The sequence below is a fragment of the Pelobates fuscus genome, chromosome 11 (genome assembly GCF_036172605.1).
Source record: "Pelobates fuscus isolate aPelFus1 chromosome 11, aPelFus1.pri, whole genome shotgun sequence".
Lineage (NCBI taxonomy): Eukaryota > Metazoa > Chordata > Amphibia > Anura > Pelobatidae > Pelobates > Pelobates fuscus.
The window spans coordinates 37,093,972-37,238,150 of record NC_086327.1 but is presented as its reverse complement, the minus strand read 5'-3'; the positions used below and the strand labels follow the sequence as shown (position 1 = coordinate 37,238,150).

General features: G+C 46.4%; 16 protein-coding genes across 16 annotated transcripts; 10 read left to right on the top strand and 6 right to left on the bottom strand.

Moving 5' to 3' along the window:
* Positions 1-51,436: 51,436 nt before the first annotated feature.
* On the top strand, positions 51,437-52,081 carry LOC134576865 (histone H1B-like). The gene has a single exon (XM_063435555.1). The coding sequence runs from the start codon at positions 51,437-51,439 to the stop codon at positions 52,079-52,081; it is 645 nt and encodes a 214-aa protein (XP_063291625.1).
* An 886-nt stretch (positions 52,082-52,967) lies between these two features.
* Positions 52,968-53,279, top strand: LOC134576864 (histone H4). The gene has a single exon (XM_063435554.1). It carries the CDS (start codon positions 52,968-52,970, stop codon positions 53,277-53,279), a length of 312 nt encoding a protein of 103 aa, XP_063291624.1.
* A 751-nt stretch (positions 53,280-54,030) lies between these two features.
* LOC134576863 (histone H3) lies at positions 54,031-54,441 on the bottom strand. The gene has a single exon (XM_063435553.1). The coding sequence runs from the start codon at positions 54,439-54,441 to the stop codon at positions 54,031-54,033; it is 411 nt and encodes a 136-aa protein (XP_063291623.1).
* Positions 54,442-68,222: 13,781 nt separating this feature from the next.
* Positions 68,223-68,867, top strand: LOC134576862 (histone H1B-like). Its single transcript, XM_063435552.1, has one exon. The coding sequence runs from the start codon at positions 68,223-68,225 to the stop codon at positions 68,865-68,867; it is 645 nt and encodes a 214-aa protein (XP_063291622.1).
* Positions 68,868-69,753: 886 nt separating this feature from the next.
* Positions 69,754-70,065, top strand: LOC134576860 (histone H4). Its single transcript, XM_063435550.1, has one exon. It carries the CDS (start codon positions 69,754-69,756, stop codon positions 70,063-70,065), a length of 312 nt encoding a protein of 103 aa, XP_063291620.1.
* Positions 70,066-70,816: 751 nt separating this feature from the next.
* On the bottom strand, positions 70,817-71,227 carry LOC134576859 (histone H3). Its single transcript, XM_063435549.1, has one exon. The coding sequence runs from the start codon at positions 71,225-71,227 to the stop codon at positions 70,817-70,819; it is 411 nt and encodes a 136-aa protein (XP_063291619.1).
* Positions 71,228-92,561: 21,334 nt separating this feature from the next.
* On the top strand, positions 92,562-93,206 carry LOC134576858 (histone H1B-like). Its single transcript, XM_063435548.1, has one exon. The coding sequence runs from the start codon at positions 92,562-92,564 to the stop codon at positions 93,204-93,206; it is 645 nt and encodes a 214-aa protein (XP_063291618.1).
* An 886-nt stretch (positions 93,207-94,092) lies between these two features.
* On the top strand, positions 94,093-94,404 carry LOC134576857 (histone H4). The gene has a single exon (XM_063435547.1). It carries the CDS (start codon positions 94,093-94,095, stop codon positions 94,402-94,404), a length of 312 nt encoding a protein of 103 aa, XP_063291617.1.
* A 754-nt stretch (positions 94,405-95,158) lies between these two features.
* On the bottom strand, positions 95,159-95,569 carry LOC134576856 (histone H3). The gene has a single exon (XM_063435546.1). The coding sequence runs from the start codon at positions 95,567-95,569 to the stop codon at positions 95,159-95,161; it is 411 nt and encodes a 136-aa protein (XP_063291616.1).
* A 13,207-nt stretch (positions 95,570-108,776) lies between these two features.
* LOC134576855 (histone H1B-like) lies at positions 108,777-109,421 on the top strand. Its single transcript, XM_063435545.1, has one exon. It carries the CDS (start codon positions 108,777-108,779, stop codon positions 109,419-109,421), a length of 645 nt encoding a protein of 214 aa, XP_063291615.1.
* An 886-nt stretch (positions 109,422-110,307) lies between these two features.
* Positions 110,308-110,619, top strand: LOC134576853 (histone H4). The gene has a single exon (XM_063435544.1). The coding sequence runs from the start codon at positions 110,308-110,310 to the stop codon at positions 110,617-110,619; it is 312 nt and encodes a 103-aa protein (XP_063291614.1).
* Positions 110,620-111,349: 730 nt separating this feature from the next.
* On the bottom strand, positions 111,350-111,760 carry LOC134576852 (histone H3). The gene has a single exon (XM_063435543.1). The coding sequence runs from the start codon at positions 111,758-111,760 to the stop codon at positions 111,350-111,352; it is 411 nt and encodes a 136-aa protein (XP_063291613.1).
* A 2,042-nt stretch (positions 111,761-113,802) lies between these two features.
* On the bottom strand, positions 113,803-114,213 carry LOC134576851 (histone H3). The gene has a single exon (XM_063435542.1). It carries the CDS (start codon positions 114,211-114,213, stop codon positions 113,803-113,805), a length of 411 nt encoding a protein of 136 aa, XP_063291612.1.
* A 26,226-nt stretch (positions 114,214-140,439) lies between these two features.
* Positions 140,440-141,084, top strand: LOC134576850 (histone H1B-like). Its single transcript, XM_063435541.1, has one exon. It carries the CDS (start codon positions 140,440-140,442, stop codon positions 141,082-141,084), a length of 645 nt encoding a protein of 214 aa, XP_063291611.1.
* Positions 141,085-141,970: 886 nt separating this feature from the next.
* On the top strand, positions 141,971-142,282 carry LOC134576849 (histone H4). The gene has a single exon (XM_063435540.1). It carries the CDS (start codon positions 141,971-141,973, stop codon positions 142,280-142,282), a length of 312 nt encoding a protein of 103 aa, XP_063291610.1.
* Positions 142,283-143,012: 730 nt separating this feature from the next.
* On the bottom strand, positions 143,013-143,423 carry LOC134576848 (histone H3). Its single transcript, XM_063435539.1, has one exon. The coding sequence runs from the start codon at positions 143,421-143,423 to the stop codon at positions 143,013-143,015; it is 411 nt and encodes a 136-aa protein (XP_063291609.1).
* Positions 143,424-144,179: the final 756 nt, after the last annotated feature.

The window sequence follows — 144,179 nt, the reverse complement described above, 5'->3', positions numbered from 1 at the left end:
ACAGTTACATTAAAACATACATTTATAAAAACATTAGCAGGTGCAAAAGGCTTTGTCTATGACATCACTTGCTGCTGCAGCCTGGCACAGGTCAGAGTATTTTTGCGGTTGCCATCTTCAAACGGTCGTATCTTAAAAACTATAAATCCTACAGTGAAGAGCTTTATATTGTGAGAATCACAAGACCCAGACCTACATTTAAAACTATAAATCCTACAGAAATGCAACAAGAGAGAACAAAGAGTAGAGAGAGTATGTCAAGTTGCTTCTGTTATAATTGTGGGGGGTAACCCCTATAAGAAATGAATACAAAAACGAGAAAGAATTAGTATTTAGCAAACCAAGGGAGAGGGGAAGAGGCATCAAAGAAAGTGTCTCATTCTCAACTTCCTACTTGGAGCCAATACAATAGAAGCAACCCATGAACACTGAAGTCTAGTGAATTACTTATTAAAACGTAACTTTTAATGAAAAAAGCTTAAAACATGTCCAAAACGTAAATGAAAATATATCAATAAATTAATGAGTCCGATAAAGCTGTAATCAACAGCCAATCGAATCCTAACAGGAGTGGCAATATAGCCTAGAATCAAAAGCCACATGGGGGTAGATTAAACTAGGAGTGGAGTAGTGGTAAAACATTTAGTTAAATTAAATTGGTGTTGAGAGACAAAATGTCTTAACCTCCCAAATACTAGCATGAGTATCAAATGTCAAACCACCCCAGAGTAAAACTTCCCCAGTGCTGCACGAAGACTCCCTGTCTCTTGCAAGAAAAAGAAAGTCTGCTATCTGTCTCCTGGAGCTGATAATACGGCTAGAAGCTAGGTAGAGAGATCGGTGCAAAACGATCAATATGCACCGATGTCTAGACCCTAACTGCCCTGTGAATAGACATAACTCCTAATAGCTGAACGTTCTGGCAATTGCAACGCTAACTAAATAGCAATAAAAACTAAACTTAAGCTAGTGATAAAGCTGGAGCAATAGATAGAAATTCTGTCTGTCCCTTAGATTTAACTCCATAACTAGCTAGTGGGTGCTCGTCCCGACGCGCGTTTCGCCGATTGCTCGGCTCGTCCAGGGGAACCGGTTAAAAAATCATCACAGATTTAAATATCCCGCCCTCCCTTCCTATTGGCTGGAAAATATCATTAGCCACTGTGGAGAGAGGAGGGACTACGGACTAAGAAAAATTAACCCTTTCTGGCCGGGTTGAAAATCGGCCCATATCATATTATAACGAAATAGTAAACTGATATGTAATGAAAACATCTGGCAAATATAAAAAAGACATATGAGACAAGTGACTTTGTTTAAGAGTCATTGTGCAGTCTCTGTTTTAGTCGAAAGTCCAATGCTGCATCTTCCTAAAGGAGTTGCAAAAAAATAATAACAACAATTTGTATAGTGATCAATGACTACAGTAAAGATAGACTGCAACATTATGTAACATTATGCTAAGGAGGTGGTTTGACACTGTTAAATAAATAATAACAGTGATTGTACCCCATAGGATCAAATCCACTGAGAAGATTACTGAACCAAGAAAAATGAATTACCTTAAAGTATATTGATACACTAGAGTGTGTAGATTTTATTTATTCATAAGCCTGGTGCATGTCATAAGGGAACTACATTCCTAATCCCCATATGAAGGTATATATATATATATGTCGTAAAATTCAAATTAAACAGTCCTGAGAGAAAAAAAAAAAAAAAAGTGTATATATAGAAGGCTTGGCCTGTAATTGTGGGAGGCACTTAAGTTCCCTATTTAAACCGAGTGAGCCCCTGCTTACCTGTCTTCGACGTTCTCGGAAGTGCCTCAGTGTACTTCCGGTTCACAGATCCGTGACGTCAGTTTCCCGCCCGCCGGCAGCCCGGTTCAAACGCTCTGCGGCTGTATTCGTGAGTATAACGGTTTTTGCTTTACACGGACGGCAACGAAAACGTAAGTTTAGCCCTGTCTCTCGCGGGCTCGGGTTTTCTCCGCTCCTGCAAACTCACGGTCAGTGTAACACGTTCTGTTACACTTTCACCTCGCAGTCTCGTTTCAGCCAGACCAGGTTGCCATACGTTTTCATTCAGATTGGTGCAGCACGTTCATACTGTTACATTTTCGTGGATGATGATCACATTTTAGCAATAGATTAAGTAGTTACGTTTGTAAGTGTGGTTAAGGTGGTTTATCTGTTGTCTGGTCTAGTATTTCTGAAACTTCTGTCTTAAAGTGGTTTTAAATGTCCCCCTTAAAGGTATAAAAAAATAAATAAAATAAATAATAAAAATAAAAAATTATATATATATAAATAAATCGGGGGAATATTATTTACTTTGATTTAATGGCTGTTCATGTCCTATTTTCTGTTGTAGTCCTTACTAGTGCTGACACTTCTCGCAAGTGGCCCTTCGCGGGTATACGTGTTCACAGCATTGTTAAAGAGGTAGGCCTCTATTTCACCCAGTTCATTTGTGTGTGTCTTTAAAGTAAATAGTATGTTTCATAAATAGGTCACGTTTCTTTCCCTTTAGTTCCGTTGGTTCCCTTCAGGATAAGTAGTCCTATATTAGGTCAAGTAAAGTTTATTCCTTCCTCGGCAGGTATGTTAATTGTGTCCTGGGGGGGGGGGGTTTAGGTCTAGTTGTAGTTCTCCCGCCAATTTAGGTATGTTCCCATAGGCCTCTTTGCCTATAAGTTTAGTGGTCCCGCAAGGCATAAAGTCAGCCCCTACGTTCGGAGGTTGAGGCCAATCATCCCAACGCTTAGCTATAGCCTTGCTTCAATTTATAGGTAGGGCCTCACCCGTCACGGCCAAACGTTTTGTACTTTCTTTTACGTGTCACCGAGAGGCCAACTCCCCGCCACCCACCTCAGTGGCACAAAGGCCCCACGAGCCAAATCATAGGTAGTGCCTCTCATAGCCACTTGGCAAGTAGTTAGGGCCTCATCTGCCACCAACTTAAGCTAGTTAATACAATTTCTCCTATGGGCACTAATCTAGTAAGCGGGGTCCCTCCGGTTATTCACATTTCAGTACTAACTTATCCTCTCTGCCCCCCTTAGAATGTCCAACGCTTCTGTACTAGAAGACAATCTGTCGGTTACCAGCACCCCTCTCAGGTCAGGCACGCAGAGAAGGCAACCCATCCCTCCAAGTGCAGCTTCCAGCTACCGCTCCTGGACTATCCCTAAGATCACCGCGGAACTCAAAAAGAGGAATATCCCTTATCCGGCTTCGGCCAGGAAAAATGAACTTTTTCGTTTGTTGAACTCTACTGAGGATAACGAAAGGCCCGGCCCTAGTTCAGAGGTCAACGTACTTAATAGCCTGGCTGAATTACACGCCATGATGGCCTCCATAGTGTCCTCAGTTGCCACTATTAATAATAGATTGGATAACCTGGAAGCTAATAATGTTCCTACAGTCCCCGAGGTTCCTGGGCCGGTTGCTCAGCCCGCCCCCGCCCCAAGAGGTAACGATAACCCTCTACCGGCTAAAAAAGTTACTAACGTTATCAATCCTATTCACCTCATACCGCAGACTCTGAGACGTGACATCACAGAAGGCAAGGACGTTAACTTGGCCTCACTACTGATAGCGGCTCAAGACGTGGTAGAGAACAGGGCGTACACGTTTGAGGATCTATCAGTAGTAATGAGGGCCAGAGATCCTAGGCTGAATAGGAAACTTAACATTCCCGAGTTTGTCTTGGCATTCGGTCTGTACAGAGACGTAATCTGTACAGCTTTTCCCCTCCGCAGAGAGGAGCTAGACTTATATCTACACAAAGTAATAGAGCTGGCTTATAAGTACGGGGGCTTTGCCTTTTACGACTATCACAAGTCATTCTCCTCCAGGTCAGCCGCCTCACTGTCTCAGTATAATACAGTCACGGACTGGGGACAGCTAGACACTGAATTATTTCTCATGCATTTCGCAGGTCTCAAAACCCCTTCCTGTGCCATATGCTCGTCTGCAGCTCACTCGATTAATTTCTGTCCCGAAAATGTAGCTATCCCCTCTACCAGTAACGCCAACTCCGATTTCCAGTCCACCTCTAACCAGAAGGAAATAAGAGACAAATTAGGCAGGCCGATCGTGTTCTTGGGCAAAGCTCAGGTCTGCAATAATTTCAATGCTGGGGGTTGTAGTTATAGTGCTTGTAGGCTGCTACATGTGTGCTCGCTTTGTTTCAGGGCACATGCCAAAACGATGTGCCCTAACAGATTGTACCCTAAAAAGGCGTCCACTCCAATAAACGTACCTAATTTGCAACGTTACCTGTCTAATCATCCTTCTTTACATCTGGTGGAATTTCTCACGTCAGGGTTCACTCACGGGTTTCACACAGGCTTTGTCTCTCTCCCCACAGGCATCTTGGAATGCCCCAACCTTCAGTCAGCTCTCACAGACCCCGACACCTTACAAGAACTCTTACAGAAAGAAGTCACTAACGGGTTCATGATAGGCCCTTTCACTACTCCACCTTTCTCCTCCTGGAGAACTAACCCTCTAGGTATCGCCACTGGGAAGTTTAACAATAAAAAGAGACTTATTATTGACTTTTCTGCACCACACTCCTCTCCCACACCTAGCCTGAATGCACTAATCCCATCAGAAGATTTTTCTCTTCAGTACGCCAGAATTGATGATGCCATTCAAGCTATCATTAGCTCCGGGAAGGCGGCCTGGTTAAGTAAATCAGATATTACTAACGCCTTCAAGTTACTTCCCATTCATCAATCACTCTGGCATCTGCATGGAGTTAAGTGGCAAGACAACTACTATTTCGCTACCAGGCTTACTTTCGGCTCCAAAAGTAGCCCCAAGTTATTTGACCTTTTCGCCGAAACGTTAACATGGCTTCTCCTGAACTTCTGCAGATGTCCAGTTGTCATTCATTATTTAGACGACTTCCTCACCATCGAACCACACCACTGCACTCCACACAGCCTTAATCACATGCTCACTCTCTTCAAAGATTTAGGTGTCCCCGTAGCCCAGGACAAAACTGAAGGTCCTAAAACCGAGATTACTTTTCTGGGGATTACACTCAATTCTGTCTCCATGCACGCCAGCCTGCCCCAGGAGAAAGTAGACCGAATTCTGTCGTACATTAACACCTGCATGTCACAAGGCACTTGCACCAGGAAACAGCTACAGTCACTTCTAGGTTCACTTAATTTCGCCATGAGAATAATTCCACAGGGTAGGTCTTTTATTTCCAGAATCCTTTCACTTTTGCACGGTCTCCCTGACGATGACTCCACTACACCCATAGACGAGTCAGCTACAGCTGATCTAAGAATGTGGCAGCTGTTCCTTTCCTCGTGGAATGGCAGGTCGCTGTTTGTTCCCCCCATTTCCGACGATTCCCCAGTACTCTGGACTGACGCTTCAGGTGCCATAGGTTATGCGGCCATATTTGGCGACGAATGGCTTTACGACTCTTGGCCGATCGAAACCACATCACTCGAGAGTTTCAGTACCACCTCCACACTTTTCGAGATTTACCCTATCGTAGCAGCAGCACACACGTGGGGGGTAGAGTGGAGGGGGCAGTCAGTCAGGTGTTTTTGTGATAACTTAGCTACCTGTAACATCATCAACAAGGGCCGCTCTCAGTCCCTCACGATCATGAACCTGGTCAGGAGACTCACTTGGCTAGCAGCTAATCTCCAGTTCTGCATATCCTGTGTCCACGTCCCAGGTATACAAAATACTGCCGCTGATGCTCTGTCACGCTTCAATTTGCAGGAATTCTTCAGACTGCATCCAACAGCTTCCCAGCAACCCAGGGTACCTCCAAAATTCGAAGACCTGGTAATGCGTTAAGCTCTCTCTTACAACTAAGCGGGACGCTTGCTCAGGCGGGTTTATCCCTTAACACAAGGAAAGCTTATTACAGAGCGTATGAACTGTTTAAGTGTTTTGTTCGTGATTACTGTATAATAAATGTTTTTCTGTTGAAACCATGGTTGCATTCACAACTTTTTGCCACTTTTCTCTTAATCTAGCTTACAACACAATCAAACTCTACTTAACGGGAGTCCAACACTACATGTTAACCTCCTTTCCCAACAAGTCTCCTTTCCTAGCTTCCTACCCTCTTAAAAGTGTCCTCAAAGGCATTCATAATTTGTCAGTACACATACCCACTAAACGCCTTCCCATAGATAGTAAGCTATTTAAGAATATCTCCGATGTACTCGACACGTCCCCTTTCGAACATGTCACTAACCTCGTTATCAAATCCGCGGCTTATTTAGCCTTTTATGGTTTCTTGAGACCCAGAGAATTTACTGTAGAGAGAGCTTCCGACTTCAGCTCATGCCTCCAAAAGAAACACTTAGTTAAAAAACTAGACCACTACACATTGTCCGTTACTCATACTAAAACGAGCCAAACAGGCCCACCAGTGGAAATTAACTTTTATCCCACGTCGACCAAATGGTGTCCCGTCCGTGTATTGGATAAGCTAGTAGAATCCCAAGCTAATTCCGTTCCTAATTGCCCACTTCTAGCTATACTAGGGAAACCCCTAACCACTAAAAACTTCATGCTTTACATACGCACCCTATTACTCCGGTTGGGACAAAATCCACATTCATTTTCGGGCCATTCTTTTCGCATTGGAGCAGCCACAGCTGCCTCAGGTAATCATGTACCAACACACATAATTAAAAATATGGGCAGGTGGAAATCGTCTGCATACAACAGATACATCCCCAATCCAGAGAAAGAGATAAGGCTGGCTTTCTGTGATATGACTAAATGATGTATCGCTTAATAAACGCATTTTGACTTAATCGTTTCTTATTTTTGCCCTCTTTTACAGGCCTAACCTTACGTCAGTTTCGGCACACCTCAACTGACTTGCTATTAAGGAACTACTTATTTTAACCCTGCTTTCCTTACGTCCTCGGAATGTGCCGTACACAAATAGAAGGCTTGGCCTGTAATTGTGGGAGGCACTTAAGTTCCCTATTTAAACCGAGTGAGCCCCTGCTTACCTGTCTTCGACGTTCTCGGAAGTGCCCCTCCCACCGCACCCTCAATTTTATCATTTTACCTAGGTGGGCCCTCTTTTACAGGCCTAACCTTACGTCAGTTTCGGCACACCTCAACTGACTTGCTATTAAGGAACTACTTATTTTAACCCTGCTTTCCTTACGTCCTCGGAATGTGCCATACACAAATACAGAAAAATTAATAAATAAATGAAAATAATCAAAAATTATGAAATTATGAAAGAAATAAATTTCTCATGCGTTACGAATGTATAAATGGGGTGAAGGTGAATTCTTTAAGTCCTTTTGGATATAATGTCTGAAAAAGGTAGATCCAACGGGATTCTGCTTTTAATAAAGCAATGTGGATGTCGCCTTTGCGGTGATTTAAAGAAAGTTTCTGTATCACCTGAAATTTTAAGACCTCAGGTTTGGAAGCATGGTTGGTTCTTACATGTTTTGAAATTGGAGTTTCAATATGTACATTAGTGATAGAGTTAACGTGCTGTAGTATTCTCCTACGAAGCTGTTGTTAAGTTTTGCCTATGTACTGTAGTCCACATTCACAGGTTATAATGTAAATCACATTGGTGGAACTACAGTTAACAAAGGCATTAATAGTTATCTCTTTTAGGGTCCTTTTATTCAAGACAGATTTTGTAGGTAATATGAAGTTACAGGCCTTACAATGGCCACATCTGTAAAGACCATTGGTTGTCTGAAGCCACGTACGAGTAGGAGGTGTCTTGAGGATAGGTTTAAAATGGCTGTGTGTTAGAATGTCCCCCAGATTGCTCGCTCGTCTGTAAGTCATTAAAGGTTGTTTGGTAAGAGTATTAATCAAACTGGTATCATATTGCAGTACCGGCCAATTCCTGCTGAGTACTTGTTGTGCTGTGTTCCAGTGTTTATCATATGTGCCAATGAATCTGGTCACACTAGGGATTGTGGAGAGTTCTCTGGGTGGTCTATGTAAGCTCTCCAATCTGTCCACCCTTTGGGTTCTTTGGTAAGCTTTTTTTAAAATTCTATTGGGATAGCCCAGTGACTTAAATCTCATTCTAAGTCCTCTGGCTTCCTTCTCAAAGTCTTCCTGGTTGGAACAGTTTCTCTTAGCTCTAAGGTATTGGCCATATGGTATGTTGGCTTTAAGATGGTACGGATGGTAACTCTGCCAATGTAGGAGGCTATTTGTTGCTGTTGGTTTCTTGAATAATGAGGTGCTAACATCTCCATTCTCATGTATATTTATATTGAGATCCAAGAAGACCAAATGCTTCTCGTCTATAACATGAGTCAGTTGAAGATTAATTTCATTCTGATTGAGTTGTTCTACCATCTCTTCGAATTTTGAAAAAGAACCTGACCAAAAAATCAGGACATCATCTATGTAACGATACCATTTATGTATAGATGAGACAAAATGCAGGTTGGACATATTGAACACCATAGTCTCCTCCCACCATATTGTTATATAACAATATCCCCCACGAGAAGGGCCTGGCTGGAGTAGCTTACTTTCTGGAAAAATCTGGGACATTTAAAGAACAGGAACAAACCTTTATTCTGACCCTACTTAGATTTGTGTTAACGCACAATTATTTCACCTATAATGGGAAATATTATTTACAGACTAGGGGCACAGCCATGGGATCATCTTGTGCACCCAGCTACGCAAATCTATTTTTGGGTTGGTGAGAGGAGACTATGGTGTTCAATATGTCCAACCTGCATTTTGTCTCATCTATACATAAATCTAGGGTTATGAACTAATGTGAGACTGCAAAGTGAATTTAAAATTTAAGGCCAGAGTAGCTGAAGTGAAAACATAGCTGGCTTAGAGAAATTTCCAATTTGGCTATTTTGACATTAATTTTGAAACACACTTTTAATTCTCACATTTGTGGTGGTAAATAGTGATCGGAGGGGGGCAGAGCCAAGCAACGGAGTTGAATGGCCGCATGTTGTCCGAGCTCCAGGTTGACAAACACATTAACAAGCGATTAAAAGGGTCTCCTGCACCCAAAATCCTGCAAACCGACCCCGCAGCAGACCCTCACGATATGGGGAGAAAAACTAAAAAGCCAAATCCTGAGAAGCCGAGCATGGGCATGAATATCGGGGACTTATAGCCGACCTCTCAGACGACACTGAGATCTCCAAGGATTTCTCACTGGGAATACCAGAGGGCCAAGCACCCGAGCTGAGAGCTCACAAACCTACTAACCCTCACTAACACTCGGCCCCGGTGACGACGGCAATTATAAAAGGCTTGCTATCAGAGCTCCAGCATACAATCCAGGCCAACATGACCCAGCTCCCATGGGACCTGCATGGCCTAATGACCCACATAAGAGCTATAGAAACGACACCCACAAAAACACCCAGCAAACGGCCCAACTTCAAAAGGTTGTGCAAGATCTACAAATCCAACAAACAAAAATGGATCAAAGGTTCGCAGAGCTGGAGGATCAGAGGCGCAGGCTGAACCCTTAAAATTAGGGGTTTCTTGGAGGAGACCCCGGAGATGAAGCTGCCACACCTTCTATGGCAACTTCTCGCAGCGCTGCTAAGCCCTAAGCAAGCTAAACAGGTGGGCAAGGAGGGTCTGTTCTGCCTGCACAAACCAGCGAAAGCACCAACATCAGCACCGAGGGATCTCTTAGTGAAATTCCAAAGTGGCAAGGATAAAACGGCTCTCTTGAACGCAGTCTGGAGCAACTCACCATATCACCATACACCTTTGAAGGAATGCAACTCTCGTTCTAGCACCATGGCGTGGAGAAGATCACTCAAGCCCTTCACGGTGCTACTCCGATCTAACGGCTTCACATAAAGGTGGCGACTGCAATGCGTGCTGGAGATTGCCAACACTGGGACTGCCAACAGACGCCCTGGTCACAGCGCGACCGAATTCAACATCCTCCCTAACTCACGCATGGAACCCAACAACAGCACGTCCCTTCGTACCTCAGGAAGCGCAACAAGATGACCGGGCCGCTGACACCACCTGGGCGGCTCCAGTATGCCTGCAGAGACAGGCTTGAACTCTCCCCACCACAAGAGTTGTGTTTTTTTTTCTCTAATTTTTTTCTTTTACTATTTCTTGTTGATGCTATTCTCTCATGTTGATGTTATCCTGTCATGCTTTTAATGTCACTCTTAGATACTAACCCCACCGGGGCCACACACAATATAGACTAACTCAGAGTAAAACTTTTGCAGACTCGGATCCAACTGTCCACCCACTGTAGGTACGAACACAGGACCCACCATGGCCTTCCCCTACACACTTTGATTACGCATATGCAGCAACAAGGCTCCTCGTTACCCGCATCTGGTCCTTTCCTCACGCTGGCAACGACCAGGGAACACTACCTTCCCCACCCCCCCATATGGAAGGGTACTCCATAACAAGCCAATAGACCGCCTGGCCGCATTTCCACTACATTGACCCAGACTATGTACACTCTACTATTAGCAATCTTAACTATAACATATATAAAATGTACTGTCCACCTCCATGTCATAATGATTCTTCTAATCCTGACTTATCCGACATCCCTCTGACAATGTATGTAACCGCTTTATTCCTCGCACGAAAAAATAAAGAATTTAAATAGTGATCGGACAGGGGCCTGGGGTTTGTTTCGACCATCTTAAGGCCTCAAGGCCTGGGGCACCATCAGCTAATGGTCCATTGCTGGTCTCTCTGTGAAATGTAGTACACCCAGGGTTCACTCTCGACCTTGGTGTTTCTTTCCTTATATCTGCCTCCCAGCACCAGTATATTTAACAGCTCTTCCATATCCTAATGTTTGCTATGCATCAGGCTGTATAAGTGCCTTTTAGTAACTGTTTGCAGGGAGGGATTTCAAATTGATTACATGACAGGAAGCTTCATATTTCGCTATTCAATTTCTTACTGCAGCTCAAAATAGCAGCAATATAACAAAGTAACAAAACAATCATCAGAAATTAGGAAGTCATATCAAAGGCAGGACACCACAAACGACTTCCTCTTTGCTGTTCAAGCCTCCAATATCAGGTCAGAGTACTGCTCTTCCCATTTGATTGTGTTATTTTAGTATTCCATTTCATTGCAATCACCTGTACCCTTTTCCATATCACTACTCTTGGTCTTCTTTAAGTATTTAATTTATCTGTATATTGTGGTTCTTGATTCCCTACATAGTTCTCTGTGGCAATGGGTCTCTGGGTCTCTCTATCTTTTTCTCGTTTTTGATTTTTCTGGACGTGTGGTTTTAACAGGGTTTGTTTTGCCACAAGCAGAGTAGTGGTTTTATGTACCGTATATACTCGAGTATAAGCCGACCCGAATATAAGCCGAGGCCCCTAATTTTACCCCAAAAAACTGGGAAAACTTATTGACTCGAGTATAAGACTAGGGCGGGAAATGCAGCAGCTACTGGTAAATTTCTAAATAAAATTAGATCCTAAAAAAATTATATTAATTGAATATTTATTTACAGTGTGTATATAATGAATGCAGTGTGTGCGTATGAGTGCAGTGCGTGTATGAATGCAGTGTGTGTGTGTGCAGTGTGTGTGTGTGTGTGTGTGTGAGTGCAGTGTGTGTATATGAATGAAGTGTGAGTGTGTGTGATGCAGTGTGTGTTTGTGTATGTGTTGGTGGGGGTGGGCATTTTGATATATTAATTATTTTATTAATTATTTTTTTTTATTTTTTAATATTATTATATATTTTTTTATTATTATTTATTATTTAATTGAATTATTATTAAAAAAAAAAATTTGTATTATATTTTTTTTCCTCCCCCCTCCCTGCTTGATACATAGCAGGGAGGGGGGCTCCTTCCCTGGTGGTCCAGTGTCATTGGCAGTTCAGTGGGGGGGGGGAGAGGGGGGCTGGCAGAGCTGTACTTACCTGTCCTGCAGCTCCCTCCTCCTCCGCGCGGTCTGTGCAGCTCCCTCTGTCAGCTCCCAGTGTAAGTCTCGCGAGAGCCGCGGCTCTCGCGAGACTTACACTGGGAGCTGACCGGACGGTGTGGAGGAGGAGAGAGCTGACAGGAGCTGCAGGAGAGGTAAGTACAGCTCTGCCAGCCCCCCTCTCCCACGGTCTGTATTATGGCAATGCAAATTGCCATAATACAGACTCTGACTCGAGTATAAGCCGAGTTGGGTTTTTTCAGCACAAAAAATGTGCTGAAAAACTCAGCTTATACTCGAGTATATATGGTAATTGTATTTGCAGTCATGACTTTTGACAGCAGAAGCGGATCCAGAGCCTGATCTGGGGTTAAAGAAATAATCCAGGCACACTAACCACTAAAGCATAATGTAGTGGTTATGGTGCCAGGAGTGATGTGACACACTTCCAGAGTAAGTAGGCAAACCCTTTAAGAATTTACCTGTGGTCTGCCAGGATATGGGTAGGGCCTGTAGTAGGGCATAGGAGCAGTTGTGGTGTGTTTGAGGGGTGCAGTGTGTGTCAGGGGTGCATTGTGTATATGAGGTGGGCAGTGTATGAGTGTGTGTATGGGGTGTAGTGCGTGTGAGCTACAAAATTGACAAAAGGAATGGAGCATTTTAGTTACGAAGAAAGGTTAAAAAGTGTAAATCTCTTTAGTTTGGAAAAACAATGCCTCAGGGGGGATATGATAACATTATACAAATATATTTTGGGCCAGTACAAACCATTGTCTGGAAATCTATTCATAAACAGGGTTATACACATAGGCGTGTGCCGGGTGTGCCTGGGCACACCCTAATCCCCGCGGCACGCGCTATGTGCCTCCCTCCGTGGGCCGGTGAGGGAGATCTTTGATCTCTCTCACCGACCCACAGGCAGGGAGGCAGGCAAGAGATGTTAACTAAATGCCCCCCACCACACAAATACATCACCCACACACACACACACACACACACACACACACACTAACAGCACCCTTACACACACAGCACATACAGTCATATACACACCTTGACACACAGATACACACCAGCACATACAAACACCGATGCACACACCTTGACACACTGGCACATACAAACACAGATACACAACTGAACACACAAATACACACAGTGGCAGATACACACTCACACAAAGATACACACTGACACAGATGAGCAAATTGGCACATACACACACTGACGGATGTACTGACACATACACACACTGACATACAGATACACAGTGACACACAGACTGGCACACACAGGCACACAAATACACACACTGACAGAAACACTGACACACAGATACACACCTTGCCACATAGATACACACACAATGGCACAATGATACACATAATGGCACATACACAGACACTCACTGACAGATGCACTGACGCATATACACACAGATACACACATTGACAGATACAATGACACACAGATGCACACTGACTGATACAATGACATGTGATAAACACTGACATACACAGATACACACAGTGACACATACACACACTGGCACACAGATAAACAGTGACACATACACACACTCATACACTGACAAACAAATACACATACTGACAGATAAACACCTTGGCACACAGATACACACACAGAGATTCACACACTGGAACAATGATAAACACATTAGCACATACACACACACAGACACACTGACAGACACATAGATGCACACACTGACATACACACAGATACACAGATAAACAAACTTGCACATACACACACACAGATACACACACTGGCAGATACACATTGACATACAGATACACACACGTTTATATTTGCAGCCAACCTCCTGTTCACTTACCTTTTTTTGACTTCCTTCAGTACTGCAGGCTGCTGGCTAAGGCTGATGTGCCAGGTCAGAAGCTGCTCAGTACCCACTGCGCTCTCTCTCTCTCTCCAGCCGGCATGCTCTGTGTGGGAGGAAGTGCTTTCACTTTGTCCAAGCATCCCATACAACAGGGGCCCGGTTGCGGTTTTAGGAGGCTTGGGCCACCAGATGAGCAAATCGCCACGGAACTCCAATTTTGTTCTCTTGCAGAACACCAATTGGGAAGTGCTGACCTATATCCATTCTCCTTTCCCACGATCTAAGAGTTCTATAAATAATAGGTTTACAGCATGGAACAATGTTTCTTATCTTCTTGTTTGTGATTTTCCCTGCTAATGACATGGCATTTATAATTTATTACTTCCACATTTTGTTCTAGATTTTCACTACCTTAGGAGGGTTGTGCTGAAGTTGTATTCAACATAAGCCAAGGTAGGCAGCATCCTACAGATGACTAGTAGCTAGGGATGGCTAGCTTGACCCTACAAATATATATTTCTCATTTTATTTTACTTCTGAGGGAGAAGTAGGTATATATTGGGCTGAAAATCACCACAGAGTCTGGAAACCCTTACGCTGCCATGGTCTTATGCACTAACAAAGACGTTTCTGCTTTCCTTTGTCTGTGTAATCAGCTGCTGGGAATACTCAAGGATGTCACACCATTCAGTATGTAGTACCAAATAAGCATTCAAAGTTTAATGCGTAGTACATCGTATATATATATATATATATATATATATATATATATATATATATATATAAAAAACACAGTTTGTCTAGGGTTGTATACATCAACGGAAATATTAACCAATCGTGGGAGTCTCAGAACCGAAAGTATAACTTTTCATATAACATTTCGTAATGCTGTTAGTCTCCTGTTCACTGATGCAAGTGACAGTATGAGATTAGGAACCCAATTAAAAATTGCAGGTACTAGAAAGAATGCTGTTTTTTCAAGTGCAGAATGTTTATAAAAGATAGCGAAAGCTGGTGTAAGGCGCAAGAACACAAGAACAGAAAAATATTATATTTTTAAAAATGCAAGTTTAATCTTTTCAAAGCATGAGTATCTTGTATTTTAATAAGGCCTGCTGACTATTCGGCCTTTCAAGCTATGTATACAGTAATACTTTAGCTACGTAATAAGAAATACAGAAGTAGAAAGCAGGTCATTAGACATGTGCAATTCGTTTCGGTCTGAATTAAAATTCGGCCGAATTTCAGGTAATTCGGACATTTGGGTGCTTCCGAATGTCCAAATAGTTGAATTGCCGAAGTGCCGAAATTACCGAATTTCCGAAGTGTAGTAGAGCCAAAGTGCTGAAGTTTCGAAGTTGCCGAAGTGCCGAGGTGTCAAAGTGCCCAAGTTCCGAAGCACAGTATTGCCTAAGTACTAATATACTTACCCAGTAGTGATGTCCTGAACGGTTCGCTGGCGAATAGTTCCTGGCGAACATAGCATGTTCGCGTCCACCACCGCAGGTGAACACATGCGATATTCGGTCCCCCCCCTATTCTTTATCATTGAGTAAACTTTGACCCTGTACCTCACAGTCAGCAGACACATTCCAGCCAATCAGCAGCACACCCTCCCTAGCAGTCCCTCCCACCTACTGGACAGCATCCGTTTTAGATTCATTCGGAAGCTGCAACCATTTTATTTTATTTTTTCATTTTTTTTTTCTCAGTGCATAAAATAGTTACAAGCAGATACTCACCCCAGACACTCTGTATTACTGCAGATACTCACCCCAGACACTCTGTATTACTGCAGATACTCACCCCAGACACTCTGTATTACTGCAGATACTCCCTCCAGACACTCTGTATTACTGCAGATACTCCCTCCAGACACTGTGTTACTGCAGATACTCCCTCCAGACACTGTGTTACTGCAGATACTCCCTCCAGACACTGTGTTAATGCAGATACTCCCTCCAGACACTGTGTTAATGCAGATACTCCCTCCAGACACCCTGTGTTACTGTAGATACTCCTTCCAGACAATGACACAGAGCAGAATAGGGACTGTTCCCCCTACATAGGGTCACTTGGCAGATATGGATTGACACCTATCCTAAGGATCCCTGATACACACTGACACAAAGCAGAATAGGGACTGTTCCCCCTACATAGGGTCACTTGGCATATATGGATTGACACCTATCCTAAGGATCCCTGATACACACTGACACAAAGCAGAATAGGGACTGTTCCACCTACATAGGGTCACTTGACAGATATGGATTGACACCTATCCTAAGGATCACTGATACACACTGACACAGAGCAGAATAGAGACTGTTCCCCGTCCTCAGAGACCATGATACACACTGACACAGAGCAGAATAGAGACTGTTCCCCCTACATAGGGTCACTTGGCAGGTATGGATTAACACCTGTCCTCAGAGACCATGATACACACTGACACAGAGCAGAATAGAGACTGTTCCCCGTCCTCAGAGCCCATGATACACACTGACAGAGCAGAATAGAGACTGTTCCCCCTACATAGGGTCACTTGGCAGATATGGCGTGGTCGTGGGAGGAGGAGGATGACTTTCACCTCTTCCCCTGTTAGATTCCTGTTGTGCTGTGACATGACCCTTATACGCTGTGTAAAGCATACTTTTTAATTTATTTTGCAAATGCTGCATCCTTTCCGACTTGTAATTCGGTAACATTTCCGCCACTGTCTGCTTATACCGGGGGTCTAGTAGCGTGGACACCCAGCACAGGTCGTTCTCCTTCAGCCTTTTTATACGAGGGTCCCTCAACAGGCACGACAGCATGAAAGACCCCATTTGCATTCCGAGCTACTTGGATTCCGAGCTACTCATTTCCCGTTCCTACTCCTCACACAGAGCAGAATAGGGACTGTTACCCCTACATAGGGTCACTTTGCAGATATGGATTGACACCTGTCCTCAGTAGTGATGTACCGAACTGTTCGCCGGCGAATAGTTCCTGGCGAACATAGCATGTTCGCGTCCGCCACCGCGGGCGAACACATGCGGTGTTCGGTCCGCCCCCTATTCGTCATCATTGAGTAAACTTTGACCCTGTACCTCACAGTCAGCAGACACATTACAGCCAATCAGCAGCACACCCTCCCTAGCAGACCCTCCCACCTACTGGACAGCATCCATTTTAGATTAATTCGGAAGCTGCAACCATTTATTTTTATTTTTTCAATTTATTATTATTATTTTTTTGTGCATATAAATGTTACAAGCAGATACTCCCCCCAGACACTGTGTCTGGAGGGAGTATCTGCAGTAACACGGAGTGTCTGGAGGGAGTATCTGCAGTAACACGGAGCAGAATAGGGACTGTTCCCTCTACATAGGGTCACTTGGCAGATATGGATTGACACCTATCCTATGGATCCCTGATAAACACTGACACTGAGCCCTCCATGGGTGAAGATGGATTATTTATTTTTTTTGCGCTCGGGTTTTTTTATTTTAGTTTTAAGTTCGACAGGTATGATGGCTTTTTATTTGGCCTTTTTTGGGGCTGTAAAATGAAGATTTTAGAAAAAAGAAGACGTTGAATAGTAAGTTGAATTTTACTTTACAGGGTAGTAATTTTATTCCCCCCTCACAATTTTTTAGGGTGAGGGGGGTAGGTAGGGGCTTTATTTGGTTGTGTGACTAGGGGACCCCTAGTCACCTTTGATGGGGGAGGGGGGGGGGGGATTTTCATTTAGGGCCCCCACCCGCCATTCTACACACACACTGCACTAACTATACACACACTGCATACACCCTATACACACACACACTGCATACAATATACACACACACTGTACACACTATGCACACTCTATACACACACTACACACAGCATACACCCTATACACACACTGCATACACCCTATACACACAATATACATGTAACGGACCGTTTCACTTACAAGAGGATAAAACACAGTTTAGGCGATATCCCCCTTTTCCATAGACCAGCAGCTACAGCAATCACCAATCTCCCGAACTGCAAACTGTACGAATTCTGGAAACTCCCGAACTGGAGACACACGAACCCTGGAATCAGCCGAACAGGAAAAGCATACAATCCGCTTACACTCCTGGCAGTCAGCATACAATCCAATTCCCCCAAAAACGAGACGACACATCGGTTTCAGGGTCAAGCAAAATCTGAGGTCCTGGCACACCCAGCCTGGTTTTTATTACGGTTGTGCACATACAGGACACACCCAGGGGGAGGCATAACATAACCAATCAAGTAACAGTACAACCCACACATCCCCTCAGATAAGCAGTTAACATAATTTATTACATACAGTAAAAATACAGTTTCCACACATACTCCAACTTTAAAACCATACATCACATTCACATAAAAATACATATCCACAATCAATCCATTCAGGGGAACAACATATTAAAAAATGGCATGAATCCGACCAGGGGTTCAAAAGTTAGTAAAAGTATCTTTTGTTCCCCCTGGCTGGCAGTATTTTAATCTGGCTCAAACAGGAAAAGTAAAACATCCCCACAATGCATCCTGGCTTCCTCCCTTCTGCCCTGGAGATAATTGGAGAAGTAATCCAATTATCTCCCAGGTCAAAGACAAAACTCCATTACACATGTGGGGACCTAAATACAGGATTATGTTTTAAAATATATAAAGTTACTTTTTATACATTAACCACAGACATGTAACATATCCCCAGATAGCTCAGGTCTGCGTGCACATTATTAGGTGAATGGCACGCAGACCACACAAATACAGTTTAATTGCCATGGAGCCAAAGTCTTTCCCATAGTCTCTCATTATATGAATAGGCTCCATGGCATAGCTATCTGGGGGTATCACTGCTCACACAGGGCAAGTACCGAATGGCCCCACTGTGTTTAAAGGGCCAGAATGAGTGACATGCACTCTGTTAGGACCGAATACGTTTTGTAAAAGGGCCCAATCTCCCAGGGCCATAGTCCAAAGGCAAGAGGCGGGCAAGCATCCCCCTCCAAGGACACATGGCGAGGTCGGTTTCAACACCCCACCACACACCCACCCCCACACACCACACCCACCCCCACACACCACACCCACCCCCACACACCACACCCACCCCCACACACCACACACACACACACACACACACCACACCCCACCCCACACACACACACACACCACCACACACACACACACACACACACACCACCACACACACACACACACACCACCACACACACACACACCACACACACACACACACACACACACACACCACACACACACACACCACACACACACACACCACACACACACACACCACACACACACACACCACACACACACACACCACACACACACACACACCCCACCACACACACCCACCACCACACACACCCACCACCACACACCCACCACCACACACCCACCACCACACACACACACCCACCACCACACACCCACCACCACACACCCACACACACCACCACACACCCACCACCACACACCCACCACCACACACACACACACACCACCACACACACACACACACCACCACACACACACACACCACCACACACACACACCACCACACACACACACCACCACACACACACACCACCACACACACACACCACCACACACACACACACCACCACACACACACACACCACCACACACACACACCACCACACACACACACCACCACACACACCACCACACACACACACCACCACACACACACCACCACACACACACACCACCACACACACACACCACCACACACACACACACACTACACACACACACCTACACACACACACTACACACACACACACACACACACTACACCTACACACACACACACACAGTACACACTATACACATACATTTAAAAAAATTGCAGCTGTTTTTTACATTTCAAAGTTGGGGAGGTGGGTGCCAAATAAAGGATCCGCCCCGGGTGCCAAATGCTCCAGGTACGCCCCTGTATAGAGGGGAGCCATGTTTACACGGTATATAGAGGGGAAGCCATGTTACTCTGTATATAGAGGAGAAGCCATGTTACTCTGTATATAGAGGGGAAGCCATGTTACTCTGTATATAGAGGGGAAGCCATGTTACTCTGTATATAGAGGGGAAGCCATGTTACTCTGTATATAGAGGGGAAGGTAACATGGCTTCCCCTCTATATACAGAGTAACATGGCTTCCCCTCTATATACAGAGTAACATGGCTTCCCCTCTATATACAGAGTAACATGGCTTCCCCTCTATATACAGAGTAACATGGCTTCCCCTCTATATACAGAGTAGCATGGCTTCCCCTCTATATACAGAGTAGCATGGCTTCCCCTCTATATACAGAGTAGCATGGCTTCCCCTCTGTATACAGAGGGGAAGCCATGTTACTCTGTATACAGAGGGGAAGCCATGTTACTCTGTATACAGAGGGGAAGCCATGTTGATACCGGAGAAACTGACGGAAGCCAAGCACAGAGAGATGGACACAGGTTTCTTCAGGAAGGAAGAGATTCTTTATTGGATCACCGATCGGGACTCAGAGGGACTAATGTCACCAAAATACAGCAAGTTCTGAGCCCCGGACAATAGTGCAGGCTCCTTATATAGGCACATAACTCCTCCCATATTAAGCTCCACCCGCACAGTCTCTTGACCAATCAATAGAAATAAGAATTAACTTCCTGCTTGACCGCATGGCCTGTCCAGCACAATGGAGGAGGGGAATACTACATCCTGTATTCTTGCACATGCTCCGTACACTACTGATCGTATCTTGCCTCGTGCAACCAACTGATCGATACGTCAGCATATGCACGTACACATGCCACGTGGTAATCTCGGCCTACTAAATTTATTTTTACCGAGATTCCACCACATTCCCCCCTTTGATGCCTCTTGATATTTCACAATTACTTGAGGCATCACTTAACCTTAGTTTGCATACACCGCAAGTTACCTTGAACCAGACCAGACTTATCTTATGATGTGAATCTTCAACACTCATCTTCCTGCATTGGTTCTCCCTGATCTAGAGCTTTATATTTATAAATTGCAATTATCTGTGCAGCAGCCTTCCTCTCTACTATATTTTCTATCAGGCTTTGCACAGACCTAACTACTAAGGGTATAAGACACGGCAGGAGTAGACACAACATTAAAATCAGTAGGACTCCACCTACCACTGCCTTAAGCCCTCCAAACCACTCATACCAGCTACCAAACCAACTACTTGGATTATACCCTTTCCATACCTGAGTAGGCACATGCGCTAGTTTAACCATATGGCTAGTAAGCTCAGCTATTGCTTGCCCTTCGTCATCTATTTGAAGACAGCAATTGCTCAGGTTAAACTTCCCACATACACCTCCCTCTACTGCCAAAAGGTAATCCAAGGCTAATCTATTTTGGTATACTGCTGTCCTCATCCTGGTATTATGCTTCGCTAGAAGATTGAGTGCTTGTGATGTCTCGTTAGTAATGATCTCAACCACCGCCTGTAATCTTATAATACGGTTGAGCATATAAATTGGGGTTCTATAACCAAAAGTACCATCCTCTGCCCACGTGGCTGGCCCATAGTAATCTATAATACGCTGGGGAGGCCATTCATTATCTTCCCAGGCGCCTATCTCTATGGGTCCCCTTTTCTTCCTATGATTCACATCATACACTTTAACACCTAAAGTCTCACCTGTTTCAATAGGTAACAAGAAGAAGGATGGTTTGAGCATACCCAACACACATGCCCCTTCCCAGTCCTGTGGCAACTCCGAATAGGCTTTCTTACCACAGATCCAGTACAAATTTGCTGGGGCTCTCCAGGTAGATGTGATGGATAGGTCAAACCACACATCCTTTAAATTGGCGTAACTAGCAAACGGGTTAGATGGTTCTGAGACATTTGAAGCCGACCACCAAGTTGTATTCTTTGTATCATCATCATAAGCTTTTTGCCCTAGACAAGTTAATTCTCCTACAGAAGTATTATACATCATTCCTTTCCTTGCTATGCAAACATAACCTATGATGGAGGTCTTTAATCTCCACTCAGATTTACCTCTAACACTCATATGATAATCGGCTTGTGTAGATATTAATTGGTCAACTACCTCAGAACCGGACATTACCTCGTTTGCTTCCCAAGGCCATTGGTCTCCCATGTTAGTACCTCCACACACATAGCAGTTGGTAACATTAAGACTACCGGCAATACTTTCGGCTAAATCAATAAACAGGTTTTTAGCATTATGGGGGATCTTATTATCTATGCTCATCTTTTCATAAAAGGAATGGTATACTTGATGAGTCTGGGAGGATACCGTATCAGTCTCTATCCCTATAAACAATACTGTCCCAGGATCTAAACCCGTCCCATATATTTGAAACCCAAATAAATTACCATATTTATCTAAGAACTTGTCGGGGTTATTTATAAGTATATGGATGGGATTGCATTCCATAGACTTACAATATGGGCTGGTAGGCAACTTAGTCACAATCATGTCCTTGTCTACTGTCTGTCCCCAAGTTGCCCACCCCACACAAGACCAATATGGGCAAAAGTTATAATCTCTATTTGGGCATCTAGGGCTCACATTTATTTTTACTACTGGGACAAATATATTTATCGTTGGACCCATACGTCCTCTCCCATCTAAGATCCCCACATACATTCCACGGCTTTCTACCACTTGATATCGCCTTACACGCATCAAATAGCAGAACACCCGAAGAATGTACGGATTCTAATACCGTCTTATTAATTAGGGTCCCCTGAGGATCTCCATTCCTGAGAGTCAACCAAATTGTACGAGGTTGATACTCTGGACTGAAGCACTTAGGTTCTCCTAAGTGGCACACACTATATTCTATATTCAGGTATCTCCTTTACACTCGTATTGCGAATGCCAAATTAGGGTTTGGGAAATATGGTTACCTGTTCTTGTAGTCTTAATGCATACCTCACAGCTAGGAGTGTCGGTACCTCTACCTTCCTGAATATAAAAATACACATATAAAAACATTATCAGAAACACATCTTTCGTCGTCATCCTCAGTCTTCGTCCGTGCGAAGGCACCTCAGCTTCCAGGATGTAAGGGCTGCAGGGAATGGAGTTCTGCTCGTCTTCACAGGGGTCCCTTCGGGACTTTTCCTGGCTTATACACTATACGTCGGTGAGCGGACAGGCTTTATTATGGCCTTCTCACTCACTTACCAAATCTCTGAAACAATAAAATTTGTAATCCACAAGGTTCCTCGTCACTCCGACTGAGTCGTGCGTTTTAACCGGATCTTGCAGGGATTCTCTGGATCTGCTGTAACTTGCCAAGAATCGACTGCTGCTGGTTTAACCCTGGAGTGATGTATCCACGGAGTCACTTCGGCTACTTTTATCGCTGTAGGGGTAGACAAAAGAACAACATAAGGACCTCTCCACTTGGGCCCTAACGGTACATTATTCCACTCTTTAATCCACACTTGGTCTCCTGGGTGGTAACTATGAACTGGGGGATAAATATTCACAGGTAATCTATCTTGTACCCATTTCTGTACCTCCTCCATAGTCTTACCCAACTCTACAACCTGCTGCCGGGTAATTCCTTCTCCCAACTGACTCAAATCCCCCCTTAAGTTACCAAGTACGGGAGGTGGTCGCCCATACATGATTTCAAAAGGAGAGAGACCCATCCTTCTGGTAGGTGTACTGCGGATTCACAATAGAGCTATGGGCAAGAGAACGTTCCACTTAAGTTGGGTTTCCTGACACATTTTAGCCAACTGATTCTTAATAGTTCTATTCATTCTCTCTACCTTACCAGAACTCTGGGGTCTATATGCCGTATGAAGCCTCCACTTTATACCAAGCATATGAGTCAGTTGTTGTAGGCACTGATGAACAAAAGCTGGACCATTGTCCGATCCTATAGAGCAGGGTAGTTCATATCGGGGTATTATTTCTCGTAGCAGGAATCTCACAACTTCTCCTGCTTTCTCTGTACGAGTAGGACATGCTTCTACCCAGCCTGAATAGGTACACACAACTACCAGCAGGTAGCGATGTCCACCCGATTTAGGCATCACTGTATAGTCAATTTGTAAATCGGACATGGGGAGTCCCCCCATAAACTGGACTCCTGGTGGCTTTACTGGTCCTTGCCTTGCATTATTTTTAGCACACGTTACACATCTTCGTACAATGGCCTGAGTCAAGTTGGACAATCTTGGTATGTAGAAATGTTTTCTGAGAGATTCTTCTGTGCTGTCTCTCCCAGAATGTGTCCCGTTGTGATAGTTTTGGACAATTTCTACCGCTAGTGATGCTGGAATGACTATTCTTCCATCTTCTAACTGATACCATTTGTTCTCCAAATACTTTCCAGGTTCAGTCTTTAACCACTCCTCTTCTTGAGCTGTATAAACTGGAGTCCATTGAGACAGTGGAGTTGGTATAAGAGCAGCTATATGCCCCACATACTCCTGTCTTCCCGATTCAGCGGCACGCTTAGCTGCACTGCCATCCGATTTCCTTTGGTTACATCACCATCTCCTCTCAGATGCGCTCGACAATGTATAATACCGACTTCTCTCGGCTCCCACACTGCTTCCAATAGTTGTAGGATTTCAGCTGCATACTTGATTTCTTTGCCTTCTGAATTCAATAGTCCTCTTTCTTTATACAAAGCTCCGTGGGCATGAGTGGTTAAAAACGCATACTTGGAGTCCGTGTAGATGTTCACTCTCAAACCTTCAGCCAATTGTAACGCTCGTGTCAGTGCTATCAATTCTGCCTTTTGTGCTGATGTTCCTTTTGCCAGTGGCCGAGCTTCTATCACCTTGTCTATTGTTGTTACTGCATATCCTGCATAGTGGATCCCTTCTTTCACATAACTACTGCCGTCGGTGTAATATTGAACATCGGGGTTCTGGATGGGAAAATCACGAAGATCGGGTCTACTTGAAAATACTTCATCCATTACTTCCAAACAATCATGTTGACTTTCAGTAGGTTGTGGCAAAAGGGTAGCTGGATTTAAGGTATTTACAGTCTCTAAATGCACTTGTAACGGATCGCCTGGCACCCCGACTTGGTACCTCCGTTAATGGATGCTCCTAGTGCTTCCTGAGGACTCCAAGCACTCTGGCAGACACCACAATCACCGAACCGATGCAGCATATGAACCTTCTCAAGCATAGGAATGCTGTAGACCATTGAATAGGAACCATACGAATAGGCTTGTACTCCTAGCAGTCAACTGGAACAGCATGCCATAAATCCTTCCCCCCCAATAATGAGACGACACATCACTTTGAGGGTAAAACAGGAACTCTGGACTGGCTCATCCAGCCTGGCTTTTATTACACTAATCCACATACAGGCCACACCCAGGGGGAGGCATAAAATAACCAATCACATACATGGTTCAGCCCACACATCCCCTCCCCTCAGATAACATTAAACTCAATTATCCGGTACACTTTTCCAGCCAAGTTCTGGATGTACCCCAAAACCCGGGGGTACACCTTTAAATCCAGCATCGCTGGATAGCCCTTATTCAGGGGGACAACATTTCCAAAATTCAAGTCATTCGGATGAATGGTTCGGGAGATATGGGGTTCCAAAGATTTGACCGACCGCATGGGTAAAGTATCCGAAAACAGTTCCATGCATTTTGGCCCTGCGGTCGGTCACAAACAAGGGAATGAAAACAGGCGAATTGCCTGTGTTATAGAGCCTGGAGAGGGTTTGAATGAATTCCCTTGTTTATGGGGTTCTTTCTACCGAACGGCGGGTCATTCGGTAGTTTCCATACGAATTTCTGGAAGTATGGAGGTCTCAGCGGTGTTTGCCTAGTCAAGTGTCCGATTTTAGTTCCAGACACTCGACGGCAAAACACCGCTGTTCGGTAGTTTAAGATGGCCGCCGCCACGTGTTTGTTTCCCGAATGGCGGCCACCCAGAGGACAAAGAATACATTACACTGATTGCCAATTACCAGTTTGCAACATTGTTGCAAACTGTAATTGGAGGCACACTTATTCCTGGGTGGTCTGGTTGTTCGGTAGTTTCACTCAATATAATGAATGGAGTGATTCTACAGAACAATCAGCTGAATGCTGCATACATATCCCAGGTTAAACTTAACACACAAATACACATATAATATTACAGGCAGTACACTAGAATATGTAGCACAGTCTTAAAGGGACAGTAGTCCCAAAAGTCCCAATATGTCCATAGATGCTGTTAAAAGGGCCAGTAGCAGCAATATACAGTACAATATGCCCCAAATAACCCAGGGGCCATAGTCAGTAGGTAGGAGGCTAGCAAACAGGCTTCTCCAGGGCCCAGTGGCGAGGTTGGTTTCGCCACAGCACTCTTGGGTTTTCACACAACATTGCTTGATACTTGGTCATACGGCTGTTACTAAACCAATGATTTCCTTTGTAATCCAACAACGTCTGTACTGCATGTGGGACTCGTACATAAAGTTCTTGACCCAGAGTGAGTTTATCGGCTTCAGCTACTAGCAGGGCGGCTGCAGCTACGGCTCTTAGACAAGGTGGAAGTCCGCTGGCCACTGCATCCAGTTGTTTAGACATGTAGGCAACAGGTCTTTGCCATGATCCCAAGTACTGTGTCAATACTCCCACAGCCATTCTTCTTTGCTCATGTACATACAGGTAGAATGGTCGTGTGTGATCAGGTAGACCTAATGCTGGGGCACTCATCAAAGCCTTCTTCACATCTTCAAATGCCGTTTGCTGTTCTTGAGTCCATAAGAAGGGGTCGTGCTCTGTACCTTTGATAGCTGCATACAGAGGTTTTGCCAGTATCGCGTAGCTGGGAATCCATATTCTACAGAAGCCTGCTGCCCCCAAGAATTCTCGCACTTGTCTTCTATTCTTGGGTATCGGCATTTGGCACACAGCTTCTTTTCTCTCTGGCCCCATAATTCTTTGACCTTCAGAGATATGGAATCCCAGATATTTGACAGTTGGCAAACACAACTGAGCCTTCTTTCTAGACACCTTGTATCCTGCCTTCCAGAGAATGTGTAGTAAATCGTGTGTTGCTTGCTGACATATTTCCTTTGTAACTGCTGCTATCAACAAGTCATCTACATATTGCAACAATACACACTCTCCTGGGATGGACTCGAAATCCAGTAGATCTTGACTTAGAGCTGAACCAAATAGGGTAGGTGAATTTTTAAACCCTTGGGGCAGTCTTGTCCAGGTCATTTGGCGTTTTGAGCCCGTTACAGCGTTTTCCCATTGGAAAGCGAAGATACATTGACTTTCTGCGGCAATTCGGAGGCAAAAGAAGGCATCTTTGAGGTCTAGGACTGTAAAGTAAGTAGCCCCGCCCGGAATTAAAGCAAGCAGGTTATATGGATTGGGCACAACTGGATGTATACTAACAACCGCATCATTGACTGCTCTCAAGTCCTGCACAGGTCGATACTCATCTGTACCGGGCTTTTGAACAGGCAGCAATGGGGTGTTCCAGGGGGGAAGTACAGAATTTTAGGATACCATACCATATGAACTTATCCAGATAAGATTGGATGTTCTTCTTAGCCTTCTGCGGGATGTGATATTGTCTTAGGCTCACTGGATAAACCCCAAGTTTTAGTTCAATTTTAATAGGCGGAATATTGCGGGCCAGTCCTGGTGGGTTGTTCTCTGCCCAAACTCCTGGTATGTTGAATAAGGACTCATCACTCCTAGGGTTTTGGCTAGTCAACGCTGTATAAAGTCGCCACTCTTCTTCCTTTGGTACAGATAATGTCATAATACCTGAAGGTCCATTAAACTTTAAGGATGTTGTTCCATTTGGTAGGAACGTAATCTGCGCTTGTAACTTAGATAGCATATCACGTCCCAGCAATTGGACTGGACATTCAGGCATATAAAGGAATTGATGTTTTACTACGTGGCCTCCCAATGTACAGTCGACTTTTAAGAACCGGTTTTGCAGCACTTCTTCCAGTTGCTCCTATTACAGTAATAGTTCTTCCAGATGGAGGAGCAACTAGGTCAGTCACCACCGAATGTTCAGCACCAGTGTCGATCATGAACGCACTCCTTTTTCCCCCTATTGATACATCGACCATAGGCTCCGCTCGACCAAGGGGGATGGAGCCCGGTCGGTATCAATAGTCCTCCATGACCGTGTCAGCCAATCCTACAAAGTCCCTACCTTCTCTATCGCGGGACCTTTGGGCTGCTGGATAGTACCTATCTTCCCTTACACTTCCTCTGTTCCAATTACTCCCTCTATTACCATTGCTCCCTCCGGGGCCTCCTCTACCTCTCGCTCTGCCTCTAAAGTTTCCATAACCTGTCCTAGGTCTGTCTCTCTCATACTGTTCTCTTCGCGGACACTCATTTCTCCAATGCCCTTCTTCCCTACAGTATGCGCACTGATTTCTACTCAGAGGTTCCTCATTCCACTTACTATCGCCTATATCTGGGCCCCGTCTATCTACGCCTGCGATCGCTACCGCTAGCATATCTGCCTTTCTACGCATCTTGCGCTCTTCCTCTTTCTTTGTCTCTGTTTCCCTGTTCATATATACTTTATTCGCTACCTCCATTAGTTGGGTGATAGACATACCTGCAAACCCTTCTAACTTTTGTAGCTTGCGCTTAATATCTCCGTAAGCTTGGCTGACAAAGGCGGAGTTCACCATTCGGGAATTATCTGCGTCTTCCGGATTAAAGGGGGTATACAAGCGGTATGCCTCCAATAATCGGTCATAAAAGACACTGGGCGCTTCATCACTTTTCTGAATCACCTCAACTGTCTTCGACATGTTAATAGCTTTCTTCCCTCCGGCTTTCATGCCAGCAATTATAGTGTCTCTATAGGCTCTGAGTTGAACCATATCTGCGCCATTTACATTCCAATCGGGATCGGTATTAGGGTAATGTGTTGCGGCCCATGCTGCTGGATTGGCTTGATTCAAAGCACGGGCTCTATCCTCTAGCGCTTTAATGGCCGCTTGATTAATCCTTGTCCTTTCCTCATTATTAAACAAAGTCATTAATAACTGCTGGCAATCAGCCCATGTCGGATTATGTGTCTGAACTATCGAGGTGAACAGATCGGTCATAGCTTGTGGTTTCTCAGTATACAAGGAATTGTGGGTCTTCCAATTCAAGAGATCGGTAGTCGTGAACGGGACATATACGAAGACTGGGTCAGCATGTGCCATTTGACCTGCGGCATCGATATAGGCTGACCCAGGATTCAGACGAAGAGGCATCTGATAATGTTTTAATTGTTGGGTACCGGTCAGTTGTCGGGTTAGTATGGGGCTACGTGGAGGGGCATCAGTTAGAGGTTCCAGTCGGGGGGAAATAGGGCATGAGGATGTGGGAGCTTGATTTTGGGAAAAGTTAGTAAATAGAATACTCCCAGCCGAGCTAGAAGAAACTTGACCGGAAGTTTGAAGTGGCGCCAAATCAGGATATTTAGATCTAACGGGGGTTGGTTCTGGTTCCGGAAGGGGAGGTTTAATACGAGGGGGGGTGGATTCTGTACTAGAGGAGGAAGCGGAAGTGGATGAGGGCAATGAGGGGAGGGGTATAGAACTTCCTGCATTCGCGTCATTTCCTCTTAAAGGGAAGTAAGGGGGCGGCAAAGGGATCTCGGACTCAGGGGGCGTGTCCAAAATGGGCCTAACCACAGTCCTAGTGGACAAACAAGTCCTGGCCACCATGAGGCGACATTGCTCCTCGTGGCATATCTGAATCCATTTTGGCGAGTCGTTTACGGCCTGTCTCCAACAATCAATATATGGAAACTGCCCGTAAAGTTCAGGCCTACCTGACACAGCCACGTGTACACGCTGTATCAGGGTTGGATCCAAACTACCACGTGGCGGCCATGCCGCAACCAAAGTAGGCCACTCCCTAGTGCACAAAGTGACCAAACGTACAGGAGACATTTTAACCCCAAAATCACATGTTTTGAATCCCTTTTTAAAATTCTTTACCATACAACCTAAGGGATCCGGAATCGTTGACTGCGACGCGCCCATACTTATCAATGGAACGTCGTTGACAACGAATACTATGCACGCGTACTATTCAACAGTCACACCCGTTTCCTCTGGCAACAGCACCACGTGGTACGGTTACCAAGTGAAACGTACACAATAACACAATAAACACTCAGGGAATTCCCGTACACACACAGCTGTTACACCAGTCACTAGATAATCAATATTATGCCCTTTGGCGAAACTATACAGTCACCCACGCTATAATTCTCTATATATGAATTACCCGTCTATAACACACCCCAGTAACATCGTCTTTTACAAATAGCGGTTACAGTACGGTTAGCATAGGTCAAAGCACAATTTAAGGTCACAATACAATTATTAGTGGTTATGGTGTTAAACATGCAATGGACGACAGTGATTAGTACTTATATACAGTGTCAGTAAATATACAGGGTTATGGTACCGTGCACTATGATACAGCAACACACTATTAACACTCTCGCTAGACGGCTGAGCTTGCGCTATCTAACAAGATATACACTTTACTAACAATCTTTAACACATTTACAATCCCAACTAAACTATTGGCCAGTACCTTGATGGACTACCTAAAACTATCTACATCCGTTTTGGTTAGCCACACTGCCCAAGCACCACATATAGCGAACTAGAGGACCGAATTTACACAGACGCCTCTTAGTCGATTACTCTATCAAAAATCTAGTGGGTTCCAAATTTACACGCCTTCCCACTTAGCCCAGATAGGTTGAGAGCTAGCGAACCGAATTTACACAGACGCCGCTTAGTCTCCCGGTCCCTCCGACCTAGCGAACAAAATATACACCCTAGAACGCTAGTCTAGACAAGACACCGGTGTCCGGCTAGGGCTATTTACACCAGAACCCCGCCTGACTAACCAAATCAAACGGTCTTACTAAAGAGCGTTCGATTGAGCGGTGCGCCTTCGCTCCTTCCCTCCGACAGAGGGGGCAGATTCCATACACAATTCAAACCCCTTATGGGCCTACCGCACAATCGGTATACCCCTAGTGGGTCTGCCGTCTAAAACAGCAGTTGTCTTACCTCCTCGTTCCTGAACCTGAGTTCACACTCATCGACGGGGACACCCCAGCACTTCTCACGTAGAGGCCGATGATCTCCTGGACAACAGACCAGTGGCGCCGAGACGAAGGGAGGTCCACGCAGAAGTTCAGGGGTGCAGCCGTAGAGAACGTGGGCAAAGATAGACCGTCTCACGCCTCTCAGCTACCGTTGAACGATGAGCTTCCCGGCCAATGCACCAAATGATACCGGAGAAACTGACGGAAGCCAAGCACAGAGAGATGGACACAGGTTTCTTCAGGAAGGAAGAGATTCTTTATTGGATCACCGATCGGGACTCAGAGGGACTAATGTCACCAAAATACAGCAAGTTCTGAGCCCCGGACAATAGTGCAGGCTCCTTATATAGGCATATAACTCCTCCCATATTAAGCTCCACCCGCACATTCTCTTGACCAATCAATAGAAATAAGAATTAACTTCCTGCTTGACCGCATGGCCTGTCCAGCACAATGGAGGAGGGGAATACTACATCCTGTATTCTTGCACATGCTCCGTACACTACTGATCGTATCTTGCCTCGTGCAACCAACTGATCGATACGTCAGCATATGCACGTACACATGCCACGTGGTAATCTCGGCCTACTAAATTTATTTTTACCGACATTCCACCACAATGCTACTCTGTATACAGAGGGGAAGCCATGCTACTCTGTATACAGAGGGGAAGCCATGCTACTCTGTATACAGAGGGGAAGCCATGCTACTCTGTATACAGAGGGGAAGCCATGCTACTCTGTATACAGAGGGGAAGCCATGCTACTCTGTATACAGAGGGGAAGCCATGCTACTCTGTATACAGAGGGGAAGCCATGCTACTCTGTATACAGAGGGGAAGCCATGCTACTCTGTATACAGAGGGGAAGCCATGCTACTCTGTATACAGAGGGGAAGCCATGCTACTCTGTATACAGAGGGGAAGCCATGCTACTCTGTATACAGAGGGGAAGCCATGCTACTCTGTATACAGAGGGGAAGCCATGCTACTCTGTATACAGAGGGGAAGCCATGCTACTCTGTATACAGAGGGGAAGCCATGCTACTCTGTATACAGAGGGGAAGCCATGCTACTCTGTATACAGAGGGGAAGCCATGCTACTCTGTATACAGAGGGGAAGCCATGCTACTCTGTATACAGAGGGGAAGCCATGCTACTCTGTATACAGAGGGGAAGCCATGCTACTCTGTATACAGAGGGGAAGCCATGCTACTCTGTATACAGAGGGGAAGCCATGCTACTCTGTATACAGAGGGGAAGCCATGCTACTCTGTATACAGAGGGGAAGCCATGCTACTCTGTATACAGAGGGGAAGCCATGCTACTCTGTATACAGAGGGGAAGCCATGCTACTCTGTATACAGAGGGGAAGCCATGCTACTCTGTATACAGAGGGGAAGCCATGCTACTCTGTATACAGAGGGGAAGCCATGCTACTCTGTATACAGAGGGGAAGCCATGCTACTCTGTATACAGAGGGGAAGCCATGCTACTCTGTATACAGAGGGGAAGCCATGCTACTCTGTATACAGAGGGGAAGCCATGCTACTCTGTATACAGAGGGGAAGCCATGCTACTCTGTATACAGAGGGGAAGCCATGCTACTCTGTATACAGAGGGGAAGCCATGCTACTCTGTATACAGAGGGGAAGCCATGCTACTCTGTATACAGAGGGGAAGCCATGCTACTCTGTATACAGAGGGGAAGCCATGCTACTCTGTATACAGAGGGGAAGCCATGCTACTCTGTATACAGAGGGGAAGCCATGCTACTCTGTATACAGAGGGGAAGCCATGCTACTCTGTATACAGAGGGGAAGCCATGCTACTCTGTATACAGAGGGGAAGCCATGCTACTCTGTATACAGAGGGAGCCATGCTACTCTGTATACAGAGGGAGCCAGGTTACTCTGTATACAGAGGGAGCCAGGTTACTCTGTATATAGAGGGAGCCAGGTTACTCTGTATATAGAGGGAGCCAGGTTACTCTGTATACAGAGGGAGCCAGGTTACTCTGTATACAGAGGGAGCCAGGTTACTCTGTATATAGAGGGAGCCAGGTTACTCTGTATACAGAGGGAGCCAGGTTACTCTGTATATAGAGGGAGCCAGTTTACACTGTATATAGAGGGAGCCAGTTTACACTGTATATAGAGGGGAGCCATGTTTACACTGTATATAGAGGGGAGCCATGTTTACACGGTATATAGAGGGAGCCATGTTTACACGGTATATAGAGGGAGCCATGTTACTATCTGAGGTGGTTAACTATGATTGGCCCTGGCATGTTTGTTAGTCTGGCCTGCATGGTTGTCTGGCATGAATAAAAGTAGCATGTTTCAACTATATTAGTAGTTAGACTAGTTTGCACTAAAACATGTGCAAATGGGGAGTTTGCGGTTGTGTAAATGGACTGTTTGCAGTTGTTTGCGGTGCGTTAAACGGGGAGTTTGGTCTGTCACTGTGAAGCGGGCGTAACCCTTACACTACCTGGTCGATACAACATCATACCTGATGTTTTAAAGCACGTTATTCCAAACAATTTAGGAATGTTAGGTGATTTCTGCCCTTTATGGATTAAAACCAGACTCTGCATCAACTGTGTAATTTTCCATGGGAGTTTTGCCATGGATCCCCCTCCGGCATGCCACAGTCAAGGTGTTAGTCCCCTTGAAACAACTTTTCCATCACTTTTGTGGCCATAAACAGTCCCTGTGAGTTTTAAAATGCGCCTGCCCATTGAAGTCAAAATTTCGGGTTCGCGACATCACTAGTCCTCAGAGACCCTGATACACACTGACACAGAGCAGAATAGAGACTGTTCCCCCTACATAGGGTCACTTGGCAGGTATGAATTAACACCTGTCCTCAGAGCCCATGATACACACTGACAGAGCAGAATAGAGACTGTTCCCCCTACAAAGGGTCACTTGGCAGATATGGATTGACACCTGTCCTAATGATCCCTGTATTGGGGAACATTTTTGCCCAAACGAATTTATATGCCCATCAATTCCGAGCTACAAATCCGGACTCTTTTTTGGCAAAGATACACACTGTGCCAGAATTTAAAAGATTCTGGGCATTGACTATGCTGATGGGCATCATAAAGAAGCCCTCCATCCGCTCCTACTGGAGCAGTAGCCCCATCTGCTCTACCCCCATTTACTCCCAATGTATGTCGAGGAAGAAGTATGAAATTATTCTGCATTTCATGCACTTCAGCGACAACAGCCTGTGTCCCCCTAGGGAGCATCCCCAGTTTGACAGGCTGTATAAAATCCGCCCCCTGATTACCCACTTTGCTGCCAGGTTTGCAGAGGCTTATACACCTGGAAGGAATATATGCGTGGATGAATCCCTGATGACGTATAAGGGAAGGCTGGGATTCAAGCAGTATGTTCCTTCCAAGCGCTCTAGGTATGGTGTAAAGATGTATAAGCTCTGTGATAGCGAGACTGGGTATACTCAGGCCTTCCGGGTGTACGAGGGAAAGGATAGCCACCTTGACCCTTCAGGTTGCCCAGAACATATTGGAACCAGTGGCAAGATTGTCTGGGACCTGATATTCCCCCTGATGAACAAAGGGTACCACTTGTATACTGATAATTTTTATACAAGTGTCCCTTTGTTCAAGCTACTGTACTGTTTTGATACAGGACAACTTGCATGCACCCGGCTATGAAGGGGGGAGACCTCAGCTCTGCGCCAAGAGGAGCTGTTGGCAGTTAAGTACAGAGACAAGAAGGACGTCCTGTAAGCCTGTGTACTTATGCACAAAGCGTTGTACGATCAGATTACACACGTGCCATGCACGGCACATGTGTCAACTTGCCCAACTTCAATGCCGCCAACAAATTTGTTCCGTTGTCACAAACAACTTTGCCAATATCCAGTTGCTGCGGAGTCAGCCACTTTTCCACCTGTGCGTTCAGGAGGGACAGGAGTGCTTGTCCAGTGTGACTCTCTGCTTTCAAGCAAGTCAAACCCAAGACGGCGTGCAGGGGCGGACTGAGAACCCTCAGGGCCCCCGGGCAAAATAAATCAAGGGCCCCCTTACAGGCCCCACCTATACTCCGCAGCAAGCGCCACCCATGTCCCGCCTCCATGCACCGCCTCCAGCCACACCCTACACAATCTTTAGACACAAGGAACAAAAGTGCAATAATTCCTTCAAGGCCCCAGTAGAGACTACAATTGAGGGCTAATGGGCCATGGAGGGGGGTCTTTCTAGCAGAGGCTATCTCAGTGTCCTTTAGAGAGTGTGTTAGAAAGAATCCCCTCCAGGCCCTATTAGAGACTACAATGGAGTCTAACAGGCTTGGAAGGGGGTCTTTCTAACATAGGCCATCTCAGTGTCCCTGCTGGAAACAGTCGCCTCCAGGCCCCAGTAGAGACTACAATTGAGGGCTAATGGGCCATGGAGGGGGGAGCATTCTAGCAGAGGCTATCTCAGTGTCCTTTAGAGAGTGTGTTAGAAATAATTTCCTCCAGGTCCCATTAGAGACTACAATGGAGGGGGGTCTCTCCAACACTCTGGTTCCTATTCACAATATAGCAACACAACATAGCTGATACCTAGGCCAAGTTGGCTCCTCTTACCTTAATTACTGTTGCTGGCTGGCAGTCTGTGGGCTTGCTGGAAGGCTGTGGGCTTACTGGCTGCGGCTGGCAGGCTGTGGGCTTGCTGGCAGGCTGTGGGCTTGCTGGCTACTGCCGGCAGGCTGTGGGCTTGCTGGCTACTGCCGGCAGGCTGTGGGCTTGCTGGCTACTGCCGGCAGGCTGTGGGCTTGCTGGCTACTGCCGGCAGGCTGTGGGCTTGCTGGCTACTGCCGGCAGGCTGTGGGCTTGCTGGCTACTGCCGGCAGGCTGTGGGCTTGCTGGCTACTGCCGGCAGGCTGTGGGCTTGCTGGCTACTGCCGGCAGGCTGTGGGCTTGCTGGCTACTGCCGGCAGGCTGTGGGCTTGCTGGCTACTGCCGGCAGGCTGTGGGCTTGCTGGCTACTGCCGGCAGGCTGTGGGCTTGCTGGCTACTGCCGGCAGGCTGTGGGCTTGCTGGCTACTGCCGGCAGGCTGTGGGCTTGCTGGCTACTGCCGGCAGGCTGTGGGCTTGCTGGCTACTGCCGGCAGGCTGTGGGCTTGCTGGCTACTGCCGGCAGGCTGTGGGCTTGCTGGCTACTGCCGGCAGGCTGTGGGCTTGCTGGCTACTGCCGGCAGGCTGTGGGCTTGCTGGCTACTGCCGGCAGGCTGTGGGCTTGCTGGCTACTGCCGGCAGGCTGTGGGCTTGCTGGCTACTGCCGGCAGGCTGTGGGCTTGCTGGCTACTGCCGGCAGGCTGTGGGCTTGCTGGCTACTGCCGGCAGGCTGTGGGCTTGCTGGCTACTGCCGGCAGGCTGTGGGCTTGCTGGCTACTGCCGGCAGGCTGTGGGCTTGCTGGCTGCTGTGGGCTTGCTGGCTGCGGCTGGCAGGCTGCGGCTGGCAGGCTGTGGGCTTGCTGGCTGCGGCTGGCAGGCTGTGGGCTTGCTGGCTGCGGCTGGCAGGCTGTGGGCTTGCTGGCTGCGGCTGGCAGGCTGTGGGCTTGCTGGCTGCGGCTGGCAGGCTGTGGGCTTGCTGGCTAAGCCTAACTGGTGGCCTGTAGGCTGGCTGGCTGCGGCTGGCAGGCTGTGGGCTTGCTGGCTAAGCCTAACTGGTGGCCTGTAGGCTGGCTGGCTGTCTACTGGCCAGCCTGTGGGCTGGCTGGCCTGTGGGTTGGCTGGCCTGTGGGTTGGCTGGCCTGTGGGTTGGCTGGCCTGTGGGTTGGCTACTGGGGCACTCGTAGATTATTTAAAGAAATAATCCATGCACAATAACCACTACTACTCTGTGTAGTCGTTATGGTGCCAGGAGGGCCGGGCCCCCCTCCCAGAGTAAGTAGTCAAACTGTTCAAGAACAGTTTGACAACTTACCTGGGGTCTGCTGGGATATGAGGCTGTAGTAGGGTATAGGAGCAGTGGTGCAATGTGTAAGGGGTGCAGTGTGTGAGGGGTTGTAGTGTGTGAATGTGTAGGGTGTGTAAGAAATTATGACCCTCTTACAAGGATATTCTTTTAGGGAATGTGTAACAAATAAGACACAAACACAAGTGTATAATAAAATGTATTGTAAATATTAATTTAAGGATACTGTTAGATTTTAAAAGGATATACACATTACACATTATAACCATAGTCAGTCCAAAACCAAAAGATACATAATAAAAAGGGCAATACTTAAACATTTCAATGGAGGTCTTCCCCTTGCGCCTTCATCTTGGGTAATCTGGGACAGACTATCAGTTCACCATGGCCCTGCTTGCTGTGCTGTCCTCTCCAAAGAGACAAAAAGAGAAAAAGCCTTCCTTGGATGTTGTCCTTTTAAAGACTGATTCTTGGAGTAATAAACTACAAGTCCCAGAATTCCTTTTCCCTCCCAAAAGTGGTTTATCCCGCCCTCTTTCTCCAGAGAGCTCTGTCTTTACACAAGTCTTTCCCTTTGATCTCTTGGTTTGATCTCTTGGTTTCTGGGTAGGTTAGACAGAATTGGGAAAACACACACAATTCCATGGTTACACCTAGATGTTAATTACTTTGGTCTTCTGATAACATACATGGAATACTGGAGGGATGTAAGCTTTTGTTTTAGCTGGATGTTGTCCAATGCAATTGAAAGCTTTGATCCTTATCACACTGTTTTCATGTAAATGACCCCAACTTGTGAAACCAGTCACATACACAGAAAGGTATATACAATATTGCAGTTTGGCATATCAATTTCTTACAGGTGTGTGGGGCAATGTGTGTACGAGGGGGCTGTGTATGTGTGTGGCAATGTTGGTATGGGGGGCTGTGTGTGTATGGGTGGGCAGTGTATGTGTGTGTGTGTGAGGCAATGTGTGTAAATGTGTATGGTGTGTGTGGGGGCAGTGTGTGTGTATGGGTGGGCAGTGTATGTGTGTGTGTGTGAGGCAATGTGTGTAAATGTGTATGGTGTGTGTGGGGGCAGTGTGTGTGTATGGGGGGCAGTGTGTGAATGTGTATGGTGTGTGGGGGCAGTGTGTTTATGGGGCTAAAGTTCACTCTCACCACTGCGACCACCAGGAATACCTGGTGGTCACAGTGTTGAGAGTGAACTCTAGCCCGTAGCTCCAGGGCTAGAGTTTACTCTTGCAAGAGCCGTAACGTTGCCGTGGTAACCGCGGCAACGATCTGTGCTCGCGCAAGAAGGACCCAGAGGAGCTGCAGGCTGAGCTCCCGGGTCCTCTCTTCCTCCCTCCCCTGCCGGCTGCCCGCACGGTGCCTGCGGACAGGGGAGGGGGCAATTGCCCTCCTCTTACTCCCCCCCTCCCCCCTCTTCTTACCCCCCCTCCCCTTACCCCCTTCTTACTCTCCCCCTCTTCTTACTCCTCCCTCCCCCATCTTCTTACTCCCCCCTCTTCTTACCCCCTCCCCCCTCTTCTTACCCCCTCCCCCCTCTTCTTACCCCCTCCCCCCTCTTCTTACCCCCTCCCCCCTCTTCTTACCCCCTCCCCCCTCTTCTTACCCCCTCCCCCCTCTTCTTACCCCCTCCCCCCTCTTCTTACTCCTGCTTCCTCTTTTTACTCCCCCCTCCCACCTCTTCTTACTCCCGCTTCCTCTTTTTACCCCCTCTCTCTTTTAAACTCCCCTCCCTCTCTCTTTTTACCCCCTCTCTTTTAAACTCCCCTCCCTCTTTTAAACCCCCCATCCCTCTCTCTTTTAAACCCCCCATCCCTCTCTCTTTTAAACCCCCCATCCCTCTCTCTTTTAAACCCCCCATCCCTCTCTCTTTTAAACCCCCCATCCCTCTCTCTTTTAAACCCCCCATCCCTCTCTCTTTTAAACCCCCCATCCCTCTCTCTTTTAAACCCCCCATCCCTCTCTCTTTTAAACCCCCCATCCCTCTCTCTTTTAAACCCCCTCTCCCTCTCTCTTTTAAACCCCCCATCCCTCTCTCTTTTAAAACCCCCTCTCTCTTTTAAAACCCCCTCCCTCTCTCTTTTAAAACCCCCTCCCTCTCTCTTTTAAAACCCCCTCCCTCTCTCTTTTAAAACCCCCTCTCTCTCTCTTTTAAAACCCCCTCTCTCTCTCTTTTAAAACCCCCTCTCTCTCTCTTTTAAAACCCCCTCCCTTTTACCCCCCTCTCTCTCTTTTAACCCCCCTCCCTCTCTCTTTTAACCCCCCTCCCTCCCTCTTTTAACCCCCCTCCCTCCCTCTTTTAACCCCCCTCCCTCCCTCTCTCTTTTTACCCCCTCCCCGTAGCATGGCCGAGCTGCTCTGTGTCCGCGGTGCCGGCCGGAGTGATAGGAAGGTGCACACACACTGAGTGTGCACCTTCCTGTCAGTCCGGCCGGGTACAGGAAACAGAAACTCCTGTTCCGCGCGGAACAGGAGTTTCTGTTTCCTGTACCCGGCCGGACTGACAGGAAGGTGCACACTCAGTGTGTGTGCGCACCTTCCTATCACTCCGGCCGGCACCGCGGACGCAGAGCAGCTCGGCCACGCTACGGGGAGGGGAAGTGAGAAGCTGCAGCCGCCTGAGCGCTCTTAAGAGAGCGCTCAGGCGGCTGCAGCATTTAAAGGGGCGGCCGGGCCCCCTGATGGCGGGCCCCCCTCCCGGCCGGGCCCTCGGACCATGTCCGAAGTGCCCGACCGGTCAGTCCGCCCCTGACAGCGTGACACTGCCGTATCCGGGATGTGGAATAGTACCTGGTGAGCTGGGGGGGTGCCGTTGATGTGGAGCAAGACGCAGCAGCAGAAGAGGACTCAACCGAGGAGGTTATGGAAGAGAATGGAGTAGAGGAGGTGGCAGCAGGTGGAGGTTATGGAAGAGGATGGAGTAGGAGGAGTAGAGGAGGTGGAGGTTATGGAAGAGGATGGAGTAGGAGGAGTAGAGGAGGTGGAGGTTATGGAAGAGGATGAGTAGGAGGAGTAGAGGAGGTGGCGGTGTCACCAACTCCTCTGCAGAGCCACGCATTCCATGCTTGGCAGCCATCAGCAGGTTTACCCAATGCGCAGTGTAGGTGATATACCTGCCCTGACCATGCTTTGCAGACCAGGTATCAGTGGTCAGATGGACCCTTGCCCCAATACTGTGTGCCAGACATGCCATTACTTCCTTTTGCACAATCGAGTTCATGTTGGGGGTTGCCTTTTGTGAAAAGAAATTTCAGCCGGGTACCTTCCACTGCGGTGTCCAAATAGCTACAAATTTTTTGAACGCCTCACACTCCACCAGCTTGTATTGTAAAAGCTTGCGGGCTAATAGTACAGACAAGCCAGCTGTCAGACGCCGGGCAAGGGGGTGACTTTCTGACATTGGCTTCTTACGCTCAAACATGTCCTTGACAGACACATGACTGTGGGCAGATGAGCAGGCCTGACACACAGACGCTTGGAGACAACTAACTGCTATTCAATCTATAACAGTGAAAAAAGTTTTTGGGTTTTTAAATGCAAGCTATTGGGACACCAGATATGAGTGGCACTGTGAACTGGCAAAGGTTGGCAGAGTACACGTTGTAGGCCTGACTGTCACGGCTTACCTGGGTTGGGAGTCCGGCAGGCAGAGAAGTATGCTCACCCTTGCAAGAAGACACAGGCCAAGGTGGTCAGGCAAGAATTCACCTGACCTGTGAGTCGGTGCACGGGGGCTGTGCAGGGTAAATCCAAATCGCGGTACAGGAACAAATAAACCAGGAGAATAGTCGTGGGAAGCCAAGGGTCAGAGGAAGCCAGAAGTCAGGATAATCGGAGTAACAAGCCAGAGGTCAATAATAAACTGGAGAACACGAAGCAGCAGAAAGATCACCAGAGTCAAGGAACTGACACTGCCTTCTGGGAGAGGCAGTGTTATATACCTGGCTAATGAGACATCAGGCTCAGGTGTAACATGAGTGGCAGAAGTAGTTCCAACGTATGTCCAGCTTCCAGTGCTAGATACTAGACAGGGCTAGATACAGGTAACAGTAAAGCGGAGAGATGGCTCAGAGGTAACACAAAGCACCAGAACTGCCATGTTCCCAAGTTCGAATCCTGACACTGACACACAGACGCTTGGAGACAACTAACTGCTATTCAATCTATAACAGTGAAAAAGTTTTTTGGTTTTAAATACACGCTATTGTGACACCAGATATGAGTGGCAATGTGCAATGGCAGAGGTCTGCAGAGTACACGCTGAAGGCCTGACACACCCGCTTTAAGGACACTGACTGCTATTAGCTTACACTGAAAAACTTTTTTCTTTGTAAAAGCACGCTATAGAGACACCAGATATGAGTGGCAACTGGCAGAGGTCTGCAGAGTACACGCTGTAGGCCTGACACACCCGCTTGAAGACAACTAACTGCTATTCAATCTATAACATTGAAAAAAGTTTTTTGGTTTTAAATGCACGCTATTGTGACACCAGATATGAGTGGCAATGTGCAATGGCAGAGGTCTGCAGAGTACACGCTGTAGGACTGACACACCCGCTTGAAGACAACTAACTGCTATTCAATCTATAACAGTGAAAAAAGTTTTTTGGTTTTAAATGCATGCTATTGTGACACCAGATATGAGTGGCAATGTGCAATGGCAGAGGTCTGCAGAGTACACGCTGTAGGCCTGACACACCCGCTTGAAGACAACTAACTGCTATTCAATCTATAACAGTGAAAAAAGTTTTTTGGTTTTAAATGCACGCTATAGAGACACCAGATATGAGTGGCAAAGTACACTTGCTGAGGTTGGCAGAGCACATGCTGAAGGCCTGACACCCGCTTTAAGGACACTGACTGCTATTAGCTTACACTGAAAAACTTTTTTTTCTTTGTAAAAGCACGCTATACAGTCACCAGATATGAGTGGCAAATTACACTTGCTGAGTTTGGCAGAGCACACGCTGAAGGCCTGACACCCGCTTTAAGGACACTGACTGCTATTAGCTTACACTGAAAAACTTTTTTTTCTTTGTAAAAGCATGCTATACAGACACAAGATATGAGTGGCAAATTACACTTGCTGAGGTTGGCAGAGCACACCCTTTTTAGGACTCTGACTGCTATAAGCTTACAATGAAAAACTTTTTTTCTTTGTAAAAGCACGCTATACAGACACAAGATATGAGTGGCAAATTACACTTGCTGAGGTTGGCAGAGCACACGCTGAAGGCCTGACACCCAGCCACTTGCAGACAACTAACTGCTATTAGTTTACAGTGAAACACTTTTTTTGTTTTTAAAGGCACGCTATAGTCACACCTGATATGAGTGGTGGCACTGGGCAAATGGGCACAGTATCCACTGAGCCTGAAACAGAAGCTGGCAGACAACTAACTGCTCTTCAATCTATTACAGTGAAAACAAATATTTTATTTTTAAATGTCAAGCTTAAGCTATTGTGACACCAGATATGAGTGGTGGCACTGGGCAAATGGGCACAGTATCCACTGAGCCTGACACAGAAGCTGGCAGACAACTAACTGCTCTTCAATCTATTACAGTGAAAACATTTTTTTTCTTTTTAAATGTCAAGCTTAAGCTATTGTGACACCAGATATGAGTGGTGGCACTGGGAAAATGGGCACAGTATCGACTGAGCCTAACACAGAAGCTGGCAGACAACTAATTGCTCTTCAATCTATTACAGTGAAAAACATTTTTTTCTTTTTAAATGTCAAGCTTAAGCTATTGTGACACCAGATATGAGTGGTGGGACTTGGCAAATGGGCACAGTATCCACTGAGCCTGACACAGAAGCTGGCAGACAACTAACTGCTCTTCAATCTATTACAGTGAAAAAAGTTTTTTTCTTTGTAAAAGCACGCTATTGTGACACCAGATATGAGTGGCAAATTACATTTGCTGAGGTTGGCAGAGCACACGCTGAAGGCCTGACACCCGCTTTAAGGACACTGACTGCTATTAGCTTACACTGAAAAACTTTTTTTCTTTGTAAAAGTACGCTATACAGACACAAGATATGAGTGGCAAATTACACTTGCTGAGGTTGGCAGAGCACACGCTGAAGGCCTGACACCCAGACGCTTGCAGACAACTAACTGCTATTAGCTTACAGTGAAACACTTTTTTTTGTTTTTAAAGGCACGCTATAGTCACACCAGATTTGAGTGGTGGCACTGGGCAAATGGGCACAGTATCCACTGAGCCTGACACAGAAGCTGGCAGACAACTAACTGCTCTTCAATCTATTACAGTGAAAACAATTTTTTTCTTTTTAAATGTCAAGCTTAAGCTATTGTGACACCAGATATGAGTGGTGGCACTGGGCAAATGGGCACAGTATGCACTGTGAGCCTGACACAGAAGCTGGCAGGCGGGCAACTGCAATTACATTACACACACACAAAAAAAAAAAGCAGACTGATGTTCTAGCCCTAAAAAGGGCTTTTTGGGGTGCTGTTCTTACAGCAGAGATCAGATGAGTCCTTCAGGACTGTAGTGGACACTGAATACCCTAGCCTAGCTATCAATTTCCCTATCTAATGAACAGCAGCTACACTTTCCCTCCTCTCACTAAGCATGCAGCTTCAGAATGAATCTAAAATGGATGCTGGGAGGGAGGTGGGAGGGTGTGGAAGGGAGGTTCTGCTGCTAATTTGCTGGAATGTGTCTGCTGACCGTGAGGCACAGGGTCAAAGTTTGCTCAATGATGACGAATAGGGGCGGGATCGAACCGCCCATGTGTTCGCCCGCGGTGTCGAACGCGAACACGCTATGTTCGCCGGGAACTGTTTGCCGGGAACTGTTCGCCGGCGAACAGTTCGGTACATCACTACCTATGGATTATTTTAGCAATTACACAGAGGCCAAGGCAAGGGGGGTGGCAATCCTTATAGGGGCAAACCTACCCTTTTAATATAACGCACACGAAACAGATGACAATGGCAGGTACCTATTTGTGAAGGGGCAGATAGGAAACACCTTGGTGACATTTGTGAATCTCTACCTCCCCAACAAAAAACAAAGCCAATCCATGCATAGAATTCTTAATGCCTTAGAAGGTTTCTTGGAGGGCCTACTGTTGCTGGGAGGGGACCTTAACATACCCTTAGATAGCGACATGGACTCAACCTCCACATCACACACACCATACCGGCACTCGTAAACCATTACAAGCAATGCTGGACAAGCCCCAACTATATGACAGTTGGTGAGTAATGAACCCCACGACCAGAGATTACTTGTTCTATTCTCATGCGAGGGGCTTCTACTCAAGAATAGATATGATATTCTTACCTTTCCGATTTTCACACCTTATCTCCCGATGTTCATATGGCCAAATCACCTGGTCGGACCACACGCCCCTGTCTCTTGCCGTTCACATTCCATCCCTCCACCCTACCAGGACCCAATGGAAAATGAATGACACCCTCCTCAATGACATTACATTTTCGGCCCAAATTAAAGATACTTTAGATCAATATTTTACACAAAACACATTCCCAGAATCATCTCATCCAATGATATGGGAGGCTCACAAAAGCGTAATCAGAGGCAAAGTCATACAGTTAGCTTCAACGCACACGTGCATGAGGGAGGAAAGGTCCACAAAGCTTGTGGCGGAGATAAGGACACTTAAATCCACAGACAAAAACAACCTAGACCTCACCACATATAAAACACTTTTGGATAAACGCTCAGAGCTAGCCACCCTTAATGGAACACAAATCAAGAAAAGTCTTCTTCTTACCAGACACCGGTACTATACCCAAGGGGGTAAAGGGGGACGACTATTAGCACAAGCTCTAAAAACACAAAGACAAACCACATTTATCTCATCCATACAGACTCCACAAGGGACCAAGTCAAATCTGATGGCGGACATCATGCTAGCCTTTCAGGAGTTTTACCACAAACTTTACAACTTGAGGGACTCTCCCCCCAGATGTTACTGACATAAGAGCCTTCCTCAAACAAAGGATCGCCAAGACAATCCCACCCAACATACAACAAAGACTTGACTCTCCCACAACTAAAGAGGAGTTAGAAGTAGTGATACACTCCCTCCCACTAGGAAAGAGCCCGGGCCCAGATGTCTTCACGGCCAAATACTACAAGAGCTTTTCCATCCAGCTCATACCCCCACTCCTAGACGCACTCAACTCCCTACTTAAAGACAATTCACTACACCCACAGGCATCGGAAGCCACTATTGCACTCCTACCCAAACCAAGTAAAGATTTGACCCTATGCCGGAGTTATCGGCCTATCTCACTTAAAAATATTGATTTAAAAATGTTCACTAAAACACTAGCTAACCGCCTACGCCTCAAGCTCCCAGAGCTAATTCACCCAGACCAGGCTGGATTTATACAAGGCCGAGAAGCTAAAAATAATACCACCAAACTCATTAATCTCATGCATCACTCTGAACACACAAACACCCAGACACTGTTACTCTCCAGAGATGCCGAAAAGGCTTTCAACAGGGTGGACTGGTCCCTGATGCTCGCCACCCTGGAACAGATGGGCTTTGGCCCAAACTGGCTCAGGTGGATGGGAGCTATATACTCCAGACAAATGGCTAGGCTACTCGTGAACGGCCAACTCTCACTCCCAGTACCCATCTCCAATGGCACCCCTCTTCTTTTCGTCCTGGTCCTGGAGCCATTCCTCCAGGGAGTTAGAGAAAATCCTAACATAAAGGGTTTCAAATTGGGAGGGGCAGAACACAAAATATCAGCATTTGCAGATGACATGCTATTCACGGTCTCCGAACCCAGCTCCTCACTCCCTCATATACTGGAGGAGATGTCTCTCTATAGCAAAGTGTTCACCTTTCAAGCCACTCTAGGTAAATGTGAAATCCTCCCACTGAAAGTACTAAACTCGACCAAAACACATCTACAATCAAACTTCCCATTCTCCTGGGGAACAGAGCATATAACATATCTGGGGGTAGCACTACCATCCGTTATCTCACGACTATATGAAACCACCCCCCACCCCCCTGCTAATCCAAGCTAGAACCAAAGATCTTACTAAATGGCACACTTCGCAGTTCAGCTGGTTTTGCAGGATAAATATCCTGAAAATTAGTATTCTCCCAAGAATATTATACTTGCTGCAAGTTCTCCCGATCACTCTACCCACAACCTTCTTTGCTGCCATACAAAAACTATTTACGACATTTATTTGGTCCCACAAACGCCCCAGGCTAGCCTATCAGCTGCTCACAAGATCAAAGATGGAGGGGGTCTGGGGCTGCCAGATGTGGAACGATACCACAGTGCAGTACTATTGGCCAGGATTTATGACTGGACAGACACAAACACGACCAAACAATGGGTAGATGTAGAGAATAGCATCTTCCGTGTCCCCATACACACAATACCATGGCACAACTCTGGCCAATCCTTCCTTACGCACAAACAACACCCAACCATTACTCCGACACTGAGAATGTGGTCACACGTGAGACATTGTGTGGACATATCACCATACCCATCACCGCTATATCCACTGACCCATAATCCGCTCTTCAAGCCTGGTGAATCGGGAGCGGCATACCGAGAATATCATACCACAGCATACCTACCTTCACGAGACCTCCTTGACAATGAGGGAGTTTGGCCTCTGTCGTCCCTACACCCGCAGGGAACTCCCACGACCCTTCAAAAATTTCACTACGATCAACTCATTCACTTTTTATGGACCAACAATTACCCACAACAAGATCACCGAGCACTGACCAAATTCTAACTTACGTGCACCCAACGCACACTCAAAAAGAAACAGGTCAAAACCACATACGCCTACTACAGGACACTCGCCAACCAATCAACCTACTCTACAAAAAACACTGGGAGACAAACTGACTGATGAAGAAATAGTTCAGGCCCACAAATTATTGAAAGCTAAACGAAAGACCTTCTCCCAAGACCCTGGGTACATCACCCTGGCTGTACACAACGTGGAAATCCCAGGACAAGCACCTATGAGGCAACCACCCCTACCACATTCTCGAGGCAGTCCGGTAAGAGATACGGAAGGATATACAGTAAATGCTGTTACTAGGAGTGATTGAGGCTTCAGACTTGGCTTGTAGTCCTAGTACCGAAGCGGGACGGAACAACACTCTTCTGCGTGGACTACAGGCGACTGAACGATCGGACTCTTACCAACTCTTATCCCATGCCCTGGAGGAACTATTGCATCATATAGCATGGGGACAGTATCTCGCCACAACAGACCTATGCAAGGGCTACTAGCAGATTCACCTGGCCGAGGAGGCTATCCCCAAGTCGGCATTCGTCACCCCGCTTGGCCTATTCCAATATCAGGTCATGCCATTCTAGATGAAGAATGTCCCAGCCACCTTTCAACGTATGGTGGATAGGTTCCTCAATGGCTTCCAGGAATTTGCACGTGCGTACCTGGACAGCATAGCTATCAATTGTGACTCCTAGGAGGAAGATTTGACCCATGTAGGGAAGGTTCTCGTCCGAATTAGAGCAGCTGGCTTAACTCTGAAGCCAGACAAGTGTCACATTGGTATGGCTGAAGTGCGGTATCTGGGACACAGAGTAGCTGGGAGACTTCTGCCCCTACCCGAGTGGCCACCACACACTGGATAACACAGTTCTACTTCACCCTTTACTAAGTCTTGGCTCGTGTTTTTTTTTAAATTCTTTATTTTATTTGTGCATGAAAAATCACATAAAGCACACAATGCCACAACAGCTAGAGCATGCAGAGCGTCATACATAGATTTACATTGGTTAGGCATTAAAACATAGCACAGTTTTATGGATTATTATCGCATGACAAAGAGTTATATCTAATAATATTATTAATAACAGCGTTAAACTAGGTTATCCAGGTTAGATTGTTATCAGCTATATATCAGAGAATTTACAACATTGAAAACAGGTATATATAGCTGATAACAATGTTAAACCGGGGAGCTATAAAACCACCTGGTAAGCACGTTAATAGAGGTGAGATATCCCCAGCAGTACCTTTCTACATTAGTAAGCATGTTGGTAGCCTGGCTGTAATCAGGCTAAGTTAAGTAATGACATGCAATTAGCCGGCATAGATGTATCTGTACCATTGAGTAATAAAACGAAAAAAAAAACAAATAGATAATGCTGCTTCTATCTATAACAAGCTCGTGTTGGGATAAAGTCACCCTCACAGGCCAGCAGTATGCATAAGGGCTAGTACTCGTGTTCGCCAAGAGGGACAGTTAATGTCCAGGGTGTAGTAGCAGTTTGTGAGTACGTCTCTCAACAGTCATGCTGTCCCAGGGCCGGTCCGACCCTCAGCCTGTTCCCTGTCTGGGAGAGTGCAGCAGGTCTGTGCCAAGGTGCTGGTCATATCGGGTGTTGGGCAGTGCATGATGGGTGACTACCTTCGGGTGGGCCCGCTGCGTCTCCGATTTCTCCGATGTAGGAGCCGCTTTAGAGGCTGTTGGCGGTCCCCGCTGTTTGGTAGGCATGTGGGGGGTACGGAGATGAGTGCACCCGCTTGTCAGCTCTGTGTCGGGACGCTTTGTGCGGCTTCCTCCTCCGCTTCCCCGCTTGTGTAGCGCCAGCTTTCCGCCCTGGCTGTGGTGGTTTGTCCCCGTTCTGTGGAGGGCTTGTTGCAGCCGTGGGTCTTGTTTGGCTCTGTTTAGCTTGTTCCCAGTATTGCTCCCAAAAGCGTTCAAATGCCAGGGCAATGGGATCCCTGGAGTCTGGGACACACTTGGTCACGTGTTGGCGGCCATCTTTGCCCACTCCAAGCCGCACTCTTGCTGGGCTCGTGTTTGGGTGAGACAGCTATACTCTGTGCAAGAGAGCTTAATCACTAGGACCCTGTTACAGGTTAGGAAAGTTTGGATAGACCCCAGCCAAGCTGCAGCGGGTAGGGGCTATAGCACTACTGGTGTCCCAGTGATAGCTAGGAAGCAAGCTTGGCAGAGGTGCCCAGTCAGGGTACCATGCAGTCCATCAAAGTGTGTCCAGGATTGTGTGTCCATGAATGTAGACCCCATGCTGGGGGTCTGTGTATAAATTCTGTGTGCCTTGCCTGAATAAACCAGATCTACTCCCAGCACTGGCGTACATACCGCGGTCGCAGGGGTTGCAGCTGCGACTGGGCCCGGCCCACCAGGGGGCCCGGCCACCTAGCGACTCGGTATGTACGCCAGTGTGGGCAGACTCTTCTACTGGGGGGACAAGGAGCTGGCCACATCAGGGCCCCCGAGGCCGGCCCTGGTGTTACCGGGCGCACGCGCGAGGGAGCACTCTCCCCTGAGCGCTCTCTGATCAGCTCCCTTGCGCGCCCCGCACTTATGCTGCAGCCGGAATATGAAGTTATATTCTGGCTCCGGCATCAGTAAAAATGCGCGAGGGAGCTGGGCAGAGAGCGCTCAGGGGACAGTGCTCCCTCACGAGCCAGCAGGACCGGCCGCCGGGCAGCCCCTGGACTGGACTGGAAAGGGAGGCTGCGGGATTAAATCTGAAAAAAAAAAACACACAAAAAAACGTGTGTATGTGTGTTAGTGCTACAGTGTGTGTGTGTGTGTGTGTGTGTTAGTGCACATTTTTGTGCCAGTGTGTGTGTTACTGTGTCTGCTAGTGAGTGTCAGTGAGTGTGTTAGTTTTTGTTTGCGTGTGTTACTGTGTGTTAGTTGTGTGTGTCTGTTATTGAGTGTGTGTCTGTTAGTGAGTGTCAGTGTGTGTGTCTGTGTGTGAGTGAGTGTGTGTGTCTGTTACTGAGTGTGCTAGTTTGTGTGTGTCTGTTAGTGAGTCTGTTAGTGAGTCTAGTGAGTCTTAGGTTAGTGAGTCTAGTGAGTCTTAGGTGTCTTAGTGAGTGTGTGTTTGTCAGTGAGAGTGTGTGTCACTGAGTGTGTCTTTGGCAGTAAATTTGTGTGTCTGTTAGCTAGTGTGTATGCGTCTGTTCGTGAGAGTGTGTGTGTGTTTAAAACCCCTTAAGCACTTACCTTTCTCCAGCGCCTGACTCCCTTGGCGCTGGGGATCCCTCCGCCCGACCTGCCTCTCAGCTCCCAATGCGCATGCGTGGCAAGAGCCGCGCGCGCATTCAAACCGCCCATAGAAAAGCATTACTCAATGCTTTCCTATGGACGTCGAGCGTCTTCTCACTGTGATTTTCACAGGGAGAATCGCGGAAGCGCCTCTAGCCGCTGTCAGTGACACAGCCACTAGAGGCTGGATTAATCATCAGTGAAACATAGCAGTTTCTCCGAAACTGCTATGTATTCAGCTGCAGGGTTAAACTAGAGGGCCCTGGAACCCAGACCACTTCATTGAGCTGAAGTGATCTGGGTGTCTAAAGTGGTCCTTTAAGTGTATGTGTATCTGCATACACTTGCGTACATACCGCGGTCACAGGGGTCGCAGCCCTGCAACCCGGAGCCTGCCGCCATGTGTTGCGACCCCGGGCCGCGCAGAGTAAGTGTGGGGGGAGGGGCACGGATCAATTTTAGCACCGGGGCCCCATGGGTCGTGTGTACGCCACTGACTCCCAGCATTACGTTTAGACAAATGTATTTGTGGAAAGCTGTACTAGCTAATACAACGGGAAAGGGAATCCATGAAGGTGATACCCTGGTGGTCCGCCACACAGATCAACATGTTAGCTCCTAATTTGGTGCTAAAATCAGGACAATTTTTGCTGTCATGTTTTTATCATGATTTGAAATAGCATTGAAATGTTTTTGATGTTTTGGAAAAAGTCCCTAGAGTGCGGAACTCATTGCTGTTGTTTACTGTGCCAGACCTACACCAGGCTTCATAAAGGATTTCCTGGAGAGCACAGTGTGTGTGTGTTTTAATATAACTGGTCTTAGTTGTTGTTAGAGGGTAAACATAGATATATAACATACAATTATGTAATTATGTAATTTAAAAATTGCCACGACTAAGAGCTCTTCTGCTATGATCTTACTACATCCTACCTGAGCTACCTGTCTGAACAAACGAGGATCAAAATCCCTTTTCTCTGTTTCTTTACGACACGAGCTTCAACCCACCTTGATAACACGGGCCCCTTCCCTTTCTTGCATAAGAGTGAGAAAGAAAACCTTGGAATATATTCTTTTAATAGTTATCACAGTAATGTTTGTGGAGAACATCAGGCTCATCCCAAAGGAGATGTGTCAGCTTTCACCGGCTCTGCTAGATCGTGACAACCCTCGGGACCCATGGAGCTGCTAATGAATTCTTGGTTAGATAGTTTAGTACATTCCACGATAGATGGCATCGACCTCCGTCCTCTTATTTTACCTAAATGTATTCGTTTTATCCATTCGGAAACACAGCGTGAGAGCAGAGTGTGAAAAGATGGAGTAGGGACAGTGGAGGGTGTGTCATAAGACTGTATCCAATCAGAGCGTGGTTAGATCAGCCAATAAGATGCTAGCTGGAGATGTATAATTTGGAGGCTGCTGCGGGCGCGTATTATTGCTTGATCTTCATAGAGAATAGTGACCATGTCTGAAGCCGCCCCAGCTCCCGCCGCCGCACCTGCGGTAGAAAGCGCCTCCAAGAAGAAGCAGCCCAAGAAAGCAGCCGGTGTCAAGAAAGTCGCTAAGCCCTCCGGTCCTAGCGTGTCCGAGCTCATTGTCAAAGCTGTGTCCGCTTCTAAAGAGCGCAGCGGGGTGTCCCTGGCAGCTCTGAAGAAGGCTTTGGCTGCTTCTGGTTATGATGTGGAAAAGAATAACAGCCGCCTCAAGCTGGCTCTCAAGGGCTTGGTGACTAAAAGCACTCTCGTCCAGGTCAAAGGAAGCGGAGCTTCCGGCTCCTTCAAGCTCAACAAAAAGCAGGCGGAGAGCAAGGACAAGGCTACCAAGAAAAAGGCACCGGCTAAAGTCAAGAAGCCTGCCCCGAAGAAAGCCACCAAGTCTCCAGCCAAACCTAAGAAGGTAGCTGCAAAGAGCCCGAAAAAGGCCAAAAAGCCGGCCGCCTCCGCTAAAAAGGCCACCAAAAGTCCGAAGAAAGTCAAAGCCGCCAAGCCCAAGAAGGTAGTGAAAAGCCCGGCTAAGAAGACCGTGAAGAGCCCTGCCAAAAAGGCAGCCAAACCCAAAGCCGCAAAGAGTCCTGCAAAGGCTAAAAAGGCAGCTCCCAAAAAGAAATAAGCCTTGCTCGCATTTAATTTTATTTTCCAAACCCCAAAGGCTCTTGTAAGAGCCACCACATTCTCATTTCAGAGCTATATATCAGTGATGGCAACGTGTTTGTTTTGGTGTCATGTCACACATACCGTTCCCCCTCCATCCCTCATTCTAAAGTCAGGAATAACCTAATGAATCCTGTAATCCCAGCATCTAGTGCTCGAAAAGATTACACAGGAATGTATCTTGTCGGTGTGGCTAAGTCCCCGTATACCAGTGCTACACTTGAGCGTTGATTTTTTATTTTTTTTTGGCTTAGAAATTCCCTCCGTTCTAAGATAGTGAGGGTGTTTCTTCATTAAATTGCGAAAGGCCAGTTTTAGTGAGAAACGCATATAATATATAGAATATCACACAGTGTCCTTCCAGACTAGATTTAATGTTATTGCCTTTTTCAGTAAGATAATAAAGCAGAACATATTTTAGGGATTGCGATTTTGTACATGGTGATAATAAAAGGGACTGTCCTCGTCCTCTCTCCACGTGTGAAACGGGCGCTTATTTCGATATTCAAAGAGTGATAAAGCCCAAGAAATGATACCTTGTGCAGTAGCTAAGTCGACTATCAAAGAAACACTAAAGACATGATAAAATGATTATACTTCAAAAGATTTCACGATTGTGAAATCTTTTGAAGCATAAACAGCTTTGGTTTTAAACGCCAGAACCATTTCGAGCACGGAAGGAGAGGGTTAAGCATATTATTGAGAGGGAAAAAAAAAAGTGAAGGGGCGTATTTAAAACGCCCGCCTCCTTTGCTGCAGGTCCCCATACGGTCCGTCCGAGGAGTATATAAGGAAGAGCTTTGCACAGCATTTCATATCGTTCGTGCAGAAAGAAGAGCAGAACCATGTCTGGCAGAGGCAAAGGAGGAAAGGGTCTCGGAAAAGGTGGCGCTAAGCGTCACAGGAAGGTTCTTCGTGACAACATCCAGGGCATTACCAAGCCTGCAATTCGTCGCCTTGCTCGCAGGGGAGGCGTGAAGCGTATTTCCGGCCTCATCTATGAGGAGACTCGCGGGGTGCTGAAGGTATTCCTGGAGAACGTCATCCGGGACGCCGTCACTTACACCGAGCATGCCAAGAGGAAGACTGTCACCGCCATGGACGTAGTTTATGCTCTTAAGCGCCAGGGCCGCACTCTCTATGGCTTCGGAGGTTAAAACTCGGGCTTGACTTTACCGCACACCCCATTAACCCAAAGGCCCTTTTCAGGGCCACCCACTTTTTCACTAAAAGACTGAACCTAATCACTTTAACCCCTTCCACACCTGATAAATTGCCTGCTATCTACATAGATACACCGAGAAGGAGATAGTAGTAGAGGCTGCTCCCAAACATCTAGACGGGAAAGGTTGCTAAACACTGTATCTGTAGACCGCATGTTTGAACCATCGGAGGATTTGGAGCCGCCTTCTGTTAATGGTAGGGGATGTAAAAAATTATGATCTAGTGAGGTGCATTTAGATTATGAGCAAGTACGTACACACACTGTCAAGAAAGCTCTGGTTTTGGTGTATTGTTACTGTTGCCTACATTTAATACATGCTTGCAGCCACTTAAATAGAAACATTGTTACTAGCTTTGCATATGCACTCCTGTGTTAACTATGTATTCTCCTCTAAGCGAAAAAGTAGTCTTTTTCCTGCTGCCTCTCCACACGATGGATTCTAAATAGTGAAGTTATTGTAAAATCGCCAGTGAAATAGACCAGCAGAGATGATGGCTACATCGTTGCCTGACGTGAAAATGGGATATGTGGGGACATTTGAGCATTGTAGTGTGAGGGCTCCGTAGCTAGCCCGCTCAAAGTCACAGGCTAAAAGACACGTTTTTATGAATGTGTTGGAGCTCGTTCGAGTGCAGATTTGGTGGCTCTTAAAAGAGCCTTTGTGTTTGTTAGCAGGTTTCAACTTAAGCACGTTCTCCTCGGATCCTACGAGCCAGCTGGATGTCTTTGGGCATGATTGTGACCCTCTTAGCGTGGATGGCGCACAAGTTGGTATCCTCAAAAAGACCAACCAGGTAAGCCTCGCTAGCCTCTTGCAGAGCCATGACAGCAGAGCTCTGGAAGCGCAGATCAGTCTTGAAATCCTGAGCGATCTCACGGACAAGGCGCTGGAAGGGCAGCTTGCGGATGAGCAGCTCGGTGGACTTCTGATAACGGCGGATCTCCCTGAGAGCCACAGTTCCTGGACGGTAACGGTGAGGCTTTTTCACTCCCCCGGTAGCTGGGGCGCTCTTTCTAGCAGCTTTGGTGGCTAGCTGCTTGCGGGGAGCCTTGCCTCCGGTCGACTTACGGGCTGTCTGCTTAGTTCTGGCCATTGTAGCAAAACGAAAGGGAATGAACGCTGCTCGCTGTAGCCTGGGCTTTATAGCCGATACGGCGTTTTCATTGGTTCATCAAGTGGGTGGTATGTTCTGATTGGCTGAAAACAAATAGTAAATCATTTCAAAATACCCGCTCAAATCAACTGCTTCTCATCCCCTCCCCCACATTCAAAATGCCCGCTCAAATCAACTGCTTCATCCCCTCCCCCCTCCTCCATCTATTGAGACCACGCGCCCAAAGAAGGGATCTAAGCCTTTAGTGACCCTTCCTGTCCTGACAGCATTTATTATAGACGCTACTAGTTGAAAGGAATGGCAGTGGGCAGTAATGGACGTATTCCTCCCAACATACTTATTAATAGCTGTATAGGCTTTATCGAGGGGGAGGGGTGCATGGGACATTGACCTCTTACACATGCAGAAAGGCCGCTTCTTTCGATGGGATAGAAGCCACGTCTGATAAAGGACTTTCACTCACAGGACGCTCAGTAGCCATACAAATGAGCTCCAAGAGACAGAGCAGCAGGAAATGTTACAAAGCATCCACTTATTGAAACAATGTTTTCAGCCGAGAGGCCAGGCTATTAAGGCTGCGTTAACTCATCCAGCAGCACAGACAACAGAGCTGTAGCGCCGCTAGGATTTGAACGCTCATAGTAGGTTTCACCCGGCATGTCCTCCAGACAGCGGGAGAGGGGGGAATCCTGAGAGTGAGCGACATGTAGAGATGCCCCGCTTAACAAAAGAGGACCTGTACACTATATACACTTGCCCCAATTGGCATTAATTTGCTGCTGCGTTTATCATAGACATGCATGGCAGCCATTGATTTTAACTAGTTCTATAGCTGGAATGTTGGACAGGATATGGACTGCAAATGGGACTCAGTCAGTGCTGTGACAGAAGCGCCCTAATATTTTAGCTTGCTTATGAGCTCCCAGCGTGGTGTGTGTGTGTGTGTGTGTGTGTGTGTGTGTGTGTGTGTGTGTGTGTGTGTATAGATACAAGGAACGGTTTGCGCGCAGCAGAACAATTAATCGGCTCTTTGTGGAGAACGTGGGTGGCTCTTAAAAGAGCCTTTGTGTTTGGTAGGTGAGGGAGGCAGGTGCAGCAGCTGTCCGCTTTACTTGCTCTTGGGCTTGTGGCTCTCGGTCTTCTTGGGCAGCAGCACAGCCTGGATGTTAGGCAGGACACCTCCCTGGGCGATAGTCACTCCTCCCAGCAGTTTGTTGAGCTCTTCATCGTTACGGACAGCGAGCTGGAGATGGCGGGGAATGATGCGGGTCTTTTTGTTGTCTCTAGCGGCATTCCCTGCCAGCTCCAGAATCTCAGCGGTCAGGTACTCCAGCACTGCAGCCAGATAGACGGGGGCACCGGCTCCCACACGCTCTGCATAATTGCCCTTCCTCAGCAAACGGTGGACTCTGCCGACTGGGAACTGAAGTCCCGCTCGGGATGAGCGAGTCTTCGCCTTTGCACGGGTCTTTCCACCTTGCTTTCCGCGGCCAGACATGTTTGTTCTTGATTGAATGCAAGAAGATGAAAACTCCTCCCCTACCACAGGCTATTTATAAACACACTCTGCTCTGTGATTGGATGACTTTACAAGCAGCCAATTAGAGACACGTTATACAGGGAACCAATCTATTGCTGGAGCTAGTGTTAAACAGCCGCTTCCTTACGTCATCTGACTTTAGCAACCAATCGCAGGAAGGGAAGCGGAAGGGCCTCATTTACATGGTCCGCCTATAAATAGAACCGCCGGAGGAGCAGCTTGCTATTCGCTCGCGAGCTAACAGCGTTAATCATGCCTGATCCAGCAAAGTCCGCACCAGCCCCCAAGAAAGGCTCCAAAAAAGCCGTCACCAAGACTCAGAAGAAATATGGCAAGAAGCGTAGAAAGAGCAGGAAGGAGAGCTATGCCATCTACGTGTACAAGGTGCTGAAGCAGGTCCATCCCGACACCGGCATCTCCTCCAAGGCAATGGGGATCATGAACTCCTTTGTCAATGATATCTTTGAGCGCATCGCAGGAGAAGCTTCTCGCCTGGCTCACTACAACAAGCGCTCCACCATCACCTCCCGGGAGATCCAGACTGCCGTGCGCCTGCTACTACCCGGAGAGCTGGCAAAGCACGCCGTGTCTGAGGGCACCAAGGCTGTCACAAAGTACACCAGCGCCAAGTAAATGTCCGCCTCCCTGACCACCCGCTAACACAAAGGCTCTTTTAAGAGCCACCCACACTGTCTCTCTCAGAGCTGGCATCACACCCATGCATCAACTCTACAGCTTACTTGCTGCCCACCACAAGCTCACGCAAACGTGTAGCTTTCCTTTCACTTAACCCTTTCCATGCTGTCCTGTAACTCTGAAGATCTCGAGCTGCTCGTGTTTGCACATTTTAGACACTTGTATCACTCACATGCTGATTTAGCCACCTAATGCTCAGTTTGCTCCGCTCTATTACTTTCAAGTCTACCTAGATACCGGACTTGATCTTAGAAGATATTCGTTGGGCGGCTGTATATCTAGTAACTGTAGATTAGGGACAGGCTTCTTATTCAGGGTAGCGCTTGAAGTCACATTAGGGATATTATAAAAGCTGCTACTGTAGGAGATCTTATACCTAATCCTTTACCAAATGGCTACATGGCCAGGGATTTCACTCGATAAGTGTATCCCTTTCTTTCTCTCTTTTGTTATAGCCTATTGAAACAATGTTTCACTTCATCCTGATACTGTCTATTACTATGTTGCAACTCATGGAAGCCTAGTATGTGGTTCTAGCGTCTTTTTGCTCACGCTAGTATTTTACTAGACTTTAAAAGGTCTTTTTGACATATATACCTCAAAACAGCTAGTGTGCAATATCTAGCCTACCTACCCTATTTTCTATCATTTCCACTAGTTATGGGGAATGTGCGCAGGCTTACTTTGGAACATTTAGCAGGCTTTTCCCTTTATTGCACATTGGATATGTACGGATTTATTTTTGTAATTGTCTTTATTTTGTGTAAGTCTTGATATTGGTGACTTCTTTTGGGGTATCCCACCCCTTTAGCTTTATTCTTATTAAAGGTTTAGTTGTATCCATTTGTTCAGCCAACCCCCGACTGATTTAGATACCTGTCCTTAGAAAGTATCTACATTAGTCCACATACGATTACTTTTTGGATACATGGAAATCCTCTTTTTTTTTTTTTTTTTTTGATTTGGTGTTTGCCAGTAAAGAACAATTTAGACCATTGAGGCTTCATCTAAATATCAGCATGATGATTTTAGTGTCTGCAGAAATGTTGAGCTTATTAAAGACAATCTGATAAGCCTGTTTTGATCTTAAAGACATAAGCATTTTTTTTTTTTTTTTGTAACTTGCCTTTTTTCCTGTTTATTGCGCCAACACATTATACACTTTCTCACCAGATGTGCCTGTATACACTCAAACAGCGTTTTTCCAATTGGTTTTCTGCAGGAACCTATGGTCCAGCGAGAACAAAATTGGAGTTCTGTAGTGATTTGCCCATTGGGTAGCCCATACACTTAAAGAAACCTGATGGGCATTGCTGCAGAGGGACTCGGTAAGCACTGTTTAATTGCCCAACGGGATCCCTGTAGCATGAGATGCTGGGAAGTGACTGACTATCATTACCTCCCAGCTTCAAATAGAAAATGCTGCACTGGAGGGAGAGAGACCGCAGTCGGCACTGAGCAGCGATTTAGGCGGCTGCCTAAGGCCTAACTCGCCATAGGGCAGGCATACTGTGTCAGGTACAAGGACCCCACACCTTGCCCGGTATACCGCTGGTTGCGAGGTCCCTCCACTCTGTCCTGAGAAGCAGAAAGCCAGCACAGTCTGCAGCTCCGCTGACTAGGCAGTGTCTCGCGATCTCTGGCCAATCAGACCGTCGCCGCGGGATACCACTTCAATGCTCTGACTTCTGGATATTGTGAGGCACTGCACAATCTGCAGCTCACACCTGGTGGAGTTGCAGACTGTGCAGTCTCTCAGGACAAATTGTAGAGCGAGCTTACTGGAGCACCAGGGATCAAAGACACCAGGGGCCACCAGTTGGAATCCCCTCCCTCACTTTCACACCACTGTACCGCTCCCTTACTGTGTCACCCTGTCTCTCCCTCAGGCACTCTACCACCGTTCACCACCTCCCTCAATCTTCCACCTCCTCCCTACATCTCTCTGCCACCTAACCCCTCCCTTAGTTGATCCTGTTTTGTAGATTTAAGCACCAGAACCTTTTGTTTCTGTTTCTTCTGTCTCTCCTGGGCCATTTTCAAGCTCTCCCGAACGGATTCAGTAAGAGCCTGCAGCTGGTCCCAGAGTTCCAGATCATATGGCACAATGGAGGTTCCCTCTTCTCCCATGTCTCCCCCCCCCTCCCCCACACCTCCACAGTGCTCTTTTACTAGGTCTAACAATCCCTTTACTCTTCTACCATACAACAATTCCAAGGGTTAGAAGGTTAGAACCCAGTGGAATCTTATGGGAATTCTCTTTATGCGAGCAGTAAGTTGGGCAAGAACCTTTCCCAGTCCATGTGGGTGGCGGTAAAATTCTTAAGCATCTGCTTAAGGGTACCGTTAAAGCACTCACATAATCCATTGGTTTGGGGGTGATATGGGGATGTGATATTAGGCTCTGCTCTGCAACTTTGCCACATCTGTTGAGTCAGAGTTGCTGTAAACTGGGTTTCTTGGTCAGATTGTATTTCTCTGGGAAACCCAACCGTGGTTAATATACTAACCAAGACGTCTGCAACCAGTTCAGCTTTTATATTGGGAGGGCAATAGCTTCCGCGTATATGCTTGCGTAATCTACCACCGCTATGACAAATTTCTTCCCCGATGGGCTAGACTTACTTAGGGGCCATATGAGATCCACTGCTACTCGGTGAAAGGGTTCATCTACTATGGGTAGGGATTTTTATTTAGCTTTCGGGTATTCACCTTTTTTCTCTACTCGCTGACACATATCAAAGGTTTGGCTATATCCCTGTATGATCCGATGATTCGCTTTCCAAATGTCTAATTGCCCTGCAAGGGGAATATCATGGCTGAGCTTCAAAATGCCCATTTGGTATAGTAGTCTTTGTGCCCTTAACGTAATCCTCTCGTTTGTTTGTTTTTCCGGTAGGTTTCCGGGGTTATATTGTATTGAACCATTCATTTCTCCTTGACCTTCTCGTATAGATGCATTTCCGATTCTGATACTGCTCGATATGCCTCTGCCGCTCTGCCGGACAATTTGCTAGTTAAAATAGGTGCCCGGTTGTTTGTTGAAACACTTGAATCCACAGACAAAAACAACCTAGACCTCACCACATATAAAACACTTTTGGATAAACGCTCAGAGCTAGCCACCCTTAATGGAACACAAATCAAGAAAAGTCTTCTTCTTACCAGACACCGATACTATACCCAAGGGGGCAAAGGGGGACGACTATCAGCGCAAGCTCTAAAAACACAAAGACAAACCACATTTATCTCATCCATACAGACTCCACAAGGGACCAAGTCAAATCTGATGGCGGACATCATGCTAGCCTTCCAGGAGTTTTACCACAAACTTTACAACTTGAGGGACTCTCCCCCCAGATGTTACTGACATAAGAGCTTTCCTCAAACAAAGGATCGCCAAGACAATCCCACCCAACGTACAACAAAGACTTGACTCTCCCACAACTAAAGAGGAGTTAGAAGTAGTGATACACTCCCTCCCACTAGGAAAGAGCCCGGGCCCAGATGTCTTCACGGCCAAATACTACAAGAGCTTTTCCATCCAGCTCATACCCCCACTCCTAGACGCACTCAACTCCCTACTTAAAGACAATTCCATACCCCCACAGGCATCGGAAGCCACTATTGCACTCTACCCAAACCAGGTAAAGATTTGACCCAATGTGGGAGATATTGGCCTATCTCACTTAAAAATATTGATTTAAAAAAAATTCACTAAAACACTAGCTAACCGCCTACGCCTCAAGCTCCCAGAGCTAATTCACCCAGACCAGGCTGGATTTATACAAGGCCGAGAAGCTAAAAAATAATATCACCAAACTCATTAATCTCATGCATCACTCTGAACACACAAACACCCAGACACTGTTACTCTCCAGAGATGCCGAAAAGGCTTTCAACAGGGTGGACTGGTCCCTGATGCTTGCCACCCTGGAACAGATGGGCTTTGGCCCAAACTGGCTAAGGTGGATGGGAGCTATATACTCCAGACCAACGGCTAGGCTACTCGTGAACGGCCAACTCTCACTCCCAGTACCCATCTCCAATAGCACCCCTCTTCGTTTCGTCCTGGTCCTGGAGCCATTCCTCCAGGGAGTTAGAGAAAATCCTAACATCAAGGGTTTCAAATTTGGAGGGGCAGAACACAAAATATCAGCATTTGCAGATGACATGCTATTCACGGTCTCCGAACCCAGCTCCTCACTCCCTCATATACTGGAGGAGATGTCTCTCTATAGCAAAGTGTTCACCTTTCAAGCCACTCTAGGTAAATGTGAACTCCTCCCACTGAAAGTACTAAACTCGACCAAAACACATCTACAATCAAACTTCCCATTCTCCTGGGGAACAGAGCATATAACATATCTGGGGGTAGCACTACCATCCGTTATCTCACGACTATATGAAACCACCCCCCACCCCCCTGCTAATCCAAGCTAGAACCAAAGATCTTACTAAATGGCACACTTCGCAGTTCAGCTGGTTTTGCAGGATAAATATCCTGAAAATTAGTATTCTCCCAAGAATATTATACTTGCTGCAAGTTCTCCCGATCACTCTACCCACAACCTTCTTTGCTGCCATACAAAAACTATTTACGACATTTATTTGGTCCCACAAACGCCCCAGGCTAGCCTATCAGCTGCTCACAAGATCAAAGACGGAGGGGGATCTGGGGCTGCCAGATGTGGAACGATACCACAGTGCAGTACTATTGGCCAGGATTTATGACTGGACAGGCAAAAACACGACCAAACAATGGGTAGATGTAGAGAATAACATCTTCCGTGTCCCCATACACACAATACCATGGCACAACTCTGGCCAATCCTTCCTTATGCACAAACAACACCCGACCATTACTCCGACACTGAGAATGTGGTCACACATGAGTCATTGGCGGCGGACATATCACCATACCCATCACCGCTATATCCACTGACTCACAATCCGCTCTTCAAGCCTGGTGAATCGGGAGCGGCAAACCGAGAATATCATACCACAGCATACCTACCTTCACGAGACCTCCTTGACAATGAGGGAGTTAGGCCCCTGTCGTCCCTACACCCGCAGGGAACTCCCACGACCCTTCAAAAATTTCTCTACGATCAACTCATTCACTTTTTGCGGACCAACAAATACCCCCAACAAGGTCACCGAGCACTGACCAAATTCGAACTTACGTGCACCCAATGCACACTCAAAAAGAAACAGGTCAAAACCACATATGCCTACTACAGGACACTAGCCAACCAATCAACCTACTCTACAAAAAACACTGGGAACACGAACTGCACTTATCTTTCGCAGATAATGACTGGAAGCAAATATTCCTCCTGACACAAAAATCATCCACCAGCTTAGCGACACAAGAAAGTAACTATAAGAAAATAGCTAGATGGCACTACACCCCATCCAAACTCAAACGGGCATTCCCAGGCACGTCCAATAACTGCTGTAGATGACTAGAGGCCATTGGGGACATGGCTCACATCTGGTGGTCATGCACGGTGAACCAAAAGTTCTGGTCACGGATCTCCAGTCTCATACACCTCATAACGGGAACCACCATACCCTACCCACCTGAAACACTCCTATATCTTATATTGCCTCCCTCCATACCAAGGGACACTAGGACCCTAGACATACATCTGCTCAAAGCAGCAAATCTGCTTATCACTCTCCACTGGAAAAAAAAAAAAAACAGCCCCACCTACCATTAGGGACTGGGTACGGAGAGTAGAAAGCATTAGAACAATGGAGGAAATTAGCTTCTCACTAACCGGCAAATACCACATATACATGACCTCCTGGGAACCCTAGTGTAACTTCATGAACACCAGTCAAACAGACCGATAGTGACACCCACCTGGAGATAATATGAGACCTTGAACTACCAGCGAATCTATTTGAATATCAACGCCCTTATTATTTTTGGTCTTCACTTCCCCTCTATGTCGACTACAAGTATTTCTGTTACTGAATGTGAACTTTGTACTAGACATTATGACTAAAGCAGCAATGTTATACACATTTTTGAAGTATCAATTGTTACATTTGCAAGAATTTTAAAATAAACAATTTCTAAAAAAAAAAAAAGGAAAAAGGAAAAAAAGCCGAACAGACACTGCTTGATCCGTTTTAGGTCAGCTTTGGGATTTCTAGGTAGTCTCAGTAAAATCCATTCTGAGTTCTCCTTATAACCCGCAGAAAAAAAAAAAAAATATATATATATATATCTGCGAGCGGTTCAACAGAACACTGCTTGCCAAGACTGGGAGCGACTCCTACCGCACTTCTTATGTGCATATTGGGAGGTACCGCAGGAACTGCTTTGGACTATTATATGGGAGAAGATTACGAGGACCTCATCACAGTGCATTGGGATGGGGGAATGTGCTAAAACTCTGTGACCACATGGAACAGTTGGCTAAGTTGGTAAAAGAGAACCTCCAAGCTGACAAGGGGTGACAGAAAGTATGGTATGACCGGGGTACCCGACTGCGTAGTTTCCGTGTTGGACAAAAGATTTAACCGGTCTGTCATGATTAATTACAGGCGGCATGGCAGGGTCCCTACAAGGTGGTGGAGCATATCTGCAATACCACCTATGTAGTAGCCAGCTGTGCAGATGAGAGAGTAAACTGCTCCTTCCACGTTAATATGCTTAAAGAGTACAAAAAAAGGAAGGACGATGTAACTGCAGTGTGCGCCCCAGCTTCTGAGGATCTAGACAGCCTCCCATTACCTGACTTGCTAGAGGGAGACTCCCAAGTTGACCTTATCGCTCAAGTCAAACTAGGAGACAAACTGACTGATAAAGAAATAGTTCAGGCCCACAAATTATTGAAAGCTAAACGAGAGACCTTCTCCCAAGACCCTGGGTACATCACCCTGGCTGTACACAACGTGGAAATCCCAGGACAAGCACCTATGAGGCAACCACCCCTACCACATTCTCGAGGCAGTCCGGTAAGAGATACGGAAGGATATACAGTAAATGCTGTGACTAGGAGTGATTGAGGCTTCAGACTTGGCTTGTAGTCCTAGTACCGAAGCGGGACAGAACAACACTCTTCTGCGTGGACTACAGGCGACTGAACGATCGGACTCTTACCAACTCTTATCCCATGCCCTGGAGGAACTATTGCATCATATAGCATGGGGACAGTATCTCGCCACAACAGACCTATGCAAGGGCTACTAGCAGATTCACCTGGCCGAGGAGGCTATCCCCAAGTCGGCATTCGTCACCCCGCTTGGCCTATTCCAATATCAGGTCATGCCGTTCTAGATGAAGAATGTCCCAGCCACCTATGGTGGATAGGTTCCTCAATGGCTTCCAGGAATTTGCACGTTTGTACCTGGACAGCATAGCTATCAATTGTGACTCCTAGGAGGAAGATTTGATCCATGTAGGGAAGGTTCTCGGCCGAATTAGAGCAGCTGGCTTAACTCTGAAGCCAGACAAGTGTCACATTGGTATGGCTGAAGTGCGGTATCTGGGACACAGAGTAGCTGGGAGACTTCTGCCCCTACCCGAGTGGCCACCACACACTGGATAACACAGTTCTACTTCACCCTTTACTAAGTCTTGGCTCGTGTTTTTTTTTTAATTCTTTATTTTATTTGTGCATGAAAAATCACATAAAGCACACAATGCCACAACAGCTAGAGCATGCAGAGCGTCATACATAGATTTACATTGGTTAGGCATTAAAATTAAAACATAGCACAGTTTTATGGATTATTATTGCATGACAAAGAGTTATATCTAATAATATTATCAATAACAGCGTTAAACTAGGTTATCCAGGTTAGATTGTTATCAGCTATATATCAGAGAATTTACAACATTGAAAACAGGTTAGACTACAATGTTAAACCGGTGAGCTATAAAACCACCTTGTAAGCACGTTAATAGAGGTGAGATATCCCCAGCAGTACCTTTCTACATTAGTAAGCATGTTGGTAGCCTGGCTGTAATCAGGCTAAGTTAAGTAATGACATGCAATTAGCCGGCATAGATGTATCTGTACCATTGAGTAATAAAACGAAAAAAAAACAAAAAACAAATAGATAATGCTGCTTCTATCTATAACAAGCTCGTGTTGGGATAAAGTCACCCTCACAGGCCAGCAGTATGCATAAGGGCTAGTACTCGTGTTCGCCAAGAGGGACAGTTAATGTCCAGGGTGTAGTAGCAGTTTGTGAGTACGTCTCTCAACAGTCATGCTGTCCCAGGGCCGGTCCGACCCTCAGCCTGTTCCCCGTCTGGGAGAGTGCAGCAGGTCTGTGCCAAGGTGCTGGTCATATCGGGTGTTGGGCAGTGCATGATGGGTGACTACCTTCGGGTGGGCCCGCTCCGTCTCCGATTTCTCCGATGTAGGAGCCGCTTTAGAGGCTGTTGGAGGCCCCCGCTGTTTGGTAGGCATGTGGGGGGTACGGAGTTGAGTGAACCCGCTTGTCAGCTCTGTGTCGGGACGCTTTGTGCGGCTTCCTCCTCCGCTTCCCCGCTTGTGTAGCGCCAGCTTTCCGCCCTGGCTGTGGTGGTTTGTCCCCGTTCTGTGGAGGGCTTGTTGCAGCCGTGGGTCTTGTTTGGCTCTGTTTAGCTTGTTCCCAGTATTGCTCCCAAAAGCGTTCAAATGCCAGGGCAATGGGATCCCTGGAGTCTGGGACACACTTGGTCACGTGTTGGCGGCCATCTTTGCCCACTCTTGCTGTGCTTGTCCCCTCGGGTCCGGTTGTGGTGTGATGACCCCCGCTGGTACATGGGGGGGGGGGGGGTCATCACACCACAACCGGACCCGAGGGAGAGCGGCCGTCTCTCCTCGTCTCGACCTTCCGCAGGCCGCAACTGTATCCCGAGCATGCGACCGGCCGGTTCAGCAGTAAGGCTCCGTCCCGTCTTGGCTCGTGTTTGGGTGAGACAGCTATACTCTGTGCAAGAGAGCTTAATCACTAGGACCCTGTTACAGGTTAGGAAAGTTTGGATAGACCCCAGCCAAGCTGCAGCGGGTAGGGGCTATAGCACTACTGGTGTCCCAGTGATAGCTAGGAAGCAAGCTTGGCAGAGGTGCCCAGTCAGGGTACCATGCAGTCCATCAAAGTGTGTCCAGGATTGTGTGTCCATGAATGGAGACCCCATGCTGGGGGTCTGTGTATAAATTCTGTGTGCCTTGCCTGAATAAACCAGATCTACTCCCAGCACTGGCGTACATACCGCGGTCGCAGGGGTTGCAGCTGCGACTGGGCCCGGCCCACCAGGGGGCCCGGCCACCTAGCGACTCGGTATGTACGCCAGTGTGGGCAGACTCTTCTACTGGGGGGACAAGGAGCTGGCCACATCAGGGCCCCCGAGGCCGGCCCTGGTGTTACCGGGCGCGCGCGCGAGGGAGCACTCTCCCCTGAGCGCTCTCTGATCAGCTCCCTTGCGCGCCCCGCACTTATGCTGCAGCCGGAATATGAAGTTATATTCTGGCTCCGGCATCAGTAAAAATGCGCGAGGGAGCTGGGCAGAGAGCGCTCAGGGGACAGTGCTGTGTTAGTGCACATTTTTGTGCCAGTGTGTGTGTTACTGTGTCTGCTAGTGAGTGTCAGTGAGTGTGTTAGTTTTTGTTTGCGTGTGTTACTGTGTGTTAGTTGTGTGTGTCTGTTATTGAGTGTGTGTCTGTTAGTGAGTGTCAGTGTGTGTGTCTGTGTGTGAGTGTGCTAGTTTGTGTGTGTCTGTTAGTGAGTCTGTTAGTGAGTCTTAGGTTAGTGAGTCTAGTGAGTCTTAGGTGTCTTAGTGAGTGTGTGTTTGTCAGTGAGAGTGTGTGTTTTGTAAGTGAGTGTGTATGTGTCTCTGTCTGTCACTGAGTGTGTCTTTGGCAGTAAATTTGTGTGTCTGTTAGCTAGTGTGTATGCGTCTGTTCGTGAGAGTGTGTGTGTGTTTAAAACCCCTTAAGCACTTACCTTTCTCCAGCGCCTGACTCCCTTGGCGCTGGGGATCCCTCCGCCCGACCTGCCTCTCAGCTCCCAATGCGCATGCGTGGCAAGAGCCGCGCGCGCATTCAAACCGCCCATAGAAAAGCATTACTCAATGCTTTCCTATGGACGTCGAGCGTCTTCTCACTGTGATTTTCACAGGGAGAATCGCGGAAGCGCCTCTAGCCGCTGTCAGTGACACAGCCACTAGAGGCTGGATTAATCATCAGTGAAACATAGCAGTTTCTCCGAAACTGCTATGTATTCAGCTGCAGGGTTAAACTAGAGGGCCCTGGAACCCAGACCACTTCATTGAGCTGAAGTGATCTGGGTGTCTAAAGTGGTCCTTTAAGGAACCAAGACCACTTCATTGAGCTGAAGTGATCTGGGTGTCTAAAGTGGTCCTTTAAGTGTATGTGTATCTGCATACACTTGCGTACATACCGCGGTCACAGGGGTCGCAGCCCTGCAACCCGGAGCCTGCCGCCATGTGTTGCGACCCCGGGCCGCGCAGAGTAAGTGTGGGGGGAGGGGCACGGATCAATTTTAGCACCGGGGCCCCATGGGTCGTGTGTACGCCACTGACTCCCAGCATTACGTTTAGACAAATGTATTTGTGGAAAGCTGTACTAGCTAATACAACGGGAAAGGGAATCCATGAAGGTGATACCCTGGTGGTCCGCCACACAGATCAACATGTTAGCTCCTAATTTGGTGCTAAAATCAGGACAATTTTTGCTGTCATGTTTTTATCATGATTTGAAATAGCATTGAAATGTTTTTGATGTTTTGGAAAAAGTCCCTAGAGTGCGGAACTCATTGCTGTTGTTTACTGTGCCAGACCTACACCAGGCTTCATAAAGGATTTCCTGGAGAGCACAGTGTGTGTGTGTTTTAATATAACTGGTCTTAGTTGTTGTTAGAGGGTAAACATAGATATATAACATACAATTATGTAATTATGTAATTTAAAAATTGCCACGACTAAGAGCTCTTCTGCTATGATCTTACTACATCCTACCTGAGCTACCTGTCTGAACAAACGAGGATCAAAATCCCTTTTCTCTGTTTCTTTACGACACGAGCTTCAACCCACCTTGATAACACGGGCCCCTTCCCTTTCTTGCATAAGAGTGAGAAAGAAAACCTTGGAATATATTCTTTTAATAGTTATCACAGTAATGTTTGTGGAGAACATCAGGCTCATCCCAAAGGAGATGTGTCAGCTTTCACCGGCTCTGCTAGATCGTGACAACCCTCGGGACCCATGGAGCTGCTAATGAATTCTTGGTTAGATAGTTTAGTACATTCCACGATAGATGGCATCGACCTCCGTCCTCTTATTTTACCTAAATGTATTCGTTTTATCCATTCGGAAACACAGTGTGAGAGCAGAGTGTGAAAAGATGGAGTAGGGACAGTGGAGGGTGTGTCATAAGACTGTATCCAATCAGAGCGTGGTTAGATCAGCCAATAAGATGCTAGCTGGAGATGTATAATTTGGAGGCTGCTGCGGGCGCGTATTATTGCTTGATCTTCATAGAGAATAGTGACCATGTCTGAAGCCGCCCCAGCTCCCGCCGCCGCACCTGCGGTAGAAAGCGCCTCCAAGAAGAAGCAGCCCAAGAAAGCAGCCGGTGTCAAGAAAGCCGCTAAGCCCTCCGGTCCTAGCGTGTCCGAGCTCATTGTCAAAGCTGTGTCCGCTTCTAAAGAGCGCAGCGGGGTGTCCCTGGCAGCTCTGAAGAAGGCTTTGGCTGCTTCTGGTTATGATGTGGAAAAGAATAACAGCCGCCTCAAGCTGGCTCTCAAGGGCTTGGTGACTAAAAGCACTCTCGTCCAGGTCAAAGGAAGCGGAGCTTCCGGCTCCTTCAAGCTCAACAAAAAGCAGGCGGAGAGCAAGGACAAGGCTACCAAGAAAAAGGCACCGGCTAAAGTCAAGAAGCCTGCCCCGAAGAAAGCCACCAAGTCTCCAGCCAAACCTAAGAAGGTAGCTGCAAAGAGCCCGAAAAAGGCCAAAAAGCCGGCCGCCTCCGCTAAAAAGGCCACCAAAAGTCCGAAGAAAGTCAAAGCCGCCAAGCCCAAGAAGGTAGTGAAAAGCCCGGCTAAGAAGACCGTGAAGAGCCCTGCCAAAAAGGCAGCCAAACCCAAAGCCGCAAAGAGTCCTGCAAAGGCTAAAAAGGCAGCTCCCAAAAAGAAATAAGCCTTGCTCGCATTTAATTTTATTTTCCAAACCCCAAAGGCTCTTGTAAGAGCCACCACATTCTCATTTCAGAGCTATATATCAGTGATGGCAACGTGTTTGTTTTGGTGTCATGTCACACATACCGTTCCCCCTCCATCCCTCATTCTAAAGTCAGGAATAACCTAATGAATCCTGTAATCCCAGCATCTAGTGCTCGAAAAGATTACACAGGAATGTATCTTGTCGGTGTGGCTAAGTCCCCGTATACCAGTGCTACACTTGAGCGTTGATTTTTTATTTTTTTTTGGCTTAGAAATTCCCTCCGTTCTAAGATAGTGAGGGTGTTTCTTCATTAAATTGCGAAAGGCCAGTTTTAGTGAGAAACGCATATAATATATAGAATATCACACAGTGTCCTTCCAGACTAGATTTAATGTTATTGCCTTTTTCAGTAAGATAATAAAGCAGAACATATTTTAGGGATTGCGATTTTGTACATGGTGATAATAAAAGGGACTGTCCTCGTCCTCTCTCCACGTGTGAAACGGGCGCTTATTTCGATATTCAAAGAGTGATAAAGCCCAAGAAATGATACCTTGTGCAGTAGCTAAGTCGACTATCAAAGAAACACTAAAGACATGATAAAATGATTATACTTCAAAAGATTTCACGATTGTGAAATCTTTTGAAGCATAAACAGCTTTGGTTTTAAACGCCAGAACCATTTCGAGCACGGAAGGAGAGGGTTAAGCATATTATTGAGAGGGAAAAAAAAAAGTGAAGGGGCGTATTTAAAACGCCCGCCTCCTTTGCTGCAGGTCCCCATACGGTCCGTCCGAGGAGTATATAAGGAAGAGCTTTGCACAGCATTTCATATCGTTCGTGCAGAAAGAAGAGCAGAACCATGTCTGGCAGAGGCAAAGGAGGAAAGGGTCTCGGAAAAGGTGGCGCTAAGCGTCACAGGAAGGTTCTTCGTGACAACATCCAGGGCATTACCAAGCCTGCAATTCGTCGCCTTGCTCGCAGGGGAGGCGTGAAGCGTATTTCCGGCCTCATCTATGAGGAGACTCGCGGGGTGCTGAAGGTATTCCTGGAGAACGTCATCCGGGACGCCGTCACTTACACCGAGCATGCCAAGAGGAAGACTGTCACCGCCATGGACGTAGTTTATGCTCTTAAGCGCCAGGGCCGCACTCTCTATGGCTTCGGAGGTTAAAACTCGGGCTTGACTTTACCGCACACCCCATTAACCCAAAGGCCCTTTTCAGGGCCACCCACTTTTTCACTAAAAGACTGAACCTAATCACTTTAACCCCTTCCACACCTGATAAATTGCCTGCTATCTACATAGATACACCGAGAAGGAGATAGTAGTAGAGGCTGCTCCCAAACATCTAGACGGGAAAGGTTGCTAAACACTGTATCTGTAGACCGCATGTTTGAACCATCGGAGGATTTGGAGCCGCCTTCTGTTAATGGTAGGGGATGTAAAAAATTATGATCTAGTGAGGTGCATTTAGATTATGAGCAAGTACGTACACACACTGTCAAGAAAGCTCTGGTTTTGGTGTATTGTTACTGTTGCCTACATTTAATACATGCTTGCAGCCACTTAAATAGAAACATTGTTACTAGCTTTGCATATGCACTCCTGTGTTAACTATGTATTCTCCTCTAAGCGAAAAAGTAGTCTTTTTCCTGCTGCCTCTCCACACGATGGATTCTAAATAGTGAAGTTATTGTAAAATCGCCAGTGAAATAGACCAGCAGAGATGATGGCTACATCGTTGCCTGACGTGAAAATGGGATATGTGGGGACATTTGAGCATTGTAGTGTGAGGGCTCCGTAGCTAGCCCGCTCAAAGTCACAGGCTAAAAGACACGTTTTTATGAATGTGTTGGAGCTCGTTCGAGTGCAGATTTGGTGGCTCTTAAAAGAGCCTTTGTGTTTGTTAGCAGGTTTCAACTTAAGCACGTTCTCCTCGGATCCTACGAGCCAGCTGGATGTCTTTGGGCATGATTGTGACCCTCTTAGCGTGGATGGCGCACAAGTTGGTATCCTCAAAAAGACCAACCAGGTAAGCCTCGCTAGCCTCTTGCAGAGCCATGACAGCAGAGCTCTGGAAGCGCAGATCAGTCTTGAAATCCTGAGCGATCTCACGGACAAGGCGCTGGAAGGGCAGCTTGCGGATGAGCAGCTCGGTGGACTTCTGATAACGGCGGATCTCCCTGAGAGCCACAGTTCCTGGACGGTAACGGTGAGGCTTTTTCACTCCCCCGGTAGCTGGGGCGCTCTTTCTAGCAGCTTTGGTGGCTAGCTGCTTGCGGGGAGCCTTGCCTCCGGTCGACTTACGGGCTGTCTGCTTAGTTCTGGCCATTGTAGCAAAACGAAAGGGAATGAACGCTGCTCGCTGTAGCCTGGGCTTTATAGCCGATACGGCGTTTTCATTGGTTCATCAAGTGGGTGGTATGTTCTGATTGGCTGAAAACAAATAGTAAATCATTTCAAAATACCCGCTCAAATCAACTGCTTCTCATCCCCTCCCCCACATTCAAAATGCCCGCTCAAATCAACTGCTTCATCCCCTCCCCCCTCCTCCATCTATTGAGACCACGCGCCCAAAGAAGGGATCTAAGCCTTTAGTGACCCTTCCTGTCCTGACAGCATTTATTATAGACGCTACTAGTTGAAAGGAATGGCAGTGGGCAGTAATGGACGTATTCCTCCCAACATACTTATTAATAGCTGTATAGGCTTTATCGAGGGGATGGGGTGCATGGGACATTGACCTCTTACACATGCAGAAAGGCCGCTTCTTTCGATGGGATAGAAGCCACGTCTGATAAAGGGCTTTCACTCACAGGACGCTCAGTAGCCATACAAATGAGCTCCAGGAGACAGAGCAGCAGGAAATGTTACAAAGCATCCACTTATTGAAACAATGTTTTCAGCCGAGAGGCCAGGCTATTAAGGCTGCGTTAACTCATCCAGCAGCACAGACAACAGAGCTGTAGCGCCGCTAGGATTTGAACGCTCATAGTAGGTTTCACCCGGCATGTCCTCCAGACAGCGGGAGAGGGGGGAATCCTGAGAGTGAGCGACATGTAGAGATGCCCCGCTTAACAAAAGAGGACCTGTACACGCCCGTCATGACGTGTGGGCGTGAGTGCGTGCGTTCGCCGTGATGACGGAGTAGGAGGGGAGCCCGCCATGCCTCGCCGAGGTAGCCGCGCCTGAAACTCTCCCACGCTGTGCAAGAGATCGATCATACAACCTGTTTATTTTCCCCTCAAGGAGTGTCCCCATGCTGGCCTTTGGTGTCGGAGCGGAAGCAGAACCGAACAACAGTGCCAACGATAACCGCCGAAAACTGTGTGTCAACAGCCGCAGCTCAAGACTCGGAGTGCTGTCTCTCTAAAAAACATACTTCGCTTTGTGTCCACTTGGTTGACGTTTTGAAGCCCTGCTGGAAGTGTACTATGTATCCCTATTGTACATACGCTGGGAATAATACGGTGAAGTAGAACTTTATATACTTGAAACCTTTAAATTTTTTCTGCACTCCGTAGCAGCGAGTACAAACGCATACCTTAATTGCCTGATATTGAGTGTAAACCCAAAAGTGCTGACATTTATACCCTGAACTCTCTATACTCTGAGCTTAATCCAGCTCAATAAGTAAAAAAGGCAAAAGGAAAAATACGGGAAAAAACAAAAATAAAAAAAAAAAAAAACAAGAGAGACACGATATCGCTATAAGCACACAGGTTTTGTATTTGTTTTTTATTTTTTTTCTCTTTCTGGCTATGGTTGAGGCACCAATTACCGTGCAATAAGGGGCAAAGGCTGAAAGAACCTTGATCACAGTATAGATATCAGGCAAATTCGACAATACATTTAAAAAAAAAGAAAGGACGAGAGGAGGGGAGCAGTGCTGGAAAAGGGGGGGAAAAAAAAAAAAAAAAGTTCACAGAAGGTTGTAGGTAGCAGGGAGAAAGAGAAAGTAAGAGAAAGTAAAAGACAAGCAAAAGAAAAACTAAAAGAAAACGGAAAAGACTTAAGGAAGATCTAAGCAAGTCGGACTAAAGACTGAATAAAGATTGATTGGTGGGCTTGTTCTCTCCATAAGCTGTGAATTGCTATAACATGGCTACGAAAAAAACACATGAAACCAAACTCTCTTCTAGGAAAGACAAAAAAGACCTCTCCCAAGATAAATCTCAGGATAAATCACTCACAACATATTTTTCCCCCCAGCAACATAAGAACTCCAAACATAGATTAAATGAGATGGATGTGACCTTGGAAACTTTGGATCCAGGACCAATAAGTAATCCTGATAAAGAGTTAATAACCATTTCCTTGCTCCAAACTAGTTTTAAGACCAACCTGGATGAGTTCAAAGCAGAATTGGCTTCAACTGCCGCAGAAATCAAACTGGATATTAAAACTGAAATAAAAGTTCTCGCTGCAAAAATGGAAACTTTTGAACACCATCTCAAACAACTAGACTCCCAAGTAAAAAAGTTAACAGAAGATCACGATAAAACTCAGCGGGACATTCTAAATCTTCAAAACAAATTATCTGATTTAGAAGATCGCTCTAGACGGAAAAATCTACGCTTTAGAGATATTCCAGAAAAAGGCAGTCAAGAGGATGTTAAGCAATCCGTGACGGAGTACTTAATCATATTGGGTGTCCCCTTTAAATCTCCAGATTTGATAATCGAAAGATGCCATAGGACATTCAAACCACAAGCTATTCAAAATGATTCTCCTCGAGACATTATAGCATGTTTTTTTTCATTTGACTTCAAAGAAACCATCCTGAAACTTGCAAGAACCAACCCAGTCTCTGAAGGTCCTTTTCAGAAAGTCAAAGTATTTCAGGACTTATCCTTCGAAACTAGAACAAAACGAAAAACATTCAGCTTTGCCACTCGATCTCTGAGAAGCCACAATATAAAATACAAGTGGCTTTTCCCTCTAAAACTCAGCCTTTCCTTTGAAGGCAAGAGAGAAATATTTGAGACCAATGCATCTCTAATAGATTGGCTCAAAAACAATAAATTATTGCTGTAGATTTATAATCGTATAATATAGGGGGAAAAACGCCCTTAAGGGTGGTCAGAAAGTGGAATAAGAGAAATGTGATGAGAGAGAGAGAGGGAGGGGAGGGTATTTGAAAATTATATTAATTAAGGCAATTTTTTTTTTTTTTTTTTTTTTTTTTTTTTTTTTAACAATTTAACATAGGAAAAAGCAACATTCACTTGTTTTCATTGGGTCTCTATAAATATGCTAATTATCTTACTCTTTGATAATGTAGACACTGCCTGGGCGTCCCCCACTAGATGGATATCCATGTGTAAATAACTCCAATATTATTCTACATGTACTAAAGAAAATCTTATTTGATTTAATTAATATGTCAAAAAAGGGGGTAACAAAAAGCAAAAAAAAAAAAGACAGGTAATGCTGTTCTCAATGCCCTAGGCGGTGGTATATAATATACTATATATTTGTGAATGTATACAAATGTAACATATTATATAGCAATTGCAAGAACAAATTAGATATATATTATAGGCATTAAGATTAAGGTATTGATAGATAAAAGAATGCTCTGTTTTTTTTTTTTTTCTCTTTTTTTTTTTTTTTTTTTTTTTTTTTTTTTTTCTTTACAATTTGTCCTTATTCTATATTCGTGGGTAAAACCACCCGGAAGGGGGAAGGAAGAGAAAAGGGGAAGAAAAAGGGAAAGAAAAGGGGGAAATAACATAGGATATCACTTTTTGCGCTCACATATTGCATAATGTATTAAAAATATAAATTAGTCACCATAGGTATCCTATAGGTGTTGTATTATAAGAAGGATACCCATGTCTAAGTAAATTCACTATCACTTTATAGGTCTTATGTAAAACTGCTGCTAATCAATTAACACTTTAAAAGCTAACATTAGGGAGTGGTCCCAAGTGAGATAATTCACCACAAACTCACCAATTTTTCCACAAGCTTAAGTCACTAGCAATTAACGTTTACACACAAAATATTCTTATTGTGTGCACTATGTATAAATAATGATAGACTAATTAAGATATTTATAAATTAAATAAAAATTTGGGGATTTTTTTTTTTTTTTTTTTTTTTTTTTTTTTTTTTTTTTTTTTTTTCTTTTTCCTCTCTTTCCCTCTCATTGTCTCTCTCCCCCTGCTATATAATGGGAGAGAAGCAGCACAACAAAGGGAGGGCAATTCAGGGGCGGGTTTCTAACTCAGGCATGGTTCAGGGTTCCCCTCTTGTGTAGCTATGCTACTCGATTTTCATTGTACCTATATGGCTTTCAATGACTACAATAGCATTAGGTTTTTACCTAAATGGTTGAATGTAGATGGGGGGCTTATTCAGTGCCCTCCATCAGACGGTATACATGTTGGGTGTTGTATTCCTTTTTTTTATTTAAATGATAGCGTGACAAGCTATCTTTGGTTTTGTTTTTTTCAGGAAGTCAAAAAATATTGTCTATATGTATTTCTATGTTGAACTTTTTATCCCTGAATGTCCAGGGGCTTAATACAAATAAGAAAAGGCACAGACTGTATGATTCATTGATGAAACTAAACATACAGGTAGCGTTTCTACAAGAAACGCACTGGCTTAAAGACACTAAACAAACTTGGGGTGGAGAAAATTTTGCAACGGTGATTCAGGCCTCACTAACAGAAAAAAAAAAAAGAGGTGTGGCAATTATATTCAGAAAAGATATTAACTTGGATATTCTCCATATTGAATTGGATTTAGAAGCGAGGTTTATTATTCTATTATGTAAGATTGAAGATAGAGTTTATACTCTGGTTAATGTTTATTTACCTAATGTCGATCCAATGACCAAATTTTCCCTGATAATGGATAAAGTCGATAAAATCTGCAGGGGACATTTGATCATTGCCGGGGACTTTAACTGTGTTAGTGATCCAGCTATGGATAGAACTTTTTTATCTCCCTTATCAAACAACAAAGGAGCTATCAAACAAGCAAAAAAATTGAATAATATTTGTAAACAATATAATCTATACGATATGTGGAGACTATTACACCCTTCTGAAAAAGATTTTTCCCATCTATCCGGGGTGTATGGTACTTACTCCCGGATAGATTTTTGCTTAACAAATGCCAACACCATTCCGATCTTTAACCATATTAATCTAAGGGAAAACACTTGGTCAGATCACAGTTTCGTCCTATTTGATCTTGGGGATTCTCCCCCTCTACATCGTAATACTTGGAGACTAAATGATAACATTTTAAAAGACCCTAGTAATAGGGAGGACCTTACCAAATTATTGAAATATTTTTGGGCAGAAAACGACCCGGGAGATACCTCTCCGTTAATAAATTGGTGCACTCATAAATCGGTAATGAGGGGCTATCTAATTAAAATAGACCACTTTCTTAAGAAAAAGAACGGCACAATACTGCCTGACTTATATATCGAATTCTACTCATGTTCTAAAAAGAATAAATTAAAATCTTCTCCGGAGTTGAGAACCCAATTAAAAGTTTTACAAACTCAAATTAACTTAAAAGAAGAGGAAAAAATTAAGCAAAATATATATAAACTAAAATTAAATCATTATGTCTCGGGCAATAGAGCGAGTAAAGGCTTAACTAGGAGATTACGCAATCAACAAGCAAAAAACAGGGTAGAAAAGCTGGTGGTTGACCATATTGTATACTCCACTCCATCTGAGATTGGACAAAAGTTTAACCAGTTTTACCAAGACCTTTACAATCTAAGGCTATCCCCAGAAACTAAAGACATCAAGGAATATTTATTAAATTCCCAATTGCCGAGAATTTCTTCCCAGGATTTGACCAATTTAAATAGAAAGATTTCAACCGAAGAAGTACAATTCCAAATTGAGAGATTAGCTACAAATAAAACCCCTGGTCCTGATGGTTTTTCAAACTTATATTACAAATATATGAAATCCTATCTTTTAAAACCCCTTATGGAAATGTTTAATCAACTCGCAGAAAATGAGGCCATACCTAAGGAATTATTACAATCCAATATCGTCCCAATTTTAAAATCTGGAAAAGATAGTAGGGACCCAAGAAACTACAGACCGATCGCATTAATTAATGTAGATATGAAAATATATTCCGCCATTATTGCTGAGAGATTGAAAACGGTCATTACAAAACTGATCCACCCAGATCAAATAGGGTTCATCCCCGGAAGATGGGCATCAAATAATACTCGAAAGCTTATAGATATTATCGGTTCAGCAAAAGACCATAAGGAGCCCCTCCTGGCCCTGTCCCTGGACGCAGAAAAAGCGTTTGACAGGGTCGGGTGGGACTACCTTAGAGAACTCCTTAAGGCATACGGCTTTAAAGGTTGGATATATACTGCAATTATGGTACTGTACTCTTCCCCCTCGGCCAGAACTGTAGGTCCCAATATTACTTCGTCCTGGTTCGATCTTAAAAACGGAACAAGACAGGGGTGCCCCCTGTCACCGATTTTATATATTCTTTCTCTCGAACCTTTCGCGGTTAACATTAGAAACAACCATTTAATTAAGGGGGTCCCCACTAAAACTCAGGAGATAAAGATTGCACTATACGCTGACGATGCCTTGGTTATTCTCATATCTCCGGAGGAATCATTAGCCGCACTCATGAAAGAAATAGATACATTTTCTAATATTTCTAATTTCAAGTTAAATGTATCTAAATCCACAGCTTTAACCATCAATTTATCTTCGACACAGGTTGAAAGACTATCCCAAAAATACCAATTTATTTGGACTGACACAGAAATTAATTATCTGGGTCTTAGTTTTCCAGCAAATTCCTCTCATATAATGGAGAGGAATGTAATGCACTTAATGAAAGATATGAATCAAAATTTAAAAAAATGGAAAAACCTCGAGACCTTATGGACAGGTAGAATCAATATTATTAATTCCTATATTTTACCGAAATGGCTGTATCTGTTTTCAATGGTCCCTCTCAAAATCCCTAAAGGTTGGCTTTTAATGATCCAATCGGCTATTAACAAATTCATTTGGAATAATAAAAAGCCTAGAATAAGTCAAAAAAATATTTCAAGAAAACTGTCCCAGGGAGGGCTAAACTTCCCAAATATCATAAATCTTTATCATGCGAACATTATACGACATATTTACATTTTACAAGAACCACAATTTTTTACTGAACCCTGGTATAAAATGGAATCCGAAGCTATACACGCTTCTAGCCTTTATTCCTATATCTGGTCAGATACTGGTAAGCTCTCGAGAGTGCTACCGTACTCCCCAATATCGCTGGCCCACACTTTGGAAATATGGACAGAAATTAAGAAAATCTTGGGTTTAACCAATCGAATCCTTAGAACCTGCAAATTAAATATATTAGAAGCTAATGTAGAAGATTTATCATTGAGACACTGGCCTAATAAGGACACTTTAACCATAGCGGATATTATGCAGGGTGATAATATTTTACCCTTTCAACAGTTAGTAGATAATTTGCATATTCCATCTAAAGAAATATTTACTTACTTTCGTATCAAACACTATATTCAGAAACATGTTGTTCAATCTACATTCCCATGCGTTAAAGAGCTGCAAACTCTATTCTCTTTTCAAACTGTACCCAAGATTATCTCGGTTGCCAACTCGCTACTTAAAGGCTTAGATCCCTTCCCGCATAGACTGGTTAAAACATGGGAAAAGGAACTTAATCTAGTGATCTCCCCAAACGACTGGTTTTCCTCCTTAATTTGGGTAAACAAATTTGTTCATGGATTGAACCTGACTGAGTGCCACTTTAAGCTTTTATATAGGTGGTATTATACTCCAACAAGGTTGGCTAAAATGTACACTTCTCAAGACTCAACTTGCTGGAGATGTGGCACCTATTCAGGCACATACATTCATATTTGGTGGTATTGCCCAGCACTTAAGCCATTATGGGCCTGGACCTTCAATATCTTTTCGGAAATATCAATGAATGAGGCTTCGTTTAATGTTTCAAACAAAAATCCAGCCTCGGCCCTCCTTCATCTGAATTGGCCTTTCAAATCAAGTAAATATAGATGTTTAGCTACTCACTGCTTTATTGCAGCCAAAGTTAACATTGCAAGACAATGGAAATCTTCCGAGCCTTTTCAGAAGGCCTCTCTAATTAAACAAGTTAAACTTCAATTAACAATGGAAAATGATATTCTTAATACCTGGTCACTGGCCTCAAAAAAAAGAGACTGGTATTTACTTTGGTTAAACACCTGTTCCCTACTATATGGCAATTTATAAATTTTTCATGTGACGGGGGAGGGGACGGGGGTCTGACCACTCAGTAGATATACCTCTATGGACAATAGCTTTCTTAGTTTGTGGTTATCTTCTAGGGATATACTCCCTATCATATTTCCACAGACTCTGCGTATATAATATAATAACGACTTCCTCAGTTAATTTTTTTTTTTTTTTTTTTTTTTTTTTTTTTTTCTTATTGGCATGTTCTCTTTTTGTGTTTGCGTGGGGGATGGCCTGTTGCACCTTAATTAACGTATTCTCTCTATACAGTAGGAACTATTTATATCATTTGGTGTAATATGCAATATGTATGTTTGTAATGTATGTATTTTTCGAATTGTATTGTAATATAAAATATGAAAAAACATTTTGAATAAAGAAGTATTGAAAAAAAAAAAAAAAAAGAGGACCTGTACACTATATACACTTGCCCCAATTGGCATTAATTTGCTGCTGCGTTTATCATAGACATGCATGGCAGCCATTGATTTTAACTAGATCTATAGCTGGAATGTTGGACAGGATATGGACTGCAAATGGGACTCAGTCAGTGCTATGACAGAAGCGCCCTAATATTTTAGCTTGCTTATGAGCTGCCAGCGTGGTGTGTGTGTAGATACAGGGAACGGTTTGCGCGCAGCAGAACAATTAATCGGCTCTTTGTGGAGAACGTGGGTGGCTCTTAAAAGAGCCTTTGTGTTTGGTAGGTGAGGGAGGCAGGTGCAGCAGCTGTCCGCTTTACTTGCTCTTGGGCTTGTGGCTCTCGGTCTTCTTGGGCAGCAGCACAGCCTGGATGTTAGGCAGGACACCTCCCTGGGCGATAGTCACTCCTCCCAGCAGTTTGTTGAGCTCTTCATCGTTACGGACAGCGAGCTGGAGATGGCGGGGAATGATGCGGGTCTTTTTGTTGTCTCTAGCGGCATTCCCTGCCAGCTCCAGAATCTCAGCGGTCAGGTACTCCAGCACTGCAGCCAGATAGACGGGGGCACCGGCTCCCACACGCTCTGCATAATTGCCCTTCCTCAGCAAACGGTGGACTCTGCCGACTGGGAACTGAAGTCCCGCTCGGGATGAGCGAGTCTTCGCCTTTGCACGGGTCTTTCCACCTTGCTTTCCGCGGCCAGACATGTTTGTTCTTGATTGAATGCAAGAAGATGAAAACTCCTGCCCTACCACAGGCTATTTATAAACACACTCTGCTCTGTGATTGGATGACTTTACAAGCAGCCAATTAGAGACACGTTATACAGGGAACCAATCTATTGCTGGAGCTAGTGTTAAACAGCCGCTTCCTTACGTCATCTGACTTTAGCAACCAATCGCAGGAAGGGAAGCGGAAGGGCCTCATTTACATGGTCCGCCTATAAATAGAACCGCCGGAGGAGCAGCTTGCTATTCGCTCGCGAGCTAACAGCGTTAATCATGCCTGATCCAGCAAAGTCCGCACCAGCCCCCAAGAAAGGCTCCAAAAAAGCCGTCACCAAGACTCAGAAGAAAGATGGCAAGAAGCGTAGAAAGAGCAGGAAGGAGAGCTATGCCATCTACGTGTACAAGGTGCTGAAGCAGGTCCATCCCGACACCGGCATCTCCTCCAAGGCAATGGGGATCATGAACTCCTTTGTCAATGATATCTTTGAGCGCATCGCAGGAGAAGCTTCTCGCCTGGCTCACTACAACAAGCGCTCCACCATCACCTCCCGGGAGATCCAGACTGCCGTGCGCCTGCTACTACCCGGAGAGCTGGCAAAGCACGCCGTGTCTGAGGGCACCAAGGCTGTCACAAAGTACACCAGCGCCAAGTAAATGTCCGCCTCCCTGACCACCCGCTAACACAAAGGCTCTTTTAAGAGCCACCCACACTGTCTCTCTCAGAGCTGGCATCACACCCATGCATCAACTCTACAGCTTACTTGCTGCCCACCACAAGCTCACGCAAACGTGTAGCTTTCCTTTCACTTAACCCTTTCCATGCTGTCCTGTAACTCTGAAGATCTCGAGCTGCTCGTGTTTGCACATTTTAGACACTTGTATCACTCACATGCTGATTTAGCCACCTAATGCTCAGTTTGCTCCGCTCTATTACTTTCAAGTCTACCTAGATACCGGACTTGATCTTAGAAGATATTCGTTGGGCGGCTGTATATCTAGTAACTGTAGATTAGGGACAGGCTTCTTATTCAGGGTAGCGCTTGAAGTCACATTAGGGATATTATAAAAGCTGCTACTGTAGGAGATCTTATACCTAATCCTTTACCAAATGGCTACATGGCCAGGGATTTCACTCGATAAGTGTATCCCTTTCTTTCTCTCTTTTGTTATAGCCTATTGAAACAATGTTTCACTTCATCCTGATACTGTCTATTACTATGTTGCAACTCATGGAAGCCTAGTATGTGGTTCTAGCGTCTTTTTGCTCACGCTAGTATTTTACTAGACTTTAAAAGGTCTTTTTGACATATATACCTCAAAACAGCTAGTGTGCAATATCTAGCCTACCTACCCTATTTTCTATCATTTCCACTAGTTATGGGGAATGTGCGCAGGCTTACTTTGGAACATTTAGCAGGCTTTTCCCTTTATTGCACATTGGATATGTACGGATTTATTTTTGTAATTGTCTTTATTTTGTGTAAGTCTTGATATTGGTGACTTCTTTTGGGGTATCCCACCCCTTTAGCTTTATTCTTATTAAAGGTTTAGTTGTATCCATTTGTTCAGCCAACCCCCGACTGAATTAGATACCTGTCCTTAGAAAGTATCTACATTAGTCCACATACGATTACTTTTTGGATACATGGAAATCCTCTTTTTTTTTTTTTTTTTTTGATTTGGTGTTTGCCAGTAAAGAACAATTTAGACCATTGAGGCTTCATCTAAATATCAGCATGATGATTTTAGTGTCTGCAGAAATGTTGAGCTTATTAAAGACAATCTGATAAGCCTGTTTTGATCTTAAAGACATAAGCATTTTTTTTTTTTTTTTGTAACTTGCCTTTTTTCCTGTTTATTGCGCCAACACATTATACACTTTCTCACCAGATGTGCCTGTATACACTCAAACAGCGTTTTTCCAATTGGTTTTCTGCAGGAACCTATGGTCCAGCGAGAACAAAATTGGAGTTCTGTAGTGATTTGCCCATTGGGTAGCCCATACACTTAAAGAAACCTGATGGGCATTGCTGCAGAGGGACTCGGTAAGCACTGTTTAATTGCCCAACGGGATCCCTGTAGCATGAGATGCTGGGAAGTGACTGACTATCATTACCTCCCAGCTTCAAATAGAAAATGCTGCACTGGAGGGAGAGAGACCGCAGTCGGCACTGAGCAGCGATTTAGGCGGCTGCCTAAGGCCTAACTCGCCATAGGGCAGGCATACTGTGTCAGGTACAAGGACCCCACACCTTGCCCGGTATACCGCTGGTTGCGAGGTCCCTCCACTCTGTCCTGAGAAGCAGAAAGCCAGCACAGTCTGCAGCTCCGCTGACTAGGCAGTGTCTCGCGATCTCTGGCCAATCAGACCGTCGCCGCGGGATACCACTTCAATGCTCTGACTTCTGGATATTGTGAGGCACTGCACAATCTGCAGCTCACACCTGGTGGAGTTGCAGACTGTGCAGTCTCTCAGGACAAATTGTAGAGCGAGCTTACTGGAGCACCAGGGATCAAAGACACCAGGGGCCACCAGTTGGAATCCCCTCCCTCACTTTCACACCACTGTACCGCTCCCTTACTGTGTCACCCTGTCTCTCCCTCAGGCACTCTACCACCGTTCACCACCTCCCTCAATCTTCCACCTCCTCCCTACATCTCTCTGCCACCTAACCCCTCCCTTAGTTGATCCTGTTTTGTAGATTTAAGCACCAGAACCTTTTGTTTCTGTTTCTTCTGTCTCTCCTGGGCCATTTTCAAGCTCTCCCGAACGGATTCAGTAAGAGCCTGCAGCTGGTCCCAGAGTTCCAGATCATATGGCACAATGGAGGTTCCCTCTTCTCCCATGTCTCCCCCCCCCTCCCCCACACCTCCACAGTGCTCTTTTACTAGGTCTAACAATCCCTTTACTCTTCTACCATACAACAATTCCAAGGGTTAGAAGGTTAGAACCCAGTGGAATCTTATGGGAATTCTCTTTATGCGAGCAGTAAGTTGGGCAAGAACCTTTCCCAGTCCATGTGGGTGGCGGTAAAATTCTTAAGCATCTGCTTAAGGGTACCGTTAAAGCACTCACATAATCCATTGGTTTGGGGGTGATATGGGGATGTGATATTAGGCTCTGCTCTGCAACTTTGCCACATCTGTTGAGTCAGAGTTGCTGTAAACTGGGTTTCTTGGTCAGATTGTATTTCTCTGGGAAACCCAACCGTGGTTAATATACTAACCAAGACGTCTGCAACCAGTTCAGCTTTTATATTGGGAGGGCAATAGCTTCCGCGTATATGCTTGCGTAATCTACCACCGCTATGACAAATTTCTTCCCCGATGGGCTAGACTTACTTAGGGGCCATATGAGATCCACTGCTACTCGGTGAAAGGGTTCATCTACTATGGGTAGGGATTTTTATTTAGCTTTCGGGTATTCACCTTTTTTCTCTACTCGCTGACACATATCAAAGGTTTGGCTATATCCCTGTATGATCCGATGATTCGCTTTCCAAATGTCTAATTGCCCTGCAAGGGGAATATCATGGCTGAGCTTCAAAATGCCCATTTGGTATAGTAGTCTTTGTGCCCTTAACGTAATCCTCTCGTTTGTTTGTTTTTCCGGTAGGTTTCCGGGGTTATATTGTATTGAACCATTCATTTCTCCTTGACCTTCTCGTATAGATGCATTTCCGATTCTGATACTGCTCGATATGCCTCTGCCGCTCTGCCGGACAATTTGCTAGTTAAAATAGGTGCCCGGTTGTTTGTTGAAACACTTGAATCCACAGACAAAAACAACCTAGACCTCACCACATATAAAACACTTTTGGATAAACGCTCAGAGCTAGCCACCCTTAATGGAACACAAATCAAGAAAAGTCTTCTTCTTACCAGACACCGATACTATACCCAAGGGGGCAAAGGGGGACGACTATCAGCGCAAGCTCTAAAAACACAAAGACAAACCACATTTATCTCATCCATACAGACTCCACAAGGGACCAAGTCAAATCTGATGGCGGACATCATGCTAGCCTTCCAGGAGTTTTACCACAAACTTTACAACTTGAGGGACTCTCCCCCCAGATGTTACTGACATAAGAGCTTTCCTCAAACAAAGGATCGCCAAGACAATCCCACCCAACGTACAACAAAGACTTGACTCTCCCACAACTAAAGAGGAGTTAGAAGTAGTGATACACTCCCTCCCACTAGGAAAGAGCCCGGGCCCAGATGTCTTCACGGCCAAATACTACAAGAGCTTTTCCATCCAGCTCATACCCCCACTCCTAGACGCACTCAACTCCCTACTTAAAGACAATTCCATACCCCCACAGGCATCGGAAGCCACTATTGCACTCTACCCAAACCAGGTAAAGATTTGACCCAATGTGGGAGATATTGGCCTATCTCACTTAAAAATATTGATTTAAAAAAATTTCACTAAAACACTAGCTAACCGCCTACGCCTCAAGCTCCCAGAGCTAATTCACCCAGACCAGGCTGGATTTATACAAGGCCGAGAAGCTAAAAAATAATATCACCAAACTCATTAATCTCATGCATCACTCTGAACACACAAACACCCAGACACTGTTACTCTCCAGAGATGCCGAAAAGGCTTTCAACAGGGTGGACTGGTCCCTGATGCTTGCCACCCTGGAACAGATGGGCTTTGGCCCAAACTGGCTAAGGTGGATGGGAGCTATATACTCCAGACCAACGGCTAGGCTACTCGTGAACGGCCAACTCTCACTCCCAGTACCCATCTCCAATAGCACCCCTCTTCGTTTCGTCCTGGTCCTGGAGCCATTCCTCCAGGGAGTTAGAGAAAATCCTAACATCAAGGGTTTCAAATTTGGAGGGGCAGAACACAAAATATCAGCATTTGCAGATGACATGCTATTCACGGTCTCCGAACCCAGCTCCTCACTCCCTCATATACTGGAGGAGATGTCTCTCTATAGCAAAGTGTTCACCTTTCAAGCCACTCTAGGTAAATGTGAACTCCTCCCACTGAAAGTACTAAACTCGACCAAAACACATCTACAATCAAACTTCCCATTCTCCTGGGGAACAGAGCATATAACATATCTGGGGGTAGCACTACCATCCGTTATCTCACGACTATATGAAACCACCCCCCACCCCCCTGCTAATCCAAGCTAGAACCAAAGATCTTACTAAATGGCACACTTCGCAGTTCAGCTGGTTTTGCAGGATAAATATCCTGAAAATTAGTATTCTCCCAAGAATATTATACTTGCTGCAAGTTCTCCCGATCACTCTACCCACAACCTTCTTTGCTGCCATACAAAAACTATTTACGACATTTATTTGGTCCCACAAACGCCCCAGGCTAGCCTATCAGCTGCTCACAAGATCAAAGACGGAGGGGGATCTGGGGCTGCCAGATGTGGAACGATACCACAGTGCAGTACTATTGGCCAGGATTTATGACTGGACAGGCAAAAACACGACCAAACAATGGGTAGATGTAGAGAATAACATCTTCCGTGTCCCCATACACACAATACCATGGCACAACTCTGGCCAATCCTTCCTTATGCACAAACAACACCCGACCATTACTCCGACACTGAGAATGTGGTCACACATGAGTCATTGGCGGCGGACATATCACCATACCCATCACCGCTATATCCACTGACTCACAATCCGCTCTTCAAGCCTGGTGAATCGGGAGCGGCAAACCGAGAATATCATACCACAGCATACCTACCTTCACGAGACCTCCTTGACAATGAGGGAGTTAGGCCCCTGTCGTCCCTACACCCGCAGGGAACTCCCACGACCCTTCAAAAATTTCTCTACGATCAACTCATTCACTTTTTGCGGACCAACAAATACCCCCAACAAGGTCACCGAGCACTGACCAAATTCGAACTTACGTGCACCCAATGCACACTCAAAAAGAAACAGGTCAAAACCACATATGCCTACTACAGGACACTAGCCAACCAATCAACCTACTCTACAAAAAACACTGGGAACAAGAACTGCACTTATCTTTCGCAGATAATGACTGGAAGCAAATATTCCTCCTGACACAAAAATCATCCACCAGCTTAGCGACACAAGAAAGTAACTATAAGAAAATAGCTAGATGGCACTACACCCCATCCAAACTCAAACGGGCATTCCCAGGCACGTCCAATAACTGCTGTAGATGACTAGAGGCCATTGGGGACATGGCTCACATCTGGTGGTCATGCACGGTGAACCAAAAGTTCTGGTCACGGATCTCCAGTCTCATACACCTCATAACGGGAACCACCATACCCTACCCACCTGAAACACTCCTATATCTTATATTGCCTCCCTCCATACCAAGGGACACTAGGACCCTAGACATAAATCTGCTCAAAGCAGCAAATCTGCTTATCACTCTCCACTGGAAAAAAAAAAAAAACAGCCCCACCTACCATTAGGGACTGGGTACGGAGAGTAGAAAGCATTAGAACAATGGAGGAAATTAGCTTCTCACTAACCGGCAAATACCACATATACATGACCTCCTGGGAACCCTAGTGTAACTTCATGAACACCAGTCAAACAGACCGATAGTGACACCCACCTGGAGATAATATGAGACCTTGAACTACCAGCGAATCTATTTGAATATCAACGCCCTTATTATTTTTGGTCTTCACTTCCCCTCTATGTCGACTACAAGTATTTCTGTTACTGAATGTGAACTTTGTACTAGACATTATGACTAAAGCAGCAATGTTATACACATTTTTGAAGTATCAATTGTTACATTTGCAAGAATTTTAAAATAAACAATTTCTAAAAAAAAAAAAAGGAAAAAGGAAAAAAAGCCGAACAGACACTGCTTGATCCGTTTTAGGTCAGCTTTGGGATTTCTAGGTAGTCTCAGTAAAATCCATTCTGAGTTCTCCTTATAACCCGCAGAAAAAAAAAAAATATATATATATATATATCTGCGAGCGGTTCAACAGAACACTGCTTGCCAAGACTGGGAGCGACTCCTACCGCACTTCTTATGTGCATATTGGGAGGTACCGCAGGAACTGCTTTGGACTATTATATGGGAGAAGATTACGAGGACCTCATCACAGTGCATTGGGATGGGGGAATGTGCTAAAACTCTGTGACCACATGGAACAGTTGGCTAAGTTGGTAAAAGAGAACCTCCAAGCTGACAAGGGGTGACAGAAAGTATGGTATGACCGGGGTACCCGACTGCGTAGTTTCCGTGTTGGACAAAAGATTTAACCGGTCTGTCATGATTAATTACAGGCGGCATGGCAGGGTCCCTACAAGGTGGTGGAGCATATCTGCAATACCACCTATGTAGTAGCCAGCTGTGCAGATGAGAGAGTAAACTGCTCCTTCCACGTTAATATGCTTAAAGAGTACAAAAAAAGGAAGGACGATGTAACTGCAGTGTGCGCCCCAGCTTCTGAGGATCTAGACAGCCTCCCATTACCTGACTTGCTAGAGGGAGACTCCCAAGTTGACCTTATCGCTCAAGTCAAACTAGGAGACAAACTGACTGATAAAGAAATAGTTCAGGCCCACAAATTATTGAAAGCTAAACGAGAGACCTTCTCCCAAGACCCTGGGTACATCACCCTGGCTGTACACAACGTGGAAATCCCAGGACAAGCACCTATGAGGCAACCACCCCTACCACATTCTCGAGGCAGTCCGGTAAGAGATACGGAAGGATATACAGTAAATGCTGTGACTAGGAGTGATTGAGGCTTCAGACTTGGCTTGTAGTCCTAGTACCGAAGCGGGACAGAACAACACTCTTCTGCGTGGACTACAGGCGACTGAACGATCGGACTCTTACCAACTCTTATCCCATGCCCTGGAGGAACTATTGCATCATATAGCATGGGGACAGTATCTCGCCACAACAGACCTATGCAAGGGCTACTAGCAGATTCACCTGGCCGAGGAGGCTATCCCCAAGTCGGCATTCGTCACCCCGCTTGGCCTATTCCAATATCAGGTCATGCCGTTCTAGATGAAGAATGTCCCAGCCACCTATGGTGGATAGGTTCCTCAATGGCTTCCAGGAATTTGCACGTTTGTACCTGGACAGCATAGCTATCAATTGTGACTCCTAGGAGGAAGATTTGATCCATGTAGGGAAGGTTCTCGGCCGAATTAGAGCAGCTGGCTTAACTCTGAAGCCAGACAAGTGTCACATTGGTATGGCTGAAGTGCGGTATCTGGGACACAGAGTAGCTGGGAGACTTCTGCCCCTACCCGAGTGGCCACCACACACTGGATAACACAGTTCTACTTCACCCTTTACTAAGTCTTGGCTCGTGTTTTTTTTTTAATTCTTTATTTTATTTGTGCATGAAAAATCACATAAAGCACACAATGCCACAACAGCTAGAGCATGCAGAGCGTCATACATAGATTTACATTGGTTAGGCATTAAAATTAAAACATAGCACAGTTTTATGGATTATTATTGCATGACAAAGAGTTATATCTAATAATATTATCAATAACAGCGTTAAACTAGGTTATCCAGGTTAGATTGTTATCAGCTATATATCAGAGAATTTACAACATTGAAAACAGGTTAGACTACAATGTTAAACCGGTGAGCTATAAAACCACCTTGTAAGCACGTTAATAGAGGTGAGATATCCCCAGCAGTACCTTTCTACATTAGTAAGCATGTTGGTAGCCTGGCTGTAATCAGGCTAAGTTAAGTAATGACATGCAATTAGCCGGCATAGATGTATCTGTACCATTGAGTAATAAAACGAAAAAAAACAAAAAACAAATAGATAATGCTGCTTCTATCTATAACAAGCTCGTGTTGGGATAAAGTCACCCTCACAGGCCAGCAGTATGCATAAGGGCTAGTACTCGTGTTCGCCAAGAGGGACAGTTAATGTCCAGGGTGTAGTAGCAGTTTGTGAGTACGTCTCTCAACAGTCATGCTGTCCCAGGGCCGGTCCGACCCTCAGCCTGTTCCCCGTCTGGGAGAGTGCAGCAGGTCTGTGCCAAGGTGCTGGTCATATCGGGTGTTGGGCAGTGCATGATGGGTGACTACCTTCGGGTGGGCCCGCTCCGTCTCCGATTTCTCCGATGTAGGAGCCGCTTTAGAGGCTGTTGGAGGCCCCCGCTGTTTGGTAGGCATGTGGGGGGTACGGAGTTGAGTGAACCCGCTTGTCAGCTCTGTGTCGGGACGCTTTGTGCGGCTTCCTCCTCCGCTTGTGTAGCGCCAGCTTTCCGCCCTGGCTGTGGTGGTTTGTCCCCGTTCTGTGGAGGGCTTGTTGCAGCCGTGGGTCTTGTTTGGCTCTGTTTAGCTTGTTCCCAGTATTGCTCCCAAAAGCGTTCAAATGCCAGGGCAATGGGATCCCTGGAGTCTGGGACACACTTGGTCACGTGTTGGCGGCCATCTTTGCCCACTCTTGCTGTGCTTGTCCCCTCGGGTCCGGTTGTGGTGTGATGACCCCCGCTGGTACATGGGGGGGGGGGGGTCATCACACCACAACCGGACCCGAGGGAGAGCGGCCGTCTCTCCTCGTCTCGACCTTCCGCAGGCCGCAACTGTATCCCGAGCATGCGACCGGCCGGTTCAGCAGTAAGGCTCCGTCCCGTCTTGGCTCGTGTTTGGGTGAGACAGCTATACTCTGTGCAAGAGAGCTTAATCACTAGGACCCTGTTACAGGTTAGGAAAGTTTGGATAGACCCCAGCCAAGCTGCAGCGGGTAGGGGCTATAGCACTACTGGTGTCCCAGTGATAGCTAGGAAGCAAGCTTGGCAGAGGTGCCCAGTCAGGGCACCATGCAGTCCATCAAAGTGTGTCCAGGATTGTGTGTCCATGAATGGAGACCCCATGCTGGGGGTCTGTGTATAAATTCTGTGTGCCTTGCCTGAATAAACCAGATCTACTCCCAGCACTGGCGTACATACCGCGGTCGCAGGGGTTGCAGCTGCGACTGGGCCCGGCCCACCAGGGGGCCCGGCCACCTAGCGACTCGGTATGTACGCCAGTGTGGGCAGACTCTTCTACTGGGGGGACAAGGAGCTGGCCACATCAGGGCCCCCGAGGCCGGCCCTGGTGTTACCGGGCGCGCGCGCGAGGGAGCACTCTCCCCTGAGCGCTCTCTGATCAGCTCCCTTGCGCGCCCCGCACTTATGCTGCAGCCGGAATATGAAGTTATATTCTGGCTCCGGCATCAGTAAAAATGCGCGAGGGAGCTGGGCAGAGAGCGCTCAGGGGACAGTGCTGTGTTAGTGCACATTTTTGTGCCAGTGTGTGTGTTACTGTGTCTGCTAGTGAGTGTCAGTGAGTGTGTTAGTTTTTGTTTGCGTGTGTTACTGTGTGTTAGTTGTGTGTGTCTGTTATTGAGTGTGTGTCTGTTAGTGAGTGTCAGTGTGTGTGTCTGTGTGTGAGTGTGCTAGTTTGTGTGTGTCTGTTAGTGAGTCTGTTAGTGAGTCTTAGGTTAGTGAGTCTAGTGAGTCTTAGGTGTCTTAGTGAGTGTGTGTTTGTCAGTGAGAGTGTGTGTTTTGTAAGTGAGTGTGTATGTGTCTCTGTCTGTCACTGAGTGTGTCTTTGGCAGTAAATTTGTGTGTCTGTTAGCTAGTGTGTATGCGTCTGTTCGTGAGAGTGTGTGTGTGTTTAAAACCCCTTAAGCACTTACCTTTCTCCAGCGCCTGACTCCCTTGGCGCTGGGGATCCCTCCGCCCGACCTGCCTCTCAGCTCCCAATGCGCATGCGTGGCAAGAGCCGCGCGCGCATTCAAACCGCCCATAGAAAAGCATTACTCAATGCTTTCCTATGGACGTCGAGCGTCTTCTCACTGTGATTTTCACAGGGAGAATCGCGGAAGCGCCTCTAGCCGCTGTCAGTGACACAGCCACTAGAGGCTGGATTAATCATCAGTGAAACATAGCAGTTTCTCCGAAACTGCTATGTATTCAGCTGCAGGGTTAAACTAGAGGGCCCTGGAACCCAGACCACTTCATTGAGCTGAAGTGATCTGGGTGTCTAAAGTGGTCCTTTAAGGAACCAAGACCACTTCATTGAGCTGAAGTGATCTGGGTGTCTAAAGTGGTCCTTTAAGTGTATGTGTATCTGCATACACTTGCGTACATACCGCGGTCACAGGGGTCGCAGCCCTGCAACCCGGAGCCTGCCGCCATGTGTTGCGACCCCGGGCCGCGCAGAGTAAGTGTGGGGGGAGGGGCACGGATCAATTTTAGCACCGGGGCCCCATGGGTCGTGTGTACGCCACTGACTCCCAGCATTACGTTTAGACAAATGTATTTGTGGAAAGCTGTACTAGCTAATACAACGGGAAAGGGAATCCATGAAGGTGATACCCTGGTGGTCCGCCACACAGATCAACATGTTAGCTCCTAATTTGGTGCTAAAATCAGGACAATTTTTGCTGTCATGTTTTTATCATGATTTGAAATAGCATTGAAATGTTTTTGATGTTTTGGAAAAAGTCCCTAGAGTGCGGAACTCATTGCTGTTGTTTACTGTGCCAGACCTACACCAGGCTTCATAAAGGATTTCCTGGAGAGCACAGTGTGTGTGTGTTTTAATATAACTGGTCTTAGTTGTTGTTAGAGGGTAAACATAGATATATAACATACAATTATGTAATTATGTAATTTAAAAATTGCCACGACTAAGAGCTCTTCTGCTATGATCTTACTACATCCTACCTGAGCTACCTGTCTGAACAAACGAGGATCAAAATCCCTTTTCTCTGTTTCTTTACGACACGAGCTTCAACCCACCTTGATAACACGGGCCCCTTCCCTTTCTTGCATAAGAGTGAGAAAGAAAACCTTGGAATATATTCTTTTAATAGTTATCACAGTAATGTTTGTGGAGAACATCAGGCTCATCCCAAAGGAGATGTGTCAGCTTTCACCGGCTCTGCTAGATCGTGACAACCCTCGGGACCCATGGAGCTGCTAATGAATTCTTGGTTAGATAGTTTAGTACATTCCACGATAGATGGCATCGACCTCCGTCCTCTTATTTTACCTAAATGTATTCGTTTTATCCATTCGGAAACACAGCGTGAGAGCAGAGTGTGAAAAGATGGAGTAGGGACAGTGGAGGGTGTGTCATAAGACTGTATCCAATCAGAGCGTGGTTAGATCAGCCAATAAGATGCTAGCTGGAGATGTATAATTTGGAGGCTGCTGCGGGCGCGTATTATTGCTTGATCTTCATAGAGAATAGTGACCATGTCTGAAGCCGCCCCAGCTCCCGCCGCCGCACCTGCGGTAGAAAGCGCCTCCAAGAAGAAGCAGCCCAAGAAAGCAGCCGGTGTCAAGAAAGTCGCTAAGCCCTCCGGTCCTAGCGTGTCCGAGCTCATTGTCAAAGCTGTGTCCGCTTCTAAAGAGCGCAGCGGGGTGTCCCTGGCAGCTCTGAAGAAGGCTTTGGCTGCTTCTGGTTATGATGTGGAAAAGAATAACAGCCGCCTCAAGCTGGCTCTCAAGGGCTTGGTGACTAAAAGCACTCTCGTCCAGGTCAAAGGAAGCGGAGCTTCCGGCTCCTTCAAGCTCAACAAAAAGCAGGCGGAGAGCAAGGACAAGGCTACCAAGAAAAAGGCACCGGCTAAAGTCAAGAAGCCTGCCCCGAAGAAAGCCACCAAGTCTCCAGCCAAACCTAAGAAGGTAGCTGCAAAGAGCCCGAAAAAGGCCAAAAAGCCGGCCGCCTCCGCTAAAAAGGCCACCAAAAGTCCGAAGAAAGTCAAAGCCGCCAAGCCCAAGAAGGTAGTGAAAAGCCCGGCTAAGAAGACCGTGAAGAGCCCTGCCAAAAAGGCAGCCAAACCCAAAGCCGCAAAGAGTCCTGCAAAGGCTAAAAAGGCAGCTCCCAAAAAGAAATAAGCCTTGCTCGCATTTAATTTTATTTTCCAAACCCCAAAGGCTCTTGTAAGAGCCACCACATTCTCATTTCAGAGCTATATATCAGTGATGGCAACGTGTTTGTTTTGGTGTCATGTCACACATACCGTTCCCCCTCCATCCCTCATTCTAAAGTCAGGAATAACCTAATGAATCCTGTAATCCCAGCATCTAGTGCTCGAAAAGATTACACAGGAATGTATCTTGTCGGTGTGGCTAAGTCCCCGTATACCAGTGCTACACTTGAGCGTTGATTTTTTATTTTTTTTTGGCTTAGAAATTCCCTCCGTTCTAAGATAGTGAGGGTGTTTCTTCATTAAATTGCGAAAGGCCAGTTTTAGTGAGAAACGCATATAATATATAGAATATCACACAGTGTCCTTCCAGACTAGATTTAATGTTATTGCCTTTTTCAGTAAGATAATAAAGCAGAACATATTTTAGGGATTGCGATTTTGTACATGGTGATAATAAAAGGGACTGTCCTCGTCCTCTCTCCACGTGTGAAACGGGCGCTTATTTCGATATTCAAAGAGTGATAAAGCCCAAGAAATGATACCTTGTGCAGTAGCTAAGTCGACTATCAAAGAAACACTAAAGACATGATAAAATGATTATACTTCAAAAGATTTCACGATTGTGAAATCTTTTGAAGCATAAACAGCTTTGGTTTTAAACGCCAGAACCATTTCGAGCACGGAAGGAGAGGGTTAAGCATATTATTGAGAGGGAAAAAAAAAAGTGAAGGGGCGTATTTAAAACGCCCGCCTCCTTTGCTGCAGGTCCCCATACGGTCCGTCCGAGGAGTATATAAGGAAGAGCTTTGCACAGCATTTCATATCGTTCGTGCAGAAAGAAGAGCAGAACCATGTCTGGCAGAGGCAAAGGAGGAAAGGGTCTCGGAAAAGGTGGCGCTAAGCGTCACAGGAAGGTTCTTCGTGACAACATCCAGGGCATTACCAAGCCTGCAATTCGTCGCCTTGCTCGCAGGGGAGGCGTGAAGCGTATTTCCGGCCTCATCTATGAGGAGACTCGCGGGGTGCTGAAGGTATTCCTGGAGAACGTCATCCGGGACGCCGTCACTTACACCGAGCATGCCAAGAGGAAGACTGTCACCGCCATGGACGTAGTTTATGCTCTTAAGCGCCAGGGCCGCACTCTCTATGGCTTCGGAGGTTAAAACTCGGGCTTGACTTTACCGCACACCCCATTAACCCAAAGGCCCTTTTCAGGGCCACCCACTTTTTCACTAAAAGACTGAACCTAATCACTTTAACCCCTTCCACACCTGATAAATTGCCTGCTATCTACATAGATACACCGAGAAGGAGATAGTAGTAGAGGCTGCTCCCAAACATCTAGACGGGAAAGGTTGCTAAACACTGTATCTGTAGACCGCATGTTTGAACCATCGGAGGATTTGGAGCCGCCTTCTGTTAATGGTAGGGGATGTAAAAAATTATGATCTAGTGAGGTGCATTTAGATTATGAGCAAGTACGTACACACACTGTCAAGAAAGCTCTGGTTTTGGTGTATTGTTACTGTTGCCTACATTTAATACATGCTTGCAGCCACTTAAATAGAAACATTGTTACTAGCTTTGCATATGCACTCCTGTGTTAACTATGTATTCTCCTCTAAGCGAAAAAGTAGTCTTTTTCCTGCTGCCTCTCCACACGATGGATTCTAAATAGTGAAGTTATTGTAAAATCGCCAGTGAAATAGACCAGCAGAGATGATGGCTACATCGTTGCCTGACGTGAAAATGGGATATGTGGGGACATTTGAGCATTGTAGTGTGTGGGCTCCGTAGCTAGCCCGCTCAAAGTCACAGGCTAAAAGACACGTTTTTATGAATGTGTTGGAGCTCGTTCGAGTGCAGATTTGGTGGCTCTTAAAAGAGCCTTTGTGTTTTGTGTTAGCAGGTTTCAACTTAAGCACGTTCGCCTCGGATCCTACGAGCCAGCTGGATGTCTTTGGGCATGATTGTGACCCTCTTAGCGTGGATGGCGCACAAGTTGGTATCCTCAAAAAGACCAACCAGGTAAGCCTCGCTAGCCTCTTGCAGAGCCATGACAGCAGAGCTCTGGAAGCGCAGATCAGTCTTGAAATCCTGAGCGATCTCACGGACAAGGCGCTGGAAGGGCAGCTTGCGGATGAGCAGCTCGGTGGACTTCTGATAACGGCGGATCTCCCTGAGAGCCACAGTTCCTGGACGGTAACGGTGAGGCTTTTTCACTCCCCCGGTAGCTGGGGCGCTCTTTCTAGCAGCTTTGGTGGCTAGCTGCTTGCGGGGAGCCTTGCCTCCGGTCGACTTACGGGCTGTCTGCTTAGTTCTGGCCATTGTAGCAAAACGAAAGGGAATGAACGCTGCTCGCTGTAGCCTGGGCTTTATAGCCGATACGGCGTTTTCATTGGTTCATCAAGTGGGTGGTATGTTCTGATTGGCTGAAAACAAATAGTAAACCATTTCAAAATACCCGCTCAAATCAACTGCTTCTCATCCCCTCCCCCACATTCAAAATGCCCGCTCAAATCAACTGCTTCATCCCCTCCCCCCTCCTCCATCTATTGAGACCACGCGCCCAAAGAAGGGATCTAAGCCTTTAGTGACCCTTCCTGTCCTGACAGCATTTATTATAGACGCTACTAGTTGAAAGGAATGGCAGTGGGCAGTAATGGACGTATTCCTCCCAACATACTTATTAATAGCTGTATAGGCTTTATCGAGGGGGAGGGGTGCATGGGACATTGACCTCTTACACATGCAGAAAGGCCGCTTCTTTCGATGGGATAGAAGCCACGTCTGATAAAGGACTTTCACTCACAGGACGCTCAGTAGCCATACAAATGAGCTCCAGGAGACAGAGCAGCAGGAAATGTTACAAAGCATCCACTTATTGAAACAATGTTTTCAGCCGAGAGGCCAGGCTATTAAGGCTGCGTTAACTCATCCAGCAGCACAGACAACAGAGCTGTAGCGCCGCTAGGATTTGAACGCTCATAGTAGGTTTCACCCGGCATGTCCTCCAGACAGCGGGAGAGGGGGGAATCCTGAGAGTGAGCGACATGTAGAGATGCCCCGCTTAACAAAAGAGGACCTGTACACTATATACACTTGCCCCAATTGGTATTAATTTGCTGCTGCGTTTATCATAGACATGCATGGCAGCCATTGATTTTAACTAGTTCTATAGCTGGAATGTTGGACAGGATATGGACTGCAAATGGGACTCAGTCAGTGCTGTGACAGAAGCGCCCTAATATTTTAGCTTGCTTATGAGCTCCCAGCGTGGTGTGTGTGTAGATACAGGGAACGGTTTGCGCGCAGCAGAACAATTAATCGGCTCTTTGTGGAGAACGTGGGTGGCTCTTAAAAGAGCCTTTGTGTTTGGTAGGTGAGGGAGGCAGGTGCAGCAGCTGTCCGCTTTACTTGCTCTTGGGCTTGTGGCTCTCGGTCTTCTTGGGCAGCAGCACAGCCTGGATGTTAGGCAGGACACCTCCCTGGGCGATAGTCACTCCTCCCAGCAGTTTGTTGAGCTCTTCATCGTTACGGACAGCGAGCTGGAGATGGCGGGGAATGATGCGGGTCTTTTTGTTGTCTCTAGCGGCATTCCCTGCCAGCTCCAGAATCTCAGCGGTCAGGTACTCCAGCACTGCAGCCAGATAGACGGGGGCACCGGCTCCCACACGCTCTGCATAATTGCCCTTCCTCAGCAAACGGTGGACTCTGCCGACTGGGAACTGAAGTCCCGCTCGGGATGAGCGAGTCTTCGCCTTTGCACGGGTCTTTCCACCTTGCTTTCCGCGGCCAGACATGTTTGTTCTTGATTGAATGCAAGAAGATGAAAACTCCTCCCCTACCACAAGCTATTTATAAACACACTGTGCTCTGTGATTGGATGACTTTACAAGCAGCCAATTAGAGACACGTTATACAGGGAACCAATCTATTGCTGGAGCTAGTGTTAAACAGCCGCTTCCTTACGTCATCTGACTTTAGCAACCAATCGCAGGAAGGGAAGCGGAAGGGCCTCATTTACATGGTCCGCCTATAAATAGAACCGCCGGAGCAAGCAGCTTGCTATTCGCTCGCGAGCTAACAGCGTTAATCATGCCTGATCCAGCAAAGTCCGCACCAGCCCCCAAGAAAGGCTCCAAAAAAGCCGTCACCAAGACTCAGAAGAAAGATGGCAAGAAGCGTAGAAAGAGCAGGAAGGAGAGCTATGCCATCTACGTGTACAAGGTGCTGAAGCAGGTCCATCCCGACACCGGCATCTCCTCCAAGGCAATGGGGATCATGAACTCCTTTGTCAATGATATCTTTGAGCGCATCGCAGGAGAAGCTTCTCGCCTGGCTCACTACAACAAGCGCTCCACCATCACCTCCCGGGAGATCCAGACTGCCGTGCGCCTGCTACTACCCGGAGAGCTGGCAAAGCACGCCGTGTCTGAGGGCACCAAGGCTGTCACAAAGTACACCAGCGCCAAGTAAATGTCCGCCTCCCTGACCACCCGCTAACACAAAGGCTCTTTTAAGAGCCACCCACACTGTCTCTCTCAGAGCTGGCATCACACCCATGCATCAACTCTACAGCTTACTTGCTGCCCACCACAAGCTCACGCAAACGTGTAGCTTTCCTTTCACTTAACCCTTTCCATGCTGTCCTGTAACTCTGAAGATCTCGAGCTGCTCGTGTTTGCACATTTTAGACACTTGTGTCACGCACATGCTGATTTAGCCACCTAATGCTCAGTTTGCTCCGCTCTATTACTTTCAAGTCTACCTAGATACCGGACTTGATCTTAGAAGATATTCGTTGGGCGGCTGTATATCTAGTAACTGTAGATTAGGGACAGGCTTCTTATTCAGGGTAGCGCTTGAAGTCACATTAGGGATATTATAAAAGCTGCTACTGTAGGAGATCTTATACCTAATACTTTACCAAATGGCTACATGGCCAGGGATTTCACTCGATAAGTGTATCCGTTTCTTTCTCTTTTGTTATAGCCTATTGAAACAATGTTTCACTTCATCCTGATACTGTCTATTACTATGTTGCAACTCATGGAAGCCTAGTATGTGGTTCTAGCGTCTTTTTGCTCACGCTAGTATTTTACTAGACTTTAAAAGGTCTTTTTGACATATATACCTCAAAACAGCTAGTGTGCAATATCTAGCCTACCTACCCTATTTTCTATCATTTCCACTAGTTATGGGGAATGTGCGCAGGCTTACTTTGGAACATTTAGCAGGCTTTTCCCTTTATTGCACATTGGATATGTACGGATTTATTTTTGTAATTGTCTTTATTTTGTGTAAGTCTTGATATTGGTGACTTATTTTGGGGTATCCCACCCCTTTAGCTTTATTCTTGTTAAAGGTTTAGTTGTATCCATTTGTTCAGCCAACCCCCGACTGAATTAGATACCTGTCCTTAGAAAGTATCTACATTAGTCCACATACGATTGTTCATTACTTTTTGGATACATGGAAATCCTCCTTTTTTTTTTTGATTTGGTGTTTGCCAGTAAAGAACAATTTAGACCATTGAGGCTTCATCTAAATATCAGCATGATGATTTCAGTGTCTGCAGACATGTTGAGCTTATTAAAGACAATCTGATAAGCCTGTTTTGATCTTAAAGACATAAGCATTTTATTTTTTTTGTAACTTGCCTTTTTTTCCTGTTTATTGCGCCAACACATTATACACTTTCTCACCAGATGTGCCTGTATACACTCAAACAGCGTTTTCCAATTGGTTTTCTGCAGGAACCTATGGTCCAGCGAGAACAAAACTGGAGTTCTGTAGTGATTTGCCCATTGGGTAGCCCATACACTTAAAGAAACCTGATGGGCATTGCTGCAGAGGGACTCGGTAAGCACTGTTTAATTGCCCAACGGAATCCCTGTAGCATGAGATGCTGGGAAGTGACTGACTATCATTACCTCCCAGCTTCAAATAGAAAATGCTGCACTGGAGGGAGAGAGACCGCAGTCGGCACTGAGCAGCGATTTAGGCGGCTGCCTAAGGCCTAACTCGCCATCGGGCAGGCATACTGTGTCAGGTACAAGGACCCCACACCTTGCCCGGTATGCTGCTGGTTGCGAGGTCCCTCCACTCTGTCCTGAGAAGCAGAAAGCCAGCACAGTCTGCAGCTCCGCTGACTATGCAGTGTCTCGCGATCTCTGGCCAATCAGACCGTCGCCGCGGGATACCACTTCAATGCTCTGACTTCTGGATATTGTGAGGCACTGCACAATCTGCAGCTCACACCTGGTGGAGTTGCAGACTGTGCAGTCTCTCAGGGCAAATTGTAGAGAGAGCTTACTGGAGCACCAGGGATCAAAGACACCAGGGGCCACCAGTTGCAATCCCCTCCCTCACTTTCACACCACTGTGCAACCCGCTCCCTTACTGTGTCACCCCGTCTCTCCCTCAGGCACTCTACCACCGTTCAACCTCTACCACCGTGAGGTTGGAGTGCCTCGTGTCGCCTGCTGCGTTCAGATAGCTGGGGTGGTGATTGATGCCACAGTCTGTTCCCCCAGTGGGGACCGGGATAACCCCCACCGGTCCAGAGGGGGGGGGGGGGGTAGGAGACCTGTAGAGACGCTTGGTGTGTCTGGCGTCGGGGTGAGCGGCCGTCTCTCCCCGGCTCCAACTTTAGTAGGCCGCACTCGGCGTTTCGGTTTCCCTGCCTCGACGGGTTTCAGAGGGGTGTCCTTCGGTTCCGCAGTGCATTCCCAGCACGGGTAGCACAACCCGGTGAGTCTGCGGTCAGTGTAGCCGTTGAGTTTGACCCAAATTTGGCCCGTCAGGCGAGAGCTCGTGGTGCCCACGTCTGTACTGCTTGGTGGTCAGGCTCCGCCCCCTGGGTACGGATTTTTATTTAGCTTTCGGGTATTCACCTTTTTTCTCTACTCGCTGACACATATCAAAGGTTTGGCTATATCCCTGTATGATCCGATGATTCGCTTTCCAAATGCCTAATTGCCCTGCAAGGGGAATATCATGGCTGAGCTTCAAAATGCCCATTTGGTATAGTAGTCTTTGTGCCCTTAACGTAATCCTCTAGTTTGTTTGTTTGTCCGGTAGGTTTCCGGGGTTATATTGTATTGAACCATTCATTTCTCCTTGACCTTCTCGTATAGATGCATTTCTGATACTGCTCGATATGCCTCTGCCGGACAATTTGCTAGTTAAAATAGGTGCCCGGTTGTTTGTTGAAACACTTGAATCCACAGACAAAAACAACCTAGACCTCACCACATATAAAACACTTTTGGATAAACGCTCAGAGCTAGCCACCCTTTATGGAACACAAATCAAGAAAAGTCTTCTTCTTACCAGACACCGGTACTATACCCAAGGGGGCAAAGGGGGACGACTATCAGCGCAAGCTCTAAAAACACAAAGACAAACCACATTTATCTCATCCATACAGACTCCACAAGGGACCAAGTCAAATCTGATGGCGGACATCATGCTAGCCTTCCAGGAGTTTTACCACAAACTTTACAACTTGAGGGACTCTCCCCCCAGATGTTACTGACATAAGAGCCTTCCTCAAACAAAGGATCGCCAAGACAATCCCACCCAACGTACAACAAAGACTTGACTCTCCCACAACTAAAGAGGAGTTAGAAGTAGTGATACACTCCCTCCCACTAGGAAAGAGCCCGGGCCCAGATGTCTTCACGGCCAAATACTACAAGAGCTTTTCCATCCAGCTCATACCCCCACTCCTAGACGCACTCAACTCCCTACTTAAAGACAATTCCATACCCCCACAGGCATCGGAAGCCACTATTGCACTCTACCCAAACCAGGTAAAGATTTGACCCAATGTGGGAGTTATTGGCCTATCTCACTTAAAAATATTGATTTAAAAAATGTTCACTAAAACACTAGCTAACCGCCTACGCCTCAAGCTCCCAGAGCTAATTCACCCAGACCAGGCTGGATTTATACAAGGCCGAGAAGCTAAAAAATAATATCACCAAACTCATTAATCTCATGCATCACTCTGAACACACAAACACCCAGACACTGTTACTCTCCAGAGATGCCGAAAAGGCTTTCAACAGGGTGGACTGGTCCCTGATGCTTGCCACCCTGGAACAGATGGGCTTTGGCCCAAACTGGCTAAGGTGGATGGGAGCTATATACTCCAGACCAACGGCTAGGCTACTCGTGAACGGCCAACTCTCACTCCCAGTAACCATCTCCAATAGCACCCCTCTTTGTTTCGTCCTGGTCCTGGAGCCATTCCTCCAGGGAGTTAGAGAAAATCCTAACATCAAGGGTTTCAAATTTGGATGGGCAGAACACAAAATATCAGCATTTGCAGATGACATGCTATTCACGGTCTCCGAACCCAGCTCCTCACTCCCTCATATACTGGAGGAGATGTCTCTCTATAGCAAAGTGTTCACCTTTCATGCCACTCTAGGTAAATGTGAACTCCTCCCACTGAAAGTACTAAACTCGACCAAAACACATCTACAATCAAACTTCCCATTCTCCTGGGGAACAAAGCATATAACATATCTGGGGGTAGCACTACCATCCGTTATCTCACGACTATATGAAACCACCCCCCACCCCCCTGCTAATCCAAGCTAGAACCAAAGATCTTACTAAATGGCACACTTCGCAGTTCAGCTGGTTTTGCAGGATAAATATCCTGAAAATTAGTATTCTCCCAAGAATATTATACTTGCTGCAAGTTCTCCCGATCACTCTACCCACAACCTTCTTTGCTGCCATACAAAAACTATTTACGACATTTATTTGGTCCCACAAACGCCCCAGGCTAGCCTATCAGCTGCTCACAAGATCAAAGACGGAGGGGGGTCTGGGGCTGCCAGATGTGGAACGATACCACAGTGCAGTACTATTGGCCAGGATTTATGACTGGACAGGCAAGAACACGACCAAACAATGGGTAGATGTAGAGAATAACATCTTCCGTGTCCCCATACACACAATACCATGGCACAACTCTGGCCAATCCTTCCTTATGCACAAACAACACCCGACCATTACTCCGACACTGAGAATGTGGTCACACATGAGTCATTGGCGGCGGACATATCACCATACCCATCACCGCTATATCCACTGACTCACAATCCGCTCTTCAAGCCTGGTGAATCGGGAGCGGCATACAGATAATATCATACCACAGCATACCTACCTTCACGAGACCTCCTTGACAATGAGGGAGTTAGGCCCCTGTCGTCCCTACACCCGCAGGGAACTCCCACGACCCTTCAAAAATTTCTCTACGATCAACTCATTCACTTTTTGCGGACCAACAAATACCCCCAACAAGGTCACCGAGCACTGACCAAATTCGAACTTACGTGCACCCAATGCACACTCAAAAAGAAACAGGTCAAAACCACATATGCCTACTACAGGACACTAGCCAACCAATCAACCTACTCTACAAAAAACACTGGGAACAAGAACTGCACTTATCTTTCGCAGATAATGACTGGAAGCAAATATTCCTCCTGACACAAAAATCATCCACCAGCTTAGCGACACAAGAAAGTAACTATAAGAAGATAGCTAGATGGCACTACACCCCACCCAAACTCAAACGGGCATTCCCAGGCACGTCCAATAACTGCTGTAGATGACTAGAGGCCATTGGGGACACGGCTCACATCTGGTGGTCATGCACGGTGAACCAAAAGTTCTGGTCACGGATCTCCAGTCTCATACACCTCATAACGGGAACCACCATACCCTACCCACCTTAAACACTCCTATATCTTATATTGCCTCCCTCCATACCAAGGGACACTAGGACCCTAGACATACATCTGCTCAAAGCAGCAAATCTGCTTATCACCCTCCACTGGAAAAAAAAAATATACATGACCTCCTGGGAACCCTAGTGTAACTTCATGAACACCAGTCAAACAGACCGATAGTGACACCCAGCTGGAGATAATATGAGACCTTGAACTACCAGCGAATCTATTTGAATATCAACACCCTTATTATTTTTGGTCTTCACTTCCCCTCTATGTCGACTACAAGTATTTCTGTTACTGAATGTGAACTTTGTACTAGACATTATGACTAAAGCAGCAATGTTATACACATTTTTGAAGTATCAATTGTTACATTTGCAAGAATTTTAAAATAAACAATTTCTAAAAAAAAAAGGAAAAAGGAAAAAAAGCCGAACAGACACTGCTTGATCCGTTTTAGGTCAGCTTTGGGATTTCTAGGTAGCCTCAGTAAAATCCATTCTGAAAAAAAAAAAAAAAAAAAAAATATATATATATATATATATATATATATATATATATATATCTGCGAGCGGTTCAACAGAACACTGCTTGCCGAGACTGGGAGCGACTCCTACCGCACTTCTTATGTGCATATTGGGAGGTACCGCAGGAACTGCTTTGGACTATTATATGGGAGAAGATTACGAGGACCTCATCACAGTGCATTGGGATGGGGGAATGTGCTAAAACTCTGTGACCACATGGAACAGTTGGCTAAGTTGGTAAAAGAGAACCTCCAAGCTGACAAGGGGTGACAGAAAGTATGGTATGACCGGGGTACCCGACTGCGTAGTTTCCGTGTTGGACAAAAGATTAAACCGGTCTGACATGATTAATTACAGGCGGCATGGCAGGGTCCCTACAAGGTGGTGGAGCATATCTGCAATACCACCTATGTGGTAGCCAGCTGTGCAGATGAGAGAGTAAACTGCTCCTTCCACGTTAATATGCTTAAAGAGTACAAAAAAAGGAAGGACGATGTAACTGCAGTGTGCGCCCCAGCTTCTGAGGATCTAGACAGCCTCGCATTACCTGACTTGCTAGAGGGAGACTCCCAAGTTGACCTTATCGCTCAAGTCAAACTAGGAGACAAACTGACTGATAAAGAAATAGTTCAGGCCCACAAATTATTGAAAGCTAAACGAAAGACCTTCTCCCAAGACCCTGGGTACATCACCCTGGCTGTACACAACGTGGAAATCCCAGGACAAGCACCTATGAGGCAACCACCCCTACCACATTCTCGAGGCAGTCCGGTAAGAGATACGGAAGGATATACAGTAAATGCTGTGACTAGGAGTGATTGAGGCTTCAGACTTGGCTTGTAGTCCTAGTACCGAAGCGGGACGGAACAACACTCTTCTGCGTGGACTACAGGCGACTGAACGATCGGACTCTTACCAACTCTTATCCCATGCCCTGGAGGAACTATTTCATCATATAGCATGGGGACAGTATCTCGCCACAACAGACCTATGCAAGGGCTACTAGCAGATTCACCTGGCCGAGGAGGCTATCCCCAAGTCGGCATTCGTCACCCCGCTTGGCCTATTCCAATATCAGGTCATGCCGTTCTAGATGAAGAATGTCCCAGCCACCTTTCAACGTATGGTGGATAGGTTCCTCAATGGCTTCCAGGAATTTGCACGTGCGTACCTGGACAGCATAGCTATCAATTGTGACTCATAGGAGGAAGATTTCCCATGTAGGGAAGGTTATCGGCCGAATTAGAGCAGCTGGCTTAACTCTGAAGCCAGACAAGTGTCACATTGGTATGGCTGAAGTGCGGTATCTGGGACACAGAGTAGCTGGGAGACTTCTGCCCCTACCCGAGTGGCCACCACACACTGGATAACACAGTTCTACTTCACCCTTTACTAAGTCTTGGCTCGTGTTTTTTTTTAAATTCTTTATTTTATTTGTGCATGAAAAATCACATAAAGCACACAATGCCACAACAGCTAGAGCATGCAGAGCGTCATACATAGATTTACATTGGTTAGGCATTAAAACATAGCACAGTTTTATGGATTATTATCGCATGACAAAGAGTTATATCTAATAATATTATCAATAACAGCGTTAAACTAGGTTATCCAGGTTAGATTGTTATCAGCTATATATCAGAGAATTTACAACATTGAAAACAGGTTAGACTACAATGTTAAACCGGTGAGCTATAAAACCACCTGGTAAGCACGTTAATAGAGGTGAGATATCCCCAGCAGTACCTTTCTACATTAGTAAGCATGTTGGTAGCCTGGCTGTAATCAGGCTAAGTTAAGTAATGACATGCAATTAGCCGGCATAGATGTATCTGTGCCATGGAGTAATAAAACGAAAAAAAAAAAAACAAATAGATAATGCTGCTTCTATCTATAACAAGCTCGTGTTGGGATAAAGTCACCCTCACAGGCCAGCAGTATGCATAAGGGCTAGTACTCGTGTTCGCCAAGAGGGACAGTTAATGTCCAGGGTGTAGTAGCAGTTTGTGAGTACGTCTCTCAACAGTCATGCTGTCCCAGGGCCGGTCCGACCCTCAGCCTGTTCCCCGTCTGGGAGAGTGCAGCAGGTCTGTGCCAAGGTGCTGGTCATATCGGGTGTTGGGCATTGCATGATGGGTGACTACCTTCGGGTGGGCCCGCTGCGTCTCCGATTTCTCCGATGTAGGAGCCGCTTTAGAGGCTGTTGGCGGTCCCCGCTGTTTGGTAGGCATGTAAGGGGTACGGAGATGAGTGCACCCGCTTGTCAGCTCTGTGTCGGGACGCTTTGTGCGGCTTCCTCCTCCGCTTCCCCGCTTGTGTAGCGCCAGCTTTCCGCCCTGGCTGTGGTGGTTTGTCCCCGTTCTGTGGAGGGCTTGTTGCAGCCGTGGGTCTTGTTTGGCTCTGTTTAGCTTGTTCCCAGTATTGCTCCCAAAAGCGTTCAAATGCCAGGGCAATGGGATCCCTGGAGTCTGGGACAAACTTGGTCACGTGTTGGCGGCCATCTTTGCCCACTCCAAGCCGCACTCTTGCTGGGCTCATGTTTGGGTGAGACAGCTATACTCTGTGCAAGAGAGCTTAATCACTAGGACCCTGTTACAGGTTAGGAAAGTTTGGATAGACCCCAGCCAAGCTGCAGCGGGTAGGGGCTATAGCACTACTGGTGTCCCAGTGATAGCTAGGAAGCAAGCTTGGCAGAGGTGCCCAGTCAGGGTACCATGCAGTCCATCAAAGTGTGTCCAGGATTGTGTGTCCATGAATGGAGACCCCATGCTGGGGGTCTGTGTATAAATTCTGTGTGCCTTGCCTGAATAAACCAGATCTACTCCCAGCACTGGCGTACATACCGCGGTCGCAGGGGTTGCAGCTGCGACTGGGCCCGGCCCACCAGGGGGCCCGGCCACCTAGCGACTCGGTATGTACGCCAGTGTGGGCAGACTCTTCTACTGGGGGGACAAGGAGCTGGCCACATCAGGGCCCCCGAGGCCGGCCCTGGTGTTACCGGGCGCGCGCGCGAGGGAGCACTCTCCCCTGAGCGCTCTCTGATCAGCTCCCTTGCGCGCCCCGCACTTATGCTGCAGCCGGAATATGAAGTTATATTCTGGCTCCGGCATCAGTAAAAATGTGCGAGGGAGCTGGGCAGAGAGCGCTCAGGGGACAGTGTTCCCTCACGAGCCAGCAGGACCGGCCGCCGGGCAGCCCCTGGACTGGACTGGAAAGGGAGGCTGCGGGATTAAATCTGAAAAAAAAAACACACAAAAAACGTGTGTATGTGTGTTAGTGCTACAGTGTGTGTGTGTGTGTGTGTGTTAGTGCACATTTTTGTGCCAGTGTGTGTGTTACTGTGTCTGCTAGTGAGTGTCAGTGAGTGTGTTAGTTTTTGTTTGCGTGTGTTACTGTGTGTTAGTTGTGTGTGTCTGTTATTGAGTGTGTGTCTGTTAGTGAGTGTCAGTGTGTGTGTCTGTGTGTGAGTGAGTGTGTGTGTCTGTTACTGAGTGTGCTAGTTTGTGTGTGTCTGTTAGTGAGTCTGTTAGTGAGTCTAGTGAGTCTTAGGTTAGTGAGTCTAGTGAGTCTTAGGTGTCTTAGTGAGTGTGTGTTTGTCAGTGAGAGTGTGTGTTTTATAAGTGAGTGTGTATGTGTCTCTGTCTGTCACTGAGTGTGTCTTTGGCAGTAAATTTGTGTGTCTGTTAGCTAGTGTGTATGCGTCTGTTCGTGAGAGTGTGTGTGTGTTTTAAACCCCTTAAGCACTTACCTTTCTCCAGCGCCGGACTCCCTTGGCGCTGGGGATCCCTCCGCCCCGACCTGCCTCTCAGCTCCCAATGCGCATGCGTGGCAAGAGCCGCGCGCGCATTCAAACCGCCCATAGAAAAGCATTACTCAATGCTTTCCTATGGACGTCGAGCGTCTTCTCACTGTGATTTTCACAGGGAGAATCGCGGAAGCGCCTCTAGCCGCTGTCAGTGACACAGCCACTAGAGGCTGGATTAACCATCAGTGAAACATAGCAGTTTCTCTGAAACTGCTATGTATTCAGCTGCAGGGTTAAACTAGAGGGCCCTGGAACCCAGACCACTTCATTGAGCTGAAGTGATCTGGGTGTCTAAAGTGGTCCTTTAAGTGTATGTGTATCTGCATACACTTGCGTACATACCGCGGTCGCAGCCCTGCAGCCCTGCAACCCGGAGCCTGCCGCCATCTGTTGCCCGCGCAGAGTAAGTGCGGGGGGAAGGGCACGGATCAATTTTAGCACCGGGGCCCCATGGGTCGTGTGTACGCCACTGACTCCCAGCATTACGTTTAGACAAATGTATTTGTGGAAAGCTGTACTAGCTAATACAACGGGAAAGGGAATCCATGAAGGTGATACCCTGGTGGTCCGCCACACAGATCAACATGTTAGCTCCTAATTTGGTGCTAAAATTAGGACAATTTTTGCTGTCATGTTTTTATCATGATTTGAAATAGCATTGAAATGTTTTTGATGTTTTGGAAAAAAGTCCCTAGAGTGCGGAACTCATTGCTGTTGTTTACTGTGCCAGACCTACACCAGGCTTCATAAAGGATTTCCTGGAGAACACAGTGTGTGTGTTTTAATATAACTGGTCTTAGTTGTTGTTAGAGGGTAAACATAGATATATAACATACAATTATGTAATTATGTAATTTAAAAATTGCCACGACTAAGAGCTCTTCTGCTATGATCTTACTACATCCTACCTGAGCTACCTGTCTGAACAAACGAGGATCAAAATCCCTTTTCTCTGTTTCTTTACGACACGAGCTTCAACCCACCTTGATAACACTGGCCCCTTCCCTTTCTTGCATAAGAGTGAGAAAGAAAACCTTGGAATATATTCTTTTAATAGTTATCACAGTAATGTTTGTGGAGAACATCAGGCTCATCCCAAAGGAGATGTGTCAGCTTTCACCGGCTCTGCTAGATCGTGACAACCCTCGGGACCCATGGAGCTGCTAATGAATTCTTGGTTAGATAGTTTAGTACATTCCACGATAGATGGCATCGACCTCCGTCCTCTTATTTTACCTAAATGTATTCGTTTTATCCATTCGGAAACACAGTGTGAGAGCAGAGTGTGAAAAGATGGAGTAGGGACAGTGGAGGGTGTGTCATAAGACTGTATCCAATCAGAGCGTGGTTAGATCAGCCAATAAGATGCTAGCTGGAGATGTATAATTTGGAGGCTGCTGCGGGCGCGTATTATTGCTTGATCTTCATAGAGAATAGTGACCATGTCTGAAGCCGCCCCAGCTCCCGCCGCCGCACCTGCGGTAGAAAGCGCCTCCAAGAAGAAGCAGCCCAAGAAAGCAGCCGGTGTCAAGAAAGCCGCTAAGCCCTCCGGTCCTAGCGTGTCCGAGCTCATTGTCAAAGCTGTGTCCGCTTCTAAAGAGCGCAGCGGGGTGTCCCTGGCAGCTCTGAAGAAGGCTTTGGCTGCTTCTGGTTATGATGTGGAAAAGAATAACAGCCGCCTCAAGCTGGCTCTCAAGGGCTTGGTGACTAAAAGCACTCTCGTCCAGGTCAAAGGAAGCGGAGCTTCCGGCTCCTTCAAGCTCAACAAAAAGCAGGCGGAGAGCAAGGACAAGGCTACCAAGAAAAAGGCACCGGCTAAAGTCAAGAAGCCTGCCCCGAAGAAAGCCACCAAGTCTCCAGCCAAACCTAAGAAGGTAGCTGCAAAGAGCCCGAAAAAGGCCAAAAAGCCGGCCGCCTCCGCTAAAAAGGCCACCAAAAGTCCGAAGAAAGTCAAAGCCGCCAAGCCCAAGAAGGTAGTGAAAAGCCCGGCTAAGAAGACCGTGAAGAGCCCTGCCAAAAAGGCAGCCAAACCCAAAGCCGCAAAGAGTCCTGCAAAGGCTAAAAAGGCAGCTCCCAAAAAGAAATAAGCCTTGCTCGCATTTAATTTTATTTTCCAAACCCCAAAGGCTCTTGTAAGAGCCACCACATTCTCATTTCAGAGCTATATATCAGTGATGGCAACGTGTTTGTTTTGGTGTCATGTCACACATATCGTTCGCCCTCCATCCCTCATTCTAAAGTCAGGAATAACCTAATGAATCCTGTAATCCCAGCATCTAGTGCTCGAAAAGATTACACAGGAATGTATCTTGTCGGTGTGGCTAAGTCCCCGTATACCAGTGCTACACTTGAGCGTTGATTTTTTTTATTTTTTTTGGCTTAGAAATTCCCTCCGTTCTAAGATACTGAGGGTGTTTCTTCATTAAATTGCGAAAGGCCAGTTTTAGTGAGAAACGCATATAATATATAGAATATCACACAGTGTCCTTCCAGACTAGATTTAATGTTATTGCCTTTTTCAGTAAGATAATAAAGCAGAACATATTTTAGGGATTGCGATTTTGTACATGGTGATAATAAAAGGGACTGTCCTCGTCCTCTCTCCACGTGTGAAACGGGCGCTTATTTCGATATTCAAAGAGTGATAAAGCCCAAGAAATGATACCTTGTGCAGTAGCTAAGCCGACTATCAAAGAAACACTAAAGACATGATAAAATGATTATACTTCAAAAGACTTCACGATTGTGAAATCTTTTGAAGCATAAACAGCTTTGGTTTTAAAAGCCAGAACCATTTCGAGCACGGAAGGAGAGGGTTAAGCATATTATTGAGAGGAAAAAAAAAAGTGAAGGGGCGTGTTTAAAACGCCCGCCTCCTTTGCTGCAGGTCCCCATACGGTCCGTCCGAGGAGTATATAAGGAAGAGCTTTGCACAGCATCTCATATCGTTCGTGCAGAAAGAAGAGCAGAACCATGTCTGGCAGAGGCAAAGGAGGAAAGGGTCTCGGAAAAGGTGGCGCTAAGCGTCACAGGAAGGTTCTTCGTGACAACATCCAGGGCATTACCAAGCCTGCAATTCGTCGCCTTGCTCGCAGGGGAGGCGTGAAGCGTATTTCCGGCCTCATCTATGAGGAGACTCGCGGGGTGCTGAAGGTATTCCTGGAGAACGTCATCCGGGACGCCGTCACTTACACCGAGCATGCCAAGAGGAAGACTGTCACCGCCATGGACGTAGTTTATGCTCTTAAGCGCCAGGGCCGCACTCTCTATGGCTTCGGAGGTTAAAACTCGGGCTTGACTTTACCGCACACCCCATTAACCCAAAGGCCCTTTTCAGGGCCACCCACTTTTTCACTAAAAGACTGAACCTAATCACTTTAACCCCTTCCACACCTGATAAATTGCCTGCTATCTACATAGATACACCGAGAAGGAGATAGTAGTAGAGGCTGCTCCCAAACATCTAGACGGGAAAGGTTGCTAAACACTGTATTTGTAGACCGCATTTTTGAACCATCGGAGGATTTGGAGCCGCCTTCTGTTAATGGTAGGGGATGTAAAAAAATATGAGCAAGTACGTACACACACACTGTCAAGAAAGCTCTGGTTTTGGTGTATTGTTACTGTTGCCTACATTTAATACATGCTTGCAGCCACTTAAATAGAAACATTGTTACTAGCTTTGCATATGCACTCCTGTGTTAACTATGTATTCTCCTCTAAGCGAAAAAGTAGTCTTTTTCCTGCTGCCTCTCCACACGATGGATTCTAAATAGTGAAGTTATTGTAAAATCGCCAGTGAAATAGACCAGCAGAGATGATGGCTACATCGTTGCCTGACGTGAAAATGGGATATGTGGGGACATTTGAGCATTGTAGTGTGTGGGCTCCGTAGCTAGCCCGCTCAAAGTCACAGGCTAAAAGACACGTTTTTATGAATGTGTTGGAGCTCGTTCGAGTGCAGATTTGGTGGCTCTTAAAAGAGCCTTTGTGTTTTGTGTTAGCAGGTTTCAACTTAAGCACGTTCGCCTCGGATCCTACGAGCCAGCTGGATGTCTTTGGGCATGATTGTGACCCTCTTAGCGTGGATGGCGCACAAGTTGGTATCCTCAAAAAGACCAACCAGGTAAGCCTCGCTAGCCTCTTGCAGAGCCATGACAGCAGAGCTCTGGAAGCGCAGATCAGTCTTGAAATCCTGAGCGATCTCACGGACAAGGCGCTGGAAGGGCAGCTTGCGGATGAGCAGCTCGGTGGACTTCTGATAACGGCGGATCTCCCTGAGAGCCACAGTTCCTGGACGGTAACGGTGAGGCTTTTTCACTCCCCCGGTAGCTGGGGCGCTCTTTCTAGCAGCTTTGGTGGCTAGCTGCTTGCGGGGAGCCTTGCCTCCGGTCGACTTACGGGCTGTCTGCTTAGTTCTGGCCATTGTAGCAAAACGAAAGGGAATGAACGCTGCTCGCTGTAGCCTGGGCTTTATAGCCGATACGGCGTTTTCATTGGTTCATCAATGGTGGTATGTTCTGATTGGCTGAAAACAAATAGTAAACCATTTCAAAATACCCGCTCAAATCAACTGCTTCTCATCCCCTCCCCCACATTCAAAATGCCCGCTCAAATCAACTGCTTCATCCCCTCCCCCCTCCTCCATCTATTGAGACCACGCGCCCAAAGAAGGGATCTAAGCCTTTAGTGACCCTTCCTGTCCTGACAGCATTTATTATAGACGCTACTAGTTGAAAGGAATGGCAGTGGGCAGTAATGGACGTATTCCTCCCAACATACTTATTAATAGCTGTATAGGCTTTATCGAGGGGGAGGGGTGCATGGGACATTGACCTCTTACACATGCAGAAAGGCCGCTTCTTTCGATGGGATAGAAGCTACGTCTGATAAAGGACTTTCACTCACAGGACGCTCAGTAGCCATACAAATGAGCTCCAGGAGACAGAGCAGCAGGAAATGTTACAAAGCATCCACTTATTGAAACAATGTTTTCAGCCGAGAGGCCAGGCTATTAAGGCTGCGTTAACTCATCCAGCAGCACAGACAACAGAGCTGTAGCGCCGCTAGGATTTGAACGCTCATAGTAGGTTTCACCCGGCATGTCCTCCAGACAGCGGGAGAGGGGGGAATCCTGAGAGTGAGCGACATGTAGAGATGCCCCGCTTAACAAAAGAGGACCTGTACACTATATACACTTGCCCCAATTGGTATTAATTTGCTGCTGCGTTTATCATAGACATGCATGGCAGCCATTGATTTTAACTAGTTCTATAGCTGGAATGTTGGACAGGATATGGACTGCAAATGGGACTCAGTCAGTGCTGTGACAGAAGCGCCCTAATATTTTAGCTTGCTTATGAGCTGCCAGCGTGGTGTGTGTGTAGATACAGGGAACGGTTTGCGCGCAGCAGAACAATTAATCGGCTCTTTGTGGAGAACGTGGGTGGCTCTTAAAAGAGCCTTTGTGTTTGGTAGGTGAGGGAGGCAGGTGCAGCAGCTGTCCGCTTTACTTGCTCTTGGGCTTGTGGCTCTCGGTCTTCTTGGGCAGCAGCACAGCCTGGATGTTAGGCAGGACACCTCCCTGGGCGATAGTCACTCCTCCCAGCAGTTTGTTGAGCTCTTCATCGTTACGGACAGCGAGCTGGAGATGGCGGGGAATGATGCGGGTCTTTTTGTTGTCTCTAGCGGCATTCCCTGCCAGCTCCAGAATCTCAGCGGTCAGGTACTCCAGCCAGATAGACGGGGGCACCGGCTCCCACACGCTCTGCATAATTGCCCTTCCTCAGCAAACGGTGGACTCTGCCGACTGGGAACTGAAGTCCCGCTCGGGATGAGCGAGTCTTCGCCTTTGCACGGGTCTTTCCACCTTGCTTTCCGCGGCCAGACATGTTTGTTCTTGATTGAATGCAAGAAGATGAAAACTCCTCCCCTACCACAGGCTATTTATAAACACACTGTGCTCTGTGATTGGATGACTTTACAAGCAGCCAATTAGAGACACGTTATACAGGGAACCAATCTATTGCTGGAGCTAGTGTTAAACAGCCGCTTCCTTACGTCATCTGACTTTAGCAACCAATCGCAGGAAGGGAAGCGGAAGGGCCTCATTAAATAGAAACATTGTTACTAGCTTTGCATATGCACTCCTGTGTTAACTATGTATTCTCCTCTAAGCGAAAAAGTAGTCTTTTTCCTGCTGCCTCTCCACACGATGGATTCTAAATAGTGAAGTTATTGTAAAATCGCCAGTGAAATAGACCAGCAGAGATGATGGCTACATCGTTGCCTGACGTGAAAATGGGATATGTGGGGACATTTGAGCATTGTAGTGTGTGGGCTCCGTAGCTAGCCCGCTCAAAGTCACAGGCTAAAAGACACGTTTTTATGAATGTGTTGGAGCTCGTTCGAGTGCAGATTTGGTGGCTCTTAAAAGAGCCTTTGTGTTTTGTGTTAGCAGGTTTCAACTTAAGCACGTTCGCCTCGGATCCTACGAGCCAGCTGGATGTCTTTGGGCATGATTGTGACCCTCTTAGCGTGGATGGCGCACAAGTTGGTATCCTCAAAAAGACCAACCAGGTAAGCCTCGCTAGCCTCTTGCAGAGCCATGACAGCAGAGCTCTGGAAGCGCAGATCAGTCTTGAAATCCTGAGCGATCTCACGGACAAGGCGCTGGAAGGGCAGCTTGCGGATGAGCAGCTCGGTGGACTTCTGATAACGGCGGATCTCCCTGAGAGCCACAGTTCCTGGACGGTAACGGTGAGGCTTTTTCACTCCCCCGGTAGCTGGGGCGCTCTTTCTAGCAGCTTTGGTGGCTAGCTGCTTGCGGGGAGCCTTGCCTCCGGTCGACTTACGGGCTGTCTGCTTAGTTCTGGCCATTGTAGCAAAACGAAAGGGAATGAACGCTGCTCGCTGTAGCCTGGGCTTTATAGCCGATACGGCGTTTTCATTGGTTCATCAAGTGGGTGGTATGTTCTGATTGGCTGAAAACAAATAGTAAACCATTTCAAAATACCCGCTCAAATCAACTGCTTCTCATCCCCTCCCCCACATTCAAAATGCCCGCTCAAATCAACTGCTTCATCCCCTCCCCCCTCCTCCATCTATTGAGACCACGCGCCCAAAGAAGGGATCTAAGCCTTTAGTGACCCTTCCTGTCCTGACAGCATTTATTATAGACGCTACTAGTTGAAAGGAATGGCAGTGGGCAGTAATGGACGTATTCCTCCCAACATACTTATTAATAGCTGTATAGGCTTTATCGAGGGGGAGGGGTGCATGGGACATTGACCTCTTACACATGCAGAAAGGCCGCTTCTTTCGATGGGATAGAAGCCACGTCTGATAAAGGACTTTCACTCACAGGACGCTCAGTAGCCATACAAATGAGCTCCAGGAGACAGAGCAGCAGGAAATGTTACAAAGCATCCACTTATTGAAACAATGTTTTCAGCCGAGAGGCCAGGCTATTAAGGCTGCGTTAACTCATCCAGCAGCACAGACAACAGAGCTGTAGCGCCGCTAGGATTTGAACGCTCATAGTAGGTTTCACCCGGCATGTCCTCCAGACAGCGGGAGAGGGGGGAATCCTGAGAGTGAGCGACATGTAGAGATGCCCCGCTTAACAAAAGAGGACCTGTACACTATATACACTTGCCCCAATTGGTATTAATTTGCTGCTGCGTTTATCATAGACATGCATGGCAGCCATTGATTTTAACTAGTTCTATAGCTGGAATGTTGGACAGGATATGGACTGCAAATGGGACTCAGTCAGTGCTGTGACAGAAGCGCCCTAATATTTTAGCTTGCTTATGAGCTGCCAGCGTGGTGTGTGTGTGTGTGTGTGTGTGTGTGTGTGTGTGTGTGTGTGTGTAGATACAGGGAACGGTTTGCGCGCAGCAGAACAATTAATCGGCTCTTTGTGGAGAACGTGGGTGGCTCTTAAAAGAGCCTTTGTGTTTGGTAGGTGAGGGAGGCAGGTGCAGCAGCTGTCCGCTTTACTTGCTCTTGGGCTTGTGGCTCTCGGTCTTCTTGGGCAGCAGCACAGCCTGGATGTTAGGCAGGACACCTCCCTGGGCGATAGTCACTCCTCCCAGCAGTTTGTTGAGCTCTTCATCGTTACGGACAGCGAGCTGGAGATGGCGGGGAATGATGCGGGTCTTTTTGTTGTCTCTAGCGGCATTCCCTGCCAGCTCCAGAATCTCAGCGGTCAGGTACTCCAGCACTGCAGCCAGATAGACGGGGGCACCGGCTCCCACACGCTCTGCATAATTGCCCTTCCTCAGCAAACGGTGGACTCTGCCGACTGGGAACTGAAGTCCCGCTCGGGATGAGCGAGTCTTCGCCTTTGCACGGGTCTTTCCACCTTGCTTTCCGCGGCCAGACATGTTTGTTCTTGATTGAATGCAAGAAGATGAAAACTCCTCCCCTACCACAGGCTATTTATAAACACACTGTGCTCTGTGATTGGATGACTTTACAAGCAGCCAATTAGAGACACGTTATACAGGGAACCAATCTATTGCTGGAGCTAGTGTTAAACAGCCGCTTCCTTACGTCATCTGACTTTAGCAACCAATCGCAGGAAGGGAAGCGGAAGGGCCTCATTTACATGGTCCGCCTATAAATAGAACCGCCGGAGCAAGCAGCTTGCTATTCGCTCGCGAGCTAACAGCGTTAATCATGCCTGATCCAGCAAAGTCCGCACCAGCCCCCAAGAAAGGCTCCAAAAAAGCCGTCACCAAGACTCAGAAGAAAGATGGCAAGAAGCGTAGAAAGAGCAGGAAGGAGAGCTATGCCATCTACGTGTACAAGGTGCTGAAGCAGGTCCATCCCGACACCGGCATCTCCTCCAAGGCAATGGGGATCATGAACTCCTTTGTCAATGATATCTTTGAGCGCATCGCAGGAGAAGCTTCTCGCCTGGCTCACTACAACAAGCGCTCCACCATCACCTCCCGGGAGATCCAGACTGCCGTGCGCCTGCTACTACCCGGAGAGCTGGCAAAGCACGCCGTGTCTGAGGGCACCAAGGCTGTCACAAAGTACACCAGCGCCAAGTAAATGTCCGCCTCCCTGACCACCCGCTAACACAAAGGCTCTTTTAAGAGCCACCCACACTGTCTCTCTCAGAGCTGGCATCACACCCATGCATCAACTCTACAGCTTACTTGCTGCCCACCACAAGCTCACGCAAACGTGTAGCTTTCCTTTCACTTAACCCTTTCCATGCTGTCCTGTAACTCTGAAGATCTCGAGCTGCTCGTGTTTGCACATTTTAGACACTTGTATCACTCACATGCTGATTTAGCCACCTAATGCTCAGTTTGCTCCGCTCTATTACTTTAAAGTCTACCTAGATACCGGACTTGATCTTAGAAGATATTCGTTGGGCGGCTGTATATCTAGTAACTGTAGATTAGGGACAGGCTTCTTATTCAGGGTAGCGCTTGAAGTCACATTAGGGATATTATAAAAGCTGCTACTGTAGGAGATCTTATACCTAATACTTTACCAAATGGCTACATGGCCAGGGATTTCACTCGATAAGTGTATCCGTTTCTTTCTCTTTTGTTATAGCCTATTGAAACAATGTTTCACTTCATCCTGATACTGTCTATTACTATGTTGCAACTCATGGAAGCCTAGTATGTGGTTCTAGCGTCTTTTTGCTCACGCTAGTATTTTACTAGACTTTAAAAGGTCTTTTTGACATATATACCTCAAAACAGCTAGTGTGCAATATCTAGCCTACCTACCCTATTTTCTATCATTTCCACTAGTTATGGGGAATGTGCGCAGGCTTACTTTGGAACATTTAGCAGGCTTTTCCCTTTATTGCACATTGGATATGTACGGATTTATTTTTGTAATTGTCTTTATTTTGTGTAAGTCTTGATATTGGTGACTTCTTTTGGGGTATCCCACCCCTTTAGCTTTATTCTTATTAAAGGTTTAGTTGTATCCATTTGTTCAGCCAACCCCCGACTGAATTAGATACCTGTCCTTAGAAAGTATCTACATTAGTCCACATACGATTGTTCATTACTTTTTGGATACATGGAAATCCTCCTTTTTTTTTTTTTTTTTTTGATTTGGTGTTTGCCAGTAAAGAACAATTTAGACCATTGAGGCTTCATCTAAATATCAGCATGATGATTTCAGTGTCTGCAGACATGTTGAGCTTATTAAAGACAATCTGATAAGCCTGTTTTGATCTTAAAGACATAAGCATTTTATTTTTTTTGTAACTTGCCTTTTTTTCCTGTTTATTGCGCCAACACATTATACACTTTCTCACCAGATGTGCCTGTATACACTCAAACAGCGTTTTCCAATTGGTTTTCTGCAGGAACCTATGGTCCAGCGAGAACAAAACTGGAGTTCTGTAGTGATTTGCCCATTGGGTAGCCCATACACTTAAAGAAACCTGATGGGCATTGCTGCAGAGGGACTCGGTAAGCACTGTTTAATTGCCCAACGGAATCCCTGTAGCATGAGATGCTGGGAAGTGACTGACTATCATTACCTCCCAGCTTCAAATAGAAAATGCTGCACTGGAGGGAGAGAGACCGCAGTCGGCACTGAGCAGCGATTTAGGCGGCTGCCTAAGGCCTAACTCGCCATCGGGCAGGCATACTGTGTCAGGTACAAGGACCCCACACCTTGCCCGGTATGCTGCTGGTTGCGAGGTCCCTCCACTCTGTCCTGAGAAGCAGAAAGCCAGCACAGTCTGCAGCTCCGCTGACTATGCAGTGTCTCGCGATCTCTGGCCAATCAGACCGTCGCCGCGGGATACCACTTCAATGCTCTGTTTTCTGGATATTGTGAGGCACTGCACAATCTGCAGCTCACACCTGGTGGAGTTGCAGACTGTGCAGTCTCTCAGGGCAAATTGTAGAGAGAGCTTACTGGAGCACCAGGGATCAAAGACACCAGGGGCCACCAGTTGCAATCCCCTCCCTCACTTTCACACCACTGTGCAACCCGCTCCCTTACTGTGTCACCCCGTCTCTCCCTCAGGCACTCTACCACCGTTCAACCTCTACCACCGTGAGGTTGGAGTGCCTCGTGTCGCCTGCTGCGTTCAGATAGCTGGGGTGGTGATTGATGCCACAGTCTGTTCCCCCAGTGGGGACCGGGATAACCCCCACCGGTCCAGAGGGGGGGGGGGGGGGGGGTAGGAGACCTGTAGAGACGCTTGGTGTGTCTGGCGTCGGGGTGAGCGGCCGTCTCTCCCCGGCTCCAACTTTAGTAGGCCGCACTCGGCGTTTCGGTTTCCCTGCCTCGACGGGTTTCAGAGGGGTGTCCTTCGGTTCCGCAGTGCATTCCCAGCACGGGTAGCACAACCCGGTGAGTCTGCGGTCAGTGTAGCCGTTGAGTTTGACCCAAATTTGGCCCGTCAGGCGAGAGCTCGTGGTGCCCACGTCTGTACTGCTTGGCGGTCAGGCTCCGCCCCCTGGGTACGGATTTTTATTTAGCTTTCGGGTATTCACCTTTTTTCTCTACTCGCTGACACATATCAAAGGTTTGGCTATATCCCTGTATGATCCGATGATTCGCTTTCCAAATGCCTAATTGCCCTGCAAGGGGAATATCATGGCTGAGCTTCAAAATGCCCATTTGGTATAGTAGTCTTTGTGCCCTTAACGTAATCCTCTAGTTTGTTTGTTTGTCCGGTAGGTTTCCGGGGTTATATTGTATTGAACCATTCATTTCTCCTTGACCTTCTCGTATAGATGCATTTCTGATACTGCTCGATATGCCTCTGCCGGACAATTTGCTAGTTAAAATAGGTGCCCGGTGGGGGGCGGAGCCGACCGCGAGCCGAGCTGGACGTGCACTAGCTGAGCTCTGCAGGAGACCACGGGCAATCCACGACCATCGGGCACACAGAGCAACATGGGACACCCCAAAAAAGGTACCACACCTGCCCAAGCCTCCCACAGACAATCCGCTGTCAAAACGGGCGCCCTTAATAAATTTTTTAAAGAAAATCCGGCGCAAAACGCCGCCGACGAGATAGGCCCCAAAATGGCGGCGGAAGCTCTACACGAGCACCCCTCATCCTCACCCCCACTAAGCCCAGCCATCTCGGACAGTGCCTCCACAAACATAGATGCTGACCTGAGAGCCATACTCAGCAATCTACCAACTAAACAAGATATAGCAGCCTTGATCCAGAAAATGGAATCCTCCTTTCAAAATAAATTAGACAACATGGCGGCGGAAGTTAAAGTGGTAGAGGAACGTATAGAATCACTGGAAGATAATCAGGACCACACACTCACACAAGTTAAACAGGTCCAACAGGCACTAGAAGCACAAAATACGCAATTAGCGTTAATGTACAGAGCTATTGATGACCTGGACAATAGGGGGCGACGTAACAACCTAAGGCTGAAGGGCATGCCAGAAATAGAAGGGGAAGACCTCCCTAAAACACTCCAAGAATTATTCAACTACCTACTGCACAAAGATCCAGCGGAACATATCCTCTTTGACAGAGCCCATAGAGCACTTAAGCCAAGAGGTCCAGCCTCAGACGCCCCGAGAGACATAATCTGTCGCCTACACTATTATGGGGTGAAAGAAGACATCCTCCGCGAACTCAGAAAAACGACTCAACCGCTACTGTTTATGGGGGCCCAAATACAAATTTACCCGGACCTCTCCTGGATGACTCTGCAAGCAAGACGAACACTTAAACCCCTGACAGATATCCTGCGTACTAGGAACATCAAGTACAGATGGGGTTTCCCCCTCTCCTTAACAGCCACCCATAACGGGACCACCGCTACTGTAACCACTTCAGAGGACATTGCCACGTTCACTTCTACCTTAAATCTCCCGGATGTACAAATACCAGACTGGTACGGCCCGATTCAAGCTCCTCATAATTATCCACGTCCCCAGAGATCAAGATGGCAAACCCCGCCAAAAAGGCGTCGCAACGACAACCAACCTCATCTCCGAAACACGCAAAGGCAACAGGTTGAACCACACCGATTCTGAAACCTGAGACGGAAACACGACATAGAAAAGAACTGAAAACCACATAAATTGCCAGAAAAGCGTCTTTATTCACAGGTTATCACACTCTTAGGAGCCTGCTCAAGACTACTCACAAAGGGACTGAGACACTGATTTCCCACAAGACATGGCTACATCAGCCTCTCCTTCGAACAGCAAGTCTCCCGCTCAATTAGACCTCACGAGCCTAATATGAAGCCCCGACTCTTGGAAAACGCCTGATCCACAGGAAGCCTGGACTTAAGACATGGCAGCTCTTCGTCAATGTCTTATATCAAGCCGGAGAAGGGCCATCGGTGCGATCCCAGTGACTTTTACCATAAAGCTGAGTTTGGCACCACAGATCTTGTCACCCACACCTGAAGGGCTCCAAATACCCACGAACTTATCTGACCAAGGAGCATACGTACTTGCTGTCTACCAAAAGGTTCAGGGTTCTGTTGTTATGCAAACCACTAGTTAAACCTACTGTGTTCTTCTGCTCCCTCCCCTGTCCTTTCTCCCGGCCCTCTGGGACGCGGGCCTGCTCTCCCACCTTCATCTTTCCTTGCTCTTTTTACCCTTCACACCTCTCCAGTACAATATTTAGACATGTATTTGGGGATGTCGGGAGGGGGGAGGGCGAGGGGCGATGGGGGGGGGGGGAGAGTCGGGTGCCCTGAAAAGTCACCACCAAGAGAAAGCTTTTGAGAGTGTTGACCATAACCGAAGCCACACACAACCTGACACATAACTGAGCCAGGAGACCCGTTCATAACGAGCAAAGCTCACATGTGTCCCAATTCCTCACTAAAACTTAACGCCCGAAATCCACTTCCTTACATAAGTTGACAGGTGGATTGCCCGCCACCTCTCCTTATATCACTCAAAACTTAGATTTACCCCCCACCACAGACTGCGAGACACTCTGCAGCAGCATCACAAGCCCCAGCGGTGCCATATCTGTATCCCCGAGATCTCCCAATACACTCGGGGAAAGCCACCGGCTAAAAGGGCCTACACACCCACAACACCTTCGCACTCTCAATTGCTAGCTCCGGAGTTTATTCAAAGTCTTTGTATATAGTTGGATTAATCCGTTTTTGATATCCTTTCTTTCTTTATTTTTTATTTTCTCTGGTTGATATATTGTAATCTGCACTTAATACTCTCGCTACTAGAGTCGATATCTCTCATATATTGTTTTCAGTGTATCCACTGTGCCTGCATTTACACTATCTAACACTCCTAGAAGCAGTGACTTCACCTAGATAACCGAACATGGCAACCATACGTATCACGACCCTAAACACGAGGGGGCTTAATTCACCAACCAAAAGATCCCTAGCTCTTCGAGAACTTCACACTCTCAGAACAGACATAGCATTTCTACAAGAAACGCATTTTAAAGCTAACTCAGCCCCAACCCTTCGCAATAAACACTACCCAACAGGATATTTTAGCAATTATGAAAGCTCCAAATCCAAAGGGGTAGCCATTCTGATAGGGAAACACGTACCCTTCACGTACCTATCACACCACTCAGTCTCAGAAGGTAGGCTTTTGATAGTCAAAGGTAAGATAGGGAACACCGTAGTGACACTTGCCAACCTATACCTTCCTAATAGCAAACAATGCAAACATACACGCAAATATCTGAACGCAGTAGACAAAACCACGGAAGAGATCCTTATACTGGGGGGAGACTTCAACATCTCACTAGATTCTGACTTAGACACAACTTCCAAGTCCACTAAATACAACGCAACCTCCAGATCTAGAATCGTTCAAATCCTAGACAATCGTCACCTGTTTGACTGTTGGCGAATAACACACCCCACCTCCCGGGACTACTCCTTCTTCTCAGCGGTTCAGCACACATACTCGAGACTAGACATGTTCTTCCTGCAACACAGACACCTACATCTCATACGTTCCTGCGAATACGGCCCCATTACGTGGTCCGACCATGGTCCCCTATCTATGTCTATCCAGATACCTAACCTGTTCCCATCTAGATCACAATGGAAACTTAACGACTCATTACTCAACGACCCAATACATGTTGCCCAAATACAGGAGACGCTCAATAACTACTTTGAAGAGAACAGCACACCTTCGGTTTCACCCACAGTAATCTGGGAGGCCCATAAAGCCGTTGTACGGGGACACATAATTGCCCTTGCATCCAGGCACAAGAAAGCGAGGGAGGCCCAAATTACCTCTCTCACGGAGGACATTAGACGCTTAGAAAATGCTCACAAAAGGCACATGATCCTAGATACATATAAAGAACTCATAGACAAGCGCTCTACCCTCCAAACACTTCTGAACACGAAAATTCAACGGTCGCTCCTATATACTAGACACAAGTACTACACCCAAAGCGGAAAATGCGGCCGCATGTTGGCCAGGGCGATACAAAAAGAGAGGCAACTAACGTACATAACCCACATAAAAAAATCCTCAGGGACAATAACCCACTTACTGCCAGACATAATGAGAGAATTCCACTCCTATTACTCAAACCTATATAACCTAAGATCCCAACCACCAGATCCGGAAGCCATCCAAAATTTCCTCGCAAAAAGACTAGCCCAGACAATCCCTCCAAACACTAGGCAAATACTAGACTCTCCACTCACATCAGAAGAAGTCTCCATGATTATAAGACAACTACCACTAGGAAAGAGTCCCGGGCCAGATGGCTTTACAGCCAAATACTTCAAAACTTTCTCCAAGACCCTGAACAAACCGTTCCTAGCGGCGTTCAATTCCTTAAACCATGGGCACACTCTGCCTCGAGAAACACTAGAAGCGCATATTACACTTATCCCCAAACCAGGCAAGGACCTAACGGAATGTGGCAGCTACAGGCCCATTTCACTAATAAATATTGACCTTAAAATTTTTACAAAGATACTAGCTGTCCGCCTCAAACCATACTTGCAGGGACTAGTTCACCCCGACCAAGCTGGGTTCGTGCCAGGGCGAGAAGCCAAAAATAATACCACCAAAGTGTTGAACCTTATATACCATGCACAGACGAAGGGGGACCCGAGCCTTATCCTCACAATCGACGCCGAAAAGGCGTTTGACAGGGTGGACTGGTCTCTGCTAACAGCCACAATGCAGGCCATGGGCTTCGGCCCCAATTGGCTGTCGTGGCTCTCAGCTATTTACTCTAAGCCGGGTGCAAAAATAAGGGTTAATGGCCAACTCTCAGACACAGTCCATATCTCTAATGGCACGAGACAAGGATGTCCTCTGTCCCCCCTGCTTTTCATCCTAACACTAGAACCCTTCCTTCAGGGGATCAGAAACAACCCGAATATCCAGGGCATACACATAGCCGACCGGGAATACAAAGTTTCTGCCTTTGCAGATGATTTACTATACACGATAAAAAACCCAGAAACCTCACTACCCCACCTGTTGCAAGAGATCGATCTATATGGCCTAGTATCCAACTACAAAATAAATAGTAGCAAGAGTGAGATCCTCCCCTTGAACATTTCAAAGGGGTTGGAGACCAGACTTCAACAGACATACCCATTCCACTGGCCACAGAATTCTGTAAGATACCTGGGAATACAATTGACGAACTCCTTACACAAAACATACGACCTCAACTTTCCCCCACTATTGGCCAACATTGACAGAGACCTAAGAACCTGGAACAAACCTCATTTCAGCTGGCTCTGCAGAGTACACATCTTGAAAATGGCCATCTTGCCGAAATTCCTTTACATTTTACAAACACTACCCATAAAGATCCCAACTTCATTCTTCAAGACAGTAAAGCACTGCCTCTCCAACTTTCTGTGGGCAGGAAAACACCCAAGGACTCAATACACAAACTTAACGAGACACAAAACACAAGGCGGCATGGGGGCACCAGACGTAGAGACATACCATAGGGCAGTCATCCTATCCCGTATCTACGATTGGACTAACAATTACAACCAGAAACAGTGGGTACAAATAGAAGCAACCAGCCTACAAGTCCACATTCGAACGCTACCATGGCATGCCTCAGGCCTGGAATTAGTACGCCCAAACCACAAAGACCATCCAACATTAATCCCTACACTAAGATACTGGAACAATATTAAGAAATCCGACCATGTTGCCCCGCATCCATCCCCACTGTACCCGATTACAGGAAACCCACACTTCAAACCAGGCATTCCACAGAATGCATACCGAGACTTCGGGAACCAACAGGAGCAACTACTCCTGAAAGACGTACTAAACAGTCAGGGAATGGTCCCTATTTCGGATCTAATCCCCACGCCCACACACACACCAATGCAGGGTTACAAATACACACAACTCATGCACTTCCTACAAACTCAACCTACCCTCACACAAGGTAGCAGACCATTGACGGCATTCGAAGCTAGAACCTTTTTGGGGACTATGACAAAGAAACACATCACCGTGTTCTATAAATGTTTACAGACGGATCTCCACGCTCACCTCCCAGAATTCACAAAATCCTGGGAAAAAGACTTAAAGATCACAATTTCACCTGACGATTGGAGAACTATATTTAAAAATGCCTTTAAGTCCTCTAGCAACACTATAACCCAAGAGAGTAACTATAAGCGCATTTCTAGATGGCACTTCACCCCAACCAGAATATGCAAGTTCTTCCCGAACGCATCCAACCTATGCTGGAGATGCAAAACTGACGCAGGGACCCCGGGCCACATCTGGTGGTTTTGCAATGTAATACAATCATACTGGTGCAAAATAACCACCATAATAACACTTATTACGGGCTACGCAATCCCACAATCTCCTGAGGCCTTACTATTCATGCTCTTCCCCACCCCTCTACCAAAATCAATGCGTACCCTACTCTATCATCTGCTTACCGCAGCAAATAGTCTAATTCCCCTCAAATGGAAGCAAACCAAGCCCCCATCCATCAGGGAATGGATTACCAAAGTGGACACCTTTAGGCAAATGGATGAGCTCTCACACTCCTTCTCTGGCACTTACGATGTGTTCACATATACCTGGGCACCCTGGGACAAGTATATTAAAGATTCTGATGGTTCTCCACTCCACGATACTTAACCCACTTAGTTTTTCTTTGAGCCATTCAGACGATTACCTAATATATACGTAACCACACCGTTACAAACTGCTTCTAATACCTCACTGAACTACTGTGTATTGTTCTCTAAGATGACAACAATGTATTTTAGGAATTTGTCAAGCTAGGACTACCCTAAAGTTTGAAACTTCTGTACCACTCGTGCATACTGTAAAGTATTACATGTTATGAGATGTATGACTCCTATATCCTTTTCACATGATGTCAAGTGCAAAATTAAACAATAAAAGTTTCAAAAAAAAAAAAAAAAAAAAAAAAATAGGTGCCCGGTTGTTTGTTGAAACACTTGAATCCACAGACAAAAACAACCTAGACCTCACCACATATAAAACACTTTTGGATAAACGCTCAGAGCTAGCCACCCTTTATGGAACACAAATCAAGAAAAGTCTTCTTCTTACCAGACACCGGTACTATACCCAAGGGGGCAAAGGGGGACAACTATCAGCGCAAGCTCTAAAAACACAAAGACAAACCACATTTATCTCATCCATACAGACTCCACAAGGGACCAAGTCAAATCTGATGGCGGACATCATGCTAGCCTTCCAGGAGTTTTACCACAAACTTTACAACTTGAGGGACTCTCCCCCCAGATGTTACTGACATAAGAGCCTTCCTCAAACAAAGGATCGCCAAGACAATCCCACCCAACGTACAACAAAGACTTGACTCTCCCACAACTAAAGAGGAGTTAGAAGTAGTGATACACTCCCTCCCACAAGAGAAAGAGCCCGGGCCCAGATGTCTTCACGGCCAAATACTACAAGAGCTTTTCCATCCAGCTCATACCCCCACTCCTAGACGCACTCAACTCCCTACTTAAAGACAATTCCATACCCCCACAGGCATCGGAAGCCACTATTGCACTCTACCCAAACCAGGTAAAGATTTGACCCAATGTGGGAGTTATTGGCCTATCTCACTTAAAAATATTGATTTAAAAAATGTTCACTAAAACACTAGCTAACCGCCTACGCCTCAAGCTCCCAGAGCTAATTCACCCAGACCAGGCTGGATTTATACAAGGCCGAGAAGCTAAAAAATAATATCACCAAACTCATTAATCTCATGCATCACTCTGAACACACAAACACCCAGACACTGTTACTCTCCAGAGATGCCGAAAAGGCTTTCAACAGGGTGGACTGGTCCCTGATGCTTGCCACCCTGGAACAGATGGGCTTTGGCCCAAACTGGCTAAGGTGGATGGGAGCTATATACTCCAGACCAACGGCTAGGCTACTCGTGAACGGCCAACTCTCACTCCCAGTACCCATCTCCAATAGCACCCCTCTTTGTTTCGTCCTGGTCCTGGAGCCATTCCTCCAGGGAGTTAGAGAAAATCCTAACATCAAGGGTTTCAAATTTGGATGGGCAGAACACAAAATATCAGCATTTGCAGATGACATGCTATTCACGGTCTCCGAACCCAGCTCCTCACTCCCTCATATACTGGAGGAGATGTCTCTCTATAGCAAAGTGTTCACCTTTCATGCCACTCTAGGTAAATGTGAACTCCTCCCACTGAAAGTACTAAACTCGACCAAAACACATCTACAATCAAACTTCCCATTCTCCTAAGGAACAGAGCATATAACATATCTGGGGGTAGCACTACCATCCGTTATCTCACGACTATATGAAACCACCCCCCACCCCCCTGCTAATCCAAGCTAGAACTAAAGATCTTACTAAATGGCACACTTCGCAGTTCAGCTGGTTTTGCAGGATAAATATCCTGAAAATTAGTATTCTCCCAAGAATATTATACTTGCTGCAAGTTCTCCCGATCACTCTACCCACAACCTTCTTTGCTGCCATACAAAAACTATTTACGACATTTATTTGGTCCCACAAACGCCCCAGGCTAGCCTATCAGCTGCTCACAAGATCAAAGACGGAGGGGGGTCTGGGGCTGCCAGATGTGGAACGATACCACAGTGCAGTACTATTGGCCAGGATTTATGACTGGACAGGCAAGAACACGACCAAACAATGGGTAGATGTAGAGAATAACATCTTCCGTGTCCCCATACACACAATACCATGGCACAACTCTGGCCAATCCTTCCTTATGCACAAACAACACCCGACCATTACTCCGACACTGAGAATGTGGTCACACATGAGTCATTGGCGGCGGACATATCACCATACCCATCACCGCTATATCCACTGACTCACAATCCGCTCTTCAAGCCTGGTGAATCGGGAGCGGCATACAGATAATATCATACCACAGCATACCTACCTTCACGAGACCTCCTTGACAATGAGGGAGTTAGGCCCCTGTCGTCCCTACACCCGCAGGGAACTCCCACGACCCTTCAAAAATTTCTCTACGATCAACTCATTCACTTTTTGCGGACCAACAAATACCCCCAACAAGGTCACCGAGCACTGACCAAATTCGAACTTACGTGCACCCAATGCACACTCAAAAAGAAACAGGTCAAAACCACATATGCCTACTACAGGACACTAGCCAACCAATCAACCTACTCTACAAAAAACACTGGGAACAAGAACTGCACTTATCTTTCGCAGATAATGACTGGAAGCAAATATTCCTCCTGACACAAAAATCATCCACCAGCTTAGCGACACAAGAAAGTAACTATAAGAAGATAGCTAGATGGCACTACACCCCATCCAAACTCAAACGGGCATTCCCAGGCACGTCCAATAACTGCTGTAGATGACTAGAGGCCATTGGGGACACGGCTCACATCTGGTGGTCATGCACGGTGAACCAAAAGTTCTGGTCACGGATCTCCAGTCTCATACACCTCATAACGGGAACCACCATACCCTACCCACCTTAAACACTCCTATATCTTATATTGCCTCCCTCCATACCAAGGGACACTAGGACCCTAGACATACATCTGCTCAAAGCAGCAAATCTGCTTATCACCCTCCACTGGAAAAAAAAAAATATACATGACCTCCTGGGAACCCTAGTGTAACTTCATGAACACCAGTCAAACAGACCGATAGTGACACCCAGCTGGAGATAATATGAGACCTTGAACTACCAGCGAATCTATTTGAATATCAACACCCTTATTATTTTTGGTCTTCACTTCCCCTCTATGTCGACTACAAGTATTTCTGTTACTGAATGTGAACTTTGTACTAGACATTATGACTAAAGCAGCAATGTTATACACATTTTTGAAGTATCAATTGTTACATTTGCAAGAATTTTAAAATAAACAATTTCTAAAAAAAAAAGGAAAAAGGAAAAAAAGCCGAACAGACACTGCTTGATCCGTTTTAGGTCAGCTTTGGGATTTCTAGGTAGTCTCAGTAAAATCCATTCTGAGTTCTCCTTATAACCGGCAGAAAAAAAAAAAAAAAATATATATATATATATATATATATATATATATATATATATATATATATATATATATCTGCGAGCGGTTCAACAGAACACTGCTTGCCGAGACTGGGAGCGACTCCTACCGCACTTCTTATGTGCATATTGGGAGGTGCCGCAGGAACTGCTTTGGACTATTATATGGGAGAAGATTACGAGGACCTCATCACAGTGCATTGGGATGGGGGAATGTGCTAAAACTCTGTGACCACATGGAACAGTTGGCTAAGTTGGTAAAAGAGAACCTCCAAGCTGACAAGGGGTGACAGAAAGTATGGTATGACCGGGGTACCCGACTGCGTAGTTTCCGTGTTGGACAAAAGATTAAACCGGTCTGACATGATTAATTACAGGCGGCATGGCAGGGTCCCTACAAGGTGGTGGAGCATATCTGCAATACCACCTATGTGGTAGCCAGCTGTGCAGATGAGAGAGTAAACTGCTCCTTCCACGTTAATATGCTTAAAGAGTACAAAAAAAGGAAGGACGATGTAACTGCAGTGTGCGCCCCAGCTTCTGAGGATCTAGACAGCCTCGCATTACCTGACTTGCTAGAGGGAGACTCCCAAGTTGACCTTATCGCTCAAGTCAAACTAGGAGACAAACTGACTGATAAAGAAATAGTTCAGGCCCACAAATTATTGAAAGCTAAACGAAAGACCTTCTCCCAAGACCCTGGGTACATCACCCTGGCTGTACACAACGTGGAAATCCCAGGACAAGCACCTATGAGGCAACCACCCCTACCACATTCTCGAGGCAGTCCGGTAAGAGATACGGAAGGATATACAGTAAATGCTGTGACTAGGAGTGATTGAGGCTTCAGACTTGGCTTGTAGTCCTAGTACCGAAGCGGGACGGAACAACACTCTTCTGCGTGGACTACAGGCGACTGAACGATCGGACTCTTACCAACTCTTATCCCATGCCCTGGAGGAACTATTTCATCATATAGCATGGGGACAGTATCTCGCCACAACAGACCTATGCAAGGGCTACTAGCAGATTCACCTGGCCGAGGAGGCTATCCCCAAGTCGGCATTCGTCACCCCGCTTGGCCTATTCCAATATCAGGTCATGCCGTTCTAGATGAAGAATGTCCCAGCCACCTTTCAACGTATGGTGGATAGGTTCCTCAATGGCTTCCAGGAATTTGCACGTGCGTACCTGGACAGCATAGCTATCAATTGTGACTCATAGGAGGAAGATTTCCCATGTAGGGAAGGTTATCGGCCGAATTAGAGCAGCTGGCTTAACTCTGAAGCCAGACAAGTGTCACATTGGTATGGCTGAAGTGCGGTATCTGGGACACAGAGTAGCTGGGAGACTTCTGCCCCTACCCGAGTGGCCACCACACACTGGATAACACAGTTCTACTTCACCCTTTACTAAGTCTTGGCTCGTGTTTTTTTTTAAATTCTTTATTTTATTTGTGCATGAAAAATCACATAAAGCACACAATGCCACAACAGCTAGAGCATGCAGAGCGTCATACATAGATTTACATTGGTTAGGCATTAAAACATAGCACAGTTTTATGGATTATTATCGCATGACAAAGAGTTATATCTAATAATATTATCAATAACAGCGTTAAACTAGGTTATCCAGGTTAGATTGTTATCAGCTATATATCAGAGAATTTACAACATTGAAAACAGGTTAGACTACAATGTTAAACCGGTGAGCTATAAAACCACCTGGTAAGCACGTTAATAGAGGTGAGATATCCCCAGCAGTACCTTTCTACATTAGTAAGCATGTTGGTAGCCTGGCTGTAATCAGGCTAAGTTAAGTAATGACATGCAATTAGCCGGCATAGATGTATCTGTGCCATGGAGTAATAAAACGAAAAAAAAAAAAACAAATAGATAATGCTGCTTCTATCTATAACAAGCTCGTGTTGGGATAAAGTCACCCTCACAGGCCAGCAGTATGCATAAGGGCTAGTACTCGTGTTCGCCAAGAGGGACAGTTAATGTCCAGGGTGTAGTAGCAGTTTGTGAGTACGTCTCTCAACAGTCATGCTGTCCCAGGGCCGGTCCGACCCTCAGCCTGTTCCCCGTCTGGGAGAGTGCAGCAGGTCTGTGCCAAGGTGCTGGTCATATCGGGTGTTGGGCATTGCATGATGGGTGACTACCTTCGGGTGGGCCCGCTGCGTCTCCGATTTCTCCGATGTAGGAGCCGCTTTAGAGGCTGTTGGCGGTCCCCGCTGTTTGGTAGGCATGTAAGGGGTACGGAGATGAGTGCACCCGCTTGTCAGCTCTGTGTCGGGACGCTTTGTGCGGCTTCCTCCTCCGCTTCCCCGCTTGTGTAGCGCCAGCTTTCCGCCCTGGCTGTGGTGGTTTGTCCCCGTTCTGTGGAGGGCTTGTTGCAGCCGTGGGTCTTGTTTGGCTCTGTTTAGCTTGTTCCCAGTATTGCTCCCAAAAGCGTTCAAATGCCAGGGCAATGGGATCCCTGGAGTCTGGGACAAACTTGGTCACGTGTTGGCGGCCATCTTTGCCCACTCCAAGCCGCACTCTTGCTGGGCTCATGTTTGGGTGAGACAGCTATACTCTGTGCAAGAGAGCTTAATCACTAGGACCCTGTTACAGGTTAGGAAAGTTTGGATAGACCCCAGCCAAGCTGCAGCGGGTAGGGGCTATAGCACTACTGGTGTCCCAGTGATAGCTAGGAAGCAAGCTTGGCAGAGGTGCCCAGTCAGGGTACCATGCAGTCCATCAAAGTGTGTCCAGGATTGTGTGTCCATGAATGGAGACCCCATGCTGGGGGTCTGTGTATAAATTCTGTGTGCCTTGCCTGAATAAACCAGAGAAAAGGGATTTTTTTCTGTGACACCCTGGGACAAGTATATTAAAGATTCTGATGGTTCTCCACTCCACGATACTTAACCCACTTAGTTTTTCTTTGAGCCATTCAGACGATTACCTAATATATACGTAACCACACCGTTACAAACTGCTTCTAATACCTCACTGAACTACTGTGTATTGTTCTCTAAGATGACAACAATGTATTTTAGGAATTTGTCAAGCTAGGACTACCCTAAAGTTTGAAACTTCTGTACCACTCGTGCATACTGTAAAGTATTACATGTTATGAGATGTATGACTCCTATATCCTTTTCACATGATGTCAAGTGCAAAATTAAACAATAAAAGTTTCAAAAAAAAAAAAAAAAAAAAAAAAAATAGGTGCCCGGTTGTTTGTTGAAACACTTGAATCCACAGACAAAAACAACCTAGACCTCACCACATATAAAACACTTTTGGATAAACGCTCAGAGCTAGCCACCCTTTATGGAACACAAATCAAGAAAAGTCTTCTTCTTACCAGACACCGGTACTATACCCAAGGGGGCAAAGGGGGACAACTATCAGCGCAAGCTCTAAAAACACAAAGACAAACCACATTTATCTCATCCATACAGACTCCACAAGGGACCAAGTCAAATCTGATGGCGGACATCATGCTAGCCTTCCAGGAGTTTTACCACAAACTTTACAACTTGAGGGACTCTCCCCCCAGATGTTACTGACATAAGAGCCTTCCTCAAACAAAGGATCGCCAAGACAATCCCACCCAACGTACAACAAAGACTTGACTCTCCCACAACTAAAGAGGAGTTAGAAGTAGTGATACACTCCCTCCCACAAGAGAAAGAGCCCGGGCCCAGATGTCTTCACGGCCAAATACTACAAGAGCTTTTCCATCCAGCTCATACCCCCACTCCTAGACGCACTCAACTCCCTATTTAAAGACAATTCCATACCCCCACAGGCATCGGAAGCCACTATTGCACTCTACCCAAACCAGGTAAAGATTTGACCCAATGTGGGAGTTATTGGCCTATCTCACTTAAAAATATTGATTTAAAAAATGTTCACTAAAACACTAGCTAACCGCCTACGCCTCAAGCTCCCAGAGCTAATTCACCCAGACCAGGCTGGATTTATACAAGGCCGAGAAGCTAAAAAATAATATCACCAAACTCATTAATCTCATGCATCACTCTGAACACACAAACACCCAGACACTGTTACTCTCCAGAGATGCCGAAAAGGCTTTCAACAGGGTGGACTGGTCCCTGATGCTTGCCACCCTGGAACAGATGGGCTTTGGCCCAAACTGGCTAAGGTGGATGGGAGCTATATACTCCAGACCAACGGCTAGGCTACTCGTGAACGGCCAACTCTCACTCCCAGTACCCATCTCCAATAGCACCCCTCTTTGTTTCGTCCTGGTCCTGGAGCCATTCCTCCAGGGAGTTAGAGAAAATCCTAACATCAAGGGTTTCAAATTTGGATGGGCAGAACACAAAATATCAGCATTTGCAGATGACATGCTATTCACGGTCTCCGAACCCAGCTCCTCACTCCCTCATATACTGGAGGAGATGTCTCTCTATAGCAAAGTGTTCACCTTTCATGCCACTCTAGGTAAATGTGAACTCCTCCCACTGAAAGTACTAAACTCGACCAAAACACATCTACAATCAAACTTCCCATTCTCCTAAGGAACAGAGCATATAACATATCTGGGGGTAGCACTACCATCCGTTATCTCACGACTATATGAAACCACCCCCCACCCCCCTGCTAATCCAAGCTAGAACTAAAGATCTTACTAAATGGCACACTTCGCAGTTCAGCTGGTTTTGCAGGATAAATATCCTGAAAATTAGTATTCTCCCAAGAATATTATACTTGCTGCAAGTTCTCCCGATCACTCTACCCACAACCTTCTTTGCTGCCATACAAAAACTATTTACGACATTTATTTGGTCCCACAAACGCCCCAGGCTAGCCTATCAGCTGCTCACAAGATCAAAGACGGAGGGGGGTCTGGGGCTGCCAGATGTGGAACGATACCACAGTGCAGTACTATTGGCCAGGATTTATGACTGGACAGGCAAGAACACGACCAAACAATGGGTAGATGTAGAGAATAACATCTTCCGTGTCCCCATACACACAATACCATGGCACAACTCTGGCCAATCCTTCCTTATGCACAAACAACACCCGACCATTACTCCGACACTGAGAATGTGGTCACACATGAGTCATTGGCGGCGGACATATCACCATACCCATCACCGCTATATCCACTGACTCACAATCCGCTCTTCAAGCCTGGTGAATCGGGAGCGGCATACAGATAATATCATACCACAGCATACCTACCTTCACGAGACCTCCTTGACAATGAGGGAGTTAGGCCCCTGTCGTCCCTACACCCGCAGGGAACTCCCACGACCCTTCAAAAATTTCTCTACGATCAACTCATTCACTTTTTGCGGACCAACAAATACCCCCAACAAGGTCACCGAGCACTGACCAAATTCGAACTTACGTGCACCCAATGCACACTCAAAAAGAAACAGGTCAAAACCACATATGCCTACTACAGGACACTAGCCAACCAATCAACCTACTCTACAAAAAACACTGGGAACAAGAACTGCACTTATCTTTCGCAGATAATGACTGGAAGCAAATATTCCTCCTGACACAAAAATCATCCACCAGCTTAGCGACACAAGAAAGTAACTATAAGAAGATAGCTAGATGGCACTACACCCCATCCAAACTCAAACGGGCATTCCCAGGCACGTCCAATAACTGCTGTAGATGACTAGAGGCCATTGGGGACACGGCTCACATCTGGTGGTCATGCACGGTGAACCAAAAGTTCTGGTCACGGATCTCCAGTCTCATACACCTCATAACGGGAACCACCATACCCTACCCACCTTAAACACTCCTATATCTTATATTGCCTCCCTCCATACCAAGGGACACTAGGACCCTAGACATACATCTGCTCAAAGCAGCAAATCTGCTTATCACCCTCCACTGGAAAAAAAAAAATATACATGACCTCCTGGGAACCCTAGTGTAACTTCATGAACACCAGTCAAACAGACCGATAGTGACACCCAGCTGGAGATAATATGAGACCTTGAACTACCAGCGAATCTATTTGAATATCAACACCCTTATTATTTTTGGTCTTCACTTCCCCTCTATGTCGACTACAAGTATTTCTGTTACTGAATGTGAACTTTGTACTAGACATTATGACTAAAGCAGCAATGTTATACACATTTTTGAAGTATCAATTGTTACATTTGCAAGAATTTTAAAATAAACAATTTCTAAAAAAAAAAGGAAAAAGGAAAAAAAGCCGAACAGACACTGCTTGATCCGTTTTAGGTCAGCTTTGGGATTTCTAGGTAGTCTCAGTAAAATCCATTCTGAGTTCTCCTTATAACCGGCAGAAAAAAAAAAAAAAAAAAAAAATATATATATATATATATATATATATATATATATATATATATATATATATATATATATATATCTGCGAGCGGTTCAACAGAACACTGCTTGCCGAGACTGGGAGCGACTCCTACCGCACTTCTTATGTGCATATTGGGAGGTGCCGCAGGAACTGCTTTGGACTATTATATGGGAGAAGATTACGAGGACCTCATCACAGTGCATTGGGATGGGGGAATGTGCTAAAACTCTGTGACCACATGGAACAGTTGGCTAAGTTGGTAAAAGAGAACCTCCAAGCTGACAAGGGGTGACAGAAAGTATGGTATGACCGGGGTACCCGACTGCGTAGTTTCCGTGTTGGACAAAAGATTAAACCGGTCTGACATGATTAATTACAGGCGGCATGGCAGGGTCCCTACAAGGTGGTGGAGCATATCTGCAATACCACCTATGTGGTAGCCAGCTGTGCAGATGAGAGAGTAAACTGCTCCTTCCACGTTAATATGCTTAAAGAGTACAAAAAAAGGAAGGACGATGTAACTGCAGTGTGCGCCCCAGCTTCTGAGGATCTAGACAGCCTCGCATTACCTGACTTGCTAGAGGGAGACTCCCAAGTTGACCTTATCGCTCAAGTCAAACTAGGAGACAAACTGACTGATAAAGAAATAGTTCAGGCCCACAAATTATTGAAAGCTAAACGAAAGACCTTCTCCCAAGACCCTGGGTACATCACCCTGGCTGTACACAACGTGGAAATCCCAGGACAAGCACCTATGAGGCAACCACCCCTACCACATTCTCGAGGCAGTCCGGTAAGAGATACGGAAGGATATACAGTAAATGCTGTGACTAGGAGTGATTGAGGCTTCAGACTTGGCTTGTAGTCCTAGTACCGAAGCGGGACGGAACAACACTCTTCTGCGTGGACTACAGGCGACTGAACGATCGGACTCTTACCAACTCTTATCCCATGCCCTGGAGGAACTATTTCATCATATAGCATGGGGACAGTATCTCGCCACAACAGACCTATGCAAGGGCTACTAGCAGATTCACCTGGCCGAGGAGGCTATCCCCAAGTCGGCATTCGTCACCCCGCTTGGCCTATTCCAATATCAGGTCATGCCGTTCTAGATGAAGAATGTCCCAGCCACCTTTCAACGTATGGTGGATAGGTTCCTCAATGGCTTCCAGGAATTTGCACGTGCGTACCTGGACAGCATAGCTATCAATTGTGACTCATAGGAGGAAGATTTCCCATGTAGGGAAGGTTATCGGCCGAATTAGAGCAGCTGGCTTAACTCTGAAGCCAGACAAGTGTCACATTGGTATGGCTGAAGTGCGGTATCTGGGACACAGAGTAGCTGGGAGACTTCTGCCCCTACCCGAGTGGCCACCACACACTGGATAACACAGTTCTACTTCACCCTTTACTAAGTCTTGGCTCGTGTTTTTTTTTAAATTCTTTATTTTATTTGTGCATGAAAAATCACATAAAGCACACAATGCCACAACAGCTAGAGCATGCAGAGCGTCATACATAGATTTACATTGGTTAGGCATTAAAACATAGCACAGTTTTATGGATTATTATCGCATGACAAAGAGTTATATCTAATAATATTATCAATAACAGCGTTAAACTAGGTTATCCAGGTTAGATTGTTATCAGCTATATATCAGAGAATTTACAACATTGAAAACAGGTTAGACTACAATGTTAAACCGGTGAGCTATAAAACCACCTGGTAAGCACGTTAATAGAGGTGAGATATCCCCAGCAGTACCTTTCTACATTAGTAAGCATGTTGGTAGCCTGGCTGTAATCAGGCTAAGTTAAGTAATGACATGCAATTAGCCGGCATAGATGTATCTGTGCCATGGAGTAATAAAACGAAAAAAAAAAAAACAAATAGATAATGCTGCTTCTATCTATAACAAGCTCGTGTTGGGATAAAGTCACCCTCACAGGCCAGCAGTATGCATAAGGGCTAGTACTCGTGTTCGCCAAGAGGGACAGTTAATGTCCAGGGTGTAGTAGCAGTTTGTGAGTACGTCTCTCAACAGTCATGCTGTCCCAGGGCCGGTCCGACCCTCAGCCTGTTCCCCGTCTGGGAGAGTGCAGCAGGTCTGTGCCAAGGTGCTGGTCATATCGGGTGTTGGGCATTGCATGATGGGTGACTACCTTCGGGTGGGCCCGCTGCGTCTCCGATTTCTCCGATGTAGGAGCCGCTTTAGAGGCTGTTGGCGGTCCCCGCTGTTTGGTAGGCATGTAAGGGGTACGGAGATGAGTGCACCCGCTTGTCAGCTCTGTGTCGGGACGCTTTGTGCGGCTTCCTCCTCCGCTTCCCCGCTTGTGTAGCGCCAGCTTTCCGCCCTGGCTGTGGTGGTTTGTCCCCGTTCTGTGGAGGGCTTGTTGCAGCCGTGGGTCTTGTTTGGCTCTGTTTAGCTTGTTCCCAGTATTGCTCCCAAAAGCGTTCAAATGCCAGGGCAATGGGATCCCTGGAGTCTGGGACAAACTTGGTCACGTGTTGGCGGCCATCTTTGCCCACTCCAAGCCGCACTCTTGCTGGGCTCATGTTTGGGTGAGACAGCTATACTCTGTGCAAGAGAGCTTAATCACTAGGACCCTGTTACAGGTTAGGAAAGTTTGGATAGACCCCAGCCAAGCTGCAGCGGGTAGGGGCTATAGCACTACTGGTGTCCCAGTGATAGCTAGGAAGCAAGCTTGGCAGAGGTGCCCAGTCAGGGTACCATGCAGTCCATCAAAGTGTGTCCAGGATTGTGTGTCCATGAATGGAGACCCCATGCTGGGGGTCTGTGTATAAATTCTGTGTGCCTTGCCTGAATAAACCAGATCTACTCCCAGCACTGGCGTACATACCGCGGTCGCAGGGGTTGCAGCTGCGACTGGGCCCGGCCCACCAGGGGGCCCGGCCACCTAGCGACTCGGTATGTACGCCAGTGTGGGCAGACTCTTCTACTGGGGGGACAAGGAGCTGGCCACATCAGGGCCCCCGAGGCCGGCCCTGGTGTTACCGGGCGCGCGCGCGAGGGAGCACTCTCCCCTGAGCGCTCTCTGATCAGCTCCCTTGCGCGCCCCGCACTTATGCTGCAGCCGGAATATGAAGTTATATTCTGGCTCCGGCATCAGTAAAAATGTGCGAGGGAGCTGGGCAGAGAGCGCTCAGGGGACAGTGTTCCCTCACGAGCCAGCAGGACCGGCCGCCGGGCAGCCCCTGGACTGGACTGGAAAGGGAGGCTGCGGGATTAAATCTGAAAAAAAAAACACACAAAAAACGTGTGTATGTGTGTTAGTGCTACAGTGTGTGTGTGTGTGTGTGTGTTAGTGCACATTTTTGTGCCAGTGTGTGTGTTACTGTGTCTGCTAGTGAGTGTCAGTGAGTGTGTTAGTTTTTGTTTGCGTGTGTTACTGTGTGTTAGTTGTGTGTGTCTGTTATTGAGTGTGTGTCTGTTAGTGAGTGTCAGTGTGTGTGTCTGTGTGTGAGTGAGTGTGTGTGTCTGTTACTGAGTGTGCTAGTTTGTGTGTGTCTGTTAGTGAGTCTGTTAGTGAGTCTAGTGAGTCTTAGGTTAGTGAGTCTAGTGAGTCTTAGGTGTCTTAGTGAGTGTGTGTTTGTCAGTGAGAGTGTGTGTTTTATAAGTGAGTGTGTATGTGTCTCTGTCTGTCACTGAGTGTGTCTTTGGCAGTAAATTTGTGTGTCTGTTAGCTAGTGTGTATGCGTCTGTTCGTGAGAGTGTGTGTGTGTTTTAAACCCCTTAAGCACTTACCTTTCTCCAGCGCCGGACTCCCTTGGCGCTGGGGATCCCTCCGCCCCGACCTGCCTCTCAGCTCCCAATGCGCATGCGTGGCAAGAGCCGCGCGCGCATTCAAACCGCCCATAGAAAAGCATTACTCAATGCTTTCCTATGGACGTCGAGCGTCTTCTCACTGTGATTTTCACAGGGAGAATCGCGGAAGCGCCTCTAGCCGCTGTCAGTGACACAGCCACTAGAGGCTGGATTAACCATCAGTGAAACATAGCAGTTTCTCTGAAACTGCTATGTATTCAGCTGCAGGGTTAAACTAGAGGGCCCTGGAACCCAGACCACTTCATTGAGCTGAAGTGATCTGGGTGTCTAAAGTGGTCCTTTAAGTGTATGTGTATCTGCATACACTTGCGTACATACCGCGGTCGCAGCCCTGCAGCCCTGCAACCCGGAGCCTGCCGCCATCTGTTGCCCGCGCAGAGTAAGTGCGGGGGGAAGGGCACGGATCAATTTTAGCACCGGGGCCCCATGGGTCGTGTGTACGCCACTGACTCCCAGCATTACGTTTAGACAAATGTATTTGTGGAAAGCTGTACTAGCTAATACAACGGGAAAGGGAATCCATGAAGGTGATACCCTGGTGGTCCGCCACACAGATCAACATGTTAGCTCCTAATTTGGTGCTAAAATCAGGACAATTTTTGCTGTCATGTTTTTATCATGATTTGAAATAGCATTGAAATGTTTTTGATGTTTTGGAAAAAAGTCCCTAGAGTGCGGAACTCATTGCTGTTGTTTACTGTGCCAGACCTACACCAGGCTTCATAAAGGATTTCCTGGAGAACACAGTGTGTGTGTTTTAATATAACTGGTCTTAGTTGTTGTTAGAGGGTAAACATAGATATATAACATACAATTATGTAATTATGTAATTTAAAAATTGCCACGACTAAGAGCTCTTCTGCTATGATCTTACTACATCCTACCTGAGCTACCTGTCTGAACAAACGAGGATCAAAATCCCTTTTCTCTGTTTCTTTACGACACGAGCTTCAACCCACCTTGATAACACTGGCCCCTTCCCTTTCTTGCATAAGAGTGAGAAAGAAAACCTTGGAATATATTCTTTTAATAGTTATCACAGTAATGTTTGTGGAGAACATCAGGCTCATCCCAAAGGAGATGTGTCAGCTTTCACCGGCTCTGCTAGATCGTGACAACCCTCGGGACCCATGGAGCTGCTAATGAATTCTTGGTTAGATAGTTTAGTACATTCCACGATAGATGGCATCGACCTCCGTCCTCTTATTTTACCTAAATGTATTCGTTTTATCCATTCGGAAACACAGTGTGAGAGCAGAGTGTGAAAAGATGGAGTAGGGACAGTGGAGGGTGTGTCATAAGACTGTATCCAATCAGAGCGTGGTTAGATCAGCCAATAAGATGCTAGCTGGAGATGTATAATTTGGAGGCTGCTGCGGGCGCGTATTATTGCTTGATCTTCATAGAGAATAGTGACCATGTCTGAAGCCGCCCCAGCTCCCGCCGCCGCACCTGCGGTAGAAAGCGCCTCCAAGAAGAAGCAGCCCAAGAAAGCAGCCGGTGTCAAGAAAGCCGCTAAGCCCTCCGGTCCTAGCGTGTCCGAGCTCATTGTCAAAGCTGTGTCCGCTTCTAAAGAGCGCAGCGGGGTGTCCCTGGCAGCTCTGAAGAAGGCTTTGGCTGCTTCTGGTTATGATGTGGAAAAGAATAACAGCCGCCTCAAGCTGGCTCTCAAGGGCTTGGTGACTAAAAGCACTCTCGTCCAGGTCAAAGGAAGCGGAGCTTCCGGCTCCTTCAAGCTCAACAAAAAGCAGGCGGAGAGCAAGGACAAGGCTACCAAGAAAAAGGCACCGGCTAAAGTCAAGAAGCCTGCCCCGAAGAAAGCCACCAAGTCTCCAGCCAAACCTAAGAAGGTAGCTGCAAAGAGCCCGAAAAAGGCCAAAAAGCCGGCCGCCTCCGCTAAAAAGGCCACCAAAAGTCCGAAGAAAGTCAAAGCCGCCAAGCCCAAGAAGGTAGTGAAAAGCCCGGCTAAGAAGACCGTGAAGAGCCCTGCCAAAAAGGCAGCCAAACCCAAAGCCGCAAAGAGTCCTGCAAAGGCTAAAAAGGCAGCTCCCAAAAAGAAATAAGCCTTGCTCGCATTTAATTTTATTTTCCAAACCCCAAAGGCTCTTGTAAGAGCCACCACATTCTCATTTCAGAGCTATATATCAGTGATGGCAACGTGTTTGTTTTGGTGTCATGTCACACATATCGTTCCCCCTCCATCCCTCATTCTAAAGTCAGGAATAACCTAATGAATCCTGTAATCCCAGCATCTAGTGCTCGAAAAGATTACACAGGAATGTATCTTGTCGGTGTGGCTAAGTCCCCGTATACCAGTGCTACACTTGAGCGTTTATTTTTTTTATTTTTTTTGGCTTAGAAATTCCCTCCGTTCTAAGATACTGAGGGTGTTTCTTTATTAAATTGCGAAAGGCCAGTTTTAGTGAGAAACGCATATAATATATAGAATATCACACAGTGTCCTTCCAGACTAGATTTAATGTTATTGCCTTTTTCAGTAAGATAATAAAGCAGAACATATTTTAGGGATTGCGATTTTGTACATGGTGATAATAAAAGGGACTGTCCTCGTCCTCTCTCCACGTGTGAAACGGGCGCTTATTTCGATATTCAAAGAGTGATAAAGCCCAAGAAATGATACCTTGTGCAGTAGCTAAGCCGACTATCAAAGAAACACTAAAGACATGATAAAATGATTATACTTCAAAAGACTTCACGATTGTGAAATCTTTTGAAGCATAAACAGCTTTGGTTTTAAAAGCCAGAACCATTTCGAGCACGGAAGGAGAGGGTTAAGCATATTATTGAGAGGAAAAAAAAAAGTGAAGGGGCGTGTTTAAAACGCCCGCCTCCTTTGCTGCAGGTCCCCATACGGTCCGTCCGAGGAGTATATAAGGAAGAGCTTTGCACAGCATCTCATATCGTTCGTGCAGAAAGAAGAGCAGAACCATGTCTGGCAGAGGCAAAGGAGGAAAGGGTCTCGGAAAAGGTGGCGCTAAGCGTCACAGGAAGGTTCTTCGTGACAACATCCAGGGCATTACCAAGCCTGCAATTCGTCGCCTTGCTCGCAGGGGAGGCGTGAAGCGTATTTCCGGCCTCATCTATGAGGAGACTCGCGGGGTGCTGAAGGTATTCCTGGAGAACGTCATCCGGGACGCCGTCACTTACACCGAGCATGCCAAGAGGAAGACTGTCACCGCCATGGACGTAGTTTATGCTCTTAAGCGCCAGGGCCGCACTCTCTATGGCTTCGGAGGTTAAAACTCGGGCTTGACTTTACCGCACACCCCATTAACCCAAAGGCCCTTTTCAGGGCCACCCACTTTTTCACTAAAAGACTGAACCTAATCACTTTAACCCCTTCCACACCTGATAAATTGCCTGCTATCTACATAGATACACCGAGAAGGAGATAGTAGTAGAGGCTGCTCCCAAACATCTAGACGGGAAAGGTTGCTAAACACTGTATTTGTAGACCGCATTTTTGAACCATCGGAGGATTTGGAGCCGCCTTCTGTTAATGGTAGGGGATGTAAAAAAATATGAGCAAGTACGTACACACACACTGTCAAGAAAGCTCTGGTTTTGGTGTATTGTTACTGTTGCCTACATTTAATACATGCTTGCAGCCACTTAAATAGAAACATTGTTACTAGCTTTGCATATGCACTCCTGTGTTAACTATGTATTCTCCTCTAAGCGAAAAAGTAGTCTTTTTCCTGCTGCCTCTCCACACGATGGATTCTAAATAGTGAAGTTATTGTAAAATCGCCAGTGAAATAGACCAGCAGAGATGATGGCTACATCGTTGCCTGACGTGAAAATGGGATATGTGGGGACATTTGAGCATTGTAGTGTGTGGGCTCCGTAGCTAGCCCGCTCAAAGTCACAGGCTAAAAGACACGTTTTTATGAATGTGTTGGAGCTCGTTCGAGTGCAGATTTGGTGGCTCTTAAAAGAGCCTTTGTGTTTTGTGTTAGCAGGTTTCAACTTAAGCACGTTCGCCTCGGATCCTACGAGCCAGCTGGATGTCTTTGGGCATGATTGTGACCCTCTTAGCGTGGATGGCGCACAAGTTGGTATCCTCAAAAAGACCAACCAGGTAAGCCTCGCTAGCCTCTTGCAGAGCCATGACAGCAGAGCTCTGGAAGCGCAGATCAGTCTTGAAATCCTGAGCGATCTCACGGACAAGGCGCTGGAAGGGCAGCTTGCGGATGAGCAGCTCGGTGGACTTCTGATAACGGCGGATCTCCCTGAGAGCCACAGTTCCTGGACGGTAACGGTGAGGCTTTTTCACTCCCCCGGTAGCTGGGGCGCTCTTTCTAGCAGCTTTGGTGGCTAGCTGCTTGCGGGGAGCCTTGCCTCCGGTCGACTTACGGGCTGTCTGCTTAGTTCTGGCCATTGTAGCAAAACGAAAGGGAATGAACGCTGCTCGCTGTAGCCTGGGCTTTATAGCCGATACGGCGTTTTCATTGGTTCATCAAGTGGGTGGTATGTTCTGATTGGCTGAAAACAAATAGTAAACCATTTCAAAATACCCGCTCAAATCAACTGCTTCTCATCCCCTCCCCCACATTCAAAATGCCCGCTCAAATCAACTGCTTCATCCCCTCCCCCCTCCTCCATCTATTGAGACCACGCGCCCAAAGAAGGGATCTAAGCCTTTAGTGACCCTTCCTGTCCTGACAGCATTTATTATAGACGCTACTAGTTGAAAGGAATGGCAGTGGGCAGTAATGGACGTATTCCTCCCAACATACTTATTAATAGCTGTATAGGCTTTATCGAGGGGGAGGGGTGCATGGGACATTGACCTCTTACACATGCAGAAAGGCCGCTTCTTTCGATGGGATAGAAGCCACGTCTGATAAAGGACTTTCACTCACAGGACGCTCAGTAGCCATACAAATGAGCTCCAGGAGACAGAGCAGCAGGAAATGTTACAAAGCATCCACTTATTGAAACAATGTTTTCAGCCGAGAGGCCAGGCTATTAAGGCTGCGTTAACTCATCCAGCAGCACAGACAACAGAGCTGTAGCGCCGCTAGGATTTGAACGCTCATAGTAGGTTTCACCCGGCATGTCCTCCAGACAGCGGGAGAGGGGGGAATCCTGAGAGTGAGCGACATGTAGAGATGCCCCGCTTAACAAAAGAGGA

Excerpts from the sequence above, each read along its gene's own strand:
- LOC134576857 (XM_063435547.1), top strand. The coding sequence starts at position 94,093 with ATGTCTGGCAGAGGCAAAGGAGGAAAGGGTCTCGGAAAAGGTGGCGCT.
- LOC134576856 (XM_063435546.1), bottom strand. The coding sequence starts at position 95,569 with ATGGCCAGAACTAAGCAGACAGCCCGTAAGTCGACCGGAGGCAAGGCT.
- LOC134576855 (XM_063435545.1), top strand. The coding sequence starts at position 108,777 with ATGTCTGAAGCCGCCCCAGCTCCCGCCGCCGCACCTGCGGTAGAAAGC.
- LOC134576858 (XM_063435548.1), top strand. The coding sequence starts at position 92,562 with ATGTCTGAAGCCGCCCCAGCTCCCGCCGCCGCACCTGCGGTAGAAAGC.
- LOC134576864 (XM_063435554.1), top strand. The coding sequence starts at position 52,968 with ATGTCTGGCAGAGGCAAAGGAGGAAAGGGTCTCGGAAAAGGTGGCGCT.
- LOC134576853 (XM_063435544.1), top strand. The coding sequence starts at position 110,308 with ATGTCTGGCAGAGGCAAAGGAGGAAAGGGTCTCGGAAAAGGTGGCGCT.
- LOC134576862 (XM_063435552.1), top strand. The coding sequence starts at position 68,223 with ATGTCTGAAGCCGCCCCAGCTCCCGCCGCCGCACCTGCGGTAGAAAGC.
- LOC134576865 (XM_063435555.1), top strand. The coding sequence starts at position 51,437 with ATGTCTGAAGCCGCCCCAGCTCCCGCCGCCGCACCTGCGGTAGAAAGC.
- LOC134576851 (XM_063435542.1), bottom strand. The coding sequence starts at position 114,213 with ATGGCCAGAACTAAGCAGACAGCCCGTAAGTCGACCGGAGGCAAGGCT.
- LOC134576852 (XM_063435543.1), bottom strand. The coding sequence starts at position 111,760 with ATGGCCAGAACTAAGCAGACAGCCCGTAAGTCGACCGGAGGCAAGGCT.
- LOC134576849 (XM_063435540.1), top strand. The coding sequence starts at position 141,971 with ATGTCTGGCAGAGGCAAAGGAGGAAAGGGTCTCGGAAAAGGTGGCGCT.
- LOC134576860 (XM_063435550.1), top strand. The coding sequence starts at position 69,754 with ATGTCTGGCAGAGGCAAAGGAGGAAAGGGTCTCGGAAAAGGTGGCGCT.
- LOC134576850 (XM_063435541.1), top strand. The coding sequence starts at position 140,440 with ATGTCTGAAGCCGCCCCAGCTCCCGCCGCCGCACCTGCGGTAGAAAGC.
- LOC134576848 (XM_063435539.1), bottom strand. The coding sequence starts at position 143,423 with ATGGCCAGAACTAAGCAGACAGCCCGTAAGTCGACCGGAGGCAAGGCT.
- LOC134576859 (XM_063435549.1), bottom strand. The coding sequence starts at position 71,227 with ATGGCCAGAACTAAGCAGACAGCCCGTAAGTCGACCGGAGGCAAGGCT.
- LOC134576863 (XM_063435553.1), bottom strand. The coding sequence starts at position 54,441 with ATGGCCAGAACTAAGCAGACAGCCCGTAAGTCGACCGGAGGCAAGGCT.